The 118,926-nt window shown below is 51.9% G+C and overlaps 7 protein-coding genes across 9 annotated transcripts; 4 read left to right on the forward strand and 3 right to left on the reverse strand.

The window, feature by feature from the left end:
• The first annotated feature begins 16,492 nt into the window (after positions 1 to 16,492).
• Positions 16,493 to 17,286, forward strand: LOC142462242 (translationally-controlled tumor protein-like). Its single transcript, XM_075563942.1, has one exon. It carries the CDS (start codon positions 16,566 to 16,568, stop codon positions 17,082 to 17,084), a length of 519 nt encoding a protein of 172 aa, XP_075420057.1. The 5' UTR covers positions 16,493 to 16,565; the 3' UTR covers positions 17,085 to 17,286.
• A 10,141-nt stretch (positions 17,287 to 27,427) lies between these two features.
• On the forward strand, positions 27,428 to 40,420 carry HSPA12B (heat shock protein family A (Hsp70) member 12B). Of its 2 annotated transcripts, none has more exons than XM_075527820.1 (12): positions 27,428 to 27,470; positions 29,772 to 29,869; positions 30,902 to 31,026; positions 33,159 to 33,345; positions 33,663 to 33,767; positions 34,030 to 34,146; positions 35,835 to 36,009; positions 36,902 to 36,988; positions 37,785 to 37,889; positions 37,989 to 38,247; positions 38,600 to 38,703; positions 39,765 to 40,420. In XM_075527820.1, exons 1-12 carry the CDS (start codon positions 27,428 to 27,430, stop codon positions 40,418 to 40,420), a joined length of 2,061 nt encoding a protein of 686 aa, XP_075383935.1. The 2 variants fall into 2 exon arrangements, with proteins under 2 accessions (XP_075383935.1, XP_075383936.1); XM_075527821.1 differs by having other exon boundaries at positions 34,033 to 34,146.
• Positions 40,421 to 41,823: 1,403 nt separating this feature from the next.
• Positions 41,824 to 54,037, reverse strand: ADISSP (adipose secreted signaling protein). Of its 2 annotated transcripts, none has more exons than XM_075563944.1 (6): positions 53,877 to 54,037; positions 47,002 to 47,118; positions 45,916 to 46,058; positions 43,727 to 43,865; positions 42,746 to 42,868; positions 41,824 to 42,484 (listed from the first exon to the last, which is right to left on the reverse strand). In XM_075563944.1, exons 2-6 carry the CDS (start codon positions 47,018 to 47,020, stop codon positions 42,384 to 42,386), a joined length of 525 nt encoding a protein of 174 aa, XP_075420059.1. In that variant the 5' UTR covers positions 47,021 to 47,118; positions 53,877 to 54,037; the 3' UTR covers positions 41,824 to 42,383. The 2 variants fall into 2 exon arrangements, with proteins under 2 accessions (XP_075420059.1, XP_075420058.1); XM_075563943.1 differs by lacking the exon at positions 53,877 to 54,037 and adding an exon at positions 53,303 to 53,429.
• A 6,981-nt stretch (positions 54,038 to 61,018) lies between these two features.
• SPEF1 (sperm flagellar 1) lies at positions 61,019 to 66,106 on the reverse strand. Its single transcript, XM_075563946.1, has 7 exons — positions 65,210 to 66,106; positions 62,975 to 63,086; positions 62,494 to 62,650; positions 62,292 to 62,331; positions 62,126 to 62,186; positions 61,858 to 61,981; positions 61,019 to 61,764 (listed from the first exon to the last, which is right to left on the reverse strand). Exons 1-7 carry the CDS (start codon positions 65,316 to 65,318, stop codon positions 61,657 to 61,659), a joined length of 711 nt encoding a protein of 236 aa, XP_075420061.1. The 5' UTR covers positions 65,319 to 66,106; the 3' UTR covers positions 61,019 to 61,656.
• Positions 66,107 to 68,318: 2,212 nt separating this feature from the next.
• Positions 68,319 to 71,214, reverse strand: CENPB (centromere protein B). Its single transcript, XM_075563947.1, has one exon. It carries the CDS (start codon positions 70,971 to 70,973, stop codon positions 69,141 to 69,143), a length of 1,833 nt encoding a protein of 610 aa, XP_075420062.1. The 5' UTR covers positions 70,974 to 71,214; the 3' UTR covers positions 68,319 to 69,140.
• A 16,759-nt stretch (positions 71,215 to 87,973) lies between these two features.
• CDC25B (cell division cycle 25B) lies at positions 87,974 to 97,119 on the forward strand. The gene is made up of 16 exons (XM_075563948.1): positions 87,974 to 88,285; positions 89,155 to 89,279; positions 90,091 to 90,142; positions 91,826 to 91,867; positions 92,019 to 92,055; positions 92,291 to 92,413; positions 92,505 to 92,630; positions 92,761 to 92,904; positions 93,284 to 93,364; positions 93,452 to 93,628; positions 93,801 to 93,896; positions 94,216 to 94,278; positions 94,397 to 94,495; positions 94,692 to 94,825; positions 95,683 to 95,794; positions 95,941 to 97,119. Exons 1-16 carry the CDS (start codon positions 88,098 to 88,100, stop codon positions 96,079 to 96,081), a joined length of 1,740 nt encoding a protein of 579 aa, XP_075420063.1. The 5' UTR covers positions 87,974 to 88,097; the 3' UTR covers positions 96,082 to 97,119.
• Positions 97,120 to 111,397: 14,278 nt separating this feature from the next.
• Positions 111,398 to 116,170, forward strand: AP5S1 (adaptor related protein complex 5 subunit sigma 1). The gene is made up of 3 exons (XM_075563949.1): positions 111,398 to 111,647; positions 113,427 to 113,618; positions 114,910 to 116,170. Exons 1-3 carry the CDS (start codon positions 111,463 to 111,465, stop codon positions 115,337 to 115,339), a joined length of 807 nt encoding a protein of 268 aa, XP_075420064.1. The 5' UTR covers positions 111,398 to 111,462; the 3' UTR covers positions 115,340 to 116,170.
• The last annotated feature ends 2,756 nt before the right edge of the window (positions 116,171 to 118,926 follow it).

Here is a 118,926-nt window from a genome sequence, read left to right on the forward strand (position 1 = left end):
GACCTGCCACAAAAAGAAATCTTCAGAATGCTGTATGAAGTAATACAGGATATGAGGGAAGCAATGCAGAATAAGGATGCAATGATAGAGGAGATGAAGTGCACGCACAATAGAGGGGATAAAGTCCATGAGCCAAAGGGAGATACAAAAACTAATGGATGAGGTAACAGAAGCAAAACACAAGATCACCGACCTCACCAACAGACTAGAGAATCTTACCAGAAATCTCAGGACAATCAGGAAGACTAAAGAGAGTAAAACAAGATAATAAAAGAGGCAGAAAATTAAAATAAAATAAATAAAAGAGTCCGAAGAAAACCTGAGAACAATAACAGATGCTATGAAGAGGAACCATATGTGAATAATTGGTCTACCTGAACAAGATGCAATGAAGTAGTGAACAGCTAAATTAACAAGGGAATTTCTGGAAGCGAATTTCCCCCACCTTAATGAATGAGAACCAGACACTCATATAAGAAGCAGAGAGAACACCAATTAAACTAAACCCCAAGAATAACTCACCAATGCACATAATAGTTAAATTATCCAACTTTGAGGGGAAAGAACATTTTAAGAGCAGTAAGAGAAAAAAGAGCAGTCACATACAATGGTGCTCAGGTAAGAATATGCTCAGACCTATCAGCAGATACCATAACAAGGAGGCAGATACCATAACAAGGAGGAGATTGTGAAGTAACATCTTCCGAAAGCTAAAAGGAAAAACGCCAACCCAAGAACACTCTACCCTGCCAAACAGTTGATTAAGATAGACGGTGAAGTGAGAGTCTTCCCAGACAAGGAAAAATTCAAAGAATATGCCAAAGGACACCCAACGTTGCAGAAAATCCTTGCTAACCCACTGTGGTCAGAAGACCAACATCCACCAAACACAAACAGACTTCCATATAGTGCAGCTCCACCCAGAAGTCAACTCGACAGAAACAATCACCGAGATAACATTTTGCCTCAGAAGGAAAAGAAGGCAAGAATGAAGTGACACACACAAACACGGCACACTGATGTGCAAGAGATAGGATAACACCCAACTCAAAAGGTATGAGATGACAGCAATGAATCCACAGATGGTGATAATAACTCTGAATGTCAATGGACTCACTCACCCATTAAAAGACAAAGGATAGCAATCTGACTTAGAAAATATAAACCATCGTGATGTTGCCTACAAAAGACAGATATTAAGCTCACAGACAAAAATAGACTAAATAAAAGGCGAGTGGAAAATGTACTAGACAAAAAACAACTTTTAAAAAAGCAGGGATTGCAATCCTAATCTCAAGCAAAACTGACCTCAAGGTGCAAACCATAACAAGAGACAAGAAGGAGCACTATATAATGTTCAAAGGAGCAGCAGACCAGGAACTAGTGAGCATAATAAATATATACATGCCTAATGAGAGACCATGAAATTCATCAAACTATTCAAAAGATTTTTTTTTAAATCACAGATTCAACGATCATAGAAGGTGACTTTAATACACCACTAACAGAGAAAGATAGATCACTGGGAAAGAAGCTCAGCAAGGAGGCTACAGAGCTAAAAACTAAAATTAGACAACTAGACCTCATAGATATTTATAGAGATTTCCATCCAAATGCAAAAAAAATTCACAATCTTTTCAAATGCACATGACTCATTTGCGAAAATAGACTGCTCGCTTTACCTGACTTTAACACCTACTATACCACAGTAGCAACTCATGAACAGAGTGGGCTACAGGGTCAGCCCCAATCAGAGCCAAATTGACCCCCTGCCTAGAAGTAGGTGCTACAGAGGAAAACACTAAACCTACAGGTTAGGGAAAGGGGTCACCATGCCACACCCACACAGAAGCAAACCAAGAAGGAAAAGAGAGTGAGGGTCTAGACCCCATATCAGCACACCAAGCCCTCAGGACATCTGTGCACAGAGCTGTTAAGGCACAGAGAGGATGGTAGGGTGGACAACAGCTTGAGACATGATGTCCCTTCACTGGAACATACCTCAACAGAAGACATTACTGGGGACCCTGTGCCCCAAAGAGTTGATGAGCGTTCGACTATTTCAGGAGGTAGTATGATCAAGGACTGATGGTAGAAAGAAATCTAAGCTGCACTTAAGGCACTGGCAATAAAAACAAGGCTCCAAGAATTGAAGAAACACCAATGGAAATATTTTGACAAACTGAGGCAGCATGGAGGTTGCCCACTCCTCTATATCAAGAAATTTGGAGACAGCTACCTGATCAATCGCCATTCAAAAATAAGAATAGTGAGTGAGCCAGAACAAGATGGAAATTATCAAATGATATCATTAATATCGCATGTGGCTATGTAGTTTAGCTTAAAATCAGGAAGTGTGAGTTCTCCTACTTTGGCCTTTTCATCCAGTTGAGACTTCATTTTCCTATTTCTGGAAAAAAAAACAGTTGGAATTACAATTGGAATTACATTGAACTTCTAGTTTGCTTTGATTAGTATTGACATCTTAACAATATTAAGTCTTCCAATCCATGGAACATGGAATATCTTTCTAGATAGAGTTGTCTTCTTTAATACCTTTCAGCAGTGTTGTAGAGTTTTCATTACATAAATTTTTCATGTCCCTGGGTAGACTTATGTCTAGGCATACAGTAAATAAAATGATTCCTTAATTTTCATATTTCTCATTGCTAGTGTCTAGGAGACCAACTAAGTAGTGTTGGCTGGTCTAGTGCTTTGCAATTTTCTTAAATTCCTCTAGTAGCTCTAGATGCTTTCTTGTTGACGCGGGCATTTTTCTATGTACAGGATTATGTTATCTCTGAGTGAGCTCATCTTACATCTTTTTTATCCACATGGATATGTTCATTTGTTTTTCTTGTATTATTGCTCTGGCCAGGACTTCTAATACAATATTGACTAGAAATGGTGAGAGTGGGCATCCTTATCTTGTTCCTGATGTCAAGGGGAAGACTCTTGGTCTTTCTCCATTTAAGTATAACGTCGGCTGTCGACTCCTCATATATGTTTTGAATCACATTGGAGAATTTCCCTTCTGTTTCAGTTTTCTTTAGGACTTTCTTCAACAAAGGGTGCTGGATTTTATTGGATGTTATTTCCTTAGCCATAGAGATGATCAGGCAGTTCTTTTCCTTTGACCATTCCTGGAATCCCACTTGGTCATGGTGTATGACTCTTTAATTATGCTCTTAGATTCTGTTTCCTATTATTTTGTGGAGAACAGTTGCATCTCTAGTCATAAGATAAGGAACCCCAGTGGCACAGTGGGTTACCCACTGGGCTGCTAACTTCAAGGTCAGCAGCTTGACCCCATCAGCCACTCCTTTGGAGAAAGATGAGGTTTTCTGCCCTCAAAAATTTAAAACTTCAGAAACTGTGAAAGGTCACAATGAGTCAGAATCAACTGGATGGCAGTGGGTTTGGATTTTGCTACCCATAAAGCCACATTAACCTCTAGCTTTCTTTTCTTATGGAATCTTTGTTTCATTTTTGGTTTCAGGGTTATGTTTGTTTCATAAAACCAATTAGGGAGGATTCCTTTTTATCTTTTGGAAGCAATTGAACAATATTGATGTCAATTCTTTCGGTTGTTGTTGTTATTTGGGTGGATATTGGTGCCAATTGTTTCTCAATGTTTGGTAGATTCCCCAGAAGCCATCTGGTCCAAGATGTTTTTGTTGTTGTTAGGAGGATTTTGTGACTGATTCAATCTCCTTACTAATTATGGGTCTATTGAAAGTTTCTTTGTTCTCTTGAGTAACTTTGGGTAAGTTATGAACTTCTAAGAATTTATCCATTTCAACTAAGTTATCCAATTTGTTGCCAGTTCATGTAGGTCATCTTTGATGAATTTTTGCCAAATACCAACTGGTATTTAGTTCTGTAGTCCATACAGTCACTGTGAGTCAGAACAGACTCTACTACACATAACAACAACAAATTCAGCTAAGTAAACACAATCGTGTAGCAATGCTAAAACAACAGACCATGACCAATAGAATTGATAGTTCAAAAATAAAACCAACTGTCTATCTTCCACTGTTCTTGGCGAGAGTTTGAAGACCATCTAATGAAAAAAGAAGAGTCTCTTCAATAAATGATGCTAGGAAAATTGAATTCTCACATGTAGAAAATAAAATAGGATCCATAATCAGAAATAAGTTCGAAATACATTAAGAATCTAAATGTGCAAATTAAAACCATAACAGTTTCAGAAGAAGCAGAGTCAACCCTAACTTTCAACAATAGATTATCTAATGTGATCACAAAAGCACAAAAAGCAAGAGACAAAATAAATAAAGGATATCTCATAAAAATGATTTTCTTCATCAAAAGACTTTACCAAAAAAATGAAAAGATAAACTACCAACTAGGAGAATAGCTTCAGGTTGGATTCTTTAGAGAAGCAAAACCACGAAGCTATATATATATGTGAATATGTATGTATAGCTATATTATATATATATAGGCTGAATTCTTTAGAGAAGTGAAACTCATGAAGCAATAGATATATATTTATGTATGTATATATGTTTATATATATGCACACACACACAAAAAAAACAGAATTGCCCCCCTCAAAGATATGCACTTAAATTTTTTACAAAACAACCTTATCATCTTCAAAGTACTCTCTCCACTACACTTAATACATCTGTCAAACCTGAGATTCCATTCTTGGAAACATTTTTCAAACTTATCTGTTTGGAGGGCTGACAGCACCTCCCTCGTTTTTTCCTTCACCTCTTCTACGTTGTCAAATCGCTGTCCTTTCATGTCCCTCTGCATTTTCAGAAACAAAAAGAAGTCACCTGGAGCGAGTTTAGGTGAGAAAGGTGCAAGGGGCAAGAGAGACGTGCTGATATGTTTGTTTGTTTGTTTGTTTTTGCCAAAAACTGGCACACTGAGATGACTGAGTGAGCAGGTGCATTGTCATGGTGGCAAAACCAGTCCCTCATCAGCCACAAATCAGGCCTTTTTTTGTCACACGCTGTTATTATACACCCTTTTCAGAACCTCTAAATAGAAAGCTTGATTAACAGTCTGAGCTGGTGAAATGAACTCCAAATGCACTATACCCGTCACATTTAAAAAAAAACAACAGAGCATTGTCTTGATCTTTGGTTTCACTTGTCGAGCAGCTCTGCTGGCTTGATTGATATTTGCCTTTGGGGACAGTAAGCATAGCACCATGTCTCATCCGCAGTAATGACCTTGGGGTGGGGGGGGGAGTCTGGGTCACTTCGGAGCTGTTCTTTCAAAGCACAGCATGTTTCCACTCGGCATTCTTTTTCCTGGTCAGTCAGAGCCCAAGGCGCACATTTTGCAGCAACCCTTCTCAGTCCCAAATCTTCTGTTAAAATCCACTGACCTGAGCCCCACGATAGTCCATATAACCTTCCCTTCTCTTCAATAGTCTGTCATCGGGCTTCAAACTCAAGGGCACAAATTTTGTTGACATTTTCACCTTTTGGGGAAGTTGACGGATGCCCAGAACGAGGCTTGTCATCAATCAACATTTCACATTTTTTGAAATGAGAAAACCACTCCCACACTTGTGTTCTTCCCATAGCGCTGTCCTTGAAAGCTGTGTTCAACATCACAACAGTTTCTGCAGCATTTTTCCCACGCAGGAAACAATATTTCAAAGCCGCCCCCCTGTTCTCTTAAATTAGCCATCACAAAAAACGAGGTTAGGGCAAAACTGCTTTTATAAAAAAAAAAATTCACTATAACCAGAGAGAGCCTTCCCAGGGGATGCCCCTGGGTGCACTAGCTCAGAGCAGGTTGGGAGATGCTTGCCTAGCAGGGGAAAATGCACATACATTGTTTGCTCCACCCACACTCTCACCTTCCGTATCTCCCACCCCCCACCCCTACCACCCTTATAAACCTTTGCCTCAGTTATTTTCTCTATGCCTCTACTCCTTCTGTACTTCACAAACTGGAAAACCCAACAGAAACAAAATAAAGTGGTAAGGAAAAATAATAATACAAAGATAAAAATATAAATAACAACTAAGAAAGAAGAGGCTGCGTGAATATTTGAAATGCCAGGGGAGAAATTTTTGTCATGGAACTAGCAAGAAATACTTGCACCTAGAAGAATTTCAGGTTTGATCAAGAGGGAGGTCAACTAACCAAATATGAAGTCCCATCCAGTATAATCAGGATTACAATAAGCTCTATCTGATAGATGGTAAAGCTGAATGTGACTCTTACCAATGGCTAATGGGGATCTGCCTGGATGCTCTGTAGAAGAGTCTGGGGACCCCACTGTCCTCCCTAGCCTTCTACAAATTGGGTGTTCATAATTTAGGCTCGGATAATTTTCCCTTTCCATATTTGGATTTTGTTACTGTCATTTTTGGCTCACACAAGCTGGTGTGCTTCTTCCATGTGGACTTACATGTAGAAATTATTGATGAAGGGTCTGTTTTGAACTGTACTTTATCGACAGAAACAGCAAAATACATAAAATTTAGAGGGAGAAAACCTCTAAAGATAATGCAAATTAAAGAAGGCATAGGGAAATATACCTGCCATCACATTTCATTAGCAAATCACAAGTTAAAATAGCAATGAGATATTACTATATATCTATTAAAATTGCTAAAAATACATTAAAACTTCAAAACTAACCATCCCAACTGCTGGCGAAAAGGTGGAATAACAAATTTTCATTCATTGTTCATAGAAATGTAAAATGATAATGTACCTCTGGAAGACAATTTGTCAGTTTCTGACAAAACTAAACCTAGTCTTGTCATAAGATCCAGTGATCTCACCAACTAAGCATTTACCCTGATGAGCTGGATGCTTACTGTGTTAAGTGTGGGTAGACTAGAGAAACAAATTCATAGAGACTCATATGTGAATAAGAAAGAGGTTTATATACAAGAGCAATTGAATATTGAGAAAATATCCCAGCCTAGTACAGATCAAGTCCATAAGTCCGATATTAGCCTATATGTCTGATACCAATCTATAAATTCCTCTTGAGACTCACACAACACATGCAATGATGCCAAATTCAGGAAGATCACAGGCCATTGGGTTGGAAGTCTTCTGGATCCAGTGGCATTGTAAGCATCTGAGCGCCGGCAGGGGTCTCTATGTGGCTTCTCCGGCTTCAGAGGTTTGGTTGCATCAGGGCAGGTCCAGGTGGCTTCTCCAGCTCTGGGCACTAGCGTAATTCCATGTGTCTTGTCAGCTGCAGTGTCTCCCAGGGAATGAGCAGAGAGAAAGAGAGTTGTTTCCCGCCTCCAAGGAGGAAATATAGGAGTTCCCAGAATTCTCAGGAGGAGGCCATGTCCACACAGAGGCCTCATGGGCTATGACCCGATTGACAGACTAGACTCCACCCACTCACTCTTAATCCTCTCAAGTCCCAAATTGATGGCATTATGTTACTACCACACTTGCCCTGCACAGGAACATTGATCACGGCTTTAATCACAATTGTCAAAAATTGGAAGCAGTCACGTGAGTGTAAATCAACCAATTGTGGTATATCCAGAAAATGGAATATTATTCAGCAATTAAAAGGATCAAAGTATTAAGCAACAAAGGGCCACAGAATAACCTTAAATGCATATTGCCAGTGGGAAAATTGTACGGTATGATCCCAACTCTTTGACATTCTGGAAAAAGCAAAACAAAGAGGACAGGCAGTTGTGGAGCGAGGGGTGAATAGGTGACGCACAGGAGCTGTTTAAGGTGACGAAACTCTACTGAATCACACTCAAAGCGTGGATACATGATATAATGCACGTGTCAAAACTCACAGAGCCATATAAGCTAGGTTAAGAGCGAACCTTAACGTAAACCATTCAATCCATGTAGTACTGGATTGAAACGGAATCATGAATTGTAACCAGAACGTAGCCCTGGCGGCCACAGATGAGTGGTCGCCTGACCAGCCAGCCTCTCCACGGCAGAAAGATGAGGCTGTGTACTCCTGGCAAGTTCGACTTCTCAGGGGCAGTTCTACCTTGTCCTCCAGGGTGCCTGTGAGTTGGAATCGACTCGATGACAGAAGTTTTTGAATTGTAACAAGTGTACCAGAGTAATCCTCTCCAACTCAAAACTCACTGCCATCGAGTCAGTGCTGACTCCCAGCAGCCTCCTGTGGGTGTCCGAGACTGTGACTGTTGTCCAGGCCTCCACAGGAATCCAGGATGTTCTCAGCCCTCACTGCCATTTCCTCGATGCTGACCAGAGGCGAAACCTCAACTTTCTTCCGTGGAGGGGCTAGTGGTTTCCAACTACTGACCTTGCAGCTACATGCACATCAGACCTCCTAGGGAAACTGTGTGGCGGAGGATCGCCTATGAGAACTCTGTACCATCTGCTCAGTTTTCCTGAACCTCTAAAACTGTTCTAAAAAAAATATCTACTCTTTTGTTTTTGTTTTGAAGGCAACTTGCTCTTAAGTGAGCAGGCATGCTGGGAACAGCAGAAAGGAGCCCACAAAACTCTAACCTGTTGCTTTCTGATGGATTCTGACTGGTGGAGACCTGGCTGTGCCAGAGTTCCAACTGCACTCCTGGGGTTCTCATGGCTGTAACCGTCCAGAGCAGATCACCACCGTTCTTCCATGGCAGTGCTAGCTGGTTTGGACCAATCATTTCATTACCAGCTGGGCACAGACTAGTTATATTCCACCCCATCCCCACCCCCACCCCCAAGGACCTCACTAAGCTTAGAGGGAGGGAAAGCGTCCAAGGCCAAAGTACTTGGGTCTGGTAGATTTCCACATCCTCCTAGAGTCTGGCTGCACCCACTTCCCCTAAGACTCTTTGACACACAAAGCCCAGGCATCTTGACCCACACTCCTCTTTTACCTAAATGGCACTCAAGAGTATTTTGTTATTTGTCAAACAAACTGGAAAAAAAACTTTTACAACAAAATGTGACCAAGTGGCTCAGTCTCCAAATGATGTAAGAGCCAAAGTCTAACCTAGTAGCCAAAATGCCATTTTAACATATTTCAAGTAATGTGTGTCTCCTCAACACCAGGAAAGGGATATCCCATTACAGAATCACTCTCCGTGGTCCCTGTTATGGATTGGACTGTGACCTGGAAAGAGCTGTGTTGTAAACCCAGCCTCTCTGATTATAGTGTTTTCAAACCATGCCCTTTGCAATTGCCTCATATTTGGCTGGACAGTGAATACTGAAGACTGAAGAACGACAGGTGCTTTCTAGTTATGCTGTTGGTGAAAAGTATTAAATTCACCATGGGCTGCCAGAAGAGTGACCAAACGTGTCATGGAAGAAGGGCAGCTAGAATGTATTTTTGAAGAGAGGCTGGCAAGACTTCGTCTCACGTACTTTGAATATTTTCTCAGGAGCAGCCAGTCCCTGGAGGAGGGCATCAGACTTGGGAAAGTACATGATCAATGAAAAAGAAGACTTTGAACAAGACGGATTGATAGCCTGGCTGCCACAGTGGGAGGGTGGAGCAAGGGGCAGGCAAGGGGTGAGGATGGAGCAGGACTGTGCAGTGTTTCATTCCGTTCAACTGAGGGAGTGGCTTCTAACAAGACAGCATGCCTGTGGTTATAGCCCCATTTGGGAATAACCTGTCTCCGTTCTCTGAATGACACAGGATTAGCAGAGGATGTTTTAAGTCGATCTCTTTTCTTGAAATATAAACGAGCTCAAACAAGCAGAGAATTTTATCTCAGAAGAGTGGGGTGCTACCTTCACAGAGGCCTGAAGTGTGGAAGTGGTTTGAGAATTACATGAATCTACATATAACCCCCCCGGGGGGATGGACAACATAAAAGTGGGTGAAGGGAGACGTCGGGCAGTGTAAGATGTGATAAAATAATAATAATTTTAAATTATCAAGGGTTTATGAGGGAGGGGGGAATGGGGAGGGAGGGAAAAAGTGAAAAATGAGAAGCTGATGCCAGGAGCTTAAATGGAAAGCAAATGTTTTGAGAATGATGAGGGCGATGAATGTACAAATGTGCTTGACACAACTGAAATATGTGTCGATTGTGATAAGAGTTGTATGAGTGCCCAATAAAATGATTTAAATAAATATATATATCTTACCTTTAATTAAAAAATATTTTATTGAACTATGAAATGTTATGATATATTAACACCAATTAATAATAAATTAATAAAAACAAATAAAATGATGTATTAAGAAAAAAAAAGAAATGTCAGTCTTGTGCCTGCTCCACCAGTGTACTTTGTTGCAAACAGATAACTTTGGGTCTAGATATCATTTTTGCTCTAGGATGGAAGGCACGTCAAATCTTGCCCAAATTTGATTTAGATGCTTCAAAAGAGATGATGACAACATATGTAAAGATGTGTTAGACAAAAAAGATATAGGTGTGGATTGTGATAAGAGCTTTAAGAGCCCCTCATAAAATAAATTTTAAATTAAAAAAAACAACAATGAGACTTAGGACTCAGAGGTGATTTAAGGCTTTGGGAATGAGGCCCTGGAGTGCATATGCTTCGCATGTGACATGAATTTGAGGGGGAGCAAAAGGTGAGACGCTATGGATTTAACTGTGTCATCCAAAAATGTGTGCTGTCAATCCTAGTCTCTATGTCAGTGGTTATGATTGCATCTGGGAGGGGGTTGTCTCCGTCATGTTTAGAATGGACCAGATCCGTATAGACTCATTGCCTCCTTCTCTTAGAGACCTAAGCTCTTTGAGATTAACACATGAAGGAGAGAAGTAGAGACGGGAGAGGTTGATTCAAAGCCACAGGAAGGTCTCCAAGGGGCCAGGAAATAGGAAAAAGAGACCAGGACCTTCCCCTAGAAATGGCAAACAGGAAGTCTTCGGCTATAGGCGGCACTCTGCATTTAGACTTCTTGCCTCCTACTTGAAGTTCTGCTAGGGTAGTGAGTTAAGTGTTGGCCTGCTAACCACACGGTCAGCAGTTCAAAACCACAAGCCGTTCTTCGGGAGAAAGATGACAAGCCTTTCTGTTCCTGTAAAGGGAGAGAGACAAGGCTTTCTAACCCCTCAAAGGTGACAGGCTCAGAAATCCACAGGGGCAGTTCTACACTGCAAGACAGGCGACTCTCATAGCGACGCTAACTCACAGCGACCCTATGAGTCGGTATCGACTCTTTGGTAGTAAGTCTGGGGGGCGGTTTGTTTATTTTTAAAGTTATAATCTCAGAAAGCCACAGAGGACAAAGTTCACCTCTGTCCTATAGGGTCTCCATAAATTGGAATAGACTTGGTGAATAGTGAGAACCTGAAGTGTGAAAATAAATTAATTTTTTCTTAATTTCTGTTTGTTAAAACCATCCACTTGAACATCCCCTCACAGAAGGGTCACAAGGAAGGGATGAGTCAACCAGGGCGCAGTAAAGCACCGATGAAACACACACTCTTCCTCTGGTTCCTTGAAGCTTCCTCACCCCCACTATCATGACCCCAGTCCTGCCTTTCACTGTGGGCTAGACTGGAGCATGTATACAGGTCAGAAAAGAGCTCAGGACCCACAGAATCTAGGTCAGATAAACCCCTCAGGAACAGAAATAGGAGTAGCAATACCAGGAGGATAGGGGGAAGGGAGTGGGGAGGCAGAAGGAAGCAGGAAGTGATCACAATGATCGACATAAGCACACACACACACACATACAGGGGAACAAACAACAGAGGCCATGTGGGGAGGGAGACAGTGGTTGTCGATGCAAGATAAGAAAACAATAATAATGTATAATTTATTGAGGGGTCATGTGGGGGTGGGTGGGAAGAGGAGCTGATACCAAGAGCTCAAATGGAAAGAAAATGTTTAGAAAATAATGATGGCAACATCTGTACAAATATGCCTGACACAACTGATGTAAGGATTGTTATAAGAGTTGTAGGAGCCTCCAATAAAATGATCTTTAAAAAAAAAATCTACTTGAGAACTAAGGAAATTCCCTTATTTTCCCCCCTGAGCCTCTTTGCCACACACTGCTGCTAGCTGCTCTTTCTTTAAAAATGCCTTAAATAAGGGTGAAAAAAATCCCCCGAACCAGACTTGTCCTCCTTCCAGGTCCCTGAATTTGGCATCATAAGAGCCAAGCACTGCTCTGCTGAGTCAGGATCCTCCTCACACCGTGCACGTGGGCAGGGAAGGGCGGGTGGAACGGAGTGAGCAAATCCAGACGCCTCTCTGGTGGACAGAGACGAGGTGGGGATGGCTGCTCCCCGAGAATCTTCCCTTCTGGTCTCACTCCTGATAGTGGCTGGGTGACCTCATACACTGCGGTGGCTTCAAGTGCCAACTCCAGGTGGAAGGCAGCCAGTTTCCTACCCACAACCTCGGCGCTCCAGACCCAACTGCCTACTCAACATTTCCCTAGGGGCTGAATCCGACAGGATTACACCCTACGGAGAGGAACAGAGAAGGAAAGCTCAGAGACCTGGACAGAATCAGTTTCTCTCCTCTCCTCCTCTCTCCTTTCCCCTCTCCTCTCTTCATCTCTCTCTCTCCTCTCCTCTCCCCTCCCCTCCCCTCCCCTCCCCAGAGTCAAGAAGCAGGCAGCCTGGGGCTAGAAGGGGACCCTGCTCATGCACTCAGTCCCCGTGCAGATCGCCCTCGGCTGTCCCGAGAGCATGCCTTGTACGGCTCTAGTCCTGGATGGTCGTTAGCGCTCCAGGCGGCAACAGCAGCACGGTGACAAGATTGGGGAAAGGGACACCCACCAGCAGGGCTTTAAAAAAGGCTTCTGGAAGCCGTCACACACTTCTACTGATCACTCATTGGCCAGAGCCTAGTCACGCGACCACATAGAGTAGCAAGGAAGGTTGAGAAACACCCTCTTTATTCTGTATGTTTGGCTACAAAGAGAAGGCTCCTGTATTCAATAGGAAAGGAGAATAGACACGGGCAGGGCCTGTCGCCACCATTGCTGACCTCACAGTCCCTCGGCCTCCCCCAGCCCCACGTGGGTGAGATGAAGGCGTCATCCTCTCATATTGCGTCTTCCCTTTCAGTCCTGGTCCTTTGCTGCGCCCCACACAGCCGAGCAGAGGGGGAATTCCACGGGGCAGGGGCCGGCCAGGGAGAGTCTCAGCCAGGCTAAGGGAGGCCCAGTTGCTGTGAGATGCCATCAAGTCAAATCCAACCCGTAGTGAGTTTTGCACAACGGAACGAAGCACCGCAAGCCGTCCATCCTCAGGCACCATCCTCATTGTTGCCATGCCTGAGCCCTTTTTGCGGGCATGGTGCCCATCCACCCCGTTGAAGGCCTCCCTCTTTTCCGATGCCCCTCCACTTCGCCAAACATAACATCCTTCCCCAGGAACTGGTCTCTCCTGACGTGGCCGAGGTATGTTAAGACGAAGTCTCACCATCCTTACCTTTATGAAGCTCTCTGGCCATACTTCTTGGAAGGGAGTGAGTGGAGCTAGAATTGGGGGGGGGGGGGGAGCTGAACTCCCAGCCAGAGAACTGGAATAGAGACCCAAGGCCTGGAGCAGAAGAGGCCCTGGAAGACCAAGCCAAGGACAAACAAGCAGAGCAAATGGGTGGGAGTGTTAGGCAGGCTAGCACAGGGTTAAAGATGTCCATTAACTCATGCCCAGAGAGCCAAGCAGGGAACAAGGAGTGGCGCACTGCACATGCTCAGAGGTTCAGGCTTCCGCCGGTAGGCATGGGTGGGCGCTAAACGTGGATTGGCCCACCTAGGCCACCTGGATTGGCCCACCTAGGCCAGGTGAATTCACTTCAGCCAATGGGGTCATTCAGGGGTCATCCACCACACCTCCCCGTGGAATCCTTGAAAAGGCAGGTGGCCAGGCTCAGACACACTTTTGTCTGCGTGACGCTGAGCAGCTTCCGTCAGGCTGCATGGTCGGAAAACTCACTTGGATCGCGAACCAGGCTTCGGAGTGAATTCTTTCTCACGCGGAGCCAAGGACCAAAGTACAGCTCTAGCTCCAGAGAGCTAACAGGAGCTCCTGAGCGGAGGACCAGGACTGGACCCTCTGCAGCCTGTGTCTTCTCTGTCCCCTCCACTTGCCATGACCTTCCCCGCTTCTCTGTCTCAGGTACGTTCAGTCATCCATTAGGGCTCAGAGCAGGGACCAGCCGCTCCAAGCAGGTCTCGGATGACTCTGCTGGGGAGAGAAGAAGCATGTCCTTTGGGAGAAGAGGCTGCCTGTGGAGGAGGGTGATGGGTATCACCTGGTGTCATCTGAGGGGAACGTTGGAGGAAGCTCAGCGGGAGGATGGTATCCCAGGACCTCTGCTTTATGGTGGAGGAGGAGCTTGCCCACACACAAGTGGAGACAGAGTGCCACCGTGACTGAGCCTTGAACTCCCAGCCACTGGGTGCCTGCCAGCAGTCAGGGAGGGGCTGGGCCTCAGCGCTTCCACTTCCAAGGAGGAAAATGAGGCAGCGGAGGCTGTGGGCTGCAGAGAGGAAGTTCAGCAGGGTGGTGCCGGCAGAGTAATTCCTGGAAGGAGGCAGGCCCCTCAGGAATCTGGTAGCCAAACGTTATTCCTCCAGAGCCTGCAGACCTCTGTCCCGGGAGCAGTCCACCTCCAGGCCCCAGGAAGGGGCAGGTGGGGCTGGGTGGCCACTCAGGAGGCCTGCCTTGGTGTGCTCAGGCACCATCCTCTCCACCTTCTCCAGCCTCGTGATACCCAGGGAAGTGGCAAACACCTAGGCTCGGGAGCAGCCTGTGGGGCCCGAATCAGGCAGTGCCCTGTCCTCTTGAAGCCTCCGCTCCCTCATGTCTAGAATGGGGTGCGTTGTGGGTCAGGTTTTCAGTAAGGAACCATCACACCAGAAGGTCCGGTGAACAGGGTCCTGATGAAAAGTCTTTGCTCACCCTCCCTTCCTCAGGCTGATCTTGGAGACACAGGCCCTCACCGTGAGTTTTGTGTGGGTTGGTGTCTGCCCCAAGCTCTAGAGAAGTAGCCAAAGGCAGGCTGGGGTGGAAGGAGGGGGAGAGAAGTGAGATGCTCTCTCCTCAGCCCCTCAGCACACAAGGACGTGGTGGGAAGAAGGTAGGCCCTACAGACAAAGCCCACCTTCTGCTCAGACAGCACCCCTGGTCTACCACCCTGGCCAAAAGGAACCCTGGTCCAGCTGCAGATATAGAGTCTTCCCAAAGGGGCACTGGTACAGCCCACAACAGAGGCCGCATGATGGATGGAGGAGGGTGTTGGTGAGCAGATGAGGGCCTGGGGCTGGCCCACAGCACAGCAGGTGGATTTGGCAGATAAGCCTGGACAGCAGGCATGGTTGGCAGGTCGGGGGCAGGGGGGGCCGGGGGTGTGCGATGAAAGGTCTGCTCAGAGGAATCAAAGCTTTGAATCGCTTGGGTAATAGGGAGCCATGGAGCATGTAGGAGTAATGTAGTAGCCAGGCCAGATTTCTACTTTTGACAGTCTAGTTGCCTGATAGAAACGGGTGCTATAAATCTATGGAGATGGTAGCTAGATTATTGGTTCCTTGGGGGTATGCAGGGGAGGTTGGGGTGGGGGTGGTATGGGGAGCTAATAATGATGTGCCTAAGAATGAAGAAATGCTCTAACACTGATTGTGGTGGTGATTGTACAACTCTTCCGGATTTGCTTGAACTATTGAACTGTATGATATGGGAATTATATGCTAATCAACCTATTTGAAAAAAATACAAAATGGATTAGAAGGGGAAGACCCCGAGCACACACCCAGAGAAGGGAAACCTGTCTCAGGCATCAAGCTGATTCACCAGACTCCAAACCGGTGAGGTCAGAGGGTGAGTCCACTGCCAGGCGGGGCTCAAGAGGGATCATAAGGGCACAGAGTGGGCGGTGAAGGACAGAGGCTCTGCTTGACCCTCCTCCATGCCCACATGGACCCACGCCTTCTGAGGGTCACTGACTAACTTCCTGTCACACACACCAGAGGCGCTGGGCACATTCACTGGCTCTCTCTCGTGTCATGCTGTCCGAGGGCCAGGCCTGGGCATGAAGTGGGAAGCTGCCCAGAAGGAAGGGATGGAGGTCACTCCTGCCCGGAGGTGCTGAGCAAAGTGTGTGAATGGAGGGAAAGCAGAGTGGGAGGGGAAAAGAGAAGTCTGCAGGAACACTTCTTTTCTCAAGGTTCAGGAATCTTGAAGTTCAAATTCAGGGTGTGGCTTCCTCTTCTGTTTCAGGTTCTGCTGTGTGCTGCGGGTTGATTCCACTTCTGGTATTTCTCTCTGAGAGAGTAGACTTGACCCAGGGTGTTGCCTAGTCTGGACATCTCTTCTGAAACAGCAGTGGGTCTTTCCTCCCTTCCGGTGGTTGTGTGGATTTGAACCACCAACCTTTTAGTTAGAATCTGAGCACTTAACTGCATTGCCACCCGGGCTGCATTAACATGGTCCCATTTACAGCCCCATTGCAGGCATCCACCAAAAGTATTATAATGAAATGTATTAAAACGTGGAGTTAAAAACCCAAAAAGGGGGGGAGCGGCTGAGTCGGCCCTTTCTGCCCGCTCCCCCCTCCCCCCCGAGCGCTGCTCCGGCTGCACCGCGCTCGCTCAGAGCTCCGGGCTCCTGCTAAGCTAGCGCCGCCGCTGTCTCCCTTCAGCCGCCATCATGATCATCTACCGGGACCTCATCAGCCATGATGAGATGTTCTCCGACATCTACAAGATCCGGGAGATCGCAGACGGGCTGTGTCTGGAAGTGGAGGGGAAGATGGTCAGTAGGACCGAAGGTGCCATCGATGACGCCCTCATTGGGGGTAATGCCTCAGCTGAAGGCCCCGATGGTGATGCAGCAGAAAGCACCGTGGTCACTGGTGTTGATATTGTCATGAACCATCACTTGCAGGAAACCAGCTTCACAAAAGAAGCCTACAAGAAGTACATCAAAGACTACATGAAATCAATCAAAGGCAAACTTGAAGAACAGAAACCAGAAAGAGTAAAGCCTTTTATGACAGGTGCTGCAGAACAAATCAAGAACATCCTTGCAAATTTCAAAAACTACCAGTTCTTTATTGGTGAGAACATGAATCCAGATGGCATGGTTGCTCTGCTGGACTACCGTGAAGATGGTGTCACCCCATATATGATCTTCTTTAAGGATGGCTTAGAGATGGAGAAATGTTAACACAGTGGGCAACTCACGACCGATGCCTCATCCCGACTGGCTGCTGTTCATCCACACGACACCAGGACTTAGACAAAAGGAACTGATATCATCGTGAGCTCTTCATTTACTTTTGACCCTGATTTATTTGGAGCGGAGGCTTTTTTTTTTTTAAAGGAAAAAAGAATGTCGTGTAGGTTGTCTAAAATAAAATGCATTTAAACTCAAAAAAAAAACAAAACCCAAAAAGGAAGAACGTGCTCAGCATATATCAAGACGGAAAAAAAACAAACAACTGAAGAAAAAAAGTTCAAGGCTCAAGTTGCAACATTGGAAGATTCTATTGTTCAAGAGGAGCCCTGATGGCTTAGTGGTTATGAATTGGACTGCAAGGTCAGCAGTTCACAATGGGACTTTTGATTCCTGTAAAGAGTCACAGGCTCAGAAACTCATAGTTCTACCCTGTCCTATAGGATCGTTATGAGTCAGCATAGATTCAGTGGCAGTGAGGTTGGTTGGTTGGCTGGTTGGCTGGCTGGCTGGTTATTATTCAGAAGTTCTGGTTGTGCAATGGGTGCACATGGAGCTGCTAACATCAAGGTCAGCAGTTTGAACTCACCAGTCCCTTTGCAGGAGAAAGATGAGGCTGTGTATGCCTGTAAAGGTTTAAAGTCTCGGAAACCCAATGGGACAGTTTCACCCTGTCCTATAGGGTCGCTATGAGTTGGGATCCACTCAATGGCGGCAGCCAGTTGGGACTTTTGGAGCTGTTGTTAAGGAGCCCCAGTGATGCTTTCAGGTAAGCGTGGACTGTTTACCAATATTGGAAGATTCTATGGACAAAGTATTAAACGATATAGGAAGCTTCAGGAGAGTAAGGAAGGCAGTAGAAGAATGGATAAAGGAACATTGGTCCACACACGATGGAATGCTAAGCATCACTAAAGAATAATGAAATTGCGAAGCATCTCATGGCATTGATGGATCTGAAGGACAGTACACCGAGTGAAAGTAGCCAATCACAAAAGGACAAATATTGTGGGAACCCACTGTTATAAATAAGAAAGTCAAGACAACGATTCTCATACCAAAGCAAACAGACTTTGACAGTTACCGAGTGGGAGAGGGCATGGGAGGGAAGATGAGCAGTCAGCTAGAGAGTACACAGCTGCTGTCGTGGGGGGAGGGGAAGATAACTCTCCACAAGAGGGAAAAGAGGAAACAAAGGAAAGGGGTAGGGCAAGCTATTGGGGGGAGGGTATGAAACTAGTTTTAAGTTATGGAATACAAAATTGATTATCTAAAATACAAACCCCACCAAATATATGATGAAAAATAAATAAAAAGATGGAAGGAATACGTAGTCAATGTCCCAAGAACTGGCCAACATCCAACGATTTCAAAAGGTAGCAGATGATCAAGAAGCAAGGATGCTGAGGGAAGAAAAAAAGTCCAAGCCATATTGAAAGCATTAGCAAAAAGCAAAGCCCCGGGAATTGACAGACTATCAATAGAAATGTTCCAACAAGATGATGAAGCACTCACTTCCGGCCAGGAGGACATTTATGGTATCTGGCCAACTGACTGGAAGAGAATCATATTTGTACCCACTCCAAAAGAGATCACCTAAGAGAATGGGGAAATTACCAAATAATATCAATATCACAAGCAGTAAAGTTCTGCTGAAGATCATTCAGCAAAGGCTGCAGTATTCCATGGACAGAGAGCTTCCAGAAATTCAAGCCAGGTTCAAAAGGGGACATGGAAGGAAGGATATCATTGCTGACGTCAGATGGATCTTGGCTCAAAGCAGAAAATACCAGAAAGATGTTTACTTGTATTTTGCGCACAGTGCAAAAGCATCCAGCTGTGTGGATCATAACAAACTGTGCATAGAATTGAGATGACTGGAATTCCAGAACGCTGCACTGTGCTCATGCAGAACTTGCATACGGACCAAGGAGGGGTCTTCTGAACAGGAGGAGAATACTGAGTGGTTTACATCAGGAAAAGTGTGTACTAGAGTTGTATCTTTTCACCAAACATTCGATCTATATGCTGATCAGACAATACAAGAAGCTGGACTACATGAAGAATCAGCATTAAGAGTAGAGAACGACTTCTCAAGTAGAAGGAAAAGTCTTTGAAAACGATGATGGCAACATATGTACAAATGTGCTTGAGACAGTGGAGGGATGGATGGATTGTGATAAGAGTTGTAGGAGCCCCCAATAAAATGATTTTTAAAAAGAGTAAAGAAAGATTTATTAGCAACTAATGATACACAGATAACACACCTTTACTTGCTGAACGTGAGGAGGACTTGGAGCCCTTGCTGAAGAAGATCTAGGCTCCACATCTATTGAGCACCACATTTGACCCAGAAGCATTTGCTCTCTTGAATTTCCCTCCCTGGAAGGCTCTCCCTCCACCTGTATGCAAATCCCAAAGGTTCCCCAGGTAAAGTGTCACCTCCCTCCACGTCACCAGAGCCACTGCTCCAGAGGGTTCCTGCAATGAGGTGGGATGGAGGACACTGTACCAGGCAATTCTGGATGGGGGTACTTGGCAAGAGGTCCCCTCAGCAGTCCATTAGGTGTGGGTCTGTGTGAGTGTGTCTCTGTTAGTGTGTCAGCTTGGTGTGCATGAGGGCGCCTGTGCATCTCTGTGTGAGCATGTCTCCTGGAATGTCTGTGTGGCTGTGTATGAATTACATTTGTGTGTCTCTGCGCCTGTCTGTGTTTATCCGTCTGTGAGTGTGGCTAGGAACCTTTTGACAGGGGCTGGCAGGCCTTGATCTTATTCCAGATGTTGAACCAAGCCAGAGAGAACTGACAGCGTGAGAGTATGGGGAGGTGCTACGGGTTGCATTGCCCCCCATCCTCACTGTGTGTTGAAATCCTTACCCCTGGGCCTATAAATAACTGCTTGTCTCCCTGGTTACACATTGGGCTTGAATCCACCATTCCTCAAGAGAAAGAGATGAGGCTTTCTGTTCCCCTAAAGATTTATAGCATCCGAAACCCTTTAGAGCAGTGGTCTCAACCTTCCTAATGCCGCCACCCTTGAATACAGTTCTTCATGTGGTAACCCCACCCATAAAATGATTTTCATTGCTATTTCATAACTGTAATATTGCTGTTATAAATCGGGCGACTTCTGTGAAAGAGTCATTTGACTCCCAAAGGGGTCGCTACCCACAAGTTGAGAACTGCTGCTTTATAGGAACGCTGTGAGTTGGAACTGAATCAATGACTGTGGGTTGGGGTGTTGCTTGTAAGTGCTGTTGATTGGGTTCTGGCTCACAGCGACCCCGTGCACAACAGCAGGACACACTGCCCAGTCCTGTGCCGTCCTCATGGTGATTGTGTTTGAGTCCATTGTTGCAGCCACTGTGCCAATCCTCCTTTTCGATACCCTTCCATTTTCCCAAACATGATGTTCTTTCTCCAGGGACTGGTCTCTCATGATAACAGGTCCAAAGGATGTGAGATGAAGTTTCACCAGCCTTGCTTCAAGATCTGCACTGGGCTGGGATGTTTCTTAATATACAAGTGCTCTTTGACATAAAGCTCTCTCTTAAATACATAGGAGTGTCCTGAATTTGTTTCTCAATAGATGTGGAGCCTTGATCTTCTTCAGCAAGGGCTCCAAGTCCTCCTCACGTTCAGCAAGTAAAGGTGTGTTATCTGTGTATCATTAGTTGCTAATAAGTCTTTCTTTACTCTTTTTAAAAATCATTTTATTGGGGGCTCCTACAACTCTTATCACAATCTATACATCCCTCCACTGTCTCAAGTACATTTGTACATATGCTGCCATCATCGTTTCAAAGACTTTTCCTTCTACTTGAGAAGTCGTTCTCTACTCTTAATGCTGATTCTTCATGTAGTCCAGCTTCTTGTATTGTCTGATCAGAATATAGATCGAATGTTTGGTGAAAAGATACAACTCTAGTACTAACTAACATAAGGTCCTTCATCTCCAAACCCACAATCCTTGTGGTTGGAGGCCACTGCCCAGCATCTCCAAGAAGGCCCGGATTAGGACAGGATGGGGGCTGGGAGCCCTGGAAGGGCTCCTTCCATACAGGCAGGAAGGGTTCAGAATGACCCCCTTTCAGGAAGATATGCTCCTGCCTGAGAAGCCTTCCCTCCTTTGGTCCAAACATCCCAGTTCTGCCCATTCTGGGGAAAGACCTAGAAGGGGAGCGGCAGGGTAGGGACTGAGACGCGGAGGGTCTGAGCCAACAGGCCCTCCCTCTCCAGGCGAGGCCCTGGACCCCGGCCAACCCCCAAGGTGGGCCCGTTGAAGGGGGGCGGCCATGGGGGAGCCCCCTCCGCAGCTGGGCCGAGGGAGGCCGCCGAGGGGTCTGGCATTCCTCTTCCCTCCACCTTCCCTGCTCACCCTGGCTCCCCACACCCCTTCCCGTGCTGCGGGCAGAGAAGGGGAGGCGTCGCCGGCGGGGAGGGGCGCGGGCCGGTTGGGTGGGCCCCTCGGTGAGGCCTGCGCTCGCAGGCCCCGCCCCAGCCTCGCACATCTGGGCCTGAGCGCGGCCATCCGGACTGGGGAAGGGGCGGGCGCTGCGTGGAAGCCCCGGGCTGTGGGGCTGGGCGCACGTCGAGGGCTGCGGGAGCCAGGCGGCCGCACCTAGGAGAGCTGTCCAGAGAGTAGAGGTGAGGTCTGGGTGGGCGAGGGCGGTGGGCCGGGGATCGCTGTCCTACTGAGCTCCCCTGAGAGGCTGGGGACTGTCGTCTTGGACTGTAGGCTGAGACCCCCACCGAAGCCTTCCTGAGCCTGAGGGGGCCGGATGGGACAGAGCTCCAAGCTCTCTCTTCAGCAGAGCCACTGGCTCCGGAAGGAGGGGAGGGGCTGTGACCTTGGCTCCCATCTGGGCTTTGGGTGCCCCATTCACGTTCCCCTCCAGGCCCTGAAAGACTCCTGTGCCGGGGGTGGAGGGACTGGGAGGGGGGTGATCCAGGAGAACTGGTGTGAGCTGGGGCCAGCTCAGGGGAGCCCATCTATAGAGTGGGGTGCCTAGGCTTCAGGTGGAGTCTTAGAGCTTGGACGGAGTGTCTCTGGGACCCCTTGGGGTCCAGAAAGTACAGAAGAGGGCCCGGGGCCTTGAGGTGTGGTCGGCTCTGGTTTCTCTCCGTGAGGTCAGCTTGGTAGTCCAGGTGGTGGAGTCGCAGCCGTGTGTGTGTGTGTGTGTGTGTGTGTGTGTGTGAGAGAGAGAGAGAGAGAGAGAGAGAGAGAGAGAGAGAGAGAGAGAGAGAGAGAGAGAGAATGGGAGGGCCAGATGTGTAAAGTATGGACTCCCAAGGGAACAACCCCGGCGCTGGAGCCCCAGGACCTGAGAGAGGTAAGGGGGCCTGTAGGGCAGGGGATGGGAGGGCCCGGGGTTGTTTATGAACTGGCTGCTCCGGTGACGAGGACCCAAGGGGGTGGGGCAGGATGTATGGAAAGGACAGTTGAGGACAGGGAGGGACCACAGGAGGCCGTTTCTGGCACCCACTGATCCAGCACAGGAAAGAGACAGCCTCCCCATTCCAGCCTCCTGCCTGTGGTCCCCTCTCTTTGAAGAGGTCTCTCTTTAGAGAAAGGGTGGGGCAGCCCTCCAGTGCCATCGCTGATCTGCCTACTGCCCTTGGTTGGCACAATCTGTGGCTTGGGAGAAATGCCTGTGGCCTCTCTTAGCCTGCTGATAGAATCCTGCTCCCCTGATGGAATCCTTTCCCACGGAAGGGCTGGCGGGATGCTGTGCCGATAACAGCAGATAGAAGAGACTGGATCCCCAGGGAAAGGATGCCCGCAAAAGGGGTGAAGGGGGTGCCGAGCAAATTTCAGGATGGGCTAACAGCTGACATAGGCATGTGCAGTGGTCAAAAGCCTATCAAAGCCATCTATCTACCCCCAGGGTTCTAGTGCTAGAGGTGACGAGAGCCTGAATGCCCCCATCCCAGAAAGACATTCTCAGAGGATTCTCTTCATCAGGCAAAAAGCCCTAGCCTTTGTGAGTCAGGGGGTGGGGGGTAAGAGTGGGGGGTGTCACTCTGAGATGGGGGTCTCCATTGGGAACAGTGATTCAGGCATACCCTGCCCTGGTGCCCTATAGCTGGTTGATCTCCCCTATTGTGTGAAAGCCAGGTCAGGGGTCAGGCGAAGCTGAAGGTTAGAGGTCAGTAATGAGGCCAAGGGTTAAGAATCAGTCCCTGGGTGGTGCGGGGTCAGTCCATGGGCAGGACCACGGCTCTGTCTGTCTGTGGAAAGGAGAAGGATACAGCTGAGGCAGCGTTAGTCATGTGCTGGTAGCCAGGAAACAGATGCTGTCCCACCCGGTTCTCTACGCATCTCTAGTCCTGAATTAAGGGGGCCCTTGGGGTGAGATCTGCCCCCCACCCCATTTCCAACCTTGGACTCAGCTCAGACCCAGCTTTGGAGAGCTGCTGTTCTGATCACAGTGGTCAGTTTTCTCCTGGAATGTCTATGGGGGTGTGTATTGGTGGGGGGCATTCCAAGAACATGCAGGGCACATGTGTATGTGTGTGTCTGTTAGCCCTTTCCACCTCCACCTCTCGAGCAATCAGCAAGATCCTCTTCCTTTAACACTGATGGATACGGGTCTTCTCTCCCTCCCTAAAGAACTCAGTACAACTAGAAGCAACATCTCAGTAAGACCAGAAACTTCCATCAGGAGACTCGTCAGGGTCCACACCGTGAAAGGAAAGAACACTGCTCACATCCAACCAACTCTTTGTCTTTACCAGCCATGTTCCATAGCTGGGCTGGCTGGTCCTCATAAGCCTCCTGTTTGACCCATTTTAAAGAAAAGGGTCCCAAGGCACACAGAGATGGTGGGATGCATTTAAGCCAGTTGCCAAAGCAGGCCAATGTAGAGACTCTCATTGTGTCACACACCCAATATGACACACGGTTTGAACATGAAATCAAGCTCAGAATGACAAACATAAAATCTTTTTTCCCCTCCCAATTCTAAACTGTTTCTCCTTCAGATACAATAGCCTGGGTCCGGAAAACCTATTCATTCATTCATTCAGTAAAATTTTTTCCCAGAGCTTGGCACAAAGAATGTTTTGGTGTCTGGTGAATAATTGTAACAACCTACAAAGAGATGCCAGCTCCTCCCTCGTGGCTGTAATACAGGGGTACACTGGTAAATGTGTTGTGACCAACACCTCCAAATGGAAACAGGCTGATTTGTAGTGTAAATTCTTATAGTGCAAATACTTTTGGCGGTCTAGAAATCAAACGATGCATTGCATTGGGCAAACATGCTGCACAAGACCTTTGAAGTCTAGACAAGCCAGGCTGTCGCCTAAAGGACTAAGATATTCCTAACCCAAATTATGGTATTTTCAGTGGTGCCATATACGTAGCAAAGTTGAGCTCGGAATCAGGAAGACTGAAGAAGAACTGATGCATTTGAATCGTGGTGCTGGTGAGGAATAAGAAAAAAGTATCTTGGACTGCCAAAAGTACGAATAAATCTGCCTGGGAAGAAATGCAGCCAGACCACTCCCTGGAAGCGAAGATGGCGAGACTTCGTCTCATATACTTTGGACATGTTATCAGAAAAGACGATTTTGGTAATGTAGGGAGTCAGTGGTAAGGCAGAAGACCCTCCGTGAGATGGACTGACTCCGTGACTGCAGTTACAGGCTCAAACCTAACCATGGTGAGGATGGCGCAGGACGGGGCAGGGTTTGGTTCTGTTGGGCATAGGGTCACTGTGAGTTGGAGCTGACCCGGGGGCACCTAGCGACAGATATTTCTACCATCACCGTTGCCATGTCAAGCTACCAATGTGACGTCGCTGAACAGAGAAGAATGACTTGGGAAGAGGTACACAGAACCGTCTCTCAAGAGCTTTTGATTGCCTATCCCTGGTTCCTAAAGTCCCACCCCTCAATTAATTTTCCCTTCTCTCAGCATCATCCAACTGAGTTCCCACAATGAGCCTCTGTCATGCCCAGGACTCTGACTTTCGGACATCCCCCTGTGCATCTCCAATGACAACAGGACTGCATGCGTCCAAAGAGTCCATGGGTCTGATCATGCAGAATCACAACTGTCAACGAATCTAGGTGTCGGTTCACCATGGGGCTGGATGTGTGTGGACTGTGTACGACCATGGGTGTTTGCATGTGGAGTTTGTGGCCCGGCCCGGACTAATGCTCAGCTCTGTGACTAGGTTCCATTTGTAAAATTCCCTGATCAGGCTACTGGCTGCAGAAAGTGAGTGGGCAGCTCACACCTCTGCTTGGGGGACAGAGCCACGTAGCCCACAGCTAAGTTCAATAATAGCCTCCAGGATCTGAAGCCTGGGCCCAGAGTACCCAGCTCAGCAGCACTCGGGAAATTTCAGGGTATGAGTATACACCTTAATCCCCGAGATCTTGTTGATATGTACATTCTGCTCTCGGTCGGGCACTTCTGACAAGCTCCCAGGTGATACCGAGGCAGCTGATCCTGAGTGTGCACTTTGACACTAAAGCTGGGGGATGGTGATGATTACCTGGCTCTCAGAACTTTACAGACACAAGTTCAAGCTCTGCCCATATGGGAAACCCTAGAACTTTTACTATTGAACTTAGCTGTGGGCTAAGTGGCTCTGTCCCCCAAGCAGAGGTGTGGGCTGCCCACTCACTTTCTGCGGCCTGTAGCCTGATCAGGGAATTTTACAAACCCTTCCTTGCTTCCTTCAAGCTCCATCTGCGGCCCTCACCTTTGCTCGTGATCTCAGCCAAGCTTCTCAAAAGGCCCACTTCCTTCCCTCACCTCTTGCTCTCTCCTCATCCACTGGCCACCTCCTGTCCCCATCTCACAGCGATGCCTGCTGTGGGCAAGGGGGACAACAGGTGTGTCCATTCTTATGCAACTTGACCTGTCAAAGACATCTGGCTTCACACCACCCTCTTTCTTATCTTGACGCATCTTAATCTCTTTGGCCGGTCCATCTTCCTCGGTCCAGCCCGTAAGCACAGGTTCTGCTCCCCTCCCGCCCCCCACTCCTCTCTCTGCAGCCTCCCAAGACAATGAATTCAACTCAGATTTTTCCTTGACCTCCATCCAGGTCAGATGGCATCTGGCTACTTGGTGTGTTCCCTTAGCCACACCCCAAACTCTGCCCCCTTCCCTACCAGCCTGCTCTTTCTCCAGTCTTCTCCAACGTGCTGTCCACCTTGCAGCTTGAGCTTGACAGCGTCGCCTCTGACACCTTCTTCCTAATCCCACGCACCAAATCCAGATGCCTTTCACCAGTCCTGTGGCTTCTAACGTCTGACTCGCTCTCAAATGTCTCTCAGGTGGTTTAATGTCAGAATTCTTCCCTTCGCTCGGGCACCCTGGTGACACAGTGGGTTATGTGTTGGGCTGCTAACCACAAGGTCAGCAGTTTGAAGCCACCAGTTGCTCTGTAGGAGAATGATGAGGCTTTCTGCGCCCATGAAGATTTACAACCTCAGCCACCTGAAGGAGCAGTGCTCTACTGCTCTGGAGGGTCGTTATGCGTATTGACTCAATGGAATGAGTTTGGGTATATATATGACTGGCGTTTGATTTCCTCCCAGTGTATCTCGGGTCCAGCTACTAACCATCCATCAGCAGAGGCCTAGGTTGCTATGATGCTGAACAGGTGTCAGTGAAACTTCCAGATTAAGATGGACTTGGATGGTGATGTATTTCTAAAAATCAGTCCAGGACTGGAGACAGTCTCATTCATTACACAGAGATGACTGCTAGGACCTGACCCTCTGTTTTTATATTGCTCCCTGCTACCTGCCTATAGCCCTCTTCTTGTGCAAATTTAGTCACAGGGCCATCCCCACTCTGTCACTTAAGCCCTTTCATATTTACCATGGCCTTTCCTATAAAACTGAAGTCTAAACAAGGGTTTCATGAGCCAGCCCGCAGGGGTGCCCCAGGCAGGCTTTGCCTGCCTTGCATCCCACTGTGCCCTCCCCCTCCACGACCCCAGCTTCGTTTGTAGTCTTAACTCGTGCTCATGGTATCTGGCTAGGACTGGCCTCCCCCACCAGGCCATGTCCCTCTGAGTGTTCGAGTGGGAGGAGGAGAGGGGGGAGCATTAGATGACATGAAGGAGTTACTGGTAATTTTGTTAGACATGACAGTGCTGTTGTGGTCATGGTTTTGGGGGGGCTGTTTCTGTTGGAGGGCTTTCTGAAGAATTTATAGGTGAGCCTGCATGGTGCCTGGGATTTGCTTCTGAGAATTCTAGCCCAAAGTAAATATTGAAAGTCAATAAACACTCGGGGAGGGAACAAAGGAACAAATCAACCCCGTCTGTTTGTGGGTTCCCGTTCACAGCCGCAGAGCCCGCCAGGATGCTGGCTGTCCCGGAGACAGGCTTGCAGGGACTGTACATTGGTAAGACCCCCGGCCACTCTGCCCTCCCCACCACCCACCTCATCCCTCACTCTGTCCCCATCGGCCTCTCCCGACCGTCATGCTGTAAGTGTGCGTGTGCAGAAGGCAATCTGTGTGCACAGGACTGTGTGTGCTCACATGAGGGCATCTGTGCTACCCTCTATGTGTGTGTGTATGTATGCCAAACTTGTGTTTGTGAGTGTGCACAGGGCAGATTTGCATTACCCCGTGTGTGTATGTATGAGAGTGTGTGTGCATAGGGAGAATCTTTGTTACACTCCTGCATGTGTATGCATGTGTGTGCAGGCGGGTGGGTGTGTATTACCCCGTGTGTGTATATGAATGTGTGCGTCTGCATCTGTGTGCACAGACTGTGTATGTGGGGGGGGTGTTTTGTCAGGGGCTGTGTACAGAGGACTTGTGTGTGTATTCCTGTCTAGCTGCCTGCAGGTCAGCTGTGTACAGGGCCTTGGGGGAGGGCGGGTATATCTGCAAGTGTCTGAGGGTGGGTATGCCTGCAGTCTGTGTACACAGGACTGTGGGGGGCAGTGTATGTGTATACATGCACAAGGCAGGTTTGTGTTCACAGCACCCTCATGTGTATGTGTCAATGTGCGTGTGTATACAGGGTCAATGTACACAGGTATGTGTGTGCAAGTGTATGTACACCCTCAAGGCAGGTCTGTGTTCCTAAAACTCCTTGTAGATGAGTGTGTGTTTGCAGATAGAGTGAGTGTGCACAGCGCTGTGTATGCGGGTGTGCAGGGTCTGTGTGTGTGCTCGCGCGCGTGCCTGTCTGCCTGCAGGTAAGGTAGGTCTCTGTGTACAGGGCCTTGTGTGGCAGTGTGTGTATGTGCAGGTGGGTCTGCGTGCTCAGAATTCAGGGGGGCCAGTGTGCCTGCCTGTGCCTGGCCTGGGAGCAGACACTGGGTTCTCTGCAGGAGTGGGAGGGACCTCCTCAGGAAGTCCACTCACAAAGACCTGGTGGGCTGGGCCCTTCCTTCCTGCCTCCCTTCCCAGGCTCAAACCCGGGCAGTTCAGCCTCTCAAGCTGGAGCTGGTGGCAGGGCCCGAGCCTGTGTTCTCTGAAGAAAGGGTGCTCTCAGAATGTAGTCTCCATGCCCCTGCCCTTTGGCCCCTGCCCTTTGACAGACTTCCGCCCTGTCCATTCATTTCCCAGCGTCACTCTGGTGTCCCGCCCAACGTATGTAAGATATGTACCCAGGCCAGTGAGGGCAGGGCTGTGGCTCGGACTGAACAGACTGCTGGCTTTGTTCACAGACCTTCATGCCTGCCCTTACTCCACCTCCCAGGCCCCTTCACACATCCACCCCCACCCTGGAGCCCCTCACACAGCCCCTAGCCACCAGCCCGAGACGCCCAGTCAGCCTCCTGCCCTTAGCCCTGCCCTCCAAGCCAGGCCTGTGACTCCTGGACCTCTCTTCCACCAAAGGCTCCCCTCGGCCCTGAACTGCAGGAGGCTCGTCCTGGGGCAGGAGGCTGAGCCAAATGCTGACTCCAGGCGGTGCTTATGGGGGGTGGAGACATCAGACTCCCCAGCTCCATGGGCATGCCCCAGCTCAGGCCCGAGTTGGGGGAGGTGCTGCTCTCCCACATCTTTATTCTCCCCAAGTAGCCAGGTGGCCAATCTGTGGCCTGTGCCAGGATGGGGGAAGGGGTGGCTTCCTCCAGTCCTGATTGGAACCATGTGGCTGGACTTGAGGGGGGAAGGGAGTAGCCCCCTCTCTGTCCCACCAACCTCATCCCTCGCCCAGTTAGGTCTCTAGTTCTCCAAAAGTTTCTCCTCCCCCAGGGGCCCTTCAGCACCCACTTGCCCCATCATTCCTGTGCCTCTAATCTCTCCCCCACCACATATTGTGGTGTCACCTCCAGGGATGGGGTGCTTCTTGACTAATAACAGGCCCCAAGCCCACTGAGAAAACCCATAACTGACCAGGCACTTCCCTGGCAAGGCCTCAAGTCCTACCCCCTAAACAATTTATAGCGTGCACACATGCGCGCACACATGCACGCACACGCACACACACACACACTTTTTTTCAGCACCTTTATGGGGCCAAGATGCGCAAGCCCATGTCCAGGGTCCCAGCAGTCAGCCAGCTTTGCCACGCACCCCATCTCCCATCTTGTCCTTCCTATCCTCCCCTAGTGCCCCCTCACCCAGCAGGGAACCCCTTGCCCCTGTCCAACAGGAACTGCTGGGCACTTTCCAGTGCTGAGGCAGGGCGACCAGCCCCCTGCCCTGATGGTACCCAGGTGACCTACCCTCTCTTCCCTTTAGGCTCCAGCCCAGAACGGTCTCCGGTGCCCAGCCCACCGGCCTCCCCGAGGGCCCAGGAAAGCTGTGGTATTGCCCCCCTCACACCATCGCAGTCTCCAGTAAGTCTGGGTAGGGATGGGGGTGGGGGTGGTATGGTGTGGGGGAGGGAGAAGTATTGTGGCTCCTGAGAGCAGGGGCCTGGCCAGGAGGAGTGGCTGGGGGTGGGGGTGGTCCATGCCACCTCTCCTCATCCACTCCAGCAGGGGTGACCTTGGATGACCTCAGACCATAGAGGTAAGCATTCTACTGAGAAGGTGAACTCCAGGTGCTAGCCAGGGCCTTTGAAGCCAGCCTGGCTGGGGCAGGTATATGAGTGTTAAGTATACATACTTCTGAGAGTGAGTGTTTTCAGGTTCTCAGAAAGCTTGGTCTCCCAGATAGTCCCCACTTACCCCAGGACACACACCACCACCACCCACCATCCACACACAAACCCAACAACCAGAGCCCTGTCTTCATCCCAGGGGTGGAGGAGACAGCCCTGCTAAAACCTGGTTTCTAAATGACTAGCCACAAGTATCCAGGATACAGCCCACCCCCTACCTCCAAGCTCCCAGGGTCACCCCATCATGGATAACATTGACCTGGTGGTCCACCACAGAGGGGTTGGTGGGGGATACTCTGTTCTGCAGGAGCCTAACCTGACCTTGGAGAGGGCCGGCAGGGCCACCCCAGCCTCTCTCCTAATCAGTGTGAAGATTTGGTTTGTGTCACTGTGGCCATAGGAGCAAGGCTGTGCGCCCCTAGGGAGCTGCCCAGAGGAGCAAAATTGCTCCCAACTAGGCCAGGCTGGTGGTAGGCTGGAAGGCTGTGGGAGGTGGGGCTGGGGAGGGGGCAGTCCATGCAGGAGCTGGGGAGCCAGCAGTGAGGTGGAAGCTAGGAAGTAGGGACTTGAGCCAGAAACAGTACAGGGAGACCCAGGGTCCTTGGGGTTTTCTCTGCAGTTGGCATCAGCCAAGTGTGGGAGGGGCCTGGCAGGAGAGCAGGGGGCATGGGCCAGGGCTGGGCCCAGTCAACAGAGAGGAGGGGCTCCCACAGACAATTCAGGGGCCCCTGCTGGCCGCCTGCTGACCCTGCTCCTGCCCTTGCAGAAGCCCGAGGCCCGAGCCCCTCAGCAAGTGCTCTTCTCCGTGGTGGTGGCCATTGACTTTGGCACCACGTCCAGTGGCTACGCCTTCAGCTTTGCCAGTGACCCTGAGGCCATCCACATGATGAGGTGAGGGCTGCCGCACTGGGAGTGGGGGGGGGGCCTGGTCCCAGAAATAGTGTCACCGAGGAGACATGAGGGTTCCCGAGTGTAGGCAATGTAAAGGCATCAGGAGCAAGTCGCAGTCTTTGCAGGAAATGTCGACTTTTGAGTTTAATTTTAAAATTTGTACTGAGAGATCATGCATACCCAGTAAACGACACAGATCTCTTTCTGGGTTTATACCAACACCCAAGGAGCCCCGCTGGCGCTGCAGGCTGCTAACATCAGGTTGACGGTTCAAATCTGCCAGCCGCTCTGTGGAAACTGTGCCTGGTATCACTGAGCAACTTGTGCAGAAATGTGTCCAGTGGAGACCTAACTTGCGTGTGAACTTGCACTGAAGTCACAATGCAATGCCATGCATGCTTTGAAAATCTCCAGGGAAGTCCCAGGAAATGGAGATCCTGAGGGCTAACCAAGTCACGGGTTTCATAGAAGAAATGTTTGAAAAACCCACTCCAACGTTGCTGGGCCTTGTTTGAACACTGCCCCATGGCACCCTGGGCCCTGCCCCTTACAATGTGCCTTAGGTGGGGCTTCCGCCAGTGTGTGGGGCAATAGCAGAAGGCCCCAAAGCTTTCTACACAGACCAAGCGGGCGGACATAGGTGAGTTTCCCCAAGGCCTGGGGTGGTGAGTGGAAGGGGTAGACAGAAAAGTCTCTGTCCCAGAAATGAACAGGGATTGAGCTGCATGTGCCTGCATGCTGGGTCCCCTTCCTTTTTCTCTGCTCACTTCACATCCACAGAGAGCCACCAAGGCTCTGGGCACTATGCCCCTCTAGGAGCTGCACGGCCTCTCAGCTGGCAGGGTCCTCAGCACATGTGTCCTGGGGCCAAGGAAACATGAAGGGACACTCTCTGTCCCTGGGGGTGGCAGTCACAGGGGTAAGTGGACCGTGTCCTGGCCTCCTCCCAACCCCTTCCCTTCCACTCCTGCCTCATCATTTCTGTGTCTTCCTCATCACTCTGGAATATCCATCCACGTCTTGCCGTGGCCATCACCTGGTCTTCATTCACACACTCACACCCTTCAGAGAGGACGGCTCAGTTGTAGCGTCCTCCTGCTTGGCTTACCTTTGCCCTCTTACCACATGGGAACCAATAACCTTGCTTCACCTTCACTCCCCTACTTGACATAGAGCAAGGTGGACTGTTGATATGGTGTCCGATGCGCCTCATCCTTTTCTGCCCTTCAAAACAAACAAACTCACTGCCATTGAGTCGATGCTGACTCATAGTCACCCTATAGGGCAGCATAGAACTGCCCTGTGGGTTTCTGAGACTGTTTCAGGGAGCGAAACCCCATCTTTCTCCCTCGAAGCAGCTGGTGGTTTCAAACTGCTGACCTTGCAGATCGCAGGCCAATGTGGAACCACTATGCTACCAGGGCTCCTATCTGTCCTTAGCACCCCATTATGTTCTGCTGCCCAGCTCATTCACACATGCTGTCCCCTCTGCCTGTATTCCCAAACTTCCTCAAAAGGCTTGCAGTGGTGAGCTTGGCCTGGAGAGGTGGGGGCACCAGAGGAGGAAGAGGAAAAGGAGGAAAGGTTTGCCAGGCAAACCAACCGGGCAGGGAGTTCCAACCAAGTCTGGGTGGTACCGGGAAGTGCAGACTCTCCTCTAGGTTTGGGGGCCATGCCGGAAGTGCAGATGGGCCTGGTCTTGAAAGACCTGGCAGAGGCTGGTCTGTAAGCAATGGCCTGGAGGAGGCAGACCTGCTGGCCTGGAGAAAGCTCCTGCTAGCGGGTGGGGAGAGGTACAGCAGAAGGCTGGATTGGGGAAGATGGGTGATGGGCAGCTGCTGGTGGTATGCGAATGGGCCCAGGTGAGGGCGGACCTGTGGTCCCCAGGATGGGGAGGATGCTGAGGACAGTGTCTATGAAGATCGAAGTGAATGCCAGGGACCAGATTCCTACATTTGCTCTTCACAAGAACCCAGAGGTAGGTACCCTTAGTATCCCCAGCTGACAGATTGGATGACTGCGGCGGCGCAGTCACTTGCCCAGGATCGCACAGCTGGCGCCCCTCTCCTACATCCTGAGGGGAGAGTCTCAGCTATTGGCACTGACCCATTGCCCTATTTATACCTCCACAGGAAATGGGAGGGCGGCGACCCGGGCGTAGCTCACCAAAAGACCCCCACCTGCCTGCTGCTGACCCCCGAGGGCGCCTTTCACAGCTTTGGCTACACAGCCCGCGACTACTACCACGATCTGGACCCCGAGGAGGCTCGGGACTGGCTGTACTTTGAGAAGTTCAAGATGAAGATCCACAGCGCCACAGTGAGCCAGCCTAGGAGGCGGCGCCGGGAGGAGAGGGGGCGGGGCCAGTGGAGGGTGGAGCAAAGTTTCAAAGGGAGGCAGGCTATGACGGGCGGGGCTAAAAAGAGACTAGGGTGGAAGCTGAGCTCAAAGTGGGGTCCTAAGGAGGGAGAATGGCATTAGATGGGGCTAAAGAGGAATGAGGTTGAAAAACTGAAAGTGGTGCAGCCCAAGAGAGGGGAAGCAGTGGGAAATCGGGTGATTTAAGAGCAAGATCTTCAGGAGATGGGGGCAGGGTTAGGCATTCCCCCCACAGAGCCACCCTGTGCCCCTGCCAGGATCTCACCTTGAAGACCCAGCTAGAGGCTGTAAATGGAAAGAAAATGCCCGCCCTGGAGGTGTTCGCCCATGCCCTGCGGTTCTTCAAGGAGCACGCCCTTCAGGTGCACTGTGTGCCCACCCTGCTGCTCTGGGGTGGGGCACTGCCCAGGTCCTTCGGCTCCTGTCCTTTGTCCTCATCCCACCGGCTTCGCCCATGGACCCTCTGCCTTCCCGTCTGCAGAGGCTGCAGCAGACCATATAGTTGGGGGTGGGGTGGGGGTTTCAGTCTTTCTTGAGGTTAGACTAGTCCCTCTAACTCCCAGAGACGACAGCCCCCCACCCTGCCGTTCATCTATGCCCCCATCCTCCTTCCTCCCACTCCAGGAGCTGAGGGAGCAGTGCCCGTTGTCGCCAGAGAAGGAGAGTGTGCGCTGGGTGTTGACGGTGCCCGCCATCTGGAAGCAGCCAGCCAAGCAGTTCATGCGGGAGGCTGCGTACCTGGTGAGGGCCTGCAGGGAAGCCCAGGGATGACTGCCACCCTCATCAACTCTGCCACCCCCAGGACCCAGGAGTCCTGTGCAAAGAGCTCCAGACCACCCCTGCTGGACGATTTAGTTGTTGCCACCAGGACAGGGGCTGGAGCTACAGGAACAGAGGGCAGACTGGCGCAGGCCCGCATACCCGGTGTCTGAAGTCAGGCTGCCTAGTAGCAGAGCCCAGGGTGATGAGTAAGTGCATGTGGACTAAGGAAGAAGGCTTCTCAGGAGGAAGGAGAGAAACAGGAGAGTAGGAAGGGCTAAGCAGGGAAGTGGTCTCAGCTGGAATCTCACCCCAGCTGGAGCCCATGGGAGATCTGGAGCAAGAGCTGTACCCCTGAATTGGCCATGGTAAGGTAAGGGGGCTGGCCTTCTGTGGTCTGTTATTGGTCTGTCATTACGTGACTGGAGGAGAGGGATGGAAATCTCTGGAGGTGAGGTGGTTCCCATCCAGCTGCGGGCAGAGAAGAGGGAAATGGCGAGTCAGTAGCAACCAGCGCTCCCCATAGCCAGGCAGCCTCCACTTCAGCTGTACCGGTGTCTCCGAGGAAGTGCTCCCTCGCCACCATGTGGGCTCTGAAATTAGGAAGGGAGGTGATTCTAGTCTTCATCCAAGAGGTGCTCAAAAGTTTAGAAAACAAATTGGGGTGTCCAAGCACTCCGCTCCACCAAACAGAGGAGGGACATGGCCTCCCAGAGCAAGACTCAGTGTTTGCTCCTGCCCCCTGTGACTTTGGACGACAGTCTGAAGGTCTTCCAAAAGAGAGCTCAAACCTGCCTATGAATGCCCCACTGGAGGAGACCAGGACCCCCAACAACCCCCAGCACATCTGTGAGCAGCCAGGTGTATCCCATGAACCAGTTCGGCAGGCACCTGTGCTTGTCATTGGCAGGAGCTAATGCTGAGCTCACACAGCACCAGGATGAAAGCAAGATTGTCCCCAGCCAGCACAAACACCGCACCCTACTGTCCCCCTGCCATCCACCCACACTGTTCCGTCCTGCATGCTCAGGAAGGGCTGGTCCTGGGCAGGATGTCTCCATACCCACCCATACCCATCCTCCCTCTGGTCAGAATCCAGGGAAACCCCACAACACCATAAAGTACTTTCCATGGGGATCCCCTGACTGGGGGCAGGCAATAGCATAACCTATTCCAAGTGGCATGCTCCTCCCAGCAGCCTGTTTTGGTGTCCGGATTTCCACCACTAAGTTTCCTGCCTTCTGTACCAGATTCTCTCCAGAGGTCTCTTGAGAGAGGGAAGGCCTAGGGCCACTGTCCAGCACCAGCAAGGAGTTGGAGGAGGAGGGCTTTGTGAGCAAAAAGCAGCCCCACACCTCTGATCGGTGGTATCACCATCACACTCCCAACTGTGGCCAGCCCTGTAGCTGAATGGGGGGTGGGAGGGGCTGCTCTAGCCCCTGCCTCCTTGGGCAGTTCCTGGCCCTCTAGTCTGAGCCTCTCCTGGAGTCTGGTGGGGCTTCCCAGGCAACTCCAAATACATACAGAATGGAAAGGCCTGGGAGGCTTAGCCTGGGTGAGGTGGGGTGGGGAGGAGGCAGGAGCCACCCGGGCCTGGTCTCCCACCCTGTGGTGCCAGCTTAGGGTGGCAGCCCACGGCACTGCTTGATCCTGCCCACCCCCACCCCTAGGCCGGCCTGGTGACCCGAGAGAACTCGGAGCAGCTACTCATCGCCCTGGAGCCCGAGGCTGCCTCTGTCTACTGTCGCAAGCTGCGTCTGCACCAGCTGGTAGACCTGAGTGGCCGGGCTCCCGGAGGCGGGCGCCTGGGGGAGCGCCGCTCCATTGACTCCAGCTTCCGGCAGGGTGAGCCACGCAGCTGAGGGCCACTGCCCAGGGCTCAGCCTAGAGGGGGTCATTTTCAAAGGGTCACTGAGGATTGCTGAGGCTGGAGGGATCATGTCTAGAATGAAATGGGGTGAGCCCCCACTCTCGGGGAACACCCAACCTGAGGGGGCAGAAACATCCGTGAAGGAGTCCAGTCTGAGTGGGGGTGGAGGGGCACGACACAGCCCTGCCCAAGGTTACCTCCTCTGAGGGAAAGACGCATCCGCAGAGCAGCCCAGTCTGGGAGAAAGACCTAGCTCTGGCCTGGGGCAGCTCCATCTGAGTGTAGAGACTTGATTCTGTTCTTGGGAAGCATGAACTGAGATGGGTAGGACTCAGTCATGGGAGGCTCAGTTTGGGGGGCAGACAGCAATGGGATGTAGACGGAGCACCCACTCTGAGCTGAAGGGAGAAGTCTTCAGGACCTCACATTGCCACGGTGCCACCATTTACCCCTTTATCATTCTATACGCGCTCTTGGGAGCACATGTGCACGCACACTGGCCCCAGGCTCCTGGGGTCAGGAGAGGGCAGCTATGGTCAGACTTAGCCACCCCCCTCAATCCCATGTCCGCTGTCAAGGCGCTCCCCTGGGACCTTCCCAGCCTGACACCCCCCCCCCCCCAGCAATAGGGCAACTCAAAACCCTCCTAAGGCCAACTTGTGCCCTCAGGGGTAAGGGAAGGCTCCCCATCACACCCACAGAGGGCACCTCCTGCGGGTTCAGCATGGCCTTCTCGAATTCAGTGGTGAGGCAAAGGTTTCAGGGCCGCTGGCCATGCCCAGGGCTCAGGGGAGGCCTGGAGGTGGGTAAGGATTGAACAACCTCCTTCTCACCCCACGTCACTCCTGGTTGTCTCCCGGCCCTCAGCCCGAGAGCAGCTGCGGAGGTCCCGCCACAGCCGCACGTTCCTGGTGGAGTCAGGCGTGGGAGAGCTGTGGGCAGAGATGCAAGCAGGTGGGTACAAAGCTCCTGTGGGGGCGGCCCTGGTGGCACAGTGGGTCACGTGTTGGGCTGCTAACCGCAAGGTGGGTGGGTGGGACCCACCAGCTGCCCTAGGGGAGAAAAAGATGCAGCTTCCAGCGAAATTTACAGCTTCGGAAGCCTCCTCACTGCCAGCGAGTCATGCCGACTCACAGGGATGCTACACCCAGGGTGGAGTCGCCCCTGTGGGTTACTGAGACTGTAGCTCTTCCCGGAGCAGAATGCTCTGTCTGCCTCCCGTGGAGCGGCTGGTGGTTTTCAACTGCTGACCTTGAGGTTAGCCGTGCGATGCGTGCGAGGCCACGACAGCACCAGGGCTCCTCAGAAGCCCATGGGAGCATTGATCCAGGTTCACTAGGAGCTAGACCCCGTTGGCAGCCCGTGGCTTTGGTCTTCACGTGGGGCAACCCACTGTGTATGAGTGGAATTGGGGGGGGCACATTCCCTGGGAGTCCGGCCCCTCCCTCTCCCCTCCCGTGTCCCTAGCCCCACACCCACATTCACACACCTAGCCCCACTCCTCCCAGAGAATCTCCGTGGAGTTGTAGCACCCTTGGAGCCGTTTCTTCCCGCCCGCTCCATCCTGCGCCCTTTTCCCAGTGACCTGAGATTCCGAGCAGCCAACACTGCCCCTGCCCGCTACCTCCTCCCGACAGGGCTCGGGAGACTGGGGCAGGGGTGGAGGCTGGGCGAGGCCGAAGGCACTGAGGGCAGTGGGGGTGAAGTAAGCCCTGGATGGGGAGTACTGCCCGGTTGGTTTGTACCGCAGGAGACCGCTACATGGTGGCAGACTGCGGGGGAGGCACCGTGGACCTGACCGTGCACCAGCTGGAGCAGCCTCACGGCACCCTCAAAGAACTCTACAAGGCATCAGGTGGGCAGCCCGGCCGCCCTGGGCACCCGCGCCCCCACCCTGGCCCCGCTGGCACCCCCTGGGGGCAGATTGGCACTGACTTCCCCCGCCCCACACTAGGCGGCCCCTATGGTGCGGTGGGCGTGGACTTGGCCTTTGAGCAGCTTCTGGGCCGCATCTTTGGCGAAGACTTCATCACCTTGTTCAAACGGCAACGGCCTGCCGCCTGGGTGGATCTAACCATCGCCTTCGAGGCCCGCAAACGCACCGCAGGCCCGCACCGGGCCGGCGCGCTCAACATCTCCCTACCTTTCTCCTTCATCGACTTCTACCGGAAACAGCGGGGCCACAATGTGGAGACGGCCTTGCGCCGGAGCAGGTGAGTCGGGTGCCGCAGTGAGGGCAGAGTCTGCGCATGGGCAAAGCCCTCCCCGGCCCCCACCAGGTAGGGTCGAAGGCCCTAGGGTGGTAGAGTCCGCTTGGTCCCCCTCACTCTTGTGCTCGCTCTCACCCCTGCATGCACTCCGCATCTCACCCCTTGCAGGGCAGGGGCGTGGGTACCCGTCAGTTGGTGGGGAGTAGAGAGGGGATGAGGATCCCGGGAGACCGGTCACCCCTCACACAGACCCAGTTTGAGCGCAAGTGCATCTGCCCTGAGGCAGGTCCCACCCCCAAGGTCGGCAGGCCGCTGGGCCCTACACCCTGAGCCCTTCCCTCCTCCCCGCCCACAGCGTGAACTTCGTGAAGTGGTCCTCTCAAGGGATGCTTCGGATGTCCTGCGAGGCCATGAACGAGCTCTTCCAGCCCACAGTCACGGGGATCATCCAGCACATTGGTGAGAGCCCGAGCTCGGGGTCCCCGTGCATCCAGAGATACACAATCCCATCACACTGACGTGACCCAGAGTCACCTGGAATGCCCGGGGACACATTGCACTGCAGTGACTAGGAGCTAGGAGAGGTGGTGTGTGGTTTTGTCAAGTCAAAGAGCCTCCGATGCCTCAGTTTCCCTACCTATAAATATTGGGTTCCTCAAAATGTTTTAACCAAGAGCAAATGAGCGAAGTATCTGGTGCAGGCGTCTTGCATGCTGGAGGCGTTTTATACATACCCACTGACATCCTTACCCACGGCCGAGGTAGTGTGTCAGGAAGGCAGCGCCAAAGCGAATTGCTAGTGGGCCCCAGTGACAGCCCTCATTGATCAGCCAGAACCCAGCTGTCTGGTTTCTACTAGAGCTGGTGGTACCCAGCACAAAGTGCTCCAGCATTCCCTCGTGCTCAGGGCTGCGGTCAGTTCAATACTACCAGCCGTTCCCCAGGAGAAAGATGAGGCTTCCTACTCCGTTAAAGAGTTACAGCCTAGGAAGCCGACAAGGGCAGTTCTAACCTGTCCTATAGGCTCGCTGAGTGGGGACTGACTTGCATCTAGCGGTTCTCAACCTGTGGGTCGCCACCCCTTTGGGGGTTGAACGACCCTTTCACAGGGGTTGCCTAAGACCATCGGAAAACGCATAAATATTTCACAGTATATAATTACATATTGTTTTGTGACATCACTATGCTTTATGTTCCATTTAACAATAAAAATACATCCTGCATATCAGATATTTATATGACGATTCATAACAGTAGCAATATTGCAGTTATGAAGTAGCAACGAAGATAACGTTATGGTGGGGGGTCACCACCACATGAGGAACTATTGCAAGGCCGCGCATGAGGAAGGTTGAGCAGCACTGACTAGACGTAGATGGCGTGGGTTTGGTTTTAGTTTTGAGCTGACAAGGGGGCACATCCCGTGCTCCTCTTGGGGGCGCCAGCGGCCGGGTAGCGGCGGTCTGTGCTCCCCGAAAGGCCTTTCGTGGCTCCGACCTCTCCCTTTCCCTGCCCCACAGAGGCTCTGCTGGCGCGGCCCGAGGTGCAGGGCGTGAAGCTGCTGTTCCTGGTGGGCGGCTTCGCCGAGTCGGCCGTGTTGCAGCACGCGGTGCAGGCGGCGCTGGGCGCCCGCGGGCTGCGCGTCGTCGTCCCGCTCGACGTGGGGCTCACCATCCTCAAGGGCGCCGTGCTCTTCGGGCAGGCGCCCGGCGTGGTGCGCGTGCGCCGTTCGCCTCTCACCTACGGCGTGGGCGTGCTCAACCGCTTCGTGGCCGGCCGCCACCCGCCGGACAAGCTGCTCGTTCGCGATGGCCGCCGCTGGTGCACCGACGTCTTCGAGCGCTTCGTGGCCGCCGAGCAGTCGGTGGCCCTGGGCGAGGAGGTGCGGCGCAGCTACTGTCCGGCGCGGCCCGGCCAGCGGCGCGTGCTCATCAACCTGTACTGCTGCGCCGCCGAGGACGCGCGCTTCATCACCGACCCGGGAGTGCGCAAGTGCGGGGCGCTCAGCCTGGAGCTCGAGCCCGCTGACAGCGCCCCCGAGCCTGACGGCGCGCCCCCCGCCCGCCGCGAGATCCGCGCCGCCATGCAGTTTGGCGACACGGAGATTAAGGTCACCGCGGTCGATGTCAGCACCAATCGCTCCGTGCGCGCCGCCATTGACTTTCTGTCCAACTGAGGGGCTTGGGGGGGGGGGGGGGACACGGCACCGCCCACCCTGTGCTCCGCCCTGCTGACTACTTTCTTCTAGGTCAGAGTGGGCAGCCGGCTGGGACAGCCTAATCTGCTTGTTCCCATGTCGGTGCCCCGTTCCTGGTCCTCTGCTCTGGGGAGGTGAGGTCACGGAGGGTTGGTGGGGACACACACACAGACTGCTTTGAGATTGGGCCTAGTCTGCTAACTGGAAGACTCCAAGTCCCAGGCAAGATCTGGGGCAGGCTTAAAGGTTTGCAAGCCGCCACTCCCAGCCCGACTGGACCATGCAGGCCCTGTGGGCCCGAAGACAGACAGAAAAGGCCAGCAGAGCCAGCCCTGACCTGAGCACGGGAGGAAGTCAAGGCAGGCTGCAGGGAGTTCTTCACTGGGACATGAAGGGCCAGGTTCACAGGAGCCAGCCCACACTGGAAACCTGCAGCGCTACCCTGTGTGGCAAGGAAGTGACTGAAAGCAGACACCAGGGGACGAGGGTGGTACTGGCCAATGCCTGACCGTCAACCATAGAAAAAGTAGCCACGGATAGGGGGTAGATACACAAGGGGATGTGAGGCAGTGTGGTCGGGCCTTTTCTTCAAGACAGGTGACTCACACAGTGAGGCTTCGAGGACCACCCTGCAAAGGACTCACTGGCACCTCCACCCAAACACGGAAGGGCAGTGCAAATCGGAGCAGGGGAGATAAAAGGGGAATGAAGGCCCACCCATAGGCCTCAGGGTTCCGAAGTGTGAATTATCAGGTACCTTCCCTCCAACTGTGACATTGGGACAACCCCACCTGCCTGAGAACCCCAAGGTGATAATAAAGCATGTAAGCTCAAAGTGACACCGCAGTCTCCTGGGACCACATGACTAGGGAACCCAACAGTGGAGTAGTTGAGGGGCCTGGGTTCTAAAAGGGAAGGGAGAAAGCTTGCCAGTGTCCAAGGCTAGGAACTGACCAGAGAAGGCCTCAATATTACCCTGTCAGGCCTTCCAAATGGAACTCCACTCCACCCTGGTGGTTGAGACGAAACTCCGCTGCCAGGCTGGCGCTTGAATCCACCTCATCATGGATCATCAGTGGCCCTGATGATGTGCTTGTGTGGGGGTAACAGCCTAGAAAACCCCGTGGGGCAAGTCTACCCTGTCCCAGGGGGTCACTCTGAGTCTAAGACTCAGCAGCACTAAGGTGGCTTGGGGCAGGTGGCTCCTCTCCAGCCCAATGCTGTCATTGTCTTGGCAACAGCACTCACCTGACATGCTGTCCCTGTGCACAGTCCTATGCCATACCATGCACTGCCCTAGTCTCCCCAGGGAGTCCCTGTACCCGGGTCTCTTCTGCAGCCCACCTGTGAACCAGAACAAAAAAGTGCAGCTGCCCCTGGTAGCCACTGTACATTTTATTTGTTTAGGGTTTTATCCCAATCAGTTGTTTAAAAACCAAGTAACACAGGCCTTGGGGGTGGGGGCATGGCACCTCGCTCCGACTCACCGTGGGCAGCAGTGAGGAAGGGGAGCTGAGGTGGCTAAAGCTCAAGGGCAGCAGCAGTGGCAGAGCGGCATCCCTGCGCCAGTTCCCTCCGCTCCCCAGCCCTGCTGGAGCCCCTATGGCTTGGGTGGGGGTGGCTCGAGCCCACCCCTGGCCCTCTCCCCCTCCTTTCCTCAGATAGCCTCCTTGGGGGCTCAATCCATTCCTTCCAGCAGGAGACTGAGGCACATGGAGAAGAGGAAGCGGGAGAGGAGGCCTCGGGAAGGGGCGGTTGCAGAACGAAGGCAGAGGTGAGAGGCATGGGCGAGACCCAGGCTCAAGCCCCGGGGCACTCTGCCCCAAGCGCACCCTGGGAAGGGTGGAGTAAGCCACATCATCACGCAGCATGTCGGGGAGAAGAGGTGGGATTTAAGGCTGAGGGCCCAGCGGCAGGCGGGGGCAGGCGGGGGGGCACAGCCTCAGTCGAAGCCGTGCCAGTCGCTGTGCTCGGAGTCATATTCCAACTCTGCGCCCACGCACTTGACGCCGTCCAGCAGCATGGGGGTGCCGTGGTGCCGGTCTACAAGTCCCAGGACGAGAGGCAGGTCAGGGCCGGTGTGCCCCTGGCTGCGCCCACGGGGCAACCCTCCCACTTCCCTCAGGGCTGGCAGGGAACCCACCACGGAGGTTTGGAACCCTGGACCTGGGCAAGGAGTCAGCCTTTGAACCGGGGTCCCGGGAAGGTGGGCGGAAGGCCCTGTCATCAAACTTGCCCTTCCCTTCCGCAGCCAGCCACCCCCACCCCACCCCACCCCCAGGGTCCGCTGGGGCCCACTCTCACCCATGACGCGTGCCTGCACCGTCACACGCACGCAGGCGCCAGTGCCGCCCTCGCAGGCTAGCAGCATCTCCTCCTTAAGGACGCCCTCCTTGTGTGCAGAGTACTCGCACTTGACGCTGTAACCTGCACGCACGGGGGTCCAGGCTGACCATGAGCATTTCTCCGCCTCCTGGCCCCTCCCACCAGTACCCACTGGCCGACACCCACCACCAAGCCCTGCAAACCCCCCTCAAAAGTAGTAAGGCTAGCCCATTGGGAGCCCCAAAGGGCTGCCCCTCACAGGCCAGGGAAATCCCCCTTTCCTCAACGGGTCCATGTGCCACCTGAGTAGGGCTCCCGGGTGAAGCTGAGCAAATTCATGAGGGGGACCTGCCATCTCCCCCAGAAGGAGGCTTGACTAGATAGGCCAGCAGAGGCAAAGGCCTGTGGAGTCTTGCCTAATCTCCCGAAGAACGAGGGCAAAGGCCGGAGGTGGGGTGAGGGATGTGACACAAGCTGGGGCTGCTCTCAGCCGCACACTGCCACACTAGCCTCTGCCAAACTGTAGGCTTGGAGCAGGAGGGCAGGGACCAAGACCCACAGGGTTTCCACCCGCTGGGAAGGAGCTCCTGGCCCAAAGTCCAGGGCCAGCCAGTGTTAGGAGTTGGCCACCCAAGTCCTGGGGTATTAGCAGGTATTTGATTTGGCAGGGCAGGAGGGTGGGCTAGGGGACCCCTCATCCCACAGAGGGGACAGCACAGGACACAGATGGACAGGCAGGGTTACAGTGTCAGCCTTCAGCTTTGGTCCAGGGTGTGAATTAGGCTTAGGCATGGGACCTGCCAAGGTGTCACACTGTGGGGTCCCAAAGAGACATGCCCACTGCTGAACTGCCCATCCACTCTAGAAGGTGGGGTGGGCTGAAGGGCCCTCAGTTCTCACTCTCGTTCCCACCATAACCCTGCTGGAGAAGGACTCCAGCACTCCAGGGAGGGGCCAAACCTTCTGGGATGGACATGACGCTGAGCAGCTTGAGGTGCAGACTGGGGACAGGTGCTTCACGGACATCCTTGCTCAGCCTGTGCACTGGAGGCAGGGTGAATGTAATTTCGTACCTGTGCAGGATCTTTAGGAAGCCAACCTGAGTGGGAAGGGGGCAGGAAGAAGGGCCTCAGGTCATGCCATGACACCCTTGTGTGCTCAAGCACCTGGTGCCCTAGACACCCCAGGGTAGGTACTCCTCCCACCATCCCTCCAGCTGGACTGCAGCACCAGCCACACGGCTCCAGGCTCGTGGCCACTTCTTCCCCTGAGAGCCTCCTAGGCATCTATCCTTAGCACCCACAGCTCCTCAGAGCCCATTCTCGAGAAGACAAACCAGGAAGCCAGGAAATGACTAGCCAGATATTACACAGCAGGACAGGGTAGAGACCTCTTTGCCATTCCAGCTTAGGGCACCCAGCAAGGCACCAACCACTGCCCAAAGTCCCATGACACAGGGCATTCACCTGCTCACCCCCTACCCCACCTTCCCACACACCAGCGCCTGCTAGAGCCAGGGATGCTGGTCCTCCAGTTACTCGTGTGGAAGCACCAGGCAGCAGAGAAAGCACAGGACGAGGACTAAGATGGGATCAGAGAAAAACACACTAGACTAGTCAGTTATTACACAGTCTAGTGCTAGTCTGCAGTCCTGGCACCTGCCATCAACCGGGGCTCCTGCCTGCTCCACTGGCACCCGAACATGGATGGCTGTCCACCCACTCAAAGGCTCCCTGGGCCCCACGGCCTCTCCTCACAGCCTATGCAGTTCCTGTTGTTCACACACTGCTTAACATCTGATGTCCTCTGGGACAGACACCATCCTCGGACACTCTAGTCCCATGGGTGAAGGCTTACAAGCCTCCAGAAGGCTGCCCTTGGATCTCGCAGGGACTAGGACTCAGGCCACATGGGCCCCCTCCCCGACACCTCTCCTGAGGACTTCAGTTGTTGCCTGCCAGCTGGGCCTCCCCCACCTGCAGACTTTTCCCAGGGAAGTCCTCAGAAATGTGCCACAGCATACGCACTGCTGCCCTATTTACAAAGAGAGAAACCAGAACAACTGTAACACCCAGGAGAGCTCAATGAGGAGCCACATAATGGGCTAGCAGGCAGTTTGTAAGCACTCCTGAAGAGTGAGTCACTGCCACAGATGGCCAACAGCACACAACAAAGGCAGGCCAAACACAAAGTGTATTGAGTTCTGCATGTGTGCTAGAGAAAGAAAACGGGCGGAAGGGCACACGTCAAAATATCAGCCTGCTCTGACTGCACGACAGTGGTTCTTCTTGGTCTCTTGGTATTTTTCCATGTATCCCACATTCTAAGGGACGGGAGTGGATATCCCAGTCACAACTGGGGGAGTGAAGGGGAGCTATTTTTAAGAGGTTTGGTTCATTCTACTTACTCCCCTGGGGAAGCTGTCAGTTAGGAGGGGAAAGAGCATTTCAGAGTCAGACAAAACTGAGCACAAACCTGGGCTCCTCTCAGCAGGGCAGCACACCACCTTGACAGACAGTCCTCCCACCCCCATCCCCCAGGAGCACTATGCTCAGCTCTGGGTCTTCAGTTTATTGACAGAGGGCTGACCCTCCGATTAATCCCCAACCTGCATCCTCCACATATAGACTGTCTCCTGCCTCTTCCATGGGACGTGGAATCTGATGGTGTCCCAGAAGGTGGAGGAGCCACAACACAGGGGGTGCAGTGTGGCCATGTAGAGAAGTTCACGACTCCTGCTGAGAGCCCCCATCAGCCAGAGATTTGGCAAAGGGTAAATAAAGTCATACATTGTTACTGCCCTAATAATCAACAGTCACCACACCGCCACGCACACCTATTCTCCTCTCATTCTCATGTCAACGCCACTTTACAGAAGAGATGGAGGTGACCTGCCCAAGATCTCAGATCAGAATGGCAGGCCCAGTCCCGAGAAATGATAGCCTGGATGCCCTGCTCCCCCTGATGCTGCTCACAGGAGCCTGAGGTCACCACTCTGCTCACACTGGCCTCTCTGTGAAACCTCACCACCACCCACTGTGCAGGCAGGAAAACCAAGACCCAGGCCGAGACAGAAATGTGCCTATGAACCCAGGCCCAGGGGAAGTAGGCAGGTCTGGGAGGGGGTGGGTGTGTATGTGCGTACGTACCTTGACAAGAAAGCTGCTGTCACTCTCCTGGGTGACCATGACCACGGAATCGTGCAGCTTCTCATCAAAGTGCACGTGGCTGTGGGAGCCTTCTGCATCGTGGCCTGCTGAAAATCGGATACTCCGGACTCGGGGCTTGTTGCCTAGAAGGAGAGGACGCCAGGCGTGGATGGCTTCACCTGTCCCCCTCACCACTAACCTCGCTGTCCTTGATATCACCCAGCACCAACCCCAATGGCTGGGTACCTCCTCAGAACTGGGCCATCTCTCTACTGGGCCCTGAAAACATGAGACTTGAGGCCCTCTGTCCAACACCTGTCCAGTCCCACCACAAAAATGCCCAACCTGAGAGTGGGCAGGAGGTGGGGTTCAGATTGGTTCAGGTGGGGTTCAGAGAGGCTGGCGCTCAAGCTGGAGACAGAAGAAACCATCCTCAAGATGCTCACTAGCCCAGACCTCTGGCTCCCAGCCCAGTGCTTGCTCTCAGTGGCTGGCTCCTCAGCACTGGGACTTTCTCTCCAGGTCTTGCTGATCACTGGAAGGGAAGCAAAGGTGCAGGGGGCCCTCCCCACCAAAGCCTGTGGCCATCCCTGAGGCCAGCTTCTCCAAAGCCAGGAAAGGTACAGCGAGATGGGCAGAGCCTCTTGGTGGGAGGGAGGACCTGGGATACCCTGGTCTGGGTTCTTGGGGCTGGAAGCTAACCTAGCAGCCCCACAATGCCCTGAACACCCTAAACCCAATGCTCAAACCTTACCCAGTTTTCCCAGCCAGAACCTCCCCCCACCCACCATTAGCCCTCAGGACTCCTGATTGGGATCCAGATTATCTTCCACAGCCTGCTGTGTCTTTGTCATCTGTGCACACTTACCACAAGCTCCCCGTGTTACCTAATACACAGTGGGACAGAGGGGCTGGACCAAGTGGGCAAATGTCTTGACAGGGAGCTAGCTAGCTAGTCCATGGGGGTCTGCATAAGGGTCTGAGTCAGTAGTCCCAGGAGAGACCTGGCGTAGGACTCAATTCAGACATACACTCACAGTTGACACAGGCCCCAGATGCCAGTTCCTGCCAGGCCACGACACTCACCCTTGTTGGCTGCAGCCATGGACACCCTCCCTGCCACAAGGCGAGACACACAGCTCCTACCGAACACCACTGCTTGGGCTTAGCAGACTCCCATTCTCTGAGCACACCAACAGGAGCCTAGAGGTCAAGGACAGGGGAGAGCAAGGGTTAGGGTCCCCCATAGCGGTGGCTGGGGAAGAGCAGAGAGCCTCCCTTTCGGAAAGACCCCGCTGCTCTCAGCAGCCGGCACCTTCCGGCACAGAGGGCCTCTGCTCACCAACTCTTCTCTAACCTGGCCCAGAATGCACTATGAGCCTTCACCCAGGCCTGACCAGAGTGTCTATCAGCCTGAGCTTGAGCAGTGGCTCCTGGGTCCCAAAATGCCAGCACAGGTCTCCTGTGCCCCAGCCTGCCCAAGACACCCTGCAAAGAGAGGCCTTTCCTGATACTTTCCAGGGGCCATTTCAGGGGGAGCCGAAGACCCTGAGCCCTGGCCCATTGCAGACAAAGGGCTGTGCTGCCCCACAGCTACAGGGGTTATGTCATTCAGGCCTCATGCCTAGTGCAGTTGAGTCCAGGTCAGAGTCAGGATGGGGGGGTAGGAGAGTGGGTGGTGGGTAGAGGGGAGGTAAACACAAACAGCGGACCACCAGGGTTCTCTTAAAGCTTCTGTCCTGGCAATCAGGGTCAGGAACCGAACAGACGTCCTGGTGCAGGGGTAGTGAGGGTTCCGGGATCCCCTGTGAACATCCTGGGCTCGGAAGGGCTGAGCTGAAACCATTTGAGCATCAAACAGAACAAGTGCAAATGCCGGGAACAGATGGAATGCAGGAAATCAGTGCATTCACAGTGATCACAGAGGGAAAACAAAAAACACTAAAGCAAAACAAACAAACAAACATGCCCAAAGCCTCATTTGTCACCACTGACGTAGCAAGGTCCTCACTATCCACCCTGTGGGGGGAAAACCTTGCAATAAGTGAGAGGTGATTCAGAGGGCCTCTCCTGTGACCAAACTATCCTCCTGACCAGAGGAAAGGCTGGCTTTACAACATTCTGGCTACTACCCAACCAGGGAATGACCCAAAGCAGTCATTCTGGAGAGAGACAAAGGCCTCGTCGGCCCAGGGGATGTGGAACCGCTGCCCAGGTCTGCGGGCAGGGGCTGCCCTCAGGGAGTAACAAGTTTGCAGTGGGGGAATCGATCCAGTTGCGGCAGGAAATAATCTCAGCTCCCCAGGGAGGGGGGAGGGGAGGACGCACCCCTGACACACTCCATGTCTGTGGCAGGGGATAGAGTCACACCACCACTGCTTCGCCCTGCAGTGCCCCGTTGAAATGTACCAGAAATGTCCCGGGAAATGGAACAAACAGTAGAGCAATAACTCCGAAGGCAGGATGTTCTACAGGACAACTGTCTTGGTTTGGTTCCTTTGAATTGCAAGGGAAAAAGGGGCAGCGGAGGGGTTGGAGGGAGGTTTGTTCTAGAATGGCAACTGGCAGCCTTCCAACTGCAGGTCTGCCACCTGTTCCCATTTAATAAAGTTTTATTGGCACACAGTCACCGTCATGCGTTTGCGCATCATCTATGGCTGCTTGCGTGTGCGAGCAAAACTCCTTGGGGTGGCCAAGTGACCTACAAAGCGTAAAACATTTTCTCTCTGGCCCGTCACAGAAAAAGCTTGCCAACCCCAGTTCTAGATCAACACACTCAGGAGACCAAAGCGGTGGGTTGTTTTACAGGACAACTGACCTGCTTTCTTTCCCAAGCACATCAATCAATCCCAGAAGAGAAGACTAACTGAAAGAGAGGTTCTAATCAACTCCCTATAAAAAGGGGCATTTGGAGAGAACTGGGGAATGGAACTGGGACCGGACACAGGAAAATAGCAGGAACTGTGAGATGATTTTAAGTGAGAGAAGAGAATGGTATTATGGAGGTAAAGATATTATCCTTATCGTCCCGACATACAGACTGACGTATTTGGAAACCTGTGACCTCACCTCCCTCCCCACTTCCCAACACCACACGCCCCCACCCAGGGTCATGCTCAGCCTCAGAGGCGGGAAGGGTGAAGGGCTTGGGGAGCAGGAATCTCTTAATAGGAGGTGCAGGGGAGAGCCAGGCTGGCCAGCACCCTCGCCCTAGGGGCTAGCACCCAGGCCTCAGTCCAGGAGCAAGCAAGAGAACTGGGCCCCTACTCACCGAAAGGGTGGGTCAGCCACAAAAAAGGCTAGGCCCTCAGCCCTAGAATGCCGGCCTTGCTCTCAAGAAAGCTGCCCTTTGGGAAGCAACTGCCACTCACTCCACCAGCTCCAGCCATCTCCTGAAGCTGTGGGCCCACAGCACGTGACAAATGTTCAAGTCAGGGGTTCCCAGTCCCTTTCTGAGCTTCCAGAGGCCAGTCCAGCCGGTCTCTCTGGCCATGGGGGCATGGCCACCAGACCCCCTCCTGGGCAACATCTTACCCAACAGCTGTGAGTAAGAACAAAGGCTCCCAGGGGCTTCTTTTTACAAAACACCCACCCCTTGTGCATGCAGGGCCCCTCAGCCTCCTGCCCCCGCCCCCCACTGCTCTTAGAGACCAAATCCCAAATCCTGGCTGCCTTTGTCCAGGCCATAGGGCCCTCCTCTCTGCGGGTAACAATCCTGTCCTTACCCTGGGGGTCATTGTCTTAGGGAAGCCCCTTCATCCCAGGATATGCCTGAAGGATCCCTCTTTTCCTATCCAGGGATTTGGCATCTCTCTTCAGCACTACACAGGCAGTTGGCCTGTGTTCTGGACGAACCCTGTGGCCCCGGCGCCCAGCAGGTGTGCTGAGTGAAATGTGGTGAACAGGAAGGCAGAGGCCTTGCCCTGCCCCCACCCCTGCCCTCAGAGGGGGCACACCCAGGGCAGGACCCACCACTGCTGCAGGGCACCCGCACTCAGCATGGAGCAAGCCCTCAGGAACAGCCCGTAGCCCTCAGAGTGAGGGGCCAGAGGGGCAGGCAACTGACCTCGAGTGCCTATAATGCAAAACGCCAAACCAGTTGTCTCCTAGTCACGTCCTACTCCCAGAGATACCCCAGAGGTGCAGGCACAACTATGCTCCGTGGGGTCTCCATGGCTGTGACCTCAGAAGCAGACCACCAGTCCTTTCTTCTGGGGCACCTCTGGCTTGGTTCAAATCGTCAGCCTTTTGGTCAGTCATCGAGTACTGAACTGTTTACATTACCCGGGGGCTCCAGCAGGCTGGAAAACCAAACCTCCTTTTGCACAAAGGACCTTACCACTCCCGGGGCCCCTGTCCTCATGAGAAGCAGGGAACGAGCTGCACTGAAATAGGCTGCTGCCTCTTTATTGAGTGGAGTTGCTGATAGGTCAAACCACCAACCTTGTCATCAGCTGCCCAATGCTTAACCCACTGCATCACCAGGGCCCCTCGGGGATCTGCTAGGCCCCAAGGAAGTTCAAGACAGGTCTTGGGTGGCCCCCTCCTAGGCCACCAAAACCCTAGGCTTGGCCTAAATCAAGTGGCAACCTTTCCCACCTCCCACCTCACTCCACTGCCAGGCAGCAGGGAGCCAGTCAGGAGCCAGGGCAGCAGAGCCCAGCAGTCTGGGTTCAAATTCAAGCTCAGGCCCTTGCTGGCTGTTGATCTGGGCAAATGACTTCACTTCTGCTACCTGTTTCCTCCTCAGTAACACAGGATAACAAAGTGCTAACACTAACCCAGGGGGTTCTGGGGTTCGGCAGGCAGAAATTCTGCCTGACTCTTATGACAAGGCGACCCCCGCCCAGCAGCTCCCCGACCTCTGTGAAAGCAAACCCCCAAAGGCCTGGTTTCTGAAGCAACCACCGATCCAGGACAGCACTGGCAGAGGCGGTTCAGGCCATTCCCGGAACAGCCATGGTGGGCTCCAGGGACTTCAGCCTTCTCAGAAAACAGCGCAACACCTCCCCCTTCCTCCTCGCCTTCTGCCTCCCCCTCCCCACCAGCCAGGTCTCCAGAGAGGGCGAGAGGGCCAGCTGCTTTGCATCCCTGTTCCACCCAACCTCTGTCCAGGTCCCCAGTCTCTGTCCTGATCACAAAAAGATGTAGAGAATGTCCATCCTGAGAAATGCCACCAGGGAGGGACAGGTGGCCTCCTCAGGAAAAACAAAAGAAACATGGCAACCCCCCCACACACACACCTCACCTCTTGGATGAGCTGTCAATAGGTCATGGGTCCTAAACAATCACAGGATGTATGGATTGTTATACGAGCTGTAAGAGTCCCCAATGAAATGATGTTTTTTAAAGAAAATATATCCCTTTAAGATGCATAAATCCAAGAATCTCATACATTTATTGCAATAAATTTCACCCTTAGTCTTGAAACAACAAACAATCACAGGACGGGCAGGGATAGGAAGCTGGGACAAGGGCTTTAAGCTCTTCTCTGGCTTTCAGTTGCTCTGGTGGGGTTGGGGGATGGGGACTGAGGGAACTTCCCTCTGGGAGAAAGAGCTGCAGCTTAGGGCTCTCTCAGCTTTGAGGAAAGGCTCCTCCCAGGGAGGGCTCAGCCAGACCCAGGGAGCCTCTGGCCTGAAGAGGAAGCCCAGGGGCATGGCAAGTGCACAGAGAGAGGCACAGCCACACAGGAACCCAGGGTTCACAGCACCCTAGAAGCTGCTACTCCAGGTTGTCCGGAGCTGGGGCCCAAGGCTCCAAACTGGCAGAAGAGCTAATGCCACAAGTCTAGCCACATCAAAGCAGAACTCCAGGACCTGCCACACACACACCCCTCAAGCCACCACTGTACTCCCCACCCCACCTCGCTGCCCCAAACTGAAGGCATCACAGGGGTGGCCCAGATTGTCCTCCCTTTTGTTATGAGGTCAGGGCATGGTCCCAGCCTCTCAAGGCCAATCTTCTTATGATTCCTCCATCCCTTTTCTCTTTGGGTCTTGAACTCCACAACTTTCTCCACCGTTCCCCACCTTCTACCTCCCCCGGGCCCAGCACTCAGTCCAGCAGAAATCCTATCCAGCCTCCCAGTCTCAGGCCTGTAGAGGGAACAGTGCCCACGGAGGCCTTGAAACATGGTCACAATGACCTGTTGACTCCCAGGACCTGACTCAGGACTGGACACACAACTGGGGCCCCTACGTACCAAAGCCAAGGCTGGGAAATTACGGCAAGAGGTCAAGTGTAGTGGCTTTTCATCAACTCAGGCTTGATGCCACTCCTCCCCCCGGCCCTCCCTTCAAGTGAGGGTGCAAGCCTAAATGTGAGTGTCCTCTCCCACAGTGTGTGTGTGGGGGGGGGGAAGGGGTCAGCAGAGGGGGTTGAACTGAGTAAGGAATGCCATCATCCCATTTCCTCCTGTCTCCCCAAGAAGTGCTGCCCTCCTCTACCCAGCATCCCCTCCATGCCCTCCCACCACCACCCCTGGCCTTCCCTGTGCCTCTGCCTCTAGGAATAAGGACCATTAAGGGAGGGTAGGTGGAACAGCTGCCTCTGACCTTCCTCAGGCGGGGGTGTGCCCACCTGCCAAAGCCACCATTCAAGAGGAAAGGAACCCAACCTACACCTCTCTCCTCAGCCCAGAGAAATCCCACAGCACAGGTCCACAACCCAAACCCATTCCCTCCTGCTGAGGGACACTAGGGAAGTGTCCACCAAGCCCCCAGAGCACCAAGGGCTGGAGACTAGGACCCCCGCCTCGCTTCCGCCGCCATCCCTGTGGGTGTGGCGCTCCCAAGCAGCTCCAGCCTTGGCTTCCCAGGGGCAGAGCAGCTGCACGTCCCCCCATGCTGTCCCCCACCCCACCCCTCCTCCAGGCTGCGAGGCTGAGGTTCTGTCCCTTCGAGATAATCCTGGAGGCTCCCCACCTTCACCTCCACTGACGCAGGAGTCTCAGGAACCTGCACCCCCACCACATCACCGCTCCCTTCCCAGGGGTACTGAGACCCCTCAGAGAGGCTACTCGTCCAAGGTCACAGCGAAAAGACGCTTGGCAATGGCTGGGGAGGAGGGAGAGGGTCGGGGCTGACCCCATTACGCCCCCGCCCTCACTGTGACACATGTGTGTCCCCCCCCAAGAGCACCCCGCGAATATCGCTGTTTCACCAACTAACGGTCACCCTTGTCTCCGGGTCCCCCCATCTCCCCAGCCCAGGGGTCGGGGAAGCTCTCCAGAACCCAGCCCAACAACGGAGCCCCCCCGCCCCAGCCCCACCGCCACGGCCGCCGGAGCCCCCCCGGTGCCGACTGCCTAGGACGGGACTGGGACCCGGAGGAGACCTCGCAGGTAAGGCGAAACCGGGAGGGGGCAGAGGAGGGTCAGCCTCACCGAGCGGGGAGCACCCCGGGGCTGAATTGGGCAAGGACAGCAGAGGCGGCGGGTGGCGGCGGTGGCGGCGGTGACAGCGACAGCAACGGGAGCCCAACGCAAAGCACGCGAAGGCAACCCCGCGCCGCGCCTCCCGCCTCAAGGGCACGCCTCCGCCCCCGCTCATTGGTCGCTTCGAGGAGGTGGGGCTAATGCCCCTGCCGACCAATAAGCAGGCGCCAGAGAACCGCCAACTGGCGCTGTGCCGCCGGGGTCACGTGCACGGAGTGCCGCGGCTGCGCTATGGGAGCCAGAGCCAACCAGAGCCCGACAAGTTCTCGCGATGAAGCCAGCCGGGCCGCCCCGACACGGTCTGTCTGAGGCCAGGAAGGGGCGAAAGAAGGGGAGGGGGAGGAGCCTCGAATAGGCCCCGCCTCTGCCTCGCGGCGGCTGCAGGACTAGCCCCTCCTGCCTTGCTTCATCCTGAGAGAAGCCGTCCGAGGACTCTGCTCTCTCGGCGACAGTTAGGCGAAACTTGGGCCGAAAGGCTAAGCTTAGGGGAGGTTGCCTTCTCCATAAGCTCCCACGCCCTTACCAGCCATTGATAACGGGCCCGTCCAATTGATAGCTGGGTCCTGTCCAGACATTGAGGACCAGCCCCTATCCTACTCCTCCCTTTGTGACGTCCGGGTTTCCGCCTCTTCTCTTTTCATCGGTGCTCCTAACTGGGGAGCTTCGGTGTAGACCTGAGACGCGTCCTCGGAGCCCAGTGGGACCCGGCAGAAGCGTCAGAACAAAGAAAGCACGCGGGATGGGGGTTGGGAAAGACTGTGCCAACGCCCCGGGGGACCGCAGGCTCCGCTTTCGATCTCCACGGAGGCGGTCGCCATGGCAGCAGAATGAGCCTCGCTCGACTTGGCGGGGTTGGATGGGGGGGCGGGGGGGAAAAGAAAGGCGTAGTTGTCAGGGTCTCGGGGGTCCCAACAGCAGATCCGCCTGCCCATCCGTGAGCCCACAGCCCCCACGCGACTCTTCCGTCTTGGGCAGATTTCAAGTGCAGGTGGGGAGCCGCCCGGAGGGAGCACCGGGCTTTCCCTTCCAACGTGACTAGGGGAGAGATGGCGTGGGCGGCTGCAGGAGAGACTCGCTGCCTTTGGGATCCAAGGTGCTCACCCTCTGGATTGCTGCGATCCTTAACCCATCCATCTCGCAGTCGCGGGCCTCGACACTGTTGGCAAATTAATTTTCCTAAACTGTTATTTCTACTGTCATCTTCTGGGGCTCTGAAGCACCGCCCACCCCACCCCCTCACCACCTCACTTTCAGGTGTCACAAACTTTATAGCAGCATTGGGTGAATGGTGCGCACTCTGGCGCTGGAATTGCGGTCCTCCGGTGCGTACATTGGGAACTTTCCGATCCCAACTGACCCACTTCTGCCAAACGCATACCCCTGACCCATGTGCCCCACTCTGGGCCCCAATTATAATCCCAGTTCTTTTCTTCAAGGTCTGACGTTGGCAGGCAGTAGGTCCAAGTAGCCTGCAGATTTTGTTTAGCTATATGGAGTTTTTTTTTTAAGTCCATGACTCTTGGCTTCCTTGAAATATTAGAAGATCTAGCATTCCAGCCCTATCCCAAAGGCTGGTACTTTACCAAAGGCCACCAATTACCCTATGGAGTCAAATCTGACTCATGATGACTCTGAACGCACGTGTGTGTGTGTGTGTGTGTGTGTGTGTGTGTGTAAGTGTGCTCCACAGGGGTTTTGATGGCTGATTTTTCAGAAGTTGATTCCTAGGCCTGTCTTCTGAGCTGCCTCTGGGTAGACCCCCAACATCCAACCTCTTGGTTAGTAGCTGAGCCAGTTTTTTGCATTATTCAGGGAACTCTAATTTACTGTACTAAGGTATATCCACATCTAAACCATTTGCCTCTTAATTGGCTCTGACTCCTAGCAACCCCATGAATAGAAATGTACTCTGTGGGGTTTTCATGTCACCCTGTTGGATAAGTATTGGATTTCTAAGTACAAGGTTGTTACTTCAAAACCACCTGCTGCTCCGTAGGAGAAAGATGAGGCTTTTGCTCCCATAAAAGATTTACTGCCACGAAACTTAATCTAGGGTGGTGTGTTTAGACTGGGTTACCTAGAGAACAAATCCAGTAACACTCATATAACACTCATATGCCCCCAAAAACCTGATGCTCATTTGTTGTTTTGATGTGAGGTGGATAGTGTGTTGGGACTTCATTCCACCAGCTCAGACTGTTAATCAAGCTTTCTATTTAAAGGTTCTGAAAAGATTGCATAACAGTGTGCAACAAAAAGGCCTGCTATGTGGCAGGCGGGACTGGTTTTGCCACCATGACAATGCACCTGCTCACGCAGCCATCTCAGTGTGCGTTTTTGGCAAAAAATCAGCATGCTTCTCTTGCCCCACGCACCTTAGTCACCTGACCCCTCTCTTTTCAACTTCTCTTTGTTTCCACAAATGCAGAGGGACATGAAAGGACAGCAATTTGATGATGTAGAAGAGGTGAAGGAAAAAACAGGGAGGTGATGTCAATGATCCAAACAGGTGAAAGTGAAAACTGTTTCCAAGAATGGAATCACAGATTTGACAAATGTATTAAGTGTAATGGAGAGTACTTTGAGGGTGATAAAGGTTGTTTTGTAAAAAAAATGTAAATATATAGCTTTGAAAAAAATTCTGGTTTGGGGGTGAGGGTATACCCTTGTATGAGTAAGAGAGAGCTTTATATCAAGAAGTGATTTTATATTAAACAAACATCCCAGCCCAATCCAGATCAAGTCCATAAGTCCCTCTTCGGACTCATGCAGCCACATGCAAGTATGCAAAATGCAGGAAGATCACAGGTGGGTGGGTGCAGAGTGTAGACCAATGGCGGTGGCTACATCACAGGGCTCTCGTATGTCCCAGAGTGCCTCACCAGCAGAAAGCTGAAGGCAGAAAGCGAGGGGGAGGTTCCCAGGACCCTCCTTATAAGAAGCCCACACCCACCAGGAGTCACCATCAGGCTGTGACCTGATTGACAGGCTAGACTCCACCCCTACACTTGTATTATATCTTCAAGTTGACACGAAATTATGTCACTACCACAGATGACTATGAGTCATAATTGACTGGTTGGCAGTGGGTTTGGACCTTTCAGAAGCAAATCACCAGACCTTTCTTCCAAGGCACCTCTGGGTAGGTTTCATTGCCAGGCTTCTGGCTAATAGCCCATCCCCTCACAGTTTATAGACCCCCAAATTACTATAATCTCTACCACTCCCTGTTTTCTCATACTTATTTTATGACCTTCCAGGTCGGTGTAGACTTTTGATTTCTTGATCCCTTCCCCCTCTTCTTACTACTCTACCAGTTGGCATGCCCTTTCCACTCTCTTTTCATGGGCAGGCAGAACTCACCCTTCCTTCAAAGCCAGGTGAAGGCCTACCTGTTTTATATAGTCTTTCTAGCCAACTTCTCACCAACCTGTCTGGGAAAGGCTGTCTCAAACACAGAGGCTAGCAGCCTGGAGCTCTTCCCTAACTTTCGATTCCTTTCCACAAATATTTACTGTGAGCATATGATGAGTAAGTCACTGCTGGGCTCTGTGGAAAGGGAGGCACTCGCAGAAAGAGCTGTGGTCTCCTGGCCCTGCCAAGCACCCCTCAGACTCCTAGGTGCCAGGCAGTATAGCTTACTGGCCAACTGGGAAGACTGGCAATAGAGAGCTGCCCATGCCTGGGGATACTCTAGGCTCACAGAGGCCACAAATGGGTACAGATAGTTCTGGGTAGTCTCCAGAGGAAAGAGGAGAAGGAAGGAAATGACCTCTTTGTGCAAGCTCTAAGGTGCATGTTTGCCCCATTGCTGCCCAATGGACCTACGTACACAGAAGAGGGTGTGTCAACATCCAAGCAGTGCTGAGGCCCTGAAACTTCCTGTGAAAAGGACCTGACTGCAGGGAAGCCATAGGCCTCTGCCAGGCAGATTGGAGATGGGGTCAGTATGCCAAGGAATTTGAAGCACCCCAGGCTAGGCGAGTAAATTGAGCACACGTACGATACATCCTCCAACTCCAAACACAGGGTATTCTGGATTCTATTATTTTTAATAAAACAATAGCTATGGTGACTTTGGGAAACTGGCACAACCTAATAAAGCTGACAGATTCCAATCCTATTGCACACAGGAATGCCTACATGAGCCACTCCCTCATCCACTCTGCACCCAGAAGAATTAGATGGTGTCTGGCTACCCCTACTGACCTTTCTGATCAAAGCCACAACAAACGTACATGAAAACAATGGGAGAAAAACATGGAGCAGAACTCAAAAGTCTTATAAATCCATATGGGATGAATTGAGACTAGACGACTCCTCGTAACTACTGCCCTGAGATACTCTTTAAATATTGAATGGAAATGATCCCTTGAGGATGCCTTTTAGCAAAGCAGCAAGTTGGCACACAAAATGGAGGATTTTACTTGTGAGTGTTTTGCTGATGTTATTAGGCGCCGATTGCCCTGTTTGAGCCCATTGTTGCAGCCACGGGATCAATCATCTCACTGAGGGGCTTTCCCTTCTGAAGACCCTCTACTTTACCAAGCATGCTGTCCTTTTCCAGGGATCGGTCTTTCCTGACAACATCTCCAAAGTACACGAGACAAGGTCTCGCCACCCCAGCGGCTAAGGAACATCTGACCGTGGTTCCTCTAAGACAGCCCTTTCAGAGCTTCATCAGCTTGTTGACATGTTTCCATTGGTATTCCATCAGTTCTTGGAGGCTTTTTTTTCTCACCAAGGCGCTCAGTGCAGTTTGGACTTCTTCCCTTCGTCCCTTTGGTTCTTGATCACATGTTACCTCTTGAAATGACTGAATGCTAACCAATCACGTTTGGTATCATGACTTTGTGTGTTCCTTCTATCTTCTTTTGATACTTCCTGCATCATCCGACACGCTGCCCAGAGAACACTTCAGTGCTGCAGCTTGAAGCCTGGGGTTTTCTTTACCTCTCTCGGCGTCAGATGAGCTGAGCATGTCCTTCCCGTTTGGTTTTCTAACTCCAGGTCTTTGCACATTTCATAATAGTAGTTTGTCTTCTCAAGCTGCCTTTTGAAATTTTCCACTCAGTTCTTTCCTTCATCATTGCTTCTCTGTGTTTGAGCTCCTCTACACGTACAGCAAGTTTCTCTTCTGACATCCATTCTGATCTTTCCTGTCATCTTCGTGACCTTAGCTTCCTTCGCCTATGATGCTCTGGGTGTCACCCCACAACTCGTCTGGTCTTCAGTCATCAAATATGCCCTGAGATGTCCTCTCATTCCAGATGGGATAAACTCAAGGTCATATTTGATTCTCCTGGGGTATTTGTTAGTTGGAGGTCGTTGGAGAGTCAGCCTGAATCCAAGGGATACCCTCAGGCCATCCTGAGTTAGGATATGGGGATCAGACCAGGGTCAAGATTTGGCATCAATTTTTATTGTCCATTTCTTTTAGGAACTCGGGACACCATTGGAGTAAACAATCCTTGGTTCATGATACTCTCACCCCATTTGGCTATGAATGGCTAACTTATGAACATCTACCTGCCAAGAACTAGAACATTACAAAACATATACTAGAGGGTACCCCCCCCCCCGGAAAAAAAGAGAAGAGAAAAAACTCCACTGGGTGAAGTTTTGTATTACACGTGTTTCCTCCTGCTAGGTGAGCATCACGAGCAACTCGTGCTGAGTTAGTGCACCTAGTGGCGTTACCTGGGAAGGTTCTCTCTGGTCACAGTGAATTTTTTCATAAAAGTAGTTTCACTCAAACCTTTTTTTGTGTGTGTGGTGACCAATGTAAGATAATGGCGTATAACTGTGAAATTTTGTTTCCTGCTTGAGAAAAATGCCACAGAAACTGTTGTCATGTTGACACAGCTGACAAAGAGAGCACTATGGGAAAAACTCAAGTGTATGAGTGGTTTTCTCATTTCAAAAGAGATGAAATGTTGATTGATGACAAACCTCATTCTGGACACCTGTCAACATCCGAAAGGGACAAAAATGTTGACTCATAGTACATTTGGAGCTCATACCACCAGGTCAAACTGTTAATCAAGTTTTCTATTTAGAGGTTCTAAAAAGATTGCATAACAGTGTGCAACAAAAAGGCCTGATTTGTGGCAGACGGGACTGGTTTTGCCACCACGACAATGCACCTGCTCACGTAGCCATTGCAGCGCACCAGGTTTTAGTAAAAACCAGCATGCCTCTCTTGCCCCATGCACCTTACCTGACCTCGCTCCTTGCCACCTCTTTTTGTTTCCACAAATGCAGAGGGACATGAAAGGACAGCAATTTGACAATATAGAAGAGATGAATTAAAAAAATGAGGGAGGTGCTGTCTGTCATCCAAACAGATGAGTTTGAAAACTGTTTCCAAGAATGGAATCACAGATTTGACAAATGTATTAAATGTAATGGAGAGTACTTTGAAGGTGATAAGGTTGCTTTGTAAAAAAAATTTTTTTAATGTAGAGCTATGAAAAAAAATTCCATGTTAGAGGGGGGGAACCCCTCATATGTGTATTTCTTGCATCACTGTTACCATGATCCCAGATCTTATTCTCTCCTGTCTCCTGCCCACTCCATACACCAACATGTAGTTCCCTTCCCATGAATGTAGGCTAGATCTAGTGACTGGCTTCTAACAAATAGAATACTAGAGTGATGGGATGTCACTTCCATGTTAACATTACATAAGAGTGTAACTTCCACTGAGCTGTCCAACTGTTAACTTTCTCCCTTGCTAGCTTTGATAATGTAACTTGCCATGTTGGAAAGGGCCACATGGCCAGGCAATGAGGACAGCCAATGGCCAACAACCAACAAGAAACAGGGGCCCTTGGTCAGCAGTCCACAAGGAACTGAATCCTGCGACAGTCAAGTGAGCTTGGAAATGGTTCATTTCCCAGTGGAGCCCTCAGATGAGACCACTGCCCTAGCCAACACCTTCCTTGTAAACTTGTAAGAAATCCGGAAGCAATGCGCCTAGCTAAGCCAGGACAGGACTCTCAGCCCAGAGAAAAAGTGAGATAGTAAACATGTGCTGCTTTAAACCCCTGTCTGTGGTAATTCATTACACAGTACTAGATAATAGAGTCTCTTTTCTTTTGCAAACAAACACTGTTGCTATGAACAATCCTGTCTCCCTGAACAGAAGAGCCTGTTTCCCCTGAGTATATGCCTAGGAGTGGAACTGCTAGGTCTTGGGATTTGTAAATGTTCAACATTACTGGTAGTCAGTAAACCATTAGAGTTAAGGTCACCCGTGGCTCAGGTTGGAAGTTAAGCTTGGCCTTGGTCCATAGAACCTGCAATCGGTCTGTGGGCTAGGTTGAAACTTATACAATGAACAAGTAAAGAAGCCGGTTCTTGGGCAAGATGGAAGGTGAAGGTGGGGCCAGGGTTGGGTGGAGTCTGGAGCCTGTGGTTTGGGCTGACTTTAGAGGTCACTGTGAGAGTGGGCTCAAGAGTCAATCTGGGGCCAGGGCTAGAGGACTGGGGGCAGGCAATCATCAGATGTGTAATACTTGGTGCCTGGCAATGGCATCACCCAACAAGCAGTGGTCACCCAGGGCCAAGTGAGGCCCACTCTGGGCTTCCACACAAGGTATCAAAACAGGAATGGACTATCCCAGCCCAAGCCAGAAATCAGATTTAGGAAAGAAAGCACATCATCTTTAATAAAGGCAGCCTGGTTACACATCCTCCAGAAACTCCTAAGGATGCCCTAGTGGGTTAGTAGGGAGGGTCCTTGGCCTTCCAGAGGAAGCCCACTCCCCACCCCTTCCTCTCTAGCTACTGCAGTCTCCATCTGCAGTTGGGTCCCAGCTGAGTGCCCAGGAGGGGCATAGGAGAGGCTCAGCTTGGTCAAGAGCACAGAGAACCAGGCTGGATGGAACCTCTAATGTCCTCAGAGCCAGGCATGGACCCAGTTCTGGGGATGAGGACAGAACAGGAGGGCTGCCTCCCAAGCCCCAGAAGCGGGAGTGCTAAAGCCAGATCCCCGCTTTGGTGAGGGGCTTGCCGGGTCTCTGCACGCAGCTTCTGGGATCTGGAAAGCGACCCGTTCTCCTGACCCAGAATGGAGTAGAAGGAGGTTGCTCAGTCCGGGCACAGCTCCAAGGGCTTCCATCCGGTCTCTCCCTACCGTAGGTCCCACCCCAAGGAAGCAGGGGTTCTCGCGCCCACGCACAACCAAGGGCAGGCTCCGCCACCCCGTTGCCCGATCCATCCGTCTGTGAGTGAGTGTGTCTTAGTGTTGTGACTCCGGCAGGTACCCCGGCATGGCGCGTAGGGCGGCCGCTGCTCGCTCACCGCTGCTTCCGCTGCGCCTGCTGGAGCCGCCGGGAGAGGTCGTCGATGCGCACATTCTTGAGTTGGAGCAGGTGCTCCAGGCGCCTCACCTTCATCTGCAGGACCTGGGTGATGTGCGCAGAGGTCAAGGCGGGGGATCTGCTGCCTGCACCCCACATCTGCGGGACGGGGACCCCAGCCTTCCCAGCGAGTCTCACCTGCACCGTCTCCTGAGAGGCCAGGAGCTCTTGCTCCTTTTCAGCGATCTGAACAACGAAGCTTGGGTCGCCCTGCAGCACCTGGCTGTACCCCAGAGGCCGCGGCGCAGGCAGCCCGGCCCCCCTGGGTGGGGGTCAAGTAGGAAGCAACTTAAGCGGGAGCCTGGACCTCATCTCGGGTGCCAGCCTCCTCCTTCCCGCCCCTCCCTCCCCTCCCAGACCACCAGGGTTGGTGAGGTCAGGAACCTCCGGGCACAGCAACCCTTACTTGGTCAGACCTCCTCCTTGTGGTTCTGGGGCACCTTCTCCTCGGACCTTCTGGGGCAAACCTGAGGTACAAGGGGGAACTGACTGGGCTGCTTCCCTCCACCCCACTCCCCACCTCCTTCACAAGCGATAAGAATACAACACGGAAGGAAAACCAGGTTGCCTACCCACATCCATGTAGCCACTGCCATCCTGGGGGGCCAGCTCCTGAAAGAACCCCAGGTCCCCTGTGAGCCTGGGCTCGTCCATCCATCCCCCGGGAGCCAGTGCTCTACCGCCCCCTCCCCCCGCCCTCCCCAACCCGGTTTCCTCAGGCCAGGCTCTCCTTGTCCAGTCATTTATCACCAAGGCGGGGAGGTGGGGTGGTACCTGTAAGGAGCCCAAGCCCTGCTTTCGGCGCCTCTGTCTTTCCTCCAAGCGCTGCCGCAGGGGGAGGAGCACCAGCTCCACCACGCCCGGGGTGCATTGAGCTATCTTACGCATCACGTCCTCAGGAACCGAGAAGTTCAGCTTATTCAGCACCTTCCTGGGCGGGGCAGACAGGAGGGAAGTGGACTGGGTCCTGGGGTGGTGAAGGCAGGGGGTGGAGCAGTCTGAGTCCTAAGTGAACAGGCCTGGGGGAGCAGGGTACCACATCATCCGGTCTTGTTTGGGTCTCCCAAGGTCCCTTGTCTCCTTAGTCACTAAGGCTTAGTGGAAGATTTTAGTGGATTGATTTTGTTACAATCAATTCGATTCTTTCAGCGTTGGCCCACCCCACCCTGTCAACACCCCTGCCCACCCCCTACCCCCACCCCCAGGTCCTTCCTGGAGAAGGCAGTAGGGGCTGTGGACCCAGGTAGACTATTACCTGTTCAGGTGAACCCAGTTGCTGAGCTTCTGCTGGAGAGAGTTGGCCGGCACATAATTGTGCATCTCCACCATCTTGGGAAAGTAAAACTTGACGACCTCTGCCACCAGGACTGAGGGAATGGTGATGGAGCAGAAATGACACAGGGGAGGGGGATGGATAGCATGGGATAATCAGGGGTGAAGGAAAGATGGAGATGTGGAAAGGCAGGGGCAATAGGGAAAGAGAGGTAGAAGAGGAGGGGGAAGGAGGGGATAGAGAGTGATCAGGGGGAGAAGGCTGAGTGTCCAGCACATCCCAGAGACACTGCATGCCTTTCCCTGAACTCAGGGCGAGGGGACGCTGATGCCTCCCATAGAGAACATTCCTCTAGATCAGCGGTTTTCAACCTGTGGGTCGCAACCCCTTTGGGGGTAGAACAGCCCTTTCACTGGGGTCGCCTGGTTCATAGCAGTAGTAAAATGACAGTTATGAAGTAGCACCAAAAATAATTTTATGGTTGGGGGTCACTACAACAGGAACTGCATTAAAGGGTCTCTGCATTAGGAAGGCTGAGAACCACTGCTCTAGATCCTTAATACTTCCTCCCTGACCCACCCCCATCATGACCCCAGTTCTACCATACCAATCCAGCTAGACCAGAGCATGTACACTGCTACAGATAAGAGCTCTGGACACAGGGAATCCAGGACAGATAAAACCCTCAGGAATAATAATGGAAGTAGCGATACCATGAGGGTAGGGGATAGGTGAGGGGATGGAGAAAGGGAGAACCAATCACAATGATTGACGTATAATCATACACACACACCCCAGGGTGACAAACAACAGAAACTTGGGTAAAGGAAGACATCAGATGGTTTAAGATATAAAAATAATAATAATTTTTTAACTTTTATAAAATAATAATAATTTATAATTTATCAAGGCTCATGAGGATGGGAGGGTGGAGGAGGTGAAAAAAGAGGAGCAGATACCAAGGGTTCAAGTAGAAAATGTTTGGAAAATGATGGTAGCAACATATGTACAAATGTGCTTGATATAATTGTTGTATGGATTGTTATAAGTACTGTAAGAGGCCCTAATGAAGTTATTTATAATTTTTAAAAATCATTTTATTGATGGCTCATTCAGCTCTTATCACAATCCATAAATCCATCCATTTTGTCAAGCACATTTGTATATTTGTTGCCATCATCCATTCTCAAAACATCTGCTTTCTGCTTGAGCCCTTGGTGTCAGCTCATTTTTCCCCCTTCTCTTTTTTTTTTTTTTTATAAGAGGAGTCTCCAAGAGAGAACTTTAGGATCCCGGGCCAGACCTTAAGCATGCACCCAGTGCAAGAGAGAGAGAGAGAGAGAGAGAGAGGAGTGAGTGTGTGTGTGTGTGTGTGTGTGTGTGTGTGACATGCAGGTGTGCTCCAACACCAAAGTCCCAGGAGAGCCTCATACAAGCAGAGACACGTGTGAGCAGACCTTCCTACAGACAGCCAGAACAGATAGATGCTCCACACAGGACACACATGACAAGCATAAAGTCACCTATGTATGTATAACCTGTTGCCATCAATCTACCCTGGCTCCTAGCAACCCTGCAGGACAGGCTAGAACTGCCTCATAGGGTTTCCAAGGCTGTAAATCTTTATGGAAGCAGATTGTCTCCGCTTTCTCCATGGGGTGGCTGGTGAGCCCTAACTGACTGCTTAACCTCTGTGTCACCAGAGTGCCCTTGTATGCACATATCCTCCTCCCCAAATATACAAACACACAGCAGCGAAGCAGCAAGAGGAAGTTACACAGTCACGCAATCGCATAGAAACGTACGCACACAGATGCACACATAAGACAAAACTCGTGACCACCTACAGGCACACGGCCCCCACAAGATCCGCGATAGCACACACTCAGCTACATGCCTGCAGACACAGATGCACAGTGACAGACAAGCACACAGCCTAGTCACTGACGTCTCAGGAATAAGTCACAAGCTTACACACTCGAGACACATATGGACACAGACAGCACACATGTCTAGATAAAACAAGCCCAAATATACATAGCCAAATTCCCCCATACACATATAACGCACACACACACATTGATCATTGAAGTCCCAGGAGGCAGTCAGACCCCTCCGCCCGCCTGCAAGTACAAAGACACATATGCTACAGGCCTTTCACACACGAACACACAAGACAGAACGCACGGACACACGGGGACACACAGGGGCGCACACCTCCGTCGCTGAAGTCCCGGGAAAGGTTTCGCTTGGGCCGGGAGAGGGGGATGCTGTCGACCCACAGGTACAGCTGGTGCAGCGTCTCCTCGTCCACATCGCCCTCCATGGGCACGCCGGAGGAGCCCGGCTGCGCCAGCCCTGCAGCAGCGGCCTCCGCCTCCCCGCCCTCAGACGCTCGCTGCCCCAGCCGCCGCCGGCGCCCGGCCTGCCAGACCGGAGTCCCAACTGGGCGCGGCCATATTGTTTTACGAAACCATAGCAACCACCCAATCCGCCAGGGAGCAGAGGCTTCTGGGAGTTGCAGTTTTGACTGCGCCCCGGTGGTGTCGTGGCTTAGGAATGGGGCCGCTCCTTGCTGCTGGCAGTTGGGATTCTCTAGCCGCTCTGCGGAAGAGAGGCGACTTTGTTTCCGTAGAGAGTTACAGGCTCGATCCCCGCTGGGGCAGTGCTACTCTATCTGATGGCGGCGCTCCGGGCCGAACGCACTAGAAGCCAGTGGGGTCACTTCCTCCCATGTCCCAGCTTGGAAAAGCCCGTGGGTCCTTGTCTCCCTCTCCTCAAGAAGGCTTTCCCTCTCCGCCCAAGCCACCCTGTGGGGACCAGCCACTGGCCCGCTCGGCGACCTGCCAAAGGCTACAAGGCCTAAGAACCCCAGGGCTGGGATCCTGTTCCGGGGCAAGAGGACATGCTTCATACCCAGATGTTTGTCAGCTCCCTCTGGGTTGGGAGGAGTAGGGGGTGGAGACATGGGGGATGTGTGTGTGTGTGTGTGTGTGTGTGTGTTCACGTGGCCGAGCATGCCTTCTTGCTGGGTACCCCAGCCCCACCCCACTAAAGCTCGATGCTCACAGGGGTGTCACCGCACCCCTCCCTGCCATGTTCCTGATGGGCTATTTTCCGTCCATCAAACTTCCAGCGGAATTTAAAGCTAGTGTTTGGAGCACTTACCTCCTTACTCATGTTCCTCCTTTGTGAAATGGGAACGGTTCTCACCTATTGGTCCCCACGGAGCGCTAAAAAGCTTCTCCCAAGCAGAAGGGTAGCGTTTCAGAGACTGGCATTTGTTGTGTGGGGACTGGACCACTGGAGGTTGGTTAGAGGTTGAGGAACTTCTCAAGAGCTCCCGTACATAATTGTGCACCCCTCCCTTTGTGGGCTAGAAATGGGTTCAAATCGATTTGGAGTCAATCTGTCCCATTTCAAAACAGCCCTACTCTGAAGTTAGGAATACAGAAGCCTGGGAGGAGAAATTGAGCGTAGCAGCTCTGGAACCAGCTTGTGGGAGAGAAAACCTGCTTCCACCAGATTTCCTGTGTGCTTTGGGCATGTTGCTGCATCTCTGTGCTTGTTTTCTCCTGGGGCTTTACGAGCAAACCCATTAAACTGTTTCATACAGTGCCTGGCACACAGCCATAGACCTGTTAACATTAACTGGCATGACCATTGAGGTCATTTCAGTTCCAACACAAAAGAAGTTCTGGTTGGCAGGAAACATAAGGAAGTGGCCGCAATGGTATTTGAGGTGAGACATACATGGGTTTGAGACAACCACAGCTTCAGGTCAGGTCAGGGGCTAGATTGGGCTGCATTAGGCTCCCCCAGGCTCCGAGTGATCGGTGGTGATAGCAAAGGGAACCCCAATTGTTCTCTGCAGTCTGTAATCATTTAGTTTGGAAGGCTTGAAGATCTGAAGGTCACCCAAGTGTCACAAGTGTGAAAGGTTGTGACAGTCACCCACCCTTCATGTCTTTACTGCCCTGCATGATGGCCTTGCTTTTCTAAGAGGCAACAGACCCATGGCAGACAAGAGACACAAAATGACCTGGACGTTTAACTTCCCAGGGTGGGGGAAGGAGGAACTGCCGAGTACAAGTACGGTTGGGCAGGAGGGAGGATAAGGAAGCACAGGAGTCATGTGTCAGCCCCCAAGCAGAGGTGGGAAAACCGGTTTGGGGCCCTGGGTTGCTTGCCCGCTCAGGCTAACGCCCTCCTCAGGCTGAGAGCGCTGAGGTCTGAGGGCCTCCCTGAGAGACGGTGAGGGAGGGGCTGGGCCTGAAAGCAGAGGGGGAAGTAGCAGGTGGTCAGAATAGATGTTTGCCTTCACTTGGTACTGGCCCTCACCTAGGGGGCAACGCAGGGGAATCGCCAACCCTTCCTCAAGGTCTTGTCTTGGGGGTGCAGCAATTTCACCTCCCTCCTGTCATTATCGCAACAAGTGGCCACCAGGCTTGCAAATACCTTCACTCAAAGATCTAACAAACCCTACAAAGGCACCCTTTCTGGTTAGCATTGGACTAACCACACAGTTGGGGGTTCAAACCCCCTAGTCGCTCCTTGATTGTAAGATGGTGCTGTCTGCTCCCGGAAAGACTGACAGGTTCGTAGACTCTATAAGGGTTTCCGAGATGGAACTGGTTCAATGGCCATGGGTTTTTGGTTCTTAAGGTTGTAAAACAGGGGTGGGGGAAACCTTTTTTTGCCAAAAGCCAGCTGAAATTTTATAACCTCATTCTCAGGCCACACTGGTTCAACATTTAATCACCTTACCCCTAATGTGATGGCTGGAACAGCTTCCTTGGGGTTAGGCATGTAATGTTAGCTGGTATTGATGATTTTGTGGGCCTTATGTGACCCTCAGTCCCCACCCTGTACTAACAGTACACTTAATGATGCCCCACCGAGCTCCGATCTATCTGAGCCACAGGAGTGACCCCAGCACCTTCCTCCCTGTCCTTCTGGCCCCCTCTTGCAAGGGCTTCCTTCAGCCAGCTTCGGTGGACCCAGCACTCACGTGTGCGCTGTTTGTATTGGCCCAACAGGTCTGACAGAGCCCTTCCTGCAGTTCCAGCCCCAAGATGCCAGCCTTCTAAATCCACAGCTCGGAAAGGTTTGGCTTTCTGACTCCCAAACTCAAAGCCCCGAGGCCTCCCAGAGCCTTAGGTGATAGTTGGAGATGATGATGTGTCCCCATCCCTTAACCGGGTCACAACTAGGCCTCGGTTCCCCTTACACTTGCTTTCATACCCTACCAGAGCAGGGGCCACAGGGAACCAGAAAAGGACGTGCCCCCAAAACAGACGCAAGTCCAGACCATGAAGGATGCACCTTGGCTGTTAAAATGTTCACCCCCACAAAAGGGGGGTGGACGGATTTATTGAATTCAAACTGGGAAAGGAGCAACTGAAGGCCAGACGCTGGGCCCAGCCCCAGGCCACTCTGCCCAGGATGGGACCCTGCCAGAGTGTGATGAGAGAGGCATGGGGCCTGCAGCTGCCCACTTGGGAAGTACCCATAATCACTCCCTTAGAAGGCCTCTTGGGGTTCTCCAATGTGGAAAGAAAACCGAAGGCCAAAGTAACATGGACTGAGCCAGAGACGGGACTGGGGAGGTGGGAAAGCAGGCAGAAGCAGGCTCAGGAGCCTGCAGTGAGTTAGAAGTGTGCTTCTCAAAGCGGCCCAGGGTCAGAGTGGGGCTATCAGCCTAGTGGGCTCTAGGCTGGCCCTCCCTTTGGGAGCCCTTCCCAGAATGGCTTTGGGGTCCCCCACCCCCACCAAGATCTGGTGTGGATGGCAGAGGGGACAGGCACTCACTGGCCAGGAGCTTCTAGGGCCTATCCCTGGCTGCTGCTGTGGCTGAATCCACAGATGGCACGGTGTGGTAGCACCGGACAGGTCCCTGCCCAGGTCACCTGGTCCCCCAGGCCCAGGGACAGAGGAGAGGGAAGAAGATTCTGAGAAAGAGGCAAAAGCTGGCAGAGGCTGACCCCCAGGTCCAGCCCTACCTAGGTGACCAGGCCTGTCACAGGGCCGGGGGAAGCAACTCTGGTGGACAGGGGACTCCCCCAATGCCCCCGATTCCAGCCATAGCGCTGCTCTCTGCACTGGCACTGCCACATCTGGATTGGGGGCATGGCTTAGACCCTGTGGCTCAGCTCTGATGCCCAAAACCCCACATTCCCACCTGCCTGGCGTGGTTCTTCTTGGTCACATGGACCAGGTCATGTTCCAAGTGGAGGATGTGGCTCTGCACCCGGTCATCAATAGGGAAGGAGGTCAGGTACCTCTTGACCATGGCAAAGTAAGCCATGGCCTCCCCAAAGCTGGGCACAGGCACCTCATCACCATCCTCATCATCATCGTCTTCATCCTCATCGTCCTCATCTTCCTCCTCGTCCTCACTGTCTGATTCAGAGTCCTCCTCACCTTCCAAGAAATGGAAGGTGGGGCACTGGGCCTCCTCCTGGGCACCGTAGCCCCGGAAGCTGCCACCAGCCTCCACTACCCCCTGGGCCCAGTCCTCCGCATCCAAGCCCTCAGAAGAGCTCTCCTCCTCCTCCTCTTCCTCCTCCTCGTCATCGTCACTGTCATCAACATCACCCTCCTCCTCCACCTCCTCCTCCTCCCCCAACTCCTCCCCCTCCGCTCCCTCCTCCTCCTCTCCTTCCTCCTCTCCTTCTGCTTCCTCCCCTTCTTCCCCTCCCTCCTCCTCCTCCTCTTCCTCCTCCTCTTCTTCTTCCTCCTCCTCCTCTTCTTCCTCCTCTTCTTCTTCCCCCTCACTCTTGAGAGCAGTAGTGATGGTAGCATCAGGGTCACCCCCAAAGCCGGCCTCGCGGAAGCAGGAGGCTATGTCTGAGGGCTGGACAGCCTGCCAGGCTGCTGCGACGAAGTGCAGGGCTTCCATGAGACCCAGCTGCAGGCGTGAGGGATCCTGGCTCTCTAAGGCAGCCATGGCTTTGAGCAGCATAGCCTGGCGGTAGTGGCCCTTCACCTGTTGGACCACTCCCCGCTCCAGCGGCTGCACAGTGCCGGAGGGGAAGAAGGCCAGCTGCACGTGCCGCAGGCCTGAGGTGTCCAGGGTCTGGGCGGCCATGCGCCCGGCCAGCAGCAGGACACGGCGTGACTCGGTGGCCATGCGGGCGTCCAAGGCCTTCAGGTACTTGGCTAGCACCTGGCTGGTGACTCCACCCTTGGAGTTGGCAGTGTAGTCGCAAGGCAGGCCACCTTGGCCTGCGCGGGGCTTGGCCGACTTGCCAGCCACCAGTGGGGGCAGCTTCTCACTGCCATCAGCGTTGGCGCACAGCAGGACGCTCAGGCGCTGGGTGGCCCTGCGCTCCCGGCCGTCGCTGCCGCACAGCCCTGCGGCCTGGTCAGGCAGAAAGTCGTACCACAGGCTGGTCTCGATGGCGCTGAACACGTCCTGCGAGGCGTAGCCCTCGACCACGGACGGCTGCTGGCCCTCCCACGTGTGCCTGCCCGAGCCCGCGCCGCTGCCCTCGGAGGGCACCGCGGCCGAGCTGGCGGGCGCCGCCGGGCGGCGGGGAGCCGGGTTGCGCGCCCGGGGGCGGGGCACGCCGCTGCAGGACATCACCCCGTGGCGCCGGCGGAAGCGGTCCAGCCAGCCGTTGGAGGCGGTGAAGTCGTCCATGCCCAGCTCCTCGGCGATCCGCAGCGCCTTCTCCTTGAGGATGATGCCCTTGACCGGCAGGCCGGCGGCGCGGATCTGCTGGAACCAGGCTATGAGCAGCCCCTCGAGCTTGTCGTAGGGCGACAGCTTGTTCGTCTTGCGGCAGGTGGAGGCCACCCCGTACTTGCGCTCCGACGCCAGGATGGCGCGCTTGTTCTTCAGAATGGTGCTCAGCGTGGACGGCGGGATGTTAAAGCGCCGCGCGATCTCGCCCTTGCGCAGGTCCGGGTTCTCCTCCACCTCCTGGATGATCCGCGACTTTTCCCGGAACGTCAGCTGCCGCCGCTTGGGGCCCATCCCGGCGCGCCCCCCGCCCCGGGGCCCGGCGCCGCCGCCGCCGCCCTGGGGCGGGGGGCCGGGGCCCGCGGCGGGGGGCACCTGGTGGCCGCTCCCGCGCACCCCGCCCGAGACAAAGCGGCTCGAGGGGCCGGCGGGCGGGGCGGCGACCCGGCCGGGCCGGGGGGCACCTCGGGGGGGCGCCGGCGGGCACGGCGCCGGCCGTGGGCGACGGGCGGCGGGCGAGGGCTGGCGGGCGGGCACCGAAGGCAGGAAGTGGCGCGGCGCGGGGCGCAGGGCGCGCGGCTGGCGGGGCGGAGCGGGCGGAGCGGGATCTCGCGGGAAGCGCGGGGACGCCGAGCACCGCCTCCCGCCCTCCGCGCGCCCGCCCCGCGCCGCCCGGACCCGCCGCCGGAGGGCGCTGAAGCCTGCGGGACCCGCCGAGGCTCGCGCTCCGGGGGCGCCGCGCACCCCGGCCACCAACAACTGGTTGGTTGGTTGTGAATGTCCCGGGATTCGGGCAAAATGACGCTCGCTTACCGAGGAAACGGAGCGATGCCCACGCACCGAACGCGAAAACCCACCTTTCGGTGGACAACTGCGAGGTGCGCAGGTAACACCAAGATGCGGTTCCTTCCAGTCTTTTCTCGAGGCGCAGACAGTCGGCTTCCTTTCTTTTTTAAATGTAATGTCTGGAACTGGCACGGGACTCGTCGACCGTCTCTCTGGCATCGCCCGCGGTTTGACCTGGCATCCAGTGACGAAAATGGTGCCATATTGCTAACCGTGATTGCCAACGTGATTTTTAAAGGCTGTGTAGTGTTCCAACCGAGGGATAAATTGTAATCTGTGTAAAATCTTTGCCACTCCCGTTTTCACGTTTTAGGACCTTTTTCTGTGCAACATTGTAGTTGTAAATGTAGTTGATGGTCTTTCAAGTTACATTTTAAAAGACCTAGTGAATCCCATGTGGGGTAGTGACTCAGTGTTGGGCTGCTAACGGTGAAGTCAGCCATTCAGTGTCACCAGCTGCTCTGTGGTGGGGGGAAGACTCCATAACAGTGACCTTGGGGAACCCCACAGGGGCACTTCTACCCTGTCCTACAGGGTCTCCATGAAAGTCGGCATTGACTAGAGGACAGTGAGTTTAGGGGTTTGTTGTGCTTTTTCTTTTTGGGGGAGTAATCCCCTTAACTGAGAGGCCATTAATCGCATCTCAGTGTGTCACTCTGCGGACTTTTCCATGGATGCACGCTTACAGATCAATGTGCCTGCACCTACAGAAATAGCATGTACACACATGCATATTCCACGATCGGTTCATTACATTTTTCCTCGAGTTTTTTGAAGCTCTGTTGTACACGTGGACATTTCCACCTCCTGCACTAAAAACACCAACAGTATAGATTTTTAAAACCATGAATGTAAAAAAAAAAAAACAACCATGAATGTGTGGAGCTAGTTTTGAAGAATCTCGGAAGAGCAAGCAGCAAAGCATGAAGACCCAGGGGGACAGGGAGAGGACATGGGCAGATGAAAGAGTCATGCAACAACCCACAAGAAGCTCTGGAGGAAGTCCTGTGCCCTAGAAAGAAAACCAGGCTCATGAAGGGTTCCGGAGCCTGATGTAGGGGTGGGAATGACTTGGGGGTGGGGTGGTGAAACTCACCCCTGCTTGAGTGTATATTTCCCTTCAGTGATACATCTTTTCATATGTTCATTAGCTGTTTGAATTGTGAGGTTGCTAGTCATATCTCTTGCCCACCTTTCTCTTGTGCCTTCCTTACCTTTTAAGGGCTCTTCATAACCTGCTAATATCAAGTCTTGGTTAAGTATCTTGCCCAATACTTGCCTTTGGTTCTTTCATTTTCAATTGTAATATTTTAGGTACCCAAGTGACCATTTCCCATGAGTTGTCCCTCAACATTAGTTACATGTTCTACAATGCGTCAACATTCTTTCACTGTACGTGGTTGTTCCCTTTCCAGTACTCCAGTCCCTGTTCCCGAATCTTCTCATCATTGTTTTACAGGAACCATTGGCCTTTTCGCCCCTTGTTCTTTAACTAAAGCCTAGGGAGTTTCTTTATCTTTCAATAGGCAACTCTTGTCCGTCTTTTCCTTTTTATGTCTTATGTCAGGGACCTTTCCCACCTCTCAGAAAAGGTATGAAAGAAAGTGTTCTTCTAATCATAGGTGCAAAGAAAACATGGGAGACTGTGTTAGTCTAGGTAGACTAGAGAAACAAATTCATAAACACACATATGTACATAAGGAAGAGGTTTATATACAAGAGGAATTGAACATTGAAAAAACATCCCAATCCAGTCCAAGGCCTTAAGTCTGACATTAGCCTATGTCTGATACCAATCTATAAAGTCTTCTTCAGACTCACGAAACACCTGAAATGAAGCCAAATGCAGGACGATCACAAGCCAGTGGGTAGAAAGTCTTTGGGTCCAGTGGCGTAAGCATCTCAGCACTGGCAGGGGTCTCTCTGTGGCTTCTCAGGCTTCCGAGTTCTGGTTGCGTCCGTGTGGCTTATCTTCTGCAATGTCTCCCAGAGAGTAGCAGAGAAAGAGAGGTTTCTCCATCTCCAAGGAGGAAGAACCAGATTTCCCAGAATTCTCAGAAGGCCATGCCCACACAGAAGTCTGTCTCATTGACTATCTCCAGATTGACAGCCTAGACTCCACTCCTACATCTTAATCCTTAAATTGACACCAGATTAGGTGACTGCCACAGAGACTTTTCCTATAGGGTCTGGGTCTGTGCTTTGCCCATGATGGGCATCAGATCGTTGGGCGAAGTGACTGTAGCGCTGCCTGATGGGACTCAGCCCCACGTAGCTTCATGAATCGTGTCTGTATTTTGGAAGTTGCATTCTTGTGCCTGTCCCTCCTGCCCTCTCACCCTTCCTGGTTTGTTTTCCCACTCTGCTAGATTCCTCAGGTGCTCTTTACTCAAGCATTACAGGCTTTTTAAGGAGTCCCTGGGTGAGGCAAACAGTTACACGCTCAACTACTAACCAAAAGATTGGTGTTTCCAATTATCTAGAGCAGTGGTTCTCCACCTTCCTAATGTCACAACCCTTTCATACAGTTCCTCATGTGGTGGTGACCGCCCCCAACCATAACATTATTTTCGTTGCTGCTTCATACTGTTATGAATCAGGCGACCCCTGTGAAAGGGTCGGGCGACCCCCAAAGGGGTTGCAAGTCACAGGTAGAGAACCACTGACCTAGAGGCTCCTTAGATGTAAGCCCTGTCAATCTCTTGCCCCCAAATCAACAGTTGAAAACCAATGGAGCAAAGTTCTACTCTGACACTGAGTCAGAACCAACTCTACCGAAACTGGTTCACTGTTTGGTCTTTACAGGCCCTTTAACATCAAAGGGAAACAAGTGGAAAGTTTGCTGGGCGGGGGGGTTCAGGGGGCTGTAGCTAGGTAAGTGAAATAAGTACCGGACCTAGTGGATAGTTTTGGATAGCTTCAGCCAAGAGAAGAGACGGCTTCTCTCAAGTAAATGTTTCTAAAATAATAGTTTAAAAGATTAGGGCTCAAAAAAATTTTTTAAAAGATTAGGGCTCATGGGGTGCTCTAGAGAACCCATAGGCCTAGATGGATCAGTTGGGGGGAATGATTGCTTGAGAAGAGATGGGAACATCTGGTTTACCACATGTCTGGAATTGGCTACACCATCAGCATGTATGTTATGTGTGCCTTCCTTTCTGTTCTGGAAATGGCCCAGCTAATTGAAATGTAGCAAGGGTAACAAGTCCCTGGGACAGGCTCTATCTAAATGTGCCCTTGCTACAGCATCCTAGAATGTTCCAGAATATCTCTTTCCTATAAAACCACCAAGATAAATACCTTCCACAACTTCCCATAGAACCTGTTTGTTTAAGCTAAAATGTATGCCTCATTTTAGGAAACTATTTAAAAGTACAGATTTTTTTTTCATATAAGTACCTTTAATCACTTTTGATTTCATCAGTAAATAGCCTTGCAGATTTTTCCCCCCCTAGGAAGACTATTTTTCTTAGTCCACAAAGACAATGTCTTACATCCTGTTCTGGTGAGTATAAGAGCTCTGGTGGTGTAGTGGTTACATGTTGGGCTGCTAAATGCAAGGTCAGCAGTTCCAAACCATCAGCTATTTCTTGGGAGAAAGATGAGGCTTTCTATTCCTATAAAGAATTATAGTCCTGGGAGGGTGGAGGGAGGGTGGGGTAGAAAGGGGGAACTGATTACAAAGACCTACATATAATCTCCCTGAGGGATGGACAACAGAAAAATGGGTGAAGGGAGACATCAGATAGTGTAAAATATGACAAAATAATTATAATTTATAAATTATCAAGAGTTCATTAGGGAGAGGGGAGTGGGGAGGGAGGGGAAAGTGAGCTGATACCAAGGGCTCAAGCAGAAAGCTTGTGAATGATGATGTCAACAAATGTACAAATGTGCTTGACACAATGGATGTATGTATGGATTGTGATAAGAGTTGTACGAGCCCCGGTAACATGATTTAAGAAAAAAAGACATTTACGGAAACTCACAGGGGTGGTTCTACCCTGTCTATAGGGTCACTTTGAGTCAGAATCGACTCGATGGCAGTGAGTCTTGTTCTTGGTTTTGGTGAGTGTCTTCTGGGATGTTAAAAGCTTGTGAACAGCCAGCCATCTCTGCTGCAAACATTGGTCTCTCGCCATCCGGAGCAAAGAAGAGTGGAGAAAGCCAACGACTCATGGAAACAATTCCTTCAGAAACCTCTGGGACCACATGAACCACGGCCTCCACTGGCAGGAGTCAGGAGAACCAGAGGGTGCCTGGCTACCACTGCCAACGGTACTGGTCCAGATCACAACAGAAGGTCCAGGACAGAGTAGGAGAAAAATACAGGACATAATTCAATATCAAAATGACCATCAGACTTACTGGTCTGATAGACACTGGTGGAATCTCCAAAACTACGCATGCACGCCCTTTCAACACTTCAAAACGGAACCTAACTTTCAGCCCTACAATAGGTAGGCCTCTAAAGTGAACAGTATCACCTGTGGGGCAGACGTACAACTTAGAACAGTCAACAAAGGGATGAGACAAAGGGGCAGCCTTTGTCCCAAACAAAGCTCAGAGGCTGAGAGAAGGGCAAGAAACAAGGATGAACGGGAAACAGAACCCAGAGAGCAAATGGGAGGAGTGCTGTCAACATTGAAGGGATTGCAACTCATGCCATGAAACAAAATGTGTATACATTGTTGAGTGGAAAACTAATGTGCTCAGGAAACTTCCTTCAAAGCCACAATAAAATGTTTTGTTTTTTAATAAAGGAAAGGGTAGTTTTGATGATTTTTGTTGTTGTTGAGAGTGAGTATACACAGCAAAAGATACACTTCAGCTCTCTGCAGGTACAGTTCAGTGCCATTGGTTGGTTATATTCTTTGAGTGGTCCAGCCATTCTCACCCTCCCTCTTCCTTGTGCCTCTCCATGGTCATAAATGTGACCACATAAACTCTTGGCCCCCATCTTATCTTCAGAGTTTCTGTTGACAGTTTGATCCCAGAGAAAGAGTTCTTAAAAGGGGGTGATGCTCCAGGAAGTCATTCTTGACTAGTCACCCTAAACCATTGTTTGTTTTTAAGAAAACTATTGTTTGGTTTAAGGGAGAATATTTCTCTCAAGACAGTGGTTCTGGAGTTCACCCAACTCCATGGCTCTAGGAAATCTGAAGTCCATGAGCTTGTTAAGATCTGCTCTGCATCTCTCCCCTTTTGATCAGCATCAAAACGTCCAGTAATGATAGCCAGGCACCATCCACTTCTGATCTCACAGTAAAGGCATTGTTCATAGGAGTAATAAACCACACAGTGCATATTTTCTTCCTGTTCCTGCCTCTTCTTCCACTCTTGCTCCAAGCAAAACAAACAGACAAACAAACACTATTGATTGTGCCGTAGAAGGCCTCGTGCAAGCTTTGAAGACTCCGGCTGAAGACTGTTTTTAAGGGGCTCACATTTTGCATACTAGTTTGTAGTCTTTTCAAGTTGACGAATATCCATCTCTGGGTTTCTAACTTCTTTTGCTTTAGGAGCCCTTTCTTTAAAAGGCAATTTTCTGGGAGCCCAGTGTGTAAATCATTCAAAGAGCAACAGTGACTTTTGGGAGCCCTTGGCAGGTGCCGGGCATGCCTGCCCACACACCCATTCTCTTTACAGGCCAAAGGTCTGGCACCTCATAGAGGCACCACCCCCCGTGGGCTGTTCCTCTCTTGATGGACACCAAACTTGCTGTCCATGTTTCACTGTTAACAGCCCATGAACATACATTTGTGAGTAGTTTTATCACCTTCTAAATAAATTTTTTAAATCCCAGAAATGGGATGAGGGGGTGAAGTTCGGAGAACAACCTTGGGTCTGAAGCCTACAGAAAGTGCGGGACTCTGGAGGAGAAATAAAAGACTCAGTCCCTGTCCTTCAGTTGCCTCGTCCGCCTGCGGAGATGAAATTCTGGAGAAAAAAAAGGAGATTTCAATCTCTACTGCTCAGGCCACCTGACAATTTCTCTTTGAGAATGGATCCGTGTATACGCACCACCTTGAGGCAATGTTATGGACTGGATTATGTCCCCCGTATCTTGGTCCTAAATCTGAAACCCTATACCTGCAGGCATAATTCCATTTGGGGGACCCTTTTCTTTGATGTGCTAATGAGGCCTTCCCTGTGCACCGAGTGTTTTATATCAATCACTTTTTTCCCCAAAATCATTTATTTTATTGTAACAAACATCCCCATTAAATAATTTTTTATTGTTAAATACTTTTATCGGGGACTCTTACATCTCTTATCACAATCTATACATTCATCCATTGTGTCAAGCACCTTTGTACATAAGCCACCATCATCATTCTCAAAACATTGACTTTCTACTTGAGCCTTTGCTATCAGCTCCTCATTTTCTCCCCTCTCTCATGAACCCTGGGTGAGTGTTAGTATATCCATCACTTTTGCGATACCAAAGGAGCCGATGAAGCACAGAAGCAACAGGTGCGACAGCTGATGCACAGGGACCTTCCCCAGAGCCAGCAGAACAAGAGAGCCTCCCTGGAGCCAGTGCCCTGAATTCAGATTTCTAGCCTCTTCCCACCCAGTCTGTGGGTTCTCTGTTACAGCAGCAACAGCACCGGGTAACGTCTCTGGTGTACTTGGTGCAGCACTGTTTGTAAGAGAGAATAACAAACGGTAAGCACTAGGGGATTCACTCAATGCCCACCTACCGTCGTTGGAGTCCACCCATAGTTTCTCTCAGCTCTGTGTGCTGCTATGTGTGGATCCACTCCAAGCTCAATGAAGACACAGAGAGGAGAATGATGTTCAATATGCTACCTATGTGTGTGTGTGTGTGTGTGTGTCAGCATGCATATGCTTGTAAATGTGTAGATGTCCACTATCCAGTAGCCACTAGCTCCATGTCTATTGAACACTTGAAATGTAATAAGTCCAAATTAAGATGGACTGAAAGCTTTAAAGACACACTGGATTTCAAAGACTTGGATTATATATATAATATATATTATATATAACATAAAAATACTAATGAATATATATTTTTTATATTGGTAACTTCTTAAAATGATAATGTTTTACATACATTAAACTCACTGCTGTTGAGTTGATTCAGACCCATAGCGACCCTCTAACACAGAGCAGAACTGACCCTATGTGTTTGATGGACTACAAATCTTTTTTTAAAATCATTTTATTGGGGGCTTGTACAGCTCCTATCACAATCCATCCATCCATCCATCGTGTCAAGCACATTTGTACATATGTTGCCATCATCATTTTCTTTTTTTTTTTACATTTTATTAGGGGCTCATACAACTCTTATCACAATCCATACATATACATACATCAATTGTATAAAGCACATCCATACTTTCTTGGCCCTAATCATTTTCAAAACATTTTTTTTTTCACCTTGAGCCCTTGGTATCAGTGCGTTTTTCTCCCTCCCCCACCCTCTCTCCCTCAGGAACCCTTGATGATTTTTTTTCATGTCTTACATTGACTGCAGTCTCCCTTCACCCATTTTTCTTTTGTCCATCCCCCTGGGAGGGGGTTATATGTAGACCATTGTGAACAGTTCTCCCTTTCCCCCCCTACCTTACCCTTCCTTTCCTGGTATCACTACTCTCAATTTTGGTCCCTGTGTTTCCAGCTCTTTTTTTATTATTATTTTATTTTTTATCCAGCTCTTATCTGTACCAGTGTACATGCTCTGGTCTAGCCGGATTTGTAAGATAGAGTTGGGGTCATGATAGTGGGGATGGAGGGGGGGGTGGGGAGGAAGCATTAAAGAACTGGAGGAAAGTTGTGTTTCATTGGTGCTATACTGCACCTGACTGACTTATCTCTTCCTTGTGACCCTCTGTAAGGGGATGTCCAGTTGTCTACAGATGGGCTTTGGGTTTCCACTCCCCTACTCTCCCTCATTCACACTGATAGGATTTTTTGTTCTGGATCTTTGATCCCTGATCCCATCGACACCTCATGATCACACAAGGTGGTGTGACTCTTCCATGTGGACTTTGTTGCTTCTCAGCTAGGTAGCCACTTGTTTATCCTCAAACCTTTATAGCCCAGACACTATATCACTTGATAGCTGGGCACCATCAGCTTCCTTCACCACATTTAGACTGTAAATCTTTAGGAGAATAGAAAGCCTCATCTTTCTCAGGTGGAGCTGCTGGTGATTTTGAAATACTGACCTTTCGGCTTGCAGCGCATCATGTATTTCTTTTAATTTAGTTTTTAAAATATTTCATTGTGATTGAATAATTGACCCAAGAATTGTTCCACAACCTTGGTTGTAGTCTCTGCAATGTCTCAATGTTTTTTCCACTTCCATCTTGGGCTCTCTGTTTCCATTTATCTCGATTCTCCATCCCTTCTCATCTTTGTTTTTGGGCAAATATCCTTTTGACCTCAAAGGGTTGATTGTTCTAAGGAACCCATTCTCTGTGGGGTTAGGATTTCTTTTGTAGGCCAGTCAATTATTTAATTGAGAGGTGGCATATTAGATGATTTGGGGCAATAGTCTCAGGGCTTCCTGTAGTCTTTAACTGTATTTTGTTCTTTGTGAATTTGAACTTTGTTCTCCATTCTTCGCCCCCTTGAACTGAGACTTTCTCGTGTCCCTGGTGTGAATGGTTGGTAACACGTAGCCAGGCACTGTCTAGTGCCTCTGGTCTCAGGCTACAGGAGGCTGTGATTAAAATCAAAAGGACTGCATTTACTCAAGGACAACGTTCCAAAGTGTTAGGGAAGATGGGGAAAGGAGGCAGGAAACACAAGGAGGAAGCAGTATCGGTGATGTACTATTGATTGCAGCCAGTGACATGAAACAACCTTGTATATGAATTGTAGAATGGGAAACTGATGTGCTCTCTATACTTTCACACAATTCAAAATAAAAAGTTAAAAATAGAACCTATAGAGACAGTCAGTAGAATAAGAGTTTTCGGGGTGGGGTACAGTTGAAGGGCAGGTGGATAAAGGAGAGCTGACCTCAAGGAGTTAGTTCATGAAGAAAAAGGATTTTTTGAAACTGATGGTGGTAGCAATTGTCCAATTCTGCTCGATGTGATTGAACTATGGAACGATATGATATCTGTATTAACTCCCACTGAAATGGTATTTGGGGGAAAGAAGTTAAAAATAATCCATCTGGAAAGCTGTTCACTATTGTTGTTGCAGAATTGTTTATGCTCTAGCATCTACCATAAAGCCCACTGCCATCCAGTTGACTCTGAGTCATAGCAGCCCTGCGTCGAGCTGCTCCCGAAGGTCTCTGAGACCGTGTCTCTTTACCGGGAACAGGCAGCCTTATCTGGCCGCTCGAAGAGCAGCTGCAGAATTTGTGGTTACCACCCACCATGCTTCACTCTGCACCACCAGACTCATTTACCACAGGTTCCTTCCTTCGTGCATGCTTTTTTAAGGGGCTTCTGTTGCCTTGGCCATGTTGGGGTGCCTTCCTCCACATTGTGTACCGCCTTTTCCTTCATCAGAATTAATAGATGGTGGCTTATGTGTTAGGTTTGAACTGCCACGAGGTTAGCAGTTCGAAACCACCAGGTGCTCCAAGGAGAAAGAGGAGGCTTTCTACTCCCCCAAAGAGTTGCAGCCTTGGAAACCCACAGAGGCAGTTCTACTCTGTTCTGTAGGGTTGTTGGGAGCCAGAATTGACTCAATAGCAGTGAGTTTGAGGGTTTTTTTTGTGTGTTTTGTTTACTATTGAGTTAAGCATTGGGCTGCTAACTAACTGCAAAGTTTGAGGTTTTAACTCACCAGGTGCCTCCTCCTGTAAAGATTGACAGTCTTAAAAACCCTACATAGGGTTGTTATGAGGTGGAAACAATTCAATGGTGGTAGGATTTGTTGTTTTTTCAATTATCTAGCGAGTGATTCTCCTTCCACCTGCCTCCATCTCTAGTACCCACCAAAGAATACTTCCTTTTGTGTGTAAACCTATGCTTGTCTTTTTAGCATAGTAAAAAAAAAAACCAAGCAATTTACTGCCATCGAGTCAATTCCAACAAATAGCAACTGTACAGGACAAAGTAGAGCTGTTCCCGTGGGTTTACAAGACTCAACTCTTTATAGGAGTAGAGAGACTCATTTTTCTCCCTTGAAGTGGCTGGCGGTTTCAAACCACTGACCTTACGATTAACAGCCCACCATACCACCAGGGCTACTTTTTATACTAGTGGGCTTACACAAACTCGAAACCTCGTTGGTATTGAGTTAATTCTGACTCGGACAAAAGAGAAGCCTCCTACCCCCACCCCAGAATGTTCAAGGCTGTAATCTGTGTGGGGGTAGGTTGTCACTCCTTTCTCTTGTGGAGTGAGCTGGGGGCGCCAAGCTACCAGCCTTCTGCTGAGGAACCAGGCACTTAGCCACGGTGCCACCAGGGCTCTCTGGTCTTACACAACAGTTGTGCTTTTAAGACTTCACTCAAAAAAATAAGAATTTATAAATTATCAAGGGCGAGGGAGGGAGGGGGGGAATGATCTGATACCAAGAGCTCAAGTAGAAAGCAAATGTTTTGAAAATGATGATGGCAACAAATGTACAAATGTGCTTGACACAATGGATGGATGGATGGATTGTGATAAGAGTTGTACGAGCTCCCTGATAAAATTATTTTTAAAAAACAATTAAATAAACAATTTTCAAAAGACTTCACTCAGCATAATGTCTCCGAGATTAATCCATGTTGTGAGTTGTTTTATGGATTCGCCACTATTCTCTTTTTGAAAGTTTTATTGACATATAATTGACCTATCACACAATTCAGTAGTTCAATTATATTAAAAAGATCACCACAGTTTTAGAACATTTTATTCCATTTTGTCCTCACTGTTATTAGCTCCCTATTTCCACCCAACCTCACCTACCATACCCCTAAGAAATCATTAAGCCAGTTATTGTCTCTATAGATTCACTTATCCTGGATGCCATATACTGAAACACACACACAAATAACAACAATGACAAAATGCAACAGAGAAAAACCTCAACCAGAAAGAGCAAATTATTAAAAACTAGAACAAAATATAAGTGGGTCCTTTTAAGAGATCAAATGATAAGGTGTTAAATTTTAACCTAACTTTATCTGCAATAATCCATATTCTAAAGCACTATGCATTATAGGAAGGCTAGTCACGTCCCTGATCTATGGTCAGAGTATCCCACACACACACACTTTTTTTTTTAACTGAAACAATTTTTCAATGTGTCAAAAATGAGGTCAAGCGATAAGGTATTACATTTTAACCTAACTACATCTGTCATACTCAACTTTACAATGATCTCTGCCCGATAGCAAGACTATTCACATCCCTCTACTATAGTTACAGGGGATTCATAGAAGGCTTAATCCATGTGTGGACCCAGCAAGTGGATTCTTGCACAGCCTTCTGCAAACGATTTAAACTCTGATACCAGTCCCTCTGTCGGATTTGGATTTTATTATTTACAATCCTTGGATCACACAGGTTCTCCCATGTGAATTTAGTTGATGCCTCACTTAGAGAGCTGATTTTTGAAAGACAAGCCTCTCATACCCCAGCTGTCATTCTTTCTGATAGCACCATCTGGTTTCTTCACCACACTTTGCTCTAGCATCCATATCTTCAGTGATCACCTCATGAAGGCAAGCATTGAGCAGGACCATGTCATAAGATCTAATTGTTCTCAGATTGGGGATAGATTTGAGTGTGAACCCAAAATACATTCATCTATCTATGGTTTACATCTGTCTCTGGTTCACTTTAGAGACATCACTACCATTTTAGGATAGGGAGCATTATAAATCACCCTTTAAGTGTAGAGCAAGTGTTTTGAGAATGATGAGGGAAATGAATGTACAAATGTGCTTTACACAATTGGTGTATGTATGGATTGTGATAAGAGTTGTACGAGCCCCTAATAAAATGATTTTTTAAAATCCTCCTCCTGGGGCATAAGGTAGTTCTATTGATAGTGTCATTAATTTAGCCATGGATATGGAATTTAAAACACTGTTGAGAAAAGGAAATTATACAAGTAGAGACTGGCTTCAGACCACAATACATGAATTGTTGACTGGTACAGATTAAATTCTTCAGTGATTGGACATGATTTACCCAAACAATGGGGATTGGTGATAGGGCAAAACTTCCAGTAATACACATCCACAAAGGCCTACTACATGTCATAATAAAGCATTAAAATAGTAAATATATGGTAGTTCCAAGCCACCATTCATTGGGAATCCTCAAGGCAAGAGATCTGAACCAAAGATCAGAACCTGCCAGTTGCATAACTTTGGGATAGCGGTCAGCTTCTTCTCACACTACGGAGGTTCAGCCTCAGTCCCAGGGCTACAGGTGAGCTTGAAGTAACGCCTAGCTCATCAAGTCCTTCTGGTATGTCCTAGGAAGGATGTTCTGCACCTCAAAAGGACAGAATCTAAAAGTCCCAGTACTCTAGCACATGACCTAAATCATCAAGGGCGGCACGGAAACTAAGTCAAAAGTGCCCATTTGGTAACAGTACCAACCCTATTCTCCCCCCTGCGTTCTGTATACATATTATTAAGCTTTTTTTTTCCTGATGAGAGGTTGCGCCTCCCAGTTAATCCTCCAACGGAAAGATAATCATCACCGTCTCTGAGATTTACACGCCCTCCTCTCCCATCTTGACTTGAACTTCCAGTAAGGTTCGATTATCACTCTGGTAGGCGTGTCTTTTGATTAGGGTGACCTTAGCACAAGGTTGCATGGCAGCAACTAAACGGTCTTCTCCCTCTCCCCACTTCTTCATAAACTGACCCCAGTGGAGGTGAGGTCACGTCTTTTGAAGTGGTTTTTAAGATGTACATATAACTCCAAATAAACTCACTGCCATCAGAACAGGGTAAAACTAGCTTGGACTTATTGATTTGTTTATGTGCTTTGTAGTTTTAAACTTTAGAGCTTTGATTCATTTTAAGCTTTTGTGCACGGTGTGGGGTGTGTGTCCTGGTTCATGTTTCTGCTCTTGGATACCGTTTTGCTGGCTCTGTTTGTTAAGAAGACTACCCCTAATTTAATGAACATCATCAGCCTTTTGTCTAAGAACAACTATCCATAGTTGGATGGATTTATATCTGGGTCCTCAGTTGGAAATTAGTTTTTCCATTTTATTAAAGAATGTTGTTGGAGTTTGGATTTGTATTGCATTGTATATATTGTGTTGGGTAGTGTGACCAGTTTTTTAATTTTTAAAAATTTTAATTAAAAAAATTTTAATTTCTGTATCTCCTATGCAGTCTTGGCTGCCAGAAGTAGACACACAGAACATATGCAGAACTTTGTCCTTGCATCTGTACTGGAAACCTTACAGCAGACAGTTGTGATAGGTTTTGTGTCAGCTTGGCCAGGCCAGGATTCTTGGTGGTTTTGCAATTAAGACCCAGTCACCACCCCCCACCCCAATGTGAACTAACACACTATATTCACCTCCATAATGGTATCTGTTATGAATAGCCAATCTGTTATAAGAAGTTTGGGGAGGGAAGCTACACCCTTAAGCAGGACATAGACCTGATGCAACCAATTGAAAGGAAATTTCCTCAGAGGTGTGGCCTCTCCCCATTTAGGTGGATGCTGGAGAAAACTTGCTTTTTGCTGTGAGAGGACCCCGTACCTGGACTCATTGACCTGTGGGGGTTTGGACCTGCGCCTACAGCCTGCCGATCCTGAGAGTGTTCAGTGGCCTGCTATCTGACATTGGGACCTAGGAATTGGTTCAGTGGTGACCTTCTGACTGGGATTTCTAGACATTAGAAAATATAACCTGAAAAAAAAAAGTATAACCTGCCCACCCCGATCCCTACCACATACTAACACACCTGTTATGTTGATTTTTTAATGTAATCCCCAAGACAGTTCTATCTTTGGTTCTGGGGTGGGTGGCCTCCTCAGGGCCCCTAAACACTGAGAGTTGTCACCTCCTTAGCTGTGGGGAGTGGTTACATTTCCAGACCTGAAACCCTGACCCAGATGGATGAAGCCAAACCTCAGCCCTGGGCAGTGTGCTGCCAGAGCCTGGCACATTATAGGAGGTGGGTAAAATGTTGAGCGATAGAAAGGTCACCTGTGCGGAAGGACATTGGGCCTCCACTCAAGTACTCCCTCAATGCAAGAATACTTTCTTCTATTAAATTGCCATTCTATGACGCTCACCTTCCCTATGCAACCGCTGAAGACAAAGCGGGTGCATAAGCAAATGTGGTGAAGAAAGCTAATGGTGCCCAGCTATCAAAAGATATAGAATTTGGGGTCTTAAAGGCTTGAAGATAAACCAGTGGCCATCTAGCTCAGAAGCAACAAAGCCCACATGGAAGAACACACCAGCTGGTGTGATCACGAGGTTCCAAAGGGATCAGTTATCAGGCATCAAAGAACAAAAAATCATATCATTGGGTGCACATTTCCATGATACAATCGCTGAGAACAAACCGGTGCATAAGCAAATGTGGCAAAGGAAGCTGAGCTGCCCGGCTATCAAAAGGTATAGCATCTGGGGTCGTAAAGGCTTGAAGGTAAACAAGCGGCCATCTAGCTCAGAAGCAACAAAGCCCGCATGGAAGAAACACACCAGCCTGTGCGATCATGAGGTGTTGAAGGGATCTGGTATAAGGCATCATCAGAACAAAAAAAAATATTACCATAGTGAATGAAGGGGGAAGTGCAGAGAGGAGACACAAAGCCCATTTGTCGGCCACTGGAGATCCCCTTGCAGAGGGGTCTAGGGGAGGAGATGAGTCAGTTAGGGCGCGATGTAGCACCAACGAAGAATACAGCTTTCCTCTAGTTCCTAAATGCTTCCCTTCCCCCACCCCCCATCATGATCCGAATTCTACCTTGCAAGTGTGACTAGACCAGAGGATGTAGACTGGTGTAGATAGGAGCTGGAGGCACAGGGAATCCAGGGTGGATGATCCCTTCAGGACCAGGGGTGTGAGGGGCGATACTGGGAGGGTAGAGGGAGAGTGGGTTGGAAAGAGGGAACTGATTACAAGGGTCTACATGTGACCTCCTCCCTGGGGGACGGACAACAGAAAAGTGGGTAAAGGGAGACGTCAGACAGGGCAAGATATGACAAAATAATAATTTATAAATTATCAAGGGTTCATGAGGGAGGGGAAAAAAAGAGGACCTGATGCCAAGGGCTTAGGTGGAGAGCTTTGAAAATGATGAGGGAAATGCTTTGGAAATGATGAGGGCAATGAATGTACAGATGAGCTTTATACAATTGATGTATGTATGGATTGTGATAAGAGTTGTATGAGCCCCTAATAAAACGTTTTAAAAAATAAAGTTTATTAATGGTTAACCAAAAAAGAAAAGAAAAGAAAGGTCGCCTGTGGCCACCCTACCCTTTCCTCACAGGAGGAGCTGGGGTCTTCCTTCCCCTGCCATTCCATGTCAGCCAACTCATCCATGGCCACTTCTCTTCGGCCATCCCGCTTCCCCAGCTGTGCCCTAACTGGGCTGGCCGAGGCTGTTGCACTAAAGGATGCAACTCCCCTTCCAGGGCCAGGCCAACCAATGGGGTCTACTCTCTGGCCCACGGGGTTGGGAGGTGGAGGAATTAGGCCCAAGGCATCCAAATTAGGAGTTCCTGGAAGTGTCTGTCAGTTCCGTGTTCAGGGGGCTACAGCATCTGAGCCTCCTAGGCGCGAATGTGGAGGGGGTTACACCACTTGGCCTTGGATGGGTTAATAAACCTCTCCACACCTCCAGGTTCCCGTCTGTAAAATGGGAGAGCGAGCACAAGCGCGCGGAGGCCTGGTGTATTGGGCAAACTTTCTCGGGCCGAGAAGGCCTCTTCAAGGTGCCTACCAAACAAACAAAACTCATTGCCACCAAATTAATTCTGACCCTTAGCTACCCTGTCGATTTCTAAGACTAAATCTTTACAGGTCTCCCACACGCACCTCGTGGGTTTGAACCGCTGACCTTGTGGTTAGCCGCCCAACGCATAGCGTCTCCCACGAGGCCACCAGGCTCCTCAAGGTGCCTACTGATGCTTGCACTAAATGTTAAATCGCAGAGGGCCCGGCGAGGCCCCCCAGGGAGCTGAGGCTTCCTGGGGAGCCCTGCCCGCTGCGGAGGGGCGGCTCCGACCCACGCCCTGAGAGAGGCCAGGATCTTAGCGCCCAGGTTGGGGGGTGAAGGTGGGCTCGGCGTGGCGGTGGGTGGCCGCGGCTGTGGGGCAGACTTTAACTGCCCCCGCCCCACCCCGGGCTGGCCCCACGCTTCTTGCCCGCCCTCGGCCCCGCCCTCCCCAGCCCGCGTCCCCATTGGCGGCGTCCGGCGGCGCGGCCGCTGTTATTTTTCGAATATATAAGGAGGTGGAGGTGGCAGCCGCAGTCAGAGGCTTCCCGGGCCGGTGGCTGGTCCCTGGCCCCCTGCCTCTTCCCCCACCCTCCCCGTCTCCCTGCTCCTGACCCCGTTTCTCTCCCTCCCTCCCCACCCCCCACCCCGGCCGGCGCCCTGCCAGCTGTGCCCGGCCTTGCAACCAGCCTCCTGCCACCCCGCCCCGATGGAGCTGCCGAAGCCCACGCCGATCTCGGGTCTCAGCCCGACCGGCGTGCGTGCCGGGCGGCCAGGCCACCTCCCCGGCCTCCGTCTGGGCGCTCCCGGCTCCATGGGGTCCCCGGAGCGCGCGGTCGCTTCCTCGCCGGTCACCACGCTCACCAAGACCATGCACGACCTCACCGGGCTTGGCAGGTAGGGCGCCCCAAGGAAGCTGGGCGTGGGGTGAGAGGCTGGGGTGTGGTCTCAGGCCTCCTGGGGAACCGGGCGTGGAGGCTGAATCCAAAAGGTTGGGTGGGGAGGCCAGGGGCAGCGCTCAGGCAGGCGCGCTGCTCGCCCGCTCAGGGGAACAGCTCCCGGCCCCTCCTCCTTCCCGCATTGTGCTTCCACCACGCAGTCTCCTTATCGCTGCCCAGATCGCCATCATTTCCACCATTTTGCCCCAAGCAGGGTATCCCAAACCCGGCTAGAGAACTTGGGATGGAAAAGCAGTCGGGTACTCCCTATCGCTTGGGTGCTGCTTCCCACCTGCACCCCGTCCCATTTCTGCCCAGAACGCTGGGGATTAGGTCAAACCTGCTTGGTGAGCATGTCTGCGTGGTTCAGGCTGGCCTGCCTTACCTAATGGCAACAGAGACCCAACTCTTTGGCCATTTTTCCAGAAAAGCACGTGGACTGGTGGGGTCTGGAGAGTTTGGGGAAGGCCCTCTAGAGGGGATTTGCTGCTCATCCATTCCCCTGGTTGATCCCCACTCCGCTCCCAACACCCCTTCCCCAGTAACAACACCCCCACCCCCACAAACACACCTTGCTCTGTAGGGCAAGACTGCAGTCTGCCTCATCTGAGGAGAGAGTTGTTGCTGTTAGGTACCATCCAGTGGACCCTATGCGCGACAACATTGAGAAGAAAGTAGGCTGACCTTACTCTTGCCTCCATCCTCCATGCAGTGTCACATTAGGCCTTCCCTGGGACAGTGCATGCACGGATGGGCCCTGGGGGGGAGGGGTGGGGGTGAGCTCCACCTTTACCTTTTTCCTTCTCTGGGTCCCTGCTGCTTTTCCAGGGAGACCCCAGAGAACCAGGTAAGAGGCTTGTCCACCAGCCGAAGACGGCTGAAATGCCTGTCCCTGTCCCGGCGGGCTTCAGAGTCCTCTCTGTCATCTGAATCTTCTGAAGCTTCTGATGCAGGTGAGCTCACGCCTAGGGGTGCTCCCCAGGGGCCCCAAGAGTCAGTCACCTGTCCACTGATCTCCTTGCTCATCTCTGGTGGTGCAGTGTGTTAAGTGTTGGGCAGCTAGCTGAAAGGTCAGGAGTCCAAAGTCACCAATGAATTGCTCAGTGGGAGAAAGGTGGAAGCTCTCATCTGTAAAGATTCACACAGCCTTGGGAACCCTATGGAGCAGTTTGACTCTGCCCCATAGATTGGCCAGGGATTGGAATCTGTGTTCCTGAAGGCAAATGGGTTTGTTTTATGAGTTTGGGTGGGTCTCTCAATCTCCCCACCAGCCTGCTCCTGTGAGAGGAAGACATACCTCTGGTGAAGCTCACCACACCCTGCCCAGCCAGGCTGATGGGGAGGGTGGGGCCCAGAGTGGCAGATGAGGATCTTAGACCTGGCGCCCAGAGCCCTGAACCACAGCCCCACCTAGGAGGCACTCTGGGCAGAAAATTGATCTTTGTATACCCTTCTCGCCGTCAGCTTTTTTCCTTTAAAGGTCATTGTCTCATCTGAAGCAAACAACGTTAAACTAAGTTAGAGGATAGTGCTTAGCAAGAGTTGTGGTTTAAAGACAGCACAACCTTCATAACAAACAGGCCAGGGGCCCTGTGCAACTTAGAGGACAGTGTCAGCCTCGGGCTCTCTGGGTGCTTCATTTTTTGTGTCAAGATCTCAAAAGAAATGTGTTTTCCCGCTCCTCCTTTGAATTGGGTTGAGATGTGGTAGGAAAAGTGTGGGGGAAAGCCAATACTTCCAGACCAAAGTGTACTTCCCCGGCAGGTCTCTACTTGGACTCTCCCAGCCCCGTGGACCCCCAGAAGGCAGAACGGACGTGAGTAAACAAGGGAGACCTCACTCTAGGGATGTGGAGAAGCAGACAGACCCCACAGTGCGCGCTCACATGCACACACGAACTCTGGGGCCTTCTTAGGATTCAGGATTCAGCCCCTGACCCAAGTAGGGTCTGTGTTCATGGGAGCCAGCTAAGTATGGGCTCAGGGCCAAGGATGGTGGGGGCGACAGTGGCTGCTGGGAGCAGTGGCCACTTGGGTCCAGCCAGCCCTGGCCATGTGGAAGCATGGACCCTGTGCCTAAACCATCTCTCTCTCTTGGCTTATACAGATAATTCTGTGAAATACCACAATTAGAAAATGAGGCCCAACTGATTTCTGTTTTGTTAGAATCAGGCCTAAGAACACAATTGCCTACAGGTTTGGCCCAAGGGCCAACAACCCCTGGACAAGGCCCTTTGTGAGAAGGAGTAGAGAGAGCTGCTGGGGCTTTTCAAGGGAGAGGCCCCTCTGCTTTGGTGGTGGGGTGTGGGGAGTGCCTTGCAAAGTACAGCTGTTCTGCCCAGCTGTTAGATATCAAGCAAGGGGAGCAGCTGCCAGGCATTAGCAGGGACAGCTGGGCATCCCCAGTCTGGGCTATAGGAACTATGGCTTTGCAAGGCTGGATGCCTCTTATCAGGCTGGGCTGGGCTGGGCTGGGCTTCGCTGGGCTTCCCTTCGCTTTGAGTTGGTTCACAAACAGGAAACAGAGAGAGTTGGGCGGGGGTGCCAGTGGGGGTGGGAGGAGGCCACAGGTTAGGTCTTAAAGATAGCAGAGTCAAAGCTAAACTCTCCCAAGACCCAGGTGCAGTGCAGAAAGTGCAACCGAATGATCTCTAATGCCATGTCCACTGCTGGGCACAGTCACCACCTAAGGCCCACCCTGCAGATACTTCAGCCCTGAGTGGCTCCCTCCCCCATCTCTGCACCTGCTGTGACGGTTACACAGAGCTTCTCCGAAAGAGGCTGCAGTGTGTGCAGGCACACGCATAGATGCACAAACGCTCCGAGTGGCAGGTGGTCTCCGGTAACATAGCTGGGGGGCGGGGCCCATGTACAGAAAGCTTATGCCCTAGCCTCAAAAGGAACATCTGTTGGAATTCACCGGTCTCTTGTTAGGCAGGAGGAGGGGATGGGATGGAGGTTGGGTCCTGGAAAATTCCATAGGAGGGAGGAGAGGATGTGACCCAAGCATTTGTCACTAGGGGGTCTTGCTTGGCAGATGAGGATGATCCTGGGGAACATTAGAGTAGGTTCCTGCCCTGGCCCTGGAGTCAGGGGGTGAGGGGGCTGGCAGACCTAGGGGATGAAACCCCGGGCTTGCTGGCATTCAGCACTGTCACGTGCCTGTCATCTGTGGGATGGATCGATGCCTTTCCTGGCGGCTGTGCAGGGCCCCACTGAGGCGATTTGCATACAGGTGGAAGGCCTGCTGGCAAGCTGGAGAGACTGTTGCTGTGGTGATGCCTCAGTGACCCTGCGACCCACCCCAGCTGTCTCTACCACAGCCATTCACTCTCTCCATTTCCCGTGGCTTTCAAGTCCTAGGCTGCCTCCTATGACCCTGCCTTTCCCCTGGCCCCAAGTTGCTTCCCTGGCCTCGTCATACAGGAGCCAATGCTGGGCTGGGGCTGGACGGCCCGGGAAAGATGGGCTGCATGGCACCCCCCAACCCCTCTTTCTAGGTTTGAACAGGCCATCCAGGCAGCCAGCCGAGTCATTCAAAAGTGAGTGTTTTTTTAGTTCTGCCTCAGTCCAGGTTGGGTGGTCCATGGAAGGGTCCCAGTCAGGCCCTCCTGTCGGGGCTGGGTGTTCTGGGAGCTCGGAGTCCTTGTCCCCACTCGCCCAGGCATGACCTGTCCCCATGTCTGTCTGCAGAGAGCCATTCACCATCCGGCGCATCCAATCCATGCCAGTGAGTATTCTCTGAGGCCAGGCATTTGAGGGGGTGGGAGGGAGGGAGCAGGAGAACACCACATCCTTTTTGATTTGGGCCCTAGATGGGTCACCTCCCTCCTAGAGGGGTGACTTGAAGTGCCTTGGCACCCCTGGGCTGGCTCTGGAGATGGGGGTCCAGAGGAGGGGTGGAGGAAGGAGCACCGGATGGTGCTGGAAAGTCACCCTCAGCACCCACCTATACTGCCCTCCAGGTGAAGCTTCTGGGCCACAGCCCTGTGCTCCGGAACATCAGCAACATTCGCGCGCCCAACAGGTGGAGGAGGAGTACGGTGGGCAGCAGGACTGCCAGCGGCTCTGGCAATGACAAGGAGAACGTGCGTTTCTGGGGGCCCGGGAGGACAGCAGGGGGAGCACTGAGGTGGCCCTGGCATCTGTCGACTGTCACATCACCTGTCTTGCTCACAGGATGGATTTGTCTTCAAGATGCCATCCAAGCCTGCTCTTTCTGGCAACTCCCCCCAGGCTGGGGCCGAGTGGGCTAACCCCAGAGATGCCTTTGCACAGAGGCCAAACTCCGCCCCCAACCTGACGGTACCTTCGGACAGAGCCCTTGCATCCTGGGGAAGGGGAGGCTGGCTCTGAGCCCCCAGGGGCTGAGGTAGGGGCCGTTAGGAAACTTGCTACAGAAGGGTGACCTGCTGTGTCTGTCGTCCCTGGACAGTGCCACAGCCCTGAGCAGAAGATGGAGGTAGGGGAGGAGCTGAGCCCCTGGCCTCCATGCGGCCCTTCCCTAAGCCCAGTGGAGGGGGCTGCTGAGGAGGAAGAAGACGATGGATTTGTGGACATCCTGGAGAGTGACCTAAAGGTAATACCCCCTCACCCCCACCCCCCAGGACCTCCCAAGAGATGGGAGCAAGCCCCTGTGACCTCATCCCAGTGTCTGGTTCAGAAAAACCGAGCTCACTCACTTGTAGCCTGACCTCTGCTTAGGGACCTGGGACTGCAGTGGAAGGCAGGGCTGCCTGTCCCCCACACCTCCACCCACCCCATGCTCTGTGAAAGTCCCTGCAGCAAGGACTTACCCCCAGCTTCACAGTTGGGGGTCTTCCCCATGTGGAGGCGCTGGCAGGGGGAGATCTGCCAGGGTTAGGATTGGTGGGGGACAGAGAGGTTGCGCAGGAGGATTTGGGGGCCTGGCGATGCCTGTGGGGCTGACCACTGCACCTTGGCTGATTTTACCCCAGGACGACGATGAGGTACCCCCAGGCATGGAGAGTCTCATTAGCGCCCCTCTGGTCAAGACCTTGGAGAAGGAACAAGAGCAGGTGAACCTGGGTGGCTTCCCTGGGATTCTATAGGAGGGGGATGGGTGGGGGTGGAGGAGGACTCTGACTCCTGCCTTGCTATCCTAGGACCTCATCATGTTTAGCAAGTGCCAGCGGCTCTTCCGCTCACCGTCCATGCCCTGCAGTGTCATCCGGCCCATCCTCAAGAGGCTGGAGCGGCCACTGGACAGGGACCATCCAGTACAGAGCAAGCGAAGGAAGAGTGTGACCCCGCCCGCGGAGGAGCAGGAGCCCGAGGAACCCGTAAGTGCCGCCTCCTGCTGGCGCTAGGTGACCACTTGGGGGGCAGCGCTGCCCTGCCCACCTTCCCGGGCTCTACCTGTGCTGGCACCTTCCAACTCCACTGTGTTGCCAAGCCCTCGGCGGGCAGGGCTTGCCAAGCTCTGACTCCACCCACATCTGCCTTGCCTCCCAGAAAGCCCGAGTCCTCCGCTCCAAGTCCCTGTGTCATGATGAGATTGAGAACATCTTGGACAGTGACCACCGTGAGCTGATTGGGGACTACTCCAAGGTACTCAAAGGTCCAGGACAGCGTGGCCTCCCCCACCCCACCAGGTCCCTCTTCTGCAGCCTTTTGTCATCTCCTCTGTGGGCCAGCTTGGTCTCAACTTGGAAGATGCTTCCAACCTAATACCTCCTCGGGCACCTAGGGAAGGTGACTTGCCCTCCGGCTTGCTGCCTCTTCTGCTCTTTATCCCTGGGAGGGTTGTTCCCTGGGTGTCCGACACAAGAGGCCCCATGGGGAAGCAGCCAAAGTACGTGTGGCCTCTGGGCCTCTATCAGGAAGGCCATCCTCTCACTTTCTGGGTTCTCTCCCTCCTTCCCTTCAGGCCTTCCTCCTACAAACTGTGGATGGAAAGCACCAAGACCTCAAGTACATCTCACCAGAGACGGTAGGCAGGCAGGCAGGCACCTGACACAGGCAGAGGCTCCTGAGGGCCCCGAGGGGGTGGGCCCCTGGTAGGGGGTCAGCCTGACCTGCTCAGACCTACCCTGTGTGGCCCCTGACAGATGGTGGCCTTGCTGATGGGCAAGTTCAGCAACATCGTGGAGCGGTTTGTGATTGTGGACTGCAGATACCCCTATGAGTATGAAGGCGGGCACATCAAGGTGAGAGGGGGTGGGCCGGCCCTGTGGACCCATCACTGTCAAGGTCTTCCCCTGCAGAGAGGGTCGATGGGTAGAGGGTGGACACACTTTCCTACAGAGGAGGGAGCCTGCTCGGGGGTCCCCGTGGGGATGTGGTTGCTTGGGAGTGCAAAGGGGAAGGGGTCAGGCTGTGGCCTGATGGCCCGCATCCATGCAGACGGCTGTAAACCTCCCCCTGCAACGCGATGCTGAGATCTTCCTGCTACAGAGCCCCATCACAGCCTGCAGCCTGGACAAGAGGATCATCCTCATCTTCCACTGTGAATACTCATCGGAGCGTGGGCCACGCATGTGAGTTCCAGCTCTGCCTGACCTTCCCTTCCTGATCAGCCTTGTGGGTGCTGGAGCCTCTGGGATGGTCTAGACGGAGGCTAGCGGCCCTCAGCATGCCTCATCTTCAGGTCTGGGATGACCTTGGTCCCTCCATTCCACCACCTTTCCCCTCAGCCTTATTTCTGCTCTTCATTGCTCCTACCCCTACCAAACCCAGCTCCAAATCGCCAGCATGGTCCTTCTCAGTTCAGACACTGCCTGCCAGGAGGAGAGTGGTTATTACTATGAACTGCTTCTTACCCCTTCTCGTCTCTGTCCCTGTCCATTCCTAAATGCCCTGACCTGAGCCTGCCCACCTGCCCGACTCCTGCTCCATCCCATTGCCTGTCACCCTCTGGCCCAGGCCCTCACAGGAGCTGACTATCCACACCCAGAAGGCTCCTTATAGATATCTCGGGCCAAGCCCTTATTGATGCCCTCTGCCCTCTGAGATTCCCAGCCTGTGCCCTGACCCCAGCTCTGTCAAGATAGGCTCCAGTTACTGAGGATTGATTGTGGGTATTTCCACTCCCCACTTCCTTGGCATCACCAAGGATGCCCCCTGACACTTCTCTCCATCCCTGCTGGCTCCTTCCCAGGCCACACCCACCTGTAGCCAAGATGGCACACATCCTTCCTGGAACAGGAAGCCCCGGAGTCACTTCCACATCCTGTTCTGTATCCAGGAGCCACGCTGGGCTTGGAAAAATGTTTTTGGGTTGATATTCCGAAGCTCAGGAGCCTTCTGGGGGCTCCCCAGGGGCATCAAAGGCCTAGGCGCAGGGAGCAGCCCCCTGAGGTGTGCCCAGCTGATTCTCCCTCCCCTGTCCGCCCAGGTGCCGCTTCATCAGGGAACGCGACCGTGCTACTAACGACTACCCGAGTCTGCACTACCCCGAGATGTATGTCCTCAAAGGCGGCTACAAGGAGTTCTTCCCACAGCACCCGGTATTGTGGTTGGGACGGAGGGTGGGGGTTCAACCACAGGGAAAAGGCTCGGGCAGGCTGTGGCCTTGGGAGAAGAGAGGGCTCGGGGCTCGGTCACACTAGAGCCTTCTCCCGGTGTTCAATGACCCCTCTCGTCATTGCCCTAGACCTTCTGTGAACCTCAGGACTACCGGCCCATGGACCATGAAGCCTTCAAGGAGGAGCTGAAGACCTTCCGCCTCAAGACTCGCAGCTGGGCTGGGGAGCGCAGCCGGCGGGAGCTCTGTAGCCGCTTGCAGGACTGCTGAGAGCCCTCTGGGGGAGGGGGCCCCCAGATCAAGGGGCTGGATGCCCCAGGTGCTATCAAGGGGAGGGTATTATGTCTGGGTCTGTCCCGTTGACTCCATTTCCACGTCCTGGTGCCCTTTACCAGCCCCTGCTGAAGAGCCTGCCTGCTGGGAAGGCTTGGGTCAGATCAGTCTCATGGAAGCCTTCCTTTACTACAAGGAGCCTTCCTGTGCTGCTTACCCCTTAGTCTTCTGTGTCCAGAAAAGCCCCCTTCTTTCTAGGAGCTTTCTAACTGGGGCTGGGGCAAAGCCACTGCCTGGCCCTCCCAGAACCAGCCAGAGCTAAGCCCCTGCCTCCCCTCCTCAGGAGCCAGAAGTTGTTTCTGTCCCTCTGTCCTGTCCGTTCACACACACCCCTACGGCAAAGCCTTCAGCTCTTCCTGTCTCCTGTTTATGTTATCTGCCTGCTTGATTCCTCTGACTCTGTTTTTCTTTGTTTGTCAGACTTGGCTGAGGTGTGGGCTCTCCTGAGCCAGCTGGGGTTAGGGACACAAATATTAATGACCCACTTAGCACCACTTTCTGTTGAAAGGGATGTTAAGATCCTAGGAGAGGACGCCCTGTCCCACCCTGAGACCCTCAGGGGGATGGGGGCTAAGGCCTCAGTCTTGAGCCAGCTGGAAGTCCAGCCCCCACTGCCTGGCTGGTCAGAACTTGCTGCTGTTTTGTCGGGGATGGATGGACTGAATGGATGGCTGAGTGGATAGGCGGGCTTGTGTGCACACATGCCCACAAACAAGTGTCTTGAGCTTGTGTGCACACACCCACAAACAAGCAGGGTGGAAGCACTTAGTGGAACGTGGCAGCATGGCAGGAGAATGCGCGTGAACCAAAACAACCTGTACACTTGAGCGGTGGAAGTATTCCAGAGGAAATGTTGCAAATACGAAGCCACCTCTGGATTCTGTGTTTCAAAATGTGGGAAGGGGCTGTGCTTGAAGGCTCTGACCTGGGTCATCAGTTGGGGCCTTGATTCAATAAAGCACTGACCAAGTTGAATCACTGGCCCTGTGTTCTGTGGGAGTATGGTGAGGTCCCTTGGCGAAAACACAGGAATAAGAGTAGGGGACCGGTCAGAGAGGGCTGGAAGACTGGGCTGATGGTCCCATGGGCTCCTTTCCTCCCTTGTCCTGAAGTTTTCTCCCATCTGTTGATTAACTCCTTGGATAGGACTTTGGCTTTAGCCCCCATGTCCTTTCACTGACTACCCAAACACCTCTGGACTCACCTTTCCTATACTCTGCACCAAGAAGCTTGGAGTAAACTTGCCCTAAAAACTGTCAATGGTTCCCCATGACCTGTAGGATGAACTTAAGACTCCTGGCAGGGTACACATGGAATCCTTTTAAAACCTGGGCCTTCCCAGCCCCAACTCTTCCTGAGTCAAATCCTCCGTACCTTGCACTTAACAAGAGTCACCAAAACCCAGGGAGCTGATGCCGACACCATGACATCCCTTCTCCTTGCTCCCCCGTCCCCATCTGACAGGGTAGAACTGCCCCTTTCGGTTTCCGAGGTTGTAAATCTTTACTGGAACCGAAAGCCTCAACTTTGAACTGCTGACCTTGTGGACAGCAGCCTAACATGTAACCCGCTATGCCACCAGGGCTCAGAGTTGGTGGAAAACTTCCCCTGTATCTGCTGTGCCATTCATAGGTACACTCTTGGCCTGTCTTACTCCTTTCAAACTTGGTTTTGATGTCTCTTAGCAGAAGCACCCCGTCCCTGATGGGGAATGGCTTTCCTCTCAGTATCCCCAGGATCTGTTACCTTGGATGAGTGGGGTTCAGGATGGAGGGAGTAGGAAAGGGGCAGGACCTCTTGAATGCATCTGAAGAACTTCCCCCTGAAACCCACTGCAGATGAACCTACATACACCGGGGCCCTGCCGTGTCCCACTCCCATAAAGTGTCTAAGAGGTACAATTTGTAAACAGTGGTAACAAGCCTTTTGTTCATCGCCAGCTTGAAGCTAGCAGGGCAGTGATTGTTATTCCCATTTTGTCGATGGGAAAACATGCTATTTCCTTCCAGAGCAACAGATGGGACTGGTTGCCCAGGCTGGGCCCGCAGGTGGTCAACCTCTCCTCAGTGTCCTTCACTCAAACCCCAGACCTCGGCAGGGGCAAAGGGAAGGGCAGGGTTATCAGGGAGGACTCTGATGGTCTGAAGCCCTGGCCTGAGGGCAGAGGGAGGCGCCCCTGAAACTTCCAGAAAGCTTTCCTCCGATCCCATGAGCAAGCAGCTGACCCCTCCAGGAGCAGCACTTCTGTGAGTGAGGGCGTTTGTCACAGAAAAGGGAAAAGAGCTGGACAGACCTGGCGTTTATGGAAGCCCCTGCGCAGAAAGGGTCCTCCTCTGGCCTGGGCCACACAGAAGCCCTGGGCAGAGCTGGCAGGGCTCCCCAGCGCCTCATTTCTGCCTCTCCCTGAGCAGCCAGCAAGGAGACTGCCTCTTGCTCCTGCCAGGAGCCACCAGACAAAGTTCTGGAGACTAGGGGACCGTGGGTGCTGAGTATCCAGGGTCATGTCTATCCCCATAACTCACTGCACAGTCACGGTTGCTGCTGTCGGCCACCTGGTCTCCCTGCACTTCATATTCACTGTCTCCCCAGGCCACCAGGTAGGAGTGAGTCTTATCTGCAGGGGAAGATGAGGGCTTGGTGGAGCCAGGACACAAGGCTTATTCCCTAATTACATAAGCAAAGCACTACTATTAAAATAAGAATAAAGTAGGAGCCAGCTCACACCCTATTATTCAGCCACAGTAGTGAAAACATCCTGGTACCGGTATAATGATCGACTAATGGAACAGAACAGGGAACCTGGGGAGAGGGTGTGGAAAACCCATCCACCTACAGACAATTTTTAACAATTAAAAAATTAATTAGGAGCAACGAAGTCCCCAAAGAATATAAAAAATAGACTTTGAGGCCAGGGCATGGCACTCCATCAGACTCGACTGAAAAACACTCCTAAAAGTCAACAAATAGACCTTGAACTATTTACAGGCTTTTTTGTTGTTAGTTTGTTTTCTTTTGTTGCTTTGTTTTGCTCTGTCTTGGTTTATTTATTTATTTATTTATTTTGTGATCTTTGCAGGTCTATCTATCTAAGATAGACAGGATAAACAATCCAGAGAAGAAAACAACGGGACTGACAGTTGGGGTGGGGAACATGGGAGAGGGGAAGGTGGAAAGGAAGTGGGTGTTAACAAACCCAGGGACAAGGGAACAACAAGTAATCCAAAATTGATGGCAAGGAGGGTATAGGAAGCCTGATAGGGCTTGATCAAGGGCAATGTAACCAAGAGGAATCATGGCAACCCAAATGAAGGCTGAATATGATAGTAGGACAAGAGGAAAGTAAAAGGAATTAGAGGAAGGTACTAGGAGGCAAGGGGTATTTATTGAAATCTAAATACAGGCATGTACATGTGTCAATATATATATACAATGATGGGGAAATAGATCTACATATATTTACAGGTTTAAGGTAGCAAATGAACATATTGGGCCTCTACTCAAGTACTCCCTCAACACAAGAACACTGTTCTAACAAACTGGAATTCTGTGATGCTCACCTTCCTGACATGATTGCTGAAAAAGTGGGTGCATAAGCAAATGTGAAGAAAGCTGATGGTGTCCAGCTATCAAAAGATAAGTATCTGGGGTTTTAAAGCCTTGAAGATAAACAAGAAGCCATCTAACTCAGAAGCAACAAAGCCCAAATGGAAGAAGCACACCAGCCTGTGTGATCACAGATATCAATAGGATCAGGTACCAGGCATCAAAGAACAAAAAAATACTGTGAATGAGGGGGAGTGCAGAGTGGAGACCCAAAGGCCATCTGTAGGCAACTGGACATCCCCTTACAGAAGGGTTACAGGGAGGAAACGAGTCAGTCAGGGTGCAGTGTAGCAACAATGAAACATACAACTTTCCTCTAGTTCTTTAATACTTCCTCTCCCCCACTATCATGATCCCAATTCTACCTTACAAATCCGGCTAGACCAGAGTATGTACACTGGTACAGATCAGAGCTGGAAACACAGGGAATCCAGGACAGATAAGCCCCTCAGGACCAATGATGAGAGTAGAGCTACCAGGAGGGTAAGAGGAAGGTGGGGGAGAATGGGGGAACCAATCACATATAACCTCTCCCTGAGGGACGACCAACAGAAAAGTGGGTGAAGGGAGATCAGACAGTGTGAGACATGAAAAAATAATTTATAAATTATCAAGGGTTTGGGAGGGCTCAAGTAGAAAGAAACTGTGAAGATGATGGCAACAAAAGTACAAACGTGGAGGGAGGGGAAAAAAAAAAAGAGGACCTGATGCAAGGGGCTTAAGTGGAGAGCAAATGCTTTGAAAATGATTAGGGCAAAGAATGTATGGATGTGCTTTATACAAGTGATGTATGTATATGCATGGATTGTGATAAGAGTTGTATGAGCCCCTAATAAAATGTAAAAAAAGAAAAGAGGAGAAAAAAATGATTAGGGCAAAGACTGTACAGATGTGCTTTATACAATTGATGTATGTATATGTATGAACTGTGATAAGAATTGTATGAGCCCCTAATAAATTGTTAAAATTAAAAAAAAAAAAGTACAAACGTGCTTGACCCAATGTATGGATGTATGGATTGTGATAAGAGTTGTACGAGCCCCCAATAAAATAAGAATTATTAATTAGGTGGACACTTATATTTGAGAACATCAATTTTATATTCAGTAGTTTAAGCTACTTTTCAACCCCAATAGCTTGCCTTCCACTCCCCCCACCCAAACCAACCGTCTTCTTTCATTTCTCTACTCTCTCCTGTGGGATTTGGAATATTATTTTGGCCGTCACCCAAGTGAACACCTCAGACAAGTGATTTTTGATAAAGGGCCAAAAGACATCAAATAAGGAATAACAGTCTCTTCAACAAATGGTACTCGCAAAATGGAATTTCTATTTGCAGAACAATTAAACGGGCATCGACGAAGTGCACATGGAACAAGCACACCACCTGATCCAAGGATTGTAAATAATAAAATCCAAGTCTAAAGGAGGAAATAGTGTTGTTAGGTGCCATTGAGTTGGCTCCAACTTATGGTGAGTGTATGCACAACAGAACAAAACACTGTCTGGCCCAGTGCCACGCTCACCATTGTTCCTGTGCCTGAGCCCACAGATGCAGCCACTCATCGAGGGCCTTCCTCTTTCACTACCCCTCCGCTTTACCAAACACATCCTTCTTCAGGGACTGGTCTCTCCTGACAGTATATCCAAAGTATGTAAGACAGTCTTGCCATCCTTGCATCTAAGGAGTACCCTGGCCTTCCTTCTTCCGAGAGAGATTGGGTTGTCCTTTGAGCAGTCCACGGTACTTTCCATGTTCTCCTCCGGCACCGCAGTTCAAGTGCATCTGTTCTTCTAAGGTCTTCCTTATTCAATGTCCGGCTTTCACATGCATATGATGCAACGGAGAATACAGGGCTTGCGTCAGGCCCAGCTAATTCACAACAAAAGATTTTTAAAGAAACAAACCAAAGAACTTCTTTCCTAATTAGGAGATGCAGATAACTGACTTCTCTGAAGGAGTGCAGGCTTGGGCCCCTGAAAAATTCAGGAGGTAGCGTGGACATGCCCCCAGCCTCCCTTCCCCCAATAAAGGAACTCTCACAAGGGATGCTTGCTCACAGGGAAGCAGATCAGGCCCAGCAAGCAAGCCGTTTAAAATCCTGGGCTGCCAGCCAGTTTTAAAGGGTGTTCTGCTTGGGCCAGGATTGGGTGGGGGTGGGGGTGTTCCAATAGAGAAGAAGCGGATGAGAGCAAGACACGTGGTCCTGGCTCACGTGGTTAAAGGGCTGCGTGGGCCAGGGCAGAGTGCCAGAACTAGCCAGGCCTGGCCAGGCCCAACCAACTAGGATGAGTGAGGCCTGCGAAGGGGAGTGAGGGGAGGAGACTTCCCCACTGGGTCTCCTCTGAAAAGCTCACTGGGTAACTTTCGCAACGAAGTTTTTAAAAAATACTGCAATGTTTTCTTTTTAAACAGAGGAAGAATTGATGTTCCGTAAAGGGCACCCAGCACACGCCTAGACCTGATCATTGCCTTGGATGTTTCTGGCTACCCAGGAGGTGCCAGGAGACCTGGGGGCACAGTGGCTCCAGGTGGGGCTGCTAACCTCAAGGTCAGCAGTTGGAACTCACCTGAGGCTCTTTTTTTTGGAGGGTAAGGGGGAGATGAAATTTCTGCTACTGTAAAGATTTAGTTTCCGAAACCCAAAGAGGTAATTCTCACTCTGTCCTATAGTCTTATTCTGAGTCGAAATTGACTCCAAGGCAGACACTTTTTGAATAGGTGTGCCGCATAGTCAGGAGTCCTGGTGATACAGTGGTTATGCGTGAAGCTGCTAACTGCAAGATCAGCAGTCTGAAATCACCAGGTGCTCCATGGGAAAAAGATGGGCCTTTCTACTCTGGTCAAGAGTTAGTCGCAAACACCCACAGGGGGCAGTTCTACCCTGGCCTGTATGGTCCTGAGTTGGCATCCACTTGATGGCCGTGAGCTAGGTTTGATCCTTGCGTTCCTCATCTATAAACGCCCCCCCACCCCTGTTCCCCTGCTATCACTGGGGATTTGCTTTGCCTGCTTGAGCTTCACGCAAAGGCACTCATAGCACGTCTCCTCCGGTCTGGCTTTTGCCTCGGCGCGATTCTGCGATGCATCCGTGTTGGCACGTGGAACAGGTGTGTACTATTTCACTGTTGTGAAGTATTTCATTGTGTGGCTGGATCACAAAACGGAATTCTTTACTCAACTCTCGCGCTTCTAGTCTTCTGCTTTTTTAGGTTTAAAAAATTAAGGTCTACTTTATAAGTGGTCAAATTTGCCCCCTTTTAGTGTCCAGTTCTGTGAGGCTTAACAACTGTAAACACAACCAACATATGAAGCAAATCGATTCTCTTCTTGATGGCTTCAGGAGGACAGTTATGCATTGTGTTGGGAATAACCCCGGAAGTGGAATTGGAGTGGGGGTGGCGGTGGCCGCAGGCATGTTTAACTTTCTTATTTCCACGAAGTCCAGTCCGGTTGTTAAACCAATTGACCTTCCCATTGCTCCACAGTCTGAACCAAATGGCTAACTACATTTACATTTCTCTTTTGGTCAGAAGGGGAGCCTTGGTTCTGCACTGGGCTGCTAACCACAGGTCCATAGTTTGAAACGACCAGCTACTTTGTGGAGGAAGGATGAGGCTTTCTACTCCCATACAGAGGTACAGTCTGGGAACCCCCGGGGCAGTTCTACCCTGTCCTGTAGGATCGCTGTGAGTTGGTATCGACTTGAGTGCAGTGAGTTTGGGCGCTCGCTGCACATGGCAGAGGGCTCCGTGAGCGGCTGAGGGCCCATGTGCCCATGGGGCAGGGCCAGGGGTTTCAGCATCCCAGGTGCGGCCTGCTTTCTGACTCTCCTCCTCTGAGAGACGAGGCAATTTTAGCCTGAGTTCGTCTCAGGCCAGACTCTAGAAAAAAGTGGTGGTGTGTCGCCAGCTTGTGTCCGCCTGCCCACGCTGACCTGCGATCACCTAAGGGCCTTTCCGCTTCCACTGGGAGAAAGACGGGGCTCCCTGCTCTAGCAAAGGGTTGCAGTCTGAGAAACCCACAGAGGGCAGTCCTCCCCGGTTCCACCAGTCTTCCCCCATGGAACGGGGCGCCCCACGGCTCGCCACCAGGAAACAATTGGTGGAGAAAGAAATGAGGTCCGGACAAGGAGGGCCCTGGCCTGGCGGGATCTGGAAGCAATTAGGAGGGCAGCTGAGTAATGATGAGACGTTGTTTTGCAGCGTGGAAACCCATGCCCTAAGAGAATGTTCGCCGACATGAAATGATCTGCAGTGGATTGTTCCAAGAAGACAGTTGGTTGTGGGACAAAGGCAGGGAGGCGGTCCCACCCTACCCACAAGGGAGAAGTCTGTACCGGTGCCAAGGAATTCGGCTCTGGCTGCATCAGTGCGCTCGCCCCACCCAGCCTGCATGGGTACATGTACCCCTGGAGGGGGTGGGGCCCACAGCTGCCAGGCTCTGAGTCACGGGCCTGAGGCAGCTGGAGGGAAGGGGCCTCACGTGGACAGGCCTCGTGAGGCCTCACAGGAAGTGAAGCAGGGCCATTTGAAAGGACGAATCACACAGGGCCCCTTGGCCTCTTCTTCCTGATTTCACAGGCCTACCACACCCAGACAGGAGGGCTGGAGAGGGCAGGGCCGCCTGGGCTGGGATTGGGAGCAGTGGGGAAGGAGGTCAGCCGTCTGCGGTGCCGGGAAGGGCACTCTGCAAGGCGGGGACACTGCGGTTAGGGGAAGATTCATGATCTCCAAGGGTTTGCAGGGAAGAGGCTGAGGGAAAAGAAACAAAGGCTCCTTCAGAATCCCAACTCACATGTGGCAGGAAACCAGCTAATTCGTCTTTCCCTGCCTCTGTCTCCGCACCTGTAAAGTGGGGGAAACGGAGGCCCTGCCTCACAGGGTTGCCCAGGGATCAAGTGGACTTGCCACAGTAGGCTGCCATGACTTAGGGCCACCATGGGGGCCAACAAGGGACCAGAGGGGTATGAAGGAAGAGGAAAGGGGGCAGTCTGAGGGCCTCTTGCCGTTTCTGCATATGAGCAGGGCGGGAAGGCGCTGGGCAAAAGTCACAGCGGCCAGTGCAGCATCAGGAGGTGGGAGTCTGCTGCAGCAGTCCAGGGCGAGGGTGGGGAGGGGAGCCAGGTAGGGACCCAGCACAGAGAGGTGTCCCTAGTTGGTGGTGGGGGTCGGGGGGAAGAATAAGGATTGACCAATGTGGCTCCCCTCGAGTCGACATCAGCCATCCGATCTGAGCCATCTGGATCCTCAGAAATGCTGGTCCCCTCTTCCTCTCAGCAATCTCTGCCCTCCGCTTTTGGAAAAGCCGGGTCCCACACCCTGTGTCACTCACAAACCCTACAGCACTGCAAGTTGCTTATTGTGCGTGAGCCTCCGTTGTTGCCTCATTTGTGGGATCAAGCATTGTGAGACATGTGTGAAATCATAAGTGTCCATTACCTCGCCTGGTGCTAGTTCAAATAGGTAATTCAATAAACATGGGTACATCATAATTGAGGAGCTGGGGTTAAAAAAAGGAAAAGTCTAGGCTAAATTCTAAACACTTTAACACATTCCATTTCTTCGGTCTGTTCCTCATTTTCCTTCCCTCTCTGTTGCTCCAGGGGAAGAGAGACAGTAGACAGTCCTTTCTGGACTTCTAAGACCCTAGGCACTAAGCAAAGCACCGGGAGGAGGCACAGAAGCACTAAATGCATTATGAAGCCAACTAACTGGGAATGGCCCCTGAAACACTGACCCTGCACCTCTGACTAAGGGGCCCAGAGCCAGGAGGTGTTCGGCTGTGCATAGCAGTCACCTTTTGTCGTTGCTGCTGGAAATCGCTCCCTCTCACAGCCTCCACCAAGCTGAAAGGCCGTGCGACTCCACCTCCAGCAAGGTGGGTTTTCCAGCTCCGTGGACTGGAGTTCATAAGCAGCAAGCCGCCTTTTCTGCCTCCTGCCCGGCCCTGGCAGCCACTAGCAAACTGCGGTCTCTTTCAAAGAAAACGACAAGAATCTGCTGCCTGCTCAGGGATCTAACTGTCCTTCCCACATCCAGGAATTCGGTGTAGGTGGCCTGAGGTGGAGTCAGTGAGGATTGTCAACAAAGGGGCAGGGATCATATTTGGGACTCCTTATATCTGATAAGGGTTTCTTCTCTAGGACATGGGAAGAACTCCAAGGCAGTATCAACAAGACAAGCAACTCAATGTCAAAAAGGCAGAGGCCCTAAATAGACATGGCTCCCCAAAGAGGCCCCCAAGTGGGACTAAGTGCATGAAAAGATGCTCATGGTCGTCAGTCAATCAGGAAATGCAAATCAAAACCACAGTGAACTATCATTCCCCCCCCCCCACTAGAATGGCTATTATTTGAAAAATGGAAAACAACGGTTGCCAAGGACATGGAGACATTGGAAACCCCGCCGGCTATTGCTGGGATGGTACAGTGGCACAGCCGCTGTGGAAGAGGGTTTGGCAGTTCCTCAAGAAGCTAAACATAGATGTAGCACATGACCCAGCGATTCCACCCAAGAGCCTGCCAAGCAGGGACTCAAAGAGATGCTTCACACCAGTGTTCGTTGTGCGGCCTCCCTCACCACAGCCCAAAGGTGGAACCCAGTGTCCATCAATGGATGGATGGACCAACAAGATGCAGTACACAGGTGCAAGGGGTCACTACTCAACCATAAAGAGAAGTCCAGATGCGTGCTGTAACCTGGGTGACCAGTGGGTATTAGTCAGTGCAGGGGGACATGTATTATAGGATCCAGCTTATGGGAGGGGACAAGTGTTATAGGATCCCGCTTATGGGAGGGGGACAGGTATTATAGGATCCCGGTTACGGGAGGTATCTAGAATCGGCAGATCAGACACAGAAGGTTGAGTGGTCACCAAAAGCTGGGGGAGGGGAGGTGAGAAGTTACTGCCTTAAAGGTACCGGGTTTCTGTTTGGGGTGATGAAAAGGTTTGGAACTAAATAGTGGTGGTGGACGTGCTCGGTCGCACGTGCACATACCACGCTCCACCGATCGGGCTGACCCAAGGGAGTGGGGGCCGTCCTGGGCGGTGGGCAGGCAGACACGGGTGGGGAGTGCTGATGTCTCAGAGAAGGCACTTGAGAGGGGGATGAAGACTGGAGCAGAGCATGCCAAGCCTGGTTGCCTGCTGGTAATTCTGGGCCTGGCTGTGGTTTGGGGAGGTGGGCCACTACCAGTCATGGATTGCATGTCCCAGCAGTGGGCACCAGGCAACCTCCTGTGGGCCAGGAGCTCCACGGGGGTAGACACAGCGTGGGCAGTGGCGGTGTGGGAAGAAGACCAGGTGAGGGGTAGGGAGGGGTTGTAGGCCATCCCCCACAACTCAGAGGGCCAGGAGAGGTGCAAGGCTGTGGGTCCGCGGAGGGCTTCGCTGCCCACAGCCTGAATGGGGGAAGGAGAGCGGGGGAGAGGGCCCTGGGCCTACCCAGGGCCACAAACCCTGCTGCCTGCTTCCGCCAAGCATCTCTGGTGCTTCACATTTCTCCCTTCTGTCTATCTGTCACACAGACACCATCCATATCCCACAACCAACATCTGCATCCACTGTGTGCTGGGGCCCTGCAAAAGCCTCCCACACTGCCCTCTACACAAGTGTTCTCTGTGGTCTTGAGGGTGGGTTTTGTAAGCCCAGGAAGTCCAGCCTGTCCATCATCGTGCCTCGGAGCTGCCAGCAGGCCCAGAAGGCTTCAACTGGTCCAGCACTGGTCAAAGCCTGACACCCACCTTATCCTGCCTCTGGACTAAGGGTTGCCAATGCGTGTTGATTTATGGAGCACCTACTATGTGCCAGGCTCCAGAATCCCGACCTCACCACCTGGGCATCCATTCAGCTGCATGTAACAGAAACCCTGTAGCAGCTTTAGCCAAATAAATGTGTATGCTCTTCACTGAGCATGGAGTGTGGCTCTGTGGGGTCCCGGGAGCCAGGCTTTCTCTCTCCTGCCTGTCTTTGGCATGTGGCTTTTGACCTTAGGGGCTCAAGATGGCTTGGGGCGGGGGCGAAGGGAGGCAAAAATAGGGGAATGATAGCCCATTTCTAGAAAATCATGCTTTCCTGAGTTCCTATCTAGGAGGGACTTATCTCCAGGGCCAGACCTGACCCCCAGGGCCCAGCTGCCGAGAAGGCTTTGGGGCATTTCTGACTAGACTTTGGGTCCTCTGTACAAAGGAGGGCTGGCATTGGACCCTGGGTTCAGCAAGGCTGGCTCCTCCCCAGCCTTGGTGTTTGCCTGAATCTAGTCCCCATATCCTGATACCCTTCCTGCCCGCTGAAGCGGCCACACTTCTACCTCTCCAGAAAGCCCAAATCAGATGCCACCACTCCCATGCAGCCTTCCTAGATCGTTCCTCCAGGGTTGCTCTCACTCTCGAATGGGTTGGTCCACTCTGTTCCCTGGTCTTGACTATTGCAAACGTCTACACAGAACCTGCTGGAAACTGGAGACTGGGAACGCGCAGAGGGCAGGCCCAGCAGAATGAGTGATGAACGAGTGAGTGGACGGTGACCTGCTCCCCTTTCTTCTACACACTGCCATCTTCTGCAGTCCCATCCAGGTCTGTTTCCATCCTGCCTGACCTCTACTCTGGCTGCCCTGAGGAGGAGCGCTCAGGCCCTAAGCAGAGAGGGTCTCAGGACCCGCCTTCTGCACAGCACTTTGCTGTGTGACATGGGCCTGGTGAGTCATCTACCCATTGAGAGGCTGTGGCCAAAATCTCTTCCCAAGTTCAAAATCTCAACCAGGTGCAAGTTCGAGACTGTGTTTGTTTTTCCACTGCAGGGCAAGGAGTCAGTCACAGCCTTAGCTCACAGATTAACCCCCGACTTCCAAGTAAAGGGCTGTCAGCTTAGGGGAATGTCACAGCCTGTGGAAGGACCTGAAAAGAGCCACCTGAGAGTGAGATGGAGGTGGCTGGTACTCTGTGCCCCCATGAGCTGTCTACAGTTTCCATATCTTATGGCCAGTTCTTGTTGAGCTAAACAACCACACAAAAACAGTGCCGAGTCCACACCCCTCTGACCACCACCCAACATGTAACCGGCCCCAGGACCCACTGTGGCCCTCCAGTGACTCCTCCCAAGGGGTACCAGAGTTCTGACTTGCGACCAGGCTCACCTGTGTTTCCACTTTTTCCTACGAATGGGTGCACCTGTGTGCTTCTGTGCCGGCTTTGACACAGCATGTCTGAGACTCACCCACATTGCAAGTGTAGTAGCCATTTGTGCTTTTCCATGGCTATGTGGGATTCCATCGGGTGAGTGAACCACAACTGCCCCCCCCCCCGAGCTGATGGACTTTTACAGAGTTTCTGGCTGGGGCAATTCAGAATCGAGCTGTTAAGAGCCCTCTAGCCAGGAGCCGGCAAACTTTTGAGACAGAAAGCCAATCCTGTTACTAACAGCAAAGTAAAAATGATCAGAGAGCCATAGATGTAATTAAAGAAACAAATAAAATCACCATTATCTGAATAATGAAATATTTTCTATTTCACTTTAGAGCCACGTGTGTGTAGTGAAAAAGTGGCATACGGCTCAAAAGCCACCCTTTGCCAACCGCTGCTCTGGCCCTGGTCTTGGGTGGCCATCTGCTCAGGAATACCCCGGGGGCAGGAACTGCTGGCTCACTGGGCAGCTTAGCAGGGAACAGGCCAAATGGCTGGCCATCCTAAATGATGTCTGAGCCAGTGTCAATGCTTATTCAGATAGTGCCCGGCACACACACTCTCGGGCCTGTGGGCAGGACCCCAGGGAAGTCAGTGGCCGGAGGAGGAGGGCTTTCTCAGAGCAAACCCACAATCAGCCTCCCAGTCAAAGCTTCCTGCAAGTCACCACCCCACAAGGCTCAGGAAGTCCTCCTGATACCACCCTCACTGTGCCCTGGGATAGGTGATGCAGGCCTATCTCCTCCACACACACACCACACAAGGCTGGCCCCTAGGCGCCTTCATGACACGTCCCCAGATGCCACGTGGGGCTGGCGAGGCACCCTGTTCCGATCCCCAATAACCAGAGAGCCCTCTGCCAGCTCTATAGTATAATCAGCTGGCAGACTAGAGGTCTGGCTGAGAGAGATAGGGAAGGCGCCCAGGACCAGGAACTTATTACTGAGCCAACATCACCCCAGCCACCCCCAATCCTGTGACCAAAGTCCTCTCGTCTCTAGGGCCACCTAACTGTGTGCAAGTCTGTGTGTGTATTGTACCTATGGTTAAAACACCCATATCCTCCAGCCCATTCCTACTACTTCCACCCAGTTGGGTCCAGTAGCCTGAGGGGACCAAGTACACTCCCCTGCCTTCCATTTCTTGTCACCTAGGAGAGTGCTTGGATTGGCTCCAGTCCTGCCCTAGGCATGGCCCCTGGGGAGTGAAGTCCTGTGATAACTGGCTGCACCCATGAGAGAGAATGCTGCTGCAGGTGGACTCTTACCAGGGAGGCAGAGGACAGTCGAATGCTAGTGGGCAGTCCAGGAAGAACAGCTTCCCCAAAGTGTGAATCTTGAGTACACTTTGAGAGTCAGAAAAGGGAGGGCAGGGCAAGGCAGGGCAGTTCAGGAAGGGACAGTGGTGCCTGTGAGGACAGGAGACTCTGAGGCACAGACCACTGGGCCACATCTAGGGAGGCACAAGGCCACATGCCATGAGGCACAGGGCGGGATGGGGCACGCAAATGGGGCTTACCCAGGGCAGGCAGCAAGGCCCAAAGGCCCAGACCATTCAGGGTCAGGCCTCCACACCTGGGTTCTGCTGTACCCCCACCGCACCCCACTTTCCTCAGTGGTTTAATCCTTTTCACAACAGTTCGCTCCAGTTGGGATCAAGGAGAGGATGTGTTTGTTGGCGGTTAGGAGTCTAGAACTCTCAAGACTCACTGCCAGTGACCCAGACTAGAACTGCCCCGTGGGCTTCCGAGGCTGTAAATCTTTTACCAGGAGCCCTGAAGGCAGAGTGGTTACACGCTGCAGTCATGGGGCTTTCTGGTCCCATAACGAGTTACAGCCTTGGAAACTCACACAGGCACTTCTACCCTGCCCTAGAGCCTCCATGAGTTGGCTCCAACTCGGTGGCTTTTGGGCTATCTTTAAAGGAGCAGAAAGCCTCATCTGTCTCCCGAGAAGCAGCTGATGGGTTTGAACTGTTGACCGGGAGGTTAGCAGCCCAACCGGTAACCTAACTACGCGACTGCTGGGACGCGGGGGTGGGGAAAAAGTGGGTGCGAGGGGAGTAGTTCCTCCTACCAACTCTGCAGACCTTCACTGGAGCCTAGGTACGTCAGGTCAACTAACCTGCATGGGGCTCAATTTAGTGACAGGGATGGGGCCAGGGTTCAAACATTTTGACTCCTAACCCGTAGCGGGAACCCACAACCCAGAATCTCTCAAGGAAATAATTAAATATGCAGATTCTCCATTAGAATCTAATTTCCGGGGGCAAAGAGCAAGGATCCGCCTACTAATGGGCTAGCTGGAAAGCTCAGCCCACACCCTGCGGAGCTGCTCAGACTCGTCGAGCCCCGTGGCTCCCCGCAGGCCCACAAGGCTGCGAGGCATCTCCGCCAACCGGAACCTAGCCGGCTGATGACGACACCGCCCGTGGGAGGAAGGCTCCGCAAGGCGCCTGCGCGGGATTGCCGTCGGGCCGCTGCGCCCCCTCGCGGCCGCCGAGAGTCGGCTGGGACCTGCGATTCGACGGTGCATGTTGCCCACGCCACCACCCGCCACCACCCAGACCGGACCGCCCCACCCACTGTGCGCACCCAGGCCCGTGCGCGTGCCCACTCCAGCGTGCGCAGGCGCCGAAGGGCGCGCAGCTGCCATTGCTCACTCCGCTGCCAAGGGGAACGACCTGTTACTGGAAGCCCACCGTCTCGTGGGGGAAGGGTGAGTTCGACGCCTCGAGACCCGAAGCTCAGGCCTGGACTGGGGCAGCAGATTCCGGGAGGGGGCTCCCTCTCTTGAGCTGGCTGACTGGAGTAAGAACTACAAGTCCCAGAAGACACTGCGCCACAGGATCGCGCGATGCGATGACCAAGGGGGCTGTGGGCCACTATCATTCTGTGGCAGAGGGCACCCACGGGCGAGGGCTGATGACGTTTCTTTCCTGTGGTTGCGGGTCGCGGGAAGTCAGCGCCTGGTCTCTAGGCTCAGGTCTTCCCGTTGTTCCAGTTCAAACTGATTATGTATCTACTTGGTCATAACGACAGATATAAACAGGAGTCTCGGTGGCGCAGTGGTGACATGTTGGGTTGCTAACTGCTAGGTCAGTAGTTCGAAAGCAACAGTGGCTCCACGGGAAAAAGAAGAGACTTAAAAAAAGATTTTTTTTTTAAAAGAAGAGACTTTCTACTCCCATAAAAGAATTAGCTTCAGAAACTCACCGGGACAGTTCTCTGTCCTTTAGGGCTGCCTTGAAGCATTAGGATACAAATATCAGCCACTGAGCAACCAGACTGTTTCTGTTATTTAGGTATCTTTATTTTTTAATAATTTCAAACTTGTAGAAAATTAGGGATTTCATCAATAAGATTTTGCCCCACTGGATAATGTGAAGGAGAAAGACGGGGGCATTCCACTCCAGTAGTTACAGTCTCAAACACAGGGGCAGTTCTACCCTGGCTTACAGGATTGCTATGAGTTAGCATCAACTCAGAGACAGCGAGTTTGGTTGTCTGGCTGGACAGTGAGAGTTTATTGCAGTTGTTATACTCGGTTACCCCTACATAGAAGCCCCGGAAGCGTCGGGTTAGTGCTAGCATAAAGGGCCGCAGTTTGAAAGCACCAGCCACACCTCAGGAGAAAAACCACTCGATGGCGGTGAGTTCCCGGTGCAAACAGTTAAGTCCCCAGCTATTACTCAGAAAGGTTGGTGCCTGGACCCCCCTCAGAGGTACCTCCAAAGACAGGCCAGATGGTCTGCTTCCTAAAGGTCCTAGCTGAGGAAAAATCCCTGGAGCAGTTCTATCCTGCACCCATGGGGTCGCTGTGAGTTGGATCAAACTCTACGGCAACTCCTAACGCCCACGGTCCTTACATACAGGAAGTGTGCATTTTCTAAGAACAGATATGCCCTCCATATTCAAAATCAGGAAATTAACACTGATCAAGACCAACCCCATAGTCCACATATTTCCTAATGGCTTTCATGCTTGCTGTTGAAATGACCTATTTCTTGCTCCAGGGGCCCATCTAGGAAGACACCTGTGTCCAGGCTGGGAGGTTTCCCTCACTCTGGAGCTGTTCCTCAGTTTTCTCTCACCCCAGTGCCTTGGACTATTCTGAAGGTCCCTGGCCCCTTGTTTTATAGTACGAAGTACAGCCGTGCCTGAGTCTCTTCAATATCACTAACGCAAATCCATTGCCATTGCACTGTCCCATGGGGTTCCAAGACTCTAACTCTTTATGGGAGTAAAAAGCCTCATCTTTGTCCCATTGGGCAGCTGGTGGTTTTGAACTGCTGACCTTTTGGATGCCAGCCCAATTCATACCCACTATGCCACCAGGGCTATTGGGGAGAACAACAGAGGTGACGTCGACTTGATGCCATTATTCAGAGGCTGGCAGGGACCTTGGACTGGCGAACAGGTCACGCTCACAGACCCTCTGTGGGTGACCCTGGGGATGTTCATTCTCACCTCACTGAGGTCTCTGGCTTCCATGCAGCCCTTGCCTGGGAGCCATGGTCCATGCCTTCCTCATCCACACCCTGCGGGCCCCGAATGACGAGGACACAGGCTTCTGCCGAGTGCTCTACTCCTGTGTCTTTGGTGCCGAGAAGTCTCCTGATGACCCAAGGCCAAACGGGGCCGAGAGGGACAGACTCCTCCGCAAGGAGCAGATCTTGGCCGTTGCCAGGTAACCGCCCAGCCCAGACCCAGGATTTCCCCACAATACTTGCTTGATTGTGGTAATTTTCCAGCTGCCCAGGGAAATGGAAGGAGAAAGGAACAGGCAAAGGGTCTTCCATAGCTCTCCGTCTTACATGAGAAGGGCTTCAAGAAAGGGTGATGGAGTTTTCCTGGTTATGATCGTAGTGAGCCTTCACTGACCCTGTAGTTAGGAGTCGCTGCATGTGCACACTCGGCTACTAACCAGTAGAGGCCGGAGTCCACCCCGAGGCACCTCAGAAGAAAGCCCTGGCCATTGAAAACTCGAAGGCACACAGTTCCTTTCTGGAGCCTGGATTGCATCAACAGCAGCCGGAAAGAAAGAAATCCCAGTAGGTGCCCAGCAAGCCCTTTTCTGTGCATCATGTATGGTTACAGCAGTCTTGTGAGGTTGGGCCCTGATGAAGCCCACCTTACTGATGTGTAAACATGCCGAGAACGTCAGAAACTTAAACCTGCCAAAGGCTGTAGAAAGCGGCAGAACTTGGGATGTGAGGGTCGGCAGGGTAAACCCGTTTCGTAGGGCAGGGCTTCCAGAATCTCTGAAGAAGTTTGTGGTAATGCTTTCTGCTCAGAGTCTCCGGAAGGCCTGGGAGCCTCAGAGCACAGATTGTGTGGCTGGCCTTAGAGCCTCCCTTGCTCCGTGTGTCTCCTCCCTTCTCTCCATTCTGTAAGGGGGAAGGGCAATGGGGAGGGGAGAACGTGGTTAACGTTCTTGGGACCCCTCCTGTCACCTCCATGTTCCTCTTGACCTCAGGCAGGGGCCTTTCAAACCTGCCTCCTCGAGGCCCAAAGTCAAAGGCACTTCAGTAGAGGTTGGAGAGTGGTTTCTAAGGCTTCTTTCCTTTGGAGAGGGCTGCAGATGCAGACAGACGGAGCGGTGGCCTCAGATTCCACTTCCTCGTGCCTGCTTATTTTTAGGTTGAGGCGGAGCAGGTGGGGCAGGAATTTCCATCCTGGATCCTTTCCCACCCCAGGGGCTGTTTTTAAAACCTTCTTTCTCTTGGTCACAAGAGAAAGTGGTTCAGGGCCTGAAGGTAGGAGCCTGGATTCCTACCTGGGCTCATGCTTCCTGGTTGTGTGGCCCTAGGCAGGATACTTACCGTAATCTTTCTGAGCCTCAGCAGCTTTATCTGAAAAATGGGGAGAGTGGCAACTCCGGGCTCCAGAGGTGGCTAGGGTACTTGTCCATGTACATGGGGCGCCTGCAGTGGCCTAACGAGGCCCCTCACTGCTGGCCTGCCCACCTACTCTCCCAGACAGGCGGAGTCTATGTGCCAGCTGCAGCAGCAGGCGTCCGGCCGTTTATCGGTGGACCTGCAGCCTCCGTCGGCCTCAGATGAACCAACGTCCCTGCATGATGCCCCACACGGGGCCTTCCGCCTGGCAGCAGGGGACCCTTTCCGGGAGCCCCGGACGGTGGTATGGCTGGGGGTGCTCTCCTTAGGGTTCGCGCTGGTCCTGGATGCCCATGAGAACCTGCTTCTGGCTGAGAATACCCTCCGGCTGCTGGCACGCCTCCTCTCTGAACACCTCCGCCTGCTGGCCCCTGGCACCAACCTTCTACTACGGGCGGACCGCATCGAGGCCATCCTCACCCGCTTCCTGCCCCATGGTCAGCTGCTCTTCCTCAATGACCAGTTCGTCCAGGGCCTGGAGAAGGAGCTCAGCACTGCCTGGCCCCTCTGACCCTCTCCCTAGAGAGGGGCTGCCCGAGAGGGTGGGAGGGAGGACAGAGGCCTGGCATGGTCAGATGAAGCGCAGCCTCTGCCTCCCACTCAGCCTGCACCCAGCTCTGATGTGCTGCCCCACACAGGACAAATGGACGGGCCAGGGCTCCAGAATCACAGCGCATCCTGGGCCCAGAGCAGGGGCTAGACTGATTCCGACCCTGTGTCGAGCCCACCCCGCTGCTCCACTCACCTCTCCCCTTTCTGACCTGCCAACCCGCCTCCGACAGCACACTGCCCGCATCGCCTTCTCAAACCCATTGGCATGCCAGTGCGCCTGGGGGCGCTGTGCCTCCCACATGGACTGGCCCTGACTTGGCACCCCCTGTGGCAACAGCAAGGATGGTTGTCAGCGAGGCCCGCTTGGCGCCAGGTCTCACCACATTTCAGAAGCATGCCTCCGTGGGAGCCTTTTGTTGTTTCTCAGGTTCTGACCCACGTCTCCAGAAAATCCTGGCTGCCCCCCCAATCTGTGAGGAGAGAAGAAGGCACTGGTGGTTGGGTGGGTGCAAGCAGCCCGGCCTCAGTGTGGTCGTCAGCATTCTCATTTTGAATGAAAAACTCGGCTTGTGTGATCTCACCCTGTTTCCATGAGTCTACGTAATGCAGGTCTACCGCCGAGAGAGAGAGTGGGAGGAAAATGAGGCGGTCTTCCCATACGGAGCATCTCAGGACCTCATGTGGGGCCACAGTGAGTCCGAATGCAGCCCTGGCGTTGGGTTTGGTGTTGCTTTGTGAGTGAGCACCTCTCTGGATGGGGGTCTGAATAAACTATTGCCTTCACCTCTCATCCCCCGCACGTCTGTCTTTTAATGTGCCCCTGATTTCATTCTTTTATCTTAGCTCAGTGGTTCTCAACCTTCCCAATGCAGTTCCTCATGTGGTGGTGACCCCTAACCATAAAATTATTATCATGGCTACTTCATCACTGTCAGTTTGCTACTGGTATGAATTGGGCGACCCCTGTAAAAGGGTCATTTGACCCCCAAAGGGGCCACGACCCACACATTAAGAGCCATTGCCTTAGCTTGTGGGTGGTAGGCTTCTTGAGCTTGAGGCAAGGATTGGGTGCAAGAGGCTGATGTGGGAGGTGACCAGCCAACACTGGAAGGAGCGTGAGGAGGTGAGCCAGGGAAGAGCTCAGAGCTGAGCCCCCTACCCACAGTGCTAACTGGCTGCCAGCGGGGGAGCTAGCTCAGTTCTGAGCGCTCTGAGGACCAGTGCACCTCTGGTCACATCGGAGCGGGCAGCGGGTGGAGCCTTTGTCCACTTATTACCATCACTGAGCCAATTCCAACTCCGAATGACCCTCGAGGACAGAGTGGAACTGCCCCCGAGAGGTTCTGAAGCTGTAGCGCTGCATGGGAGCAGACAGCCCGGTCTTTTCCCTATTCAGCAGCTGGATCAGCACGCCTCATCCACAGTGCCACCAGGACTCTTGGGTGGGAAAATGAGAGAGACTGTAACCAACAGTTGCTAGTGGTGGCTTGATTGTTTTCAGTTTAACTCAGTGCTTTCAATAAAACTCGGTGCACAGATACTTTCTCAATCTGCCTCTTTGCTGGAGGGGGCATCTTGGTACTGGCAGGACAAGTCTGCGCCCAGCTAGGCAGGCAGCTCCTACTGCTGCTTGTCTTCGTTCCCAGGCCCATTTTAGGGCCAGCACCAGTGATGCTGGTTTTTCCCTTTCACATCTGCAGTCTAGATGACCCGTCACTACCCCTGGCACAAGACTACTTTCTCCACCTGAAACCAAAAAGCAAACTGAATGCACTGCTATCAGTTCACTTCTGACTCAAATGGTGCTATGGCTTAGGGGTTCTGAGGCGACTTACTTGACCACACCACCGGGGCTCCTTCTAGCTTCATTGTACGTGACCACACTCCCCTGCTGCCTTTAGAGACCTAAAGGGGCCTGGACTGTCCTAATCTTCAGAAACAGGATCTTTTCCTAATCCAGTGACACTGTAGACTGCTGCCCAGCTTGCCTTCATAGACTTTATTGTAAACATTGAACCAATCTTGTCAGTTGGCATGGTGACTCCTTGTGATGGTCAGGTTTGCATCAATGTGGCTGGACCAGGAGTCTCAGTAGTTCGGCAGTGAGGTCTCAGCCATGGTGAGACGTAACGCAATGTAGCAAGTCATTTTAGAAAGGTTAGAGAGGAGTCCAATCCCTTACTCAGATCACAGCCTGATGATACCTCCTTGGGAGGTGACCCAGTTCCTGTAGATAAATAGATGCTATTGAAAACTCCCTTCCCTTCTTCCTGTTGGCCTGGATCCCACATCTAGCTCCACAAAACTTGGGCCAGCAGCCTGCCATGTTGCTTGCCCACTTTGAACTCAAGTGAGTCTCGCTGTCTGCCTGTGGTCTTCTTGCTTCTTGGCTTGCAGGCCCAGCAGCTGCATGAGTCAGGACGGGCCTCCAGCTTAGTATCTCACTCTCAGACTTGAGCTGTACTGGGCTTGCTCACGCTGTAGCTGTGGGCTACCCGCTTCATATCATTTTTTTTCTTATATAAGTGTCACTCGTTTTTTGCTTCTCTAGAGAAACCAGGCTAACATATCTTAAACAAAGCTCTGTACATTTATTAAAGCAATGGAAGTGGTCAGGACATTTAAAATAATTTTAAAGTAAATTTCATTTCCAAAATAGGAAATATATTCTCATGATTCAGAAATCAAAACGAGATAAAACTTTTCACTGATGTGCTGTATTTCCATTCATTCCACCCTGTTCCCTTGAGTTCTCTCATAGGTAAGAGCTTACTGGGCTTTCATACACAACTTTCCAGTCTCTTCTTACAAATAAAAGATAGATGAACCCTTTTTCTTATTCTAGTTTCTACTTCATTCCACTTTCTTACACAAAAAGCAGTCTACCATACATACACAGCATCCTATGTTTGCGTTTCTTACAGCACTGTTTCTTTTTATCTACCTTGTAGATAATAGTTTACTTGACAAACTGAAAAAATATTGAAATATTTCAGGCTTAAAAAGAGGTGCTTAGACTTTGTTTAGAACTATTTACTGAGCATCCAAGCGCCATGATTCAACTTAAGAAGGAAAAGCCAAACAGACAAGTAAAAACCAATGCGATAAATTTCTGCTTTTATTTTTGCTATAACTTCTTGCTTGTGCCCCCCTTTTTGTGTGAAAATATACACAGAAAAAAAACAGTTCCATACTCTCTACATTATGTGATTCAGTGACACTGGTTACAGTCTTCAACGTTGTACAACCATTCCCACTGTCCTCCAAATTTCCACCACCATTAGATAAACTCACTGCCCCCTAAACTTCCCATCTCACCTTTTATTGTCAATTTGATCACTGTAACTCTTTAAAAGAGCACATGCTCAAGGCAGACTCTATACTAATTAAGCTAAGCTAGTATTTGGTTTAGAGAGCATTTCAAGGGGCATTAATGACTTAAGGTTTAAAGATGACCCTAGGGCAACCGTTTCAGGGGTTTGCCTGACCTCGGGGGCTCCAGAAAGTCAGGATCCCTGAGAATTTGAAATCTGTTCTACATAACCC

Source organism: Tenrec ecaudatus, chromosome 12 (assembly GCF_050624435.1).
Source record: "Tenrec ecaudatus isolate mTenEca1 chromosome 12, mTenEca1.hap1, whole genome shotgun sequence".
NCBI lineage: Eukaryota > Metazoa > Chordata > Mammalia > Afrosoricida > Tenrecidae > Tenrec > Tenrec ecaudatus.

Bases quoted from the DNA above. Each gene is read 5' to 3' on its own strand.
- ADISSP (XM_075563944.1), bottom strand. The intron at 42,869-43,726 runs GTTTGGCCCCTC...CCGTGCGTGCAG, and splicing joins CGTCATGTCCATCCCAGAAG to GTTACAGCGTCAAGTGCGAG. The intron at 42,485-42,745 runs GTGAGAGTGGGC...TGGGACTTGTAG, and splicing joins GGTGCAGGCACGCGTCATGG to ACCGGCACCACGGCACCCCC.
- AP5S1 (XM_075563949.1), top strand. From the start codon at position 111,463: ATGTTGCCCACGCCACCACCCGCCACCACCCAGACCGGACCGCCCCAC. The intron at 111,648-113,426 runs GTGAGTTCGACG...GCTTCCATGCAG, and splicing joins CACCGTCTCGTGGGGGAAGG to CCCTTGCCTGGGAGCCATGG. The intron at 113,619-114,909 runs GTAACCGCCCAG...CTACTCTCCCAG, and splicing joins CAGATCTTGGCCGTTGCCAG to ACAGGCGGAGTCTATGTGCC.
- CDC25B (XM_075563948.1), top strand. From the start codon at position 88,098: ATGGAGCTGCCGAAGCCCACGCCGATCTCGGGTCTCAGCCCGACCGGC. The intron at 91,868-92,018 runs GTGAGTGTTTTT...GTCTGTCTGCAG, and splicing joins GCCAGCCGAGTCATTCAAAA to AGAGCCATTCACCATCCGGC. The intron at 92,905-93,283 runs GTAATACCCCCT...ATTTTACCCCAG, and splicing joins TCCTGGAGAGTGACCTAAAG to GACGACGATGAGGTACCCCC.
- HSPA12B (XM_075527820.1), top strand. From the start codon at position 27,428: ATGCTGGCTGTCCCGGAGACAGGCTTGCAGGGACTGTACATTG. The intron at 27,471-29,771 runs GTAAGACCCCCG...TCTTCCCTTTAG, and splicing joins CTTGCAGGGACTGTACATTG to GCTCCAGCCCAGAACGGTCT. The intron at 36,010-36,901 runs GTGAGCCACGCA...CCCGGCCCTCAG, and splicing joins TGACTCCAGCTTCCGGCAGG to CCCGAGAGCAGCTGCGGAGG.
- SPEF1 (XM_075563946.1), bottom strand. From the start codon at position 65,318: ATGGAGGGCGATGTGGACGAGGAGACGCTGCACCAGCTGTACCTGTGG. The intron at 62,332-62,493 runs GTACCACCCCAC...GGGTTCTTTCAG, and splicing joins AGGGCTTGGGCTCCTTACAG to GAGCTGGCCCCCCAGGATGG. The intron at 61,765-61,857 runs GTGAGACTCGCT...CACATCACCCAG, and splicing joins CCTCTCAGGAGACGGTGCAG to GTCCTGCAGATGAAGGTGAG.
- CENPB (XM_075563947.1), bottom strand. From the start codon at position 70,973: ATGGGCCCCAAGCGGCGGCAGCTGACGTTCCGGGAAAAGTCGCGGATC.
- LOC142462242 (XM_075563942.1), top strand. From the start codon at position 16,566: ATGATCATCTACCGGGACCTCATCAGCCATGATGAGATGTTCTCCGAC.